At 43.5% G+C, this 142,406-nt stretch overlaps 1 protein-coding gene across 1 annotated transcript; it reads right to left on the minus strand.

Annotated features, from left to right (window-relative positions):
• Positions 1-20,940: 20,940 nt before the first annotated feature.
• Positions 20,941-120,285, minus strand: SDC3 (syndecan 3). Its single transcript, XM_087970820.1, has 5 exons — positions 119,758-120,285; positions 42,736-42,862; positions 37,671-38,236; positions 26,685-26,949; positions 20,941-23,015 (listed from the first exon to the last, which is right to left on the minus strand). Exons 1-5 carry the CDS (start codon positions 119,851-119,853, stop codon positions 22,849-22,851), a joined length of 1,221 nt encoding a protein of 406 aa, XP_087826946.1. The 5' UTR covers positions 119,854-120,285; the 3' UTR covers positions 20,941-22,848.
• Between the last annotated feature and the right edge of the window lie 22,121 nt (positions 120,286-142,406).

Raw genomic sequence — 142,406 nt, forward strand, 5'->3', positions numbered from 1 at the left:
ATTAATCAAGGGGAAGGATACTTTCCCCTTATAAAAACTGGTGAAACTAGAATTGACGTTTATGCCCTTGTTCTCCAAGTGCCTCAAAACTGACATGAAGATAAAACCCATCCTAAGGACATTACCAGGTTTACAAAAGACAAAGACAATTTCACCCTAATTTCATAACACCCCATTACTTTGAATTAGGGGTACACCGATCATGCCTTAGAAGTTATTTCAAGGGGATAAATGCTCATTTCTTATTGCCTAGAGTCTGGTCTCCTTTTGATGAAATAATTTCAGATCACCCTGGAAGTGAATCCTCTAATCAAGCAGATTAAAGAAGCTTTCAACAAGGGAATTCAGCCTTCTACTGCCGGTCTCCAAGCCAGTATCAATAAACAAAACCTGCCTGTGAGGTTTTTTTTCATATTTGTGACAAGTTCCATAATAAACACTGAACTTCCATTTCTCTTGGTCCAGTGGGTGAAACAAGCACAGTTGATTGATTATATGCCAGGTGTAGAAATTCATAAACATGCTAATCAGGTGCCTGAAGAATCATCCTATACTTATTTATCAGAATTATCAATATTCCCAAACATCAAAATGATTTGTGTCCATAGCTTGGCAATCGCATATACTCATAAGGAATGAGCCACTGGTTGCCCATTCATCACATCCCAAATCCACCAGCTGAGGTGACCTCCTCACTCTGTCTGATTAGAGTGGTATTCAGCAGGTTCTGACCATTTCTGGAGGACCGGTAGCAGAAAATTTGAGTAATTTGGAGAACCAGCAAATACCACCCCTGACTGGCCCCGCCAACCCCATCTCTTCTCCGCCTCCCGAGTCCCAGATGATTGGCTGTGTATTCTTTGCTTGCCCTGGAGAACGGAGCTGGAAAGCAGGTTAGTGGGGTGGGGGAGGGAATGGAGAGTTTGCAATAATCTTCCCCCAGGAGTGGGGAGGGAATGGGGATTTTGCAGTATCCTTTCCCCTGCCACGCCCACCAAGCCACACGCACCAAGATACGCCATGCCCACTGAGACATGCCCACAGAACCGGTAGTAAAAAAAATTTGAATCCCACCACTGTGTCTAATGAGCCAGGATTTGTGAGAGATGGCAGCAGTTGGGGTGTGCATGTGAACATTCCTGAAAGCAGGACTCTGAGTTAAACAGTGATAATTGAAGCAGATTTAATAACTATAGCTGAAAGAAGTTTGCTGGTTGTTATAGGAAATACATTACTACCTAGCTAATTACATCTCACTGGAATGAAAGTCAAAGGATATCTTCTGTGTGCATGGCTAGCAAGAAAGGATGAAGTAGATTAGCAATTGTATTGACAAAGTAATAGGCAAAGTGGAAACAAAATGTAGACCAACAAAATGTAGACCAATAAAGGAGAATATTTGTAGCTCAGGATTGAAATGAGGGACTCTTGGTATTCTCTGAGCTTGATTGTTTTCTTGCAGAGGTTTCATGACACAACTAGGTAGTGCACTGATGATGTTATAGCAATAGCAATAGCACTTAGACTTATATATTACATAAGTATTATATACCGCTTTACAGTGCTTTCCAGCCCTCTCTAAGCGGTTTACAGAGTCAGCCTATTGCCCCCAACAATCTGGGTCCTCATTTTACCCACCTCGGAAGGATGGAAGGCTGAGTCAACCTTGAGCCTGGTGAGATTCGAACTGCCAAATTGCAGGCAGCTGGCTGCAGCAGGAGTAGCTTGCAGTACTGCACTCTAACCACGGCACCAACAAGGCTCCTAATAGGTTTGGATTTGAGTAATGAAACATCTCCAAGAAAACAACCAAGCTCAGGGAGCACCAAGGATCTCTCACAGTGTAAACCCTTAACCAGGGGTGTCAAACTCAATTTCATTGAGGACCACATCAGGGTTGTGTTTGACCTCGGGGGGGGGGGCATGGCCATGGTGGGCATGGCCAGCTTGATGTCACTCATATCAGGAGCTCCAGTGGTGGCCAAGTGCTATGGCAGGACTTCCCCCAGACCCTTCCTCACTCTCATTATAATGTCCTTCCTTCCTTTTCTCCTTTTTCCTTCCCTCTTGCATCCTTTCTTCGTCCTTCGCCACTTTTCTTATTTGTCCTTCCTTGTTCCCTTCCCATCTTTCCTTCTTTTTATTTGTCTTTCTCTTTCCCTTTCTCCTTTCCTGTCCCTTCTTGCATGCTCAAATGCAAAGGGGGAAACATTTCTCCTTTTCTCTTGGTTTTTTTTTTCTGCCATCGAAAACAGATCCCGGGGCCGTGTGCAGCCTGTGCGCAGACCCCCCCCCTCGTGCCCCGTTTTTGGCTGCGACGGCCTCCTGCAACCCTCTGCCAGCAAAAATGGAGCTGGGGGGGGGTCGCACATTTAGAGTTTGACACCCCTGTCCTTAACCCTCTAGCTCCACACTATTAGGCCTCTTGTAGTCAGGGGCTGCCCCAAAGAAGAGGGAGTCAATCTATTCTCCAAAGCACCTGAGGGCAGGACAAGAAGCAATGGGTGGAAACTAATCAAGGAGAGAAGCAACCTAGAACTAAGAGAAATTTCCTGTTAGAGCAATAAATCAGTGGAACAACTTGCCTCCGAAGTTGTAAATGCTCCAACACTGGAAGTTTTTAAGAAGAGATTGGATAACCATTTGTCTGAAATGGTGTAGGGTTTTCTGCCTAGGCAGGGGGTTGGACTAGAAGACCTCCAAGGTCCCTTCCAGCTCTGTTTATTCTATTCTATTCTATTCTATTCTATTCTATTCTATTCTATTCTATTCTATTCTATTCTATTCTAGTCAGTAGATAATGAAGTGAGGAACCACCAATACCATTGTATTTGCACCTCAGCAGTTGCAGCAACAAAGCTGCCCTTCTGGAAATGTTCACTTCTAATGTTCACCCGTTCTCATTCTATGGAGATGGATGGATCATCACTATATCAAACTTTCAGAACATTCTTCACCTTTTAGCAAGCAATGGTTCAGATTCAAAGCATCAATCCATAAAAGGTGTCACCCTTGCTTTATGGATTCTGAATCCAGCACCAGAAAAGAGAGTCCGTCGAAGTCTTCATAATATATCTTTTGGTTGAGTTTGAGGGGGGAAATATCTTTTTTTTTTTTTTTAGGTACTAACTCGGGTTGCAAATGAATTGCTCTCACAAGGTGGCTAAGTCTTTATCAGGCACGCCTTCTCCTTCCCAAATATAATGAAATCTTTGTGGTGGTTTCGTGAATTAGAGAAGCAATTACTTGGGCCTATGCCAAACCACAAGGCCAATTTTCATGCCAGAATGTCAATGAAGTTTGACACCTGGCCTCAGGGGGTATAAAACCTACAATCCTGGCCTCTTTGAAGATTTGAACCACAGCTATGTAGAAATATTTAAAATCTATCATTCCCCTCTCCCACCTCTCCCTCTGTAAGACAAGTTTCTATAGACAGTGCTTCTACCACTGAATTAAGTCTTATTTTACAGGAAATCTTAAATAAAAATGAGGCAGTGGGTATAAATCGAATAACCTTTTTTTAAAATAAAACCAACAGCATCTGGGTGGGCCCTAATTGCTCAAATTGCATCAATCTCCAAAATTGGTATCCGAGGGTGATAAGAAATATTCCAAAAATTGTTCACAGTGGGTTATTCAAATGTTTTTAAAGGAAAAAAATTATACTGTTATTGTTTCCTAATTTGTTGCCTTTCTGCTCCCCCAAAGCAATGGATGAAACCCCCACATCTTGCACCGAGATACAATATCAGTGGTATCAAATTTGGGGACATACAATGGCAGACAATAGAAGACTTTCTGTAGAAGACATTTTTCTTTCTTTAGAGATAAATAAGAGAAAAATTGTGGACCTTAATTTTGAAAGAGAATAATGGGAACTTTTCTATTTTTCTGACATTTCCTGTTTCTTTACACAAGTAGAACAGTAGGTCATTTATATTATATTAACCCTACATGTGTTTTCCTGAAGCAAAGAAGTGGGAATCAGGAAAAAAAAATAGGATTCTCTGTTTTATTCTCATTCATTATTGCCCGGGTTGGGAACACTGAGGGTTAAAACTGTAGCCTTGGATCTGTTTTCTGACAGGGAGGGATGTATCAAGGTATCTCATAAAGCCTATTAAGGATAGAGTACAAGATTTGGCTTCGTGAATTTGCTATATGATAGCAAAATCACATTTTGCTATATGATAATAATCTTCAAATGTCTGAAAAGCAATCATATAGAAGAGGGAGTAAATTTTATTGCTGCAGGTGATGGGACCAGACCAGCGGTGGGATTCAAAAAATTTTACTACCGGTTCTGTGGGCGTGGCTTGGTGGGCGTGACAGGGGAAGGATACTGTAAAATCCCAATTTCCCCACCCCATCCCACTAACCTGCTTTCCAGCTCCGTTCTCCTGTGCAAGGCAACCAAAGAAGACCCAGCCGATCAGCTGGGACTCGATGGAAGGCAGAGAATAGATGGGGGCAGGGCCAGTCAGAGGTGGGATTTGCCGGTTCTCCAAACTACTCAAAATTTTCACTACTGGTTCTCCAGAACCTGTCAGAACTGGCTGAATACCAACTCTGGACCAGACCCAGTAGATTAAAAACACAAAGTTCAACCTAGCCGTCAAGTTGGGATTCAATTAGCTGGGAAGCCAGTAGAAAAGGCTAATCCATAAACTGGTAAATCCTTCACTAGAGATTTTCATACAGAGATTGAATGCTTATCTCTCAGAGATACTCTAATGCAGGGGTGTCAAACTCAAGGCCTGAGGGTCGGATCCGGCCTGCGAAGTGCTTAGATCTGGCCCTTGGGGTCACCCTGGAAATAGTGAATGACCGGCCTGCAGTGCCTCTGCCAGTGAAAACGGAACTTGCGAGGGCTGCACACGGCCCACCCGAGCTCCATTTTCACTGTCAGGGGGTTCCAGGAGGGCATCGCAACCGAAAACGATGCTCCGGAGCCCACCACATATGCCCCCCTGACACAAGTGACATCATGCTGGCCACACCCCCTGGCCACATCCCCACCTCCCCCCCACAGGTCAAACACAACCCTGATGCCGCCCTCAATGAAATCAAGTTTGACACTTGTGCTCTAATGTATTCTGCACTGAGCAGGAAGTTGGATTAGATGACTTCCAAAATCCAAGTCTATGATTCCACGATTTTTAAAAAATCAGTTTTCCTCAGGAATGAAGGCTGTGGGTTGCCTCGCGTTCCATGATCAGTCACAAAGATCTTAAAAATGTAAAAGGATAGGAAACATGGATCACCCGTTGCTAATTATCTCTAATTGCCGGCATCTTTTGTCGCCTACAACTTCTACAGCTACTCAGCGGCCATAGTTCTCCTCTCCTAAAATAAACAATGAAAAAAAAAAGTAGCAACGCAATTATAATAAACAGAGGCAGGTGGTTCAGAAAAGATAGGAAAGTTGCAGATGATGAAAAGAAGAGGTCTGTGAAAGGGCAGCAATTATTGCAGCTTTGTGAGGAGCGAACTTCTTTCAAACCCCATCAGCCTAGAGACCTGTGTTTAGTCACCGATTCACTATGAGCTCCTCTCTTCTCACACAAATAAGCAATGAATCGGGTTCTGCGATTGGCATTTCCCGAGGATATCGTGCTACCTTGGATCACAATGTCCCCTGTGCCTTAACCTTATCTCTGGCAATCCCAGCCTATTGAAAAACAGAGGTATGCCTTGTTCTTTTACAATAATTTATCACTTCTGGTTTGGATGTCTGCAGTTGAACGAGAAAACAAGGAGGTAGTTCATAAACAGATTTTTATGCATGTACAAATATTGGAAAGATCAGTCAGGCAATTATACATTATGTTCTGCCAAGTGTTTTGGAGAAGGTGTCCGTATTTTTCTTTCTCTGTCTCTGTCTGTCTCTCCTTTTTCAGCATCTCCTAATAAATTTAGGAGAACTCTAAGTACATCTGCTGCCAGATCTCCCTTACCTCCCCACCACTTTTTGTAGCTAAATAAAAACATTGCATGAAATAAACATAGCGACATATGGAAAGTACAAGAGCACCCTGTACCTTCTTTTTTAGGAGATTGGCAGTAATGCAGCCCTGTGCAAAAGCCCACCTAATTTGCTCCTCCTTTGATAAAATGTTTTTTCAGGAAGCAGTATACCCAATCTGGAACCCATCGGTGCTTCCCACCAGTAAATTAGAATAAAAACATTTTGGTAATCATGTTGTTTCTACGTCTTTGGATTCTCAAGGGGAAAAAAAACACATTGAAACACAGGATTCTGACCTCATTGTGCAGGTAATGCACCCCAGAAATCGTTTTGAAATCTTTGTGGGATTTCACCCATCTCTGCCTTTCAGAAACCACTGTCCAATGGTCTAGGTATCTCTGAGATAAAGAAGGTTTTATAGTTCTCCAATTTATAATTCTCCATTCCTTTCTTAAATTTCAACTCAACGTGTGGAAATGTGAAAACGGGTGTCCTGGGAGATGCACATTTATTCCACAATTGAATTATTTGGGGGGAATGGAGTGGGGGTGAAGGTGAAATTAAGTAGGTCAAACCTTGTTCTTCTAGCTACCTTTTCAACAAGCTACATGGAACCATAATTTGACTTGGTCTAGTGGTTAAGGCATCAGGCCATGATGTAAAAAAGATGTTGAGACTCGAGAAAAGTGCAGAGAAGAGCAACAAAGATGATTAGGGGACTGGAGGCTAAAACGTTTGAAGAACAGTTGCAGGAACTGGGTATGTCTAGTCTGATGAAAAGAAGGACTAGGGGAGACTTGATAGCAGTGCTCCAATATCTCAGGGGATGCCACAAAGAAGAGGAAGTCAAGCTATTCTCCAAAGCACCTGAGGGCAAGATGGGTGGAAACTAATCAAGGAAAGAAGCAACCTAGAACTAAGGAAAGTTTTCCTGACAGTGAGAACAATTAATCAGTGGAACAACTTGCCTCCAGAAGTTGTGAATGCACCAACACTGGAAGTTTTTAAAAAGATGTTGGATAACCATTTCTCTGAAGTGGTGTAGGGTTGCCTGCCTAGGCAGGGGGTTGGACTAGAAGACCTCCAAGGTCCCTTCCAGCTCTGTTATTCTATTCTAAAGCAGGAGACAGTGAGTTCTGGCCCCACCTTAACCATGAAAGAAAGCTAGGTGACCTTGGGCCAGTCTCTCTTTCTCAACCCAACTCACCACACAGGCTTGTTGTTGTGGGGAAAACAGGAAGAAGCTGTCTTGGATATGTTTACTGCCTTGAGTTATTTGCAAAAATAATAAAGGTAGGGCAGAAATAAATATAACTTTAGGAAAACACAAGGGTGAGGGAAGGTTGTTTTGAGCTCCCCCTTGTTTTATTGTGTCTTATGTTACAATGTGTTTCTCCCCTCGTATTCTTTTTCCCCTTTGAGGTTCATCAACTAATAAAAAGGAATGTGAGAAATCTCAAATCTTAAAAGAATTCTTGGACTCTACTAGCACCTATATACCAGCAATAGCACTTATATAATTATATAGCAATTAGACTTATATACCACTTCACAATGCTTTACTCTGTGGGCAGTTTACAATGACAGCAGTGTGCTCCCAACCATTTGGGTCCTCATTTTACCAACCTCAGAAGCAGTGGTGGTATTCAGCCAGTTCGCACCACTTTGGGAGAACCGGTTGTTAACTTTCTGAGCAGTTTAGTGAACTGGTTGTTGGAAGAAATCATTAGAACCGGCTGTTAAATTATTTGAATCCCACCAGTGCTCAGAAAGATGGAAGGCTGAGTCAACCTTGAGCTGATGAGAATCGAACTACTGGCAGTTGGCAGACTTAACCTGCAATACTGCATTCTAACCACTGTGCCACCACAGCTCTTAGACTTGGTCAAGCATCTAAAATGCTTGCTTGCTTTTCATAAAAAGTACTGAGCCTTCAGAATAATTTGAGAGACTAATCCCAGTTTAGGGCAATGGTTCCTTTTACAGAGGACAGCTTGCTCAAAGCTCTTTCAATATTGGCAGTGTTTTGAAGGCTGGGAGGCTACAAACATGGTCCCTCCTTGATGGGGTAGGCCTGGGAGAAAGTTGGGCATCAAAAGACAACCCTCCATAGCTTTGGATCTGCTGCTTAACTAAAATATACACACTATAGGTATTTGGATTATTGATGACACAGTAAATTTCCAGTCTTAAAAGTCCATTATACGGCTAGTCCATGACTTACAACCACAATTGACCCCAGAATTTCTGTCACTTAAGTGAAACATTTCTTAAGAGAATGTTGTCCCATTTTATGACCTTTCTTGGCATAGTTGTTAAGTGGATCAGTGCAGCTGTTAAATTAGTAACACGGCTGTTAAGGGAATCTGGCTTCCCCACTGCCTTTGCTTGTCAGAAGATCACAGAAGCTGATCACATGACCTCAAGGCACTGCAACCGTCATACATATGAGTCAGTTGCCAAGCATCTGAATTTGGATCACATAGCAATGGGGAGGCTATAGCAGTCAGAAGTGCGAAAAAAAAGTCATAAGTCACTTTTTCAAGTTGTAACTTCAAACTAAATGAACTATTGTAAGTTGAGGCCTACCTATAAAAGACAATACCCAATCAGATGAGTAACAGTGTGTTTATACCACAAAAGATAAATAAATCTGGTTGAATTATTCCTTCAGATCTTGCCAACCGCTTCCTACTTCAGATAGTCCCAGGAGAATTTAAGGTTTGATACTTTTAGAGGTGAAATCTGGTAAATTCTTTTTTTTATGTATGGTGTCAGTGGTGGGATTAAAAATTTTTTTTACTTCCGGTTCTGTGGGGTGTGGCTTGGTTGGTGTGGCTTGGTGGGCGTGGTAGGGGAAGGATACCATAAAATTTCCATTCCCTCTCCACCCCACTAACCTGCTTTCCAGCTCCATTCTCCTGTGCAGGGCAACCAAAGGAGACCCAGCCGATCAGTTGGGACTCAGGAGGCAGAGAATAGATGGAGGCAGGGCCAGTCAGAGGTGGTATTTGCTGGTTCTCCAAACTACTCAAAATTTCCGCTACCGGTTTTCCAGAACTGGTCAGAACCTGCTGAATGCCATCTCTGGTGTCACTCTTGGTACTGGTGGGACTGGTGACAGGGGGCCATGTATAAAGCTTTGCGCTGTTTATAACATTTCCTTCAGAGCAAACTTGGAGGAAGAAACTCATGTATCAACCCCATCTCTCAGCAGCTAAATGTGTTGAAGTTTTGAGCAATGTTGCCAAGTGTAGCTTAATAGCCATCTGTAGCCAGGGATTGCTCAGAGTGCTTTAAGTGTATTAACATTCCATTTGTTGCTAATTGATTGGTTGTGGGTTGCCTTTTGTAAATTTTTAATATGCTTGTCGATTTTGAATTGGAGACCGGGACTTTTACTTAAATCTTCTTTTATTTTTTCAAAGGATGTTACAAACTCTTCCTTTCCAGAAATTAATTCTTCTGAGAGATTTTTGTGAGCCACTTGCAAAGAAATACACACACGTGCACACACCCCTTTCTTTCTCTTGGCTTGCTTTTGTACAAACACAACTTGGAATGCAGACTTCAGAGCCACAACACTGACTTCTTAATTGGAGACAGAGTGAGGAATTCACTGACCTGTCTACTTACATTAAATTCTGATATATTTATAATTTCCTTAACTTCACAGCCTTCTTTGAGGATTTGCAAAGTGATCTGGAGCTGAGATCACTGGGATTTCAAACACAAGAACCATGAATCTACAAAAAGCTCTCAGCCGATTTTTTTTTTATTTTGCATATTTTACATTTTAGATTGCAAGAAACGGACAATATAGTCCTCGACTTAATGACCATAATTGAGCCCAAAATTTCCATTGCTAAGCAAGACAGTTGTTAAGTGAGCTTTACCCCATTTTACAACTTCACTTGCTATAGTTGTTCAGTAGATTACTGCCGATGTTAAGTTAGTAACATGGTTGTAAAATGAACCTGGCTTCCCAATTGATTTTTTTGCTTGTCAGAAGGTGGCAAAAAGTAATCACCTGATCCGGGGATGCTGCAACCGTCATAAACATGAGTCCATTGCCAAGCACCTGAAGTTTGATCACATGACCATGGGGGGGTGCTGCAATGGTCGTAAGCAGTGGTGGGATTCAAAACTTTTTACTACCGGTTCTGTGGGTGTGGTTTGGTGGGCATGGCAGGGGAAGGATATTGCAAAATCCCCATTCCCTCCCCACCCCACTAACCTGCTTTCCAGCTCCGTTCTCCTGTCCAGGGCAACAAAAGAAGACCCAGCCGATCAGCAATCTTTTTTTTTTTTTTGCATGAATAAAAGAACATGTAAAGTTGGGGAGATTGTGGTGTCACGTATCTGAACTCGAGCTACCTCACAAACCTCTTTCATTAAGTCCTTTGTGGCACGGGCCCAGGTTATCTGCGGAACCGAGGAGCAGGGTGGTTCCAGTGGTGGTATTCAAATTTTTTTACTACCTGTTCTTGGTGGGCATGGTGTGGCTTGATGGGTGTGGCATGGCTTGGTGGATGTGGCTTGGTGGGCATGGCAAGGGAAGGATACTGCAAAATCCCCATTCCCTCCCCACCCCACTAACCTGCTTTCCAGCTCCATTCTCCTGTGCAGGGCAACCAAAGAAGACCCAGTCAATCAGCTGGGACTCGGGAGGCAGAGAATAGATGAGGTTGGTGGGGCCAGTCAGAGGCGGTATTTGCCAGTTCTCCAAACTACTCAAAATTTCCACTACTGGTTCTCCAGAACTGGTCAAAACCTGCTGAATACCATCTCTGGTCGTAAGGGTTAAAAATGGTTATTTATAAGTCCCTTTTTTTCAGTGTTGTTGTAATTTCAAGCAATCACTAAATGAAAGGTTGTAAAAAAAAAATCAGCAGAAGGTTACAGGGGACCAATAATATCACAGTCGTGTATGATATCTGGAGGGAAGCGTTGCAACCTTTCATCTCACACTTCCGTATGATTGATTGAATAATGAAGCAGGCAACTTACGGGGTAAAATCTACCAGCAATTTCTGGTTTGTAATCAAAACATTTACAGCCCATGATTGACACCAGTGGTTCAGTCTCCTTTCCTGGAGGATTTCGCAACAATCCTAAGTGCTCCTGCTCACACATATTTGAACTGCCAATTATTTCTACCTATACCGCCTGTCACTTACTTCTCAGAGGACAAATTTCCACTTTTCCTTCAGCGATAGCACTTCCGAGCATTTACATTTCAAAGAATCCACTGAATTAATTTCAGACAAAATGTAAATAAGGCACCTGGATTCTAATCAAGAGAATACACAGCAATCTTTTTTTTTTTGCATGAATAAAAGAACATGTAAAGTTGGGGAGATCGTGGTGGCGCATGAGCTACCTCACAAACCTCTTTCATTAAGTCCTTCATGGCATGGGGCCAGGTTATCTGAGGAACCGAGGAGCAGGGTGGTTCCAGTGGTGGTATTCAATTTTTTTTAACTACCGGTTCTGTGGGCACGGCTTGGTGGGCGTGGTGTGGCTTGGTGGGTGTGGCATGGCTTGGTGGACATGATTTGGTGTGCGTGACAGGGGAAGGATACTGTAAAATGTCCATTCCCAGCCGACCACACGAACCTGATTTCCAGTTCCATTCTGTTCAGTTTTGCAGCATTAATTCAGCACCAGAAAAATTAACACAGATGGTTGATGCTTCATTTAACATCTTTATAAACATAATAAGCAGATTTTACAAACCAGTTGTAGATTTCTCCAACACCGAGCAAACTCAGACAGAAACATGTTGCAAATTCAGAGCAGAGCTCCAGTCTTCAGTAGCAATCCAGGAGCTCAGAAGCAGAAATCAGTTTCAGTTCAGTTCAGCAGGCAAGCAAGTTAGTTTCATCTTCAATAGACAGTCCCAGAGCTTAACATAGCTGCAGAGTTGCAGAGCTTAATATAGAGCCATGCCTAGTTTCAGTTTCCAGCCTAGGCTACTTCTAGTTTCAGTTTCCAAACTGTCCTCACTGACTGATTTAGTTGCTATGCCTATTCATTGGCTGACCTTGTTACCATGCTCTATTCCAGTTCATGAATATACTCTGATATGTTCAGAGTTGTCCTGTGCAGGGCAACAAAAGAAGACCCAGCCGATCAGCTGGGACTCGGGAGGCAGAGAATAGATGGGGGCAGGGCCAGTTAGAGGTGGTATTTGCCGGTTCTCCAAACTACTCAATATTTCTGCTACTGGTTCTCCAGAACTGGTCAGAACCTGCTGAATACCACCTCCGAGTGGCTCGCATGGGTAGGATGATGGGCTGGAGGTTAGCAAGTCCACATTTGAGCCAAGTGCTGCCTGAGGGCAGAGTAAGCTCCCGTCCTTCGCTCCAGCTACGGACATGAAAGAAGCCCTGAGCTAGGTGTCTCCCAGAGCAATGGTGATGTCACTGGCTAATCCTTTCAACCCGGAAGTGCCTCAGGGCTTCCAACATGAGTGCGAGGCAATTTGAGGAACCATTTTGTCCCTATGGAATTGGCTCACCCCATTCATTCTAGCAGAAGCAGCAGACTGCTGACCCCACTGGTCAAGGAATTTTGGCTGATGGGATCTAAGAGAACAGCCTTTTCTGCTATGCCCCCTCCCTTTGGAAAATCTTGCCACTGAAAGTGAGGTCCACCCCACCTTCTGACCTTCTGGAAGTGCCTTAAAACTTAGCCCTGTTGGTTGACTTGGGTGCCCCTTGCAAAATTTGGAGTAGAGGGTGAGCAGGCTGTCCTGGACTTAGCCATTTCAATGCTCAGTGCATTTATTGTGTGTGTGTTTTTTTTTAATTAACTTCTGGGATTCAAAAATAATCTAATTAATCATAGGTGGTGTTCAACGGGTTCTGACCAGTTCTGGAGAACTGGTAGCAGAAATTTTGAGTAGTTTGGAGAACTGGCAAATCCCACCTCTGACTGACCCCACCCCCACCTATTCTCTGCCTGCCAAGTCCCAGCTGATCGGCTCGGTCTTCCTTGGTTGCCCTTCACAGGAGAATGAACCTGGAAAGCAGGTTAGTGGGGTAGGGAAGGAATGGGCTTTTGCAGTATCCTTCTCCCATGAGTGGGGAGGGAATGGAGATTTTGCAGTATCCTTCCCTTGCCATGCCCACCAAGCCACACCACACCCACCAAGCCACGCCCGCCCACAGAAAAAAATCTGAATCCCACCACTGATCTGAATGTATAGTGGCTCTATTGTTCCTAATCTCAGGCCATCCCTCCTTCTCCTCTTCTTCCTTCACCCTCTCTCTTAAGTGCCCTTTAGGACTGTCAATTGCTGTCCCTGGCTCAATTGCTCCTTCTACTAAGTGAAGCTAATACAAGAAATATTCTGAGTACAGAACAGTTGAGGTTAATTTTGCTAGCTCGGGTATAGGTTGTTTCATAAAAATTCTGTCCCAGGAGTTCTTGCTCTGAGACCCGAATAGCAGAACCAAAAGTGCACATTTGCCTTTTGATACAAGGCAAGTTTTATGAATTAAACAAAAGTAAATAAGTATATTATTCCGTATCCCTTTCTTGAGTATCTGCAGATCTTTACTCTGGGATTAAGAGACAGATCATGTTTATTCTGTTCCATTCATAACACTGGAAAAGTTGGAAATAAATCCATTTCTGATGTGTTGCAGAATGAAGGCTACACATAACTGACTCTTTCAATACTGTATTCTTAAGAGGACTTGGTTTTATATTAGGGTTTCCAAATTTAGCAACTTTAAGACTTGTGGACTCCCAGAATTCTCCAGCCAGCATGAGTGGCTGAAAGGTGAAATTCACAAGTTTTAAAGTTGCAAAGTTTGGAGAGCCCTGTTTTATATCTTCCCCCAATTCACATTGTCCAGATATAATCCTGTCTTAATTAAAATTTGACATTCAGATTTTGGCATAAGGAAGCCACAATCTGAACATCACAGAACAAAACCAAATTTTGCTTTCTGTGATCTGGGGCCTTAGATCGCAACAGAATTAAAATCAGGTATCAGTACTGCTCTTGGATCAATTCTTGCCCCTCCTCAATTTATGCTCTTCGATATTTAATTTGAACTCATTTATTGAGTTTTATATTAATGTTGTGGACTGAGCATTTTTAGCCCAACATTCTTTTACTACCTTGACTGTGAATGAATTCACACATTTGTTAATCTTGTGTGATTGAATAAATCACAATTACAGGGAGTTATATAAGTGAGAAGCCATGGTTTGTAAGACAACATTGGCTGGATTAACACATCATGCTAAACCCCAAATCAAACAAACATAGGGGCTTTGTGTGAACAGAGTCTGCCTTCCTGGTAATAGCTATCCCTCCTTGCTTTGTATCATCTGCAAATTGTATAACAGTCCCTCTGTACTTTCTCCCGTCATTTATTTAAAATGCTGATGAATGTAGGACAAGTTCTCCAAGTAGGTGCAGCTGTGGTTTCACCACGAGTCCATTCACATTTTTCCAACCTGTCAAAAACAATGTACAACCATAACAAATGCTCTGCTTAAATTACATTGTATGGTTTTGACACAAAATTTACGCTTACATTGGCTCTACTGACCAATGTCTACATATTCATAATCCTTTCCTCTGTTCTAGAATTTAACTTGGTTTATGGAAATGTTTGCAGCTTGAGGGGTCCTTGGTGCTCTCTGAGCTTGGTTGTTTTCTTGCAGACATTTCCTAACCCAAACTAGGTAACATCATTAGTGTGAGCACTGATGATGTCTTACACCAATGATGTTGCCTAGTTTGGATAGTGAAACTTCTGCAAGAAAACAATCAAGCTCAGAGAGCATCAACCCCTCATTTCAACCCCAAGCTACAAATAAAATGCTTGAACAGGGGGTTGGCCTAGAAGACCTCCAAGGTCCCTTCCAGCTCCATTCTGAATTGAATTGAAAATATCCTCCTTTCTTAATTTGCAGCTTGTTCTCGTCTGGAAGATGGCAATATTTATCTCTACTCTCCTGGAGCTCATATATTCTCTTAAGAGTTTTCAAAGGCCACAAGTCAGCTGCTCCAAAGTCAAGTCCTCAACACCCTGGAGTACAAATTATCTGCCCCTGGAGTCTTGCAGTCTAAACAACCCGGACTTCAATTCGTAGCATCGGTTCCATTTGTCCCCAGCTGGAAACAATTGCTCTTCTGGTAAGAGAAGATTATGGCAAATTATATGTTGATTCCTTCCATGGCTGGTTAACGTATCATAGTTGAGTGTTTGAACTCTGAAACATTAAAATTCATGATACAGTGGCTCTCTTAACCATGAGAAATCCTCCTGGTAAATTCATTTGCAAGTTTATACATTTTTACCTTGAATTCAAGCCTCAAATAAGTCTTTTTCTTTTCAAGTTACAAACTGATTAGGCTATGAAATCTAGAATTCTTGGCATTATTGCTGGAACAAATTCATCTTAATATGAATGATTCTCCAATGGAGGGTTAAATCAAACCCTTTGACTTCTTCCCAAAGCATTTTTGTTTTTTAAAAAAGGACAAACCAAAGACTCCAAGTCAGCATTTGTGTTTATTTTGGCTCCTTTTTATAAATGGGCACAACACAGGAGTAATTAAAAAAAAATAGACATTACCATTACAATGTTACATTGGCAAAAAAAAAATATTTTTAACAATTTTTAAGTTTTGGCCATAGACTCTGGTCAAAAACAATTAAACGTGTGGTTCTTTTTAAAAGAAATTTGTCATCCATCTTCCATTTTTTAAAAACAGACACTAAATAGCCATTTTGATACTAATCTCTAGAAGTTATATACATTCTTGTTTTATTTTAAGACATTTTACCCTTTAAAATATTTACATGTTTTGCTTCTTGGAGTTAATAGCACAGAATATCATTTGAGCTATTTTATCTAAATTCTAATGAAATTTTTCACTGCCATTTCAATTCTTCTTGAGAGTTAATTGGGAGATAGATGTCTCAATGCTTTCTTTCTGAAATTTTATAAATGTTTTGTTTCCTATTTACAAAACTGGTAAATTGGATCTTTTGTCTTGAGAGACACAAACAACGGTGAAGTCATTGCAGCAAGCAAGCTGATAAAAGGAATTTTTTTAAAAAAAAGTTGTATAAAACTGTGTATATGGTATTGTTTTTTGCTCTTATTCTGATTGTCAGTTTTAAAGAAGCTATTTCTGATTTCTCACTCACACAAAACACACATATAAATGAATCACAGAAAATTATCTGCATCATAGTGGAGTACAAGAATGCTGTTTCTAAAGCCATCTATCTCATACTTCTACTCTGATTAGCAGCAATTGTCCAGATATTTTTCAGCCCTATCTCTGAGATATTAATAATTAAACTTGAAGCTTTTTCTCTACAAGGCAGAGGTTCTGCAACTGAGCTATGGTTCTTCCAATGTACAATCCTCAAACCGGTCTAGAATGCTGAACATAATTAGAAAAGAACTAAACTCACAAATATATAATTGGACTTGAAGACACTATTAAATAGAAATGGCAATTTGTTCAAAGGTGAAACTTCATAAGGCTTTTTCTTCAAAATAAATCTTTCACCAGAGTGATTGGCTGGGTCCCTTGTGCTGGTCCTGATATGAGTAAGATTTAAGGCAGTTCTTTCTGAAATATTTCTCAGTAGTATGTTCAGAGCAAGGGATGACAGCTAGAGAGCTCTGGGAAGGAGGAAGGAACATTTTTTGTTACTACAGTAGTATTTCTGCAGAAGGATATCATTTCTTGCCTTGTTAGTCTCACCTTCCAAAATAGCTTAGCCTTCAAGGCACAAATTAAGCCTCAATGCAGTTGGGTTGCTCAAGCCCAGAGGCAAAGAACTGGTGCTTTCCAGATGTTGGTACCAGCATCTCACATTATTCCCCATGCTGGATGAGGCTGATGAGGTATAGCAACATCTGGAGGACCATGAGGCTTCAATCTTTTACCTGGTTCATCATCACCTCTTAGAATTGCCAACCATTGGCTATCTTGTTTGAAAATTCTGGGAGTTGTATTTTGCGCCACATCTAGAAGATACCAAACTAGAGAAAGTGTTCTAGAACTTAAGAGCCTCAATTCTAAATTTCTTTTACCTGATGATACCAGAGATCAGTGTTTCTCAATCTTGGCTATTTTAAGATGTGTGGACTTCAAAAGTCATGCCTGACTGGGGAATTCTGGGAGTCAAAGTTCACACATCTTACAAGGGCTGAGATGGAGAGACCCTGCCATTGCAAATCCTCAAGGAAAACACAGAAGCTTTTTAGAGGTTGAGAAACAAAGACTGCCAGAAACATTATGGAATGGGACAACTTGCCATGGCCAACTTGTCATGGACAACTCACCACTGGACAACTCACCACAGGACAATTTAATGATTCAATTTAATTATTTGAAATGAATAAAAAATAGTTTTAATTTTTGTCATTCACATTTCATTCAGTCCCTCCTTTTGCATTCTTTCTTTAATGATTCTATTCCACCATTTCTTTGATATTAGTGTAACTCCTGTCCTGCAACGAGCTGTCCTGTGGCAAGTTGGTCACAGCAAGTGGGCCATGGTGAGTTGGCCATGACAAATTGCCATAGACCCAAAACATTACTGTCTGATAGGGAGTCTGGAATTGGAAGTGTGTGGCTTAATCCCTATATAAGTGGGAAGCTTCAGACAACTACTGTGTTCGCTCACTGCAAAGCTTGAAATCAAGTACAGCCCTCCCCAACTTGGTGACTATAGATATATTGGAATGTGAACACCATAATTTATAGTCATGTAGTGTCCCTACTTGGAAATGATGTATTATCCAGCACAACTATAAAGTGCAGGTTGAAGAATGCTTACGCAGTATAGTGTAAAACTCAACAGCTCATAACAGCTCATAAGCAGTATATTCAAAGTTGACAAGGAGAGAGATTAGCCCTCTTTCTACCATTAAAAGGAACTAAGTTAGAGTTAACTAGTTAACTGTAGTCAGAGTGAACTAGTTGATTAAGCTCTTTTAAGAAGAGATTGGTCAACCATTTTTCTGAAATGTGTAGCGCTTCCTGCTGGAGCAGGAGATTGGACTACAAGACTTCCAAGGTCCCTTCCAACTCGGTTATTCTGTTAGAATTGAATTTCAGTATCTTAACATCTCAGCATCTTTTCATGTTATTCTGTTAAAGCAGACAATTCAACTTCTCAAGTTCAAACCTTTTGGTTACAATTACTTAAGAGGCACAACTAAATCCATCTCCTACCACTGACTCAGGCAATAACAAGACTCCAACAGATTTCTGTTTTCTTTGGGATAACCACATTTATCTTCCTCTCTGGAGGGAAATATAAGCATAACATTTTGCTCTGTTTTTTCTTCCCTTTCTCCCTATTGATTTACCTTCCTTCCTGGTGAGACTAAAGCCATTAAATCAAACCTGTTCATTCTCTCTTTTTCAAGTGTTATGACTAAAGAGTGGGAGTTTAAAGGCTCATAAAATCTCCTTCAAAACCTCTAGAGGCGATTTTCCATGTCCTGACATCAAACAATTCTTAAAAGGAAGCCTATATCTTCTTGATATCTACAGCTGCAATTCCTTGCATATTTTCCCGTGGAATAAATCTCTCTCAACCCACTGGAACAGACACAAACAGGTCTCTTGAATCAACTGAAATCTTTATAGAGTGCCATACCTGGATTCAGACATATTGCTGAGTTGTTTAAATCATAGTTTGCTGAACAATCCAAATGACTGCTAACCTTAGCAACCTTTCCAGGGATGTTCCACTCTGTACCTCCACACAAGATCTGGCGTAGAGAGATGGGGTATGGGGTGAGAGTGGGATGAGAGAGCAACAGCAAGCCAAATATTGTAGCTAAAAAGCTGGACTAGGAACAGGGAGAACCAGCTTCTAATCCTCCCTTCGACACCCAACTAGATGGATCACTTTGGACCAGCAACTTTCTCTCAAACCTAGAAAGATCAAAAACCATCTTTCTACCAACCTGCACTGCACTGACAGAAGATGGCCCATAACCTTCAATGGGATTGTCCCACAATGGATTAATATGGGCTGAGAATAAAAAATATGCATATGCCCTCACAAACTTCAAGTTTGAACATACAATGTTCATGAACATACATACATACACACACATATGCACACGCACACATGTAATTTCAACATTTTCCTTTTTTCCAGTTTTATTTTTGTTGTTGTTTTTGAATTCAACAAATTTAAGTGTCTCTCCAATCAGGCTCCCCTCCTGGTGGCTGTTCTGAATTTGGCAATAATTCAGAAATCGGTCTTCCCATCTGTTCTTCTTCTCAGGTGTTTTTGACTGGATTCCCATCTAAATACTAACCAGGCCTAATCCTTCTTAGCTTTCTCAAGTCCTAGCTTGATTTTTACACATGTGCCCAATATAAGCCCTACCCCCCAAAAAAAAAGCCCTAATTAAGATCCCGCCCAATCCAGGGTGCATGGGTAAAAATTAAGCTAGGGTGGTGATGGGGGAGGAGCTGCCCTACTACTAACCGTTGGACAGTTGTAGCCAGGCCTTGCACACCCCAACACCTGCCTTGCTGGCAGCCCATTTCTTCTGCAGCCAGCAAGGCTTTCTTAAAGGCCTCTGTAGCAGAGGAGCTGGAGCTCTGTTATCAGCTGCAGAGGCCTTTAGGAAAGCCTTGCCAGCTGCAGAAGAAGTTCCAGAAAGGCCTCTGACAGCGAAAAGGAAGCCGGGGCAACGCATGCAAGTGAGGTTAGTCAGTGGATGACATCCCCTGAAAATAAGACCTGGTGCCTTTTTTTTGGTGGCAAAAAAAATATAGGACAGGGTCTTATTTTCGGGTGCCATCTTGCACAACGGACCCATCAGGCCAATAAAATTTCATTCAAATATCCACCCACTCAGACATGCCCAATAATAATTGCATGAAGGAGGGATGAGGGATGAAGGTATTGTTCCTACTCCATCTGTTGGTCCTTGCCCTCTGTACATGAGAGGAGAACCTCTGTAACAAATTCATTTTCACTTTACTCATTTGGCCTATCCAATCCAATGAAAGTCTTGATTTTTCAGATTCTTCTAAACCACATGTTGGGGAACTTGAGGGCAAATCAACATGTAGATGCTGAATGCAGATGTAGAAGGAACGGATTTTTATCCATTTTCCTGTTCGAATGATTGTAATATTATGAGATAGGTAGGATTTTAACTAACCATTGGTGTTTTAATTTCTTTCATTTTGTTTTGAACAGCTAATTCTATTTTTCCCTCAAGCTTAGGAATGTTAATAAGTTACAGGTAGTCCTCCACTTACAACAGTTCATTTAGTGACCTTTCAAAGTTACAACAGCACTGAAAAAAAGGTGACTTATGACCGTTTTTCACACTAACAACCGTTGCAGCATCCTCGTGATCATGTGATCAAAATTCAAATGCTTGGCAACTGGCATATACTTATGCCAGTTGTCATGTGATCACCATTTGCAACTTCTGACAAGCAAAGTCAATGGGAATGCCAGATTCACTTAACAACCATGTTACTAACTTAATAACCACAGTGATTCACTTCACAACGGTGGCAAGGACAGTCGTAAAATGGAGCAAAACTACTTCAACCACTGTCGCTTAGCAACAGAAATTTGGGGCTCAATTGTTGTCATAAATCAAGGACTAACCTGTACTTTCCAAAAGTCTGAACAGTCTGTATCTGTAAAAAGGTTTGGATACATCAAATCCGAACTGTTGTCTTTTCCATTTTAAGTGATTCTGATATATTACTAGAAGGAGACATCTTTAAGGTTCCAAAGCATAACTTAATGACATTTGTGAGTTCTCCAATTTTTGTAGCAATGAAGAGGCAATATTGGACAATATGAATCTGGATGCTCCAGGTTTAACAGGAAGTTTAAAAACTAATCTGTAACAATTTAAATAAACATCATACAATACTATTACTTTGACATAACAGAAAAGTACTAATTTTTCCACAATGTTTTTTATATTTTTTCATTCTTTTTTTTCTTTTGTGCTGTTTAATTTTTTTTAGATATATAATTTACTCAAAAAGGTTGAAATGAAATGAAATGTGTTAATTTGGTTCTTAACCATTATTACTTGTATTATTACTAGCACTACTACTATAATTAACTGCATTGGTTTGAAAATTCAATAAAAATTGCTATTGTTCAAAAAACACTTTTCCCCCCCCTTCAATGTTTTTTTGTCAAACGTTTTAGATGCCGGAATCTGCACCTTTGATATTTGTTAAACTTTCTCTACTTTTTAAAAAGTGAAACATAATTCCCAGCTTTTCTCCATATGTATTTGTCAGGAGCATGTTAATGTACAACTCTACATCCTTTCTACTTTCTTCACAACCACAAATAATATGATCACAGCTTCTGGTCTTTGCATTCTACTCAAGGTGCATGTGTACAACATTCAGTTAATGCAACAGGAATTATCAATTACCAAGAGCAACAAGCATCTTGTAACAACATTCTATCACTGACATAATTACAGCACATTTATCATTCATATGTCTTTTTTTTCAAACAATTACTACAGATTTGTTATTCTGACTTCACCTTCTAATAGGTTAAAACACTGGTCTTTCCATTGCTTGATTTTATTGCATGGTATCCAACATTCCAATTATCTGGTTCATTTACCATTTTTTATGCTCGTTCTTTGTTCAGACTGGGGTTTATAACGTCCTTATAATTCTTTGGGGTCAGCACAGTCACCTCTCCTACATTGTTAATGGAATATGAAGTTGCTTAACAAACTTGACCAAAACATTTCTCTTGTATGCTTGCTGTTACTCTACAACTTACTGCTTCAGAAGAACCAGAATTCTCCCCCAATCAAGTTCTCTATATACTTATTTCATATATTTTTTTAAATCCCTCTATTTACAGAGTCCCATGGAATCAAAGAACTAGGCTCACGTCATTCTACTCTTGGTTTCCCCAATAAACCTCCCACCAGTCCCCCACCATTGAAGAAATGACCACACCATTCATCAAGATATGTGAAATATCATCTAGTTCCTATAGGATTTTAGAAGATAGCTTGACTTTCTTTTTAAAAAATTGGTATTGCCATCTCCTCCTCACGATCAATATCTTAGAAAAATGCTCTTCAGCCTCTTGCCTAGACTTGGAAAACTGTGCTAATCAAGGTTTAACGTCACAGTGAATCCCAATAAACCTGGGCACAAGCTTCAGTTGGAAACCAAGGCAAGCTTAGGCTGGGTTTGCAACAGAAAGGTAGCATCGGAGGTCTTTTGGCTGTTGAACAGTGATGAGATGAAGGGGGAAAGGAAGCAAGACAGGAGCATTAAGGAGTGCCCCTGCAGACCAGGTTATTTCTTCAAGGAAGCATTCCCAAGGGTCAACTCCAGCACAGTTGCTCAGTTGGAAGAGGTGATGGCTTGTGAGCAGCCTGGTCTATCAAATATTGCATCTTCTAGCACATGAAGTTAAACCCTCGTCTTGAAGAGTATCAGAAAGTATTGACAACTAAAAGTGTCCAGTTAATTTTTTTTAAAAAAAGATCAGTGCTCTAGTCCTGAGTTAGGTATGAGTCCAGGACTTCCTGTTAATTCCAGAAGATCTTCCAGGAGACAACCAAAAAGGTCTACCTCTTGGCTCCCCCTCATTGGTACTCCTTTCAGCATCTCCTGTACTACAATGCAAGTCAGCTTTGTTGTCTTCTAAAAATGCGCAAGCCTTTTTAAAATGGTTGGTTTCTTCAATCTTTCAGGTTAAACTTGATAGACTCAATTAAAAAGAGACAGGTTGAATCAGAGATAGGTTTGTGTTGTTGTGGTTGTTGTTTTAAAAAAGGGACAGCATTGAGACCGAAAAAGATGACGAGGCACTCGAGGTTCCAGTCTATGCATAAAATTCCTCCTGCTTGTCAGGTTTTTGGTATGTGACACTTGCCTGCTTGGGCTCTTCCAGCGTGTAGCTTCCTTCGTCTTTCTTCTTCATCCGGTAGATCAACAGCATCACCAGGAAAGTTGCGAAGAGGGCCCCAACGACACCTCCCACAATCACAGCTGCAAAGGGACAACAAAGGAAAGTTAGTGAGATTTGTATCGGCTTACCTTTTGTATAAAAAAAAAAAAAAAGAATATTAAAAGCCTGAGGAAGTAGGAGGAATGGGCAGGTGGATGGATGGATGGATGGACGGATGGATGGACGGATGGATGGGTGAACAGATAGTTGGACCAATAGGTATCCGGAGTGTCTACATAAGAAGAAAAATAATTGAATATTAAAAGCCTGAGGAAGTAGGAAGGAATGGGCAGATGGACGGATGGATGGATGGATGGATGGATGGATGGATGGATGGATGGATGAACGGGCAGATGGGTGGACCAATAGATATCAGGAGTGTCTACATAAGAAGAAGAAAAATAATTGAGTATTAAAAGCCTGAGGAAGTAGGAAGGAATGGATGGATGGATGGATGGATGGATGGATGGATGGATGGATGGATGGATGGATGGATGGATGGATGGATGGAAAGATGGGCAGATGGGCGGACAGATGGGTGGGTGGGTGGGTGGACAGATAGATGGATGGATAGATATCAGGAGTATCTACATGAGAAGAAGAAAAATAATTGAATATTAAAAGCCTGAGGAAGTAGGAAGGAATTGGCAGACGGACGGACGGATGGACGGATGGATGGATGGATGGATGGATGAATAGATGGATGGATGGATGGATGGATGGATGAACGGGCAGATGGGTGGACAGATGGGTGGACCAATAGATATCAGGAGTGTCTACATAAGAAGAAGAAAAATAATTGAGTATTAAAAGCCTGAGGAAGTAGGAAGGAATGGGTGGGTGGATGGATGGATGGAAAGATGGGCAGATAGGCAGACAGATGGGTGGGTGGGTGGGTGGTTGGACAGATAGATGGATGGATAGATATCAGGAGTATCTACATGAGAAGAAGAAAAATAATTGAATATTAAAAGCCTGAGGAAGTAGGGAGAAATGGGCAGGTAGATGGATGGACGATGGGTGGATGGAGTGTCTACAGAGGAAGAATCAAAATAGTCAAGAGGAAAGCTGCAACCGCACTCCTGAAGCCTCATCCCCTTTTTAACATGCCGCATGCATAAAAATGGAGTGAAACTTTGATTGTATGGTTGTGCACACCATCTTGACTTTTTTTTTTATCATCCTACCCACACCATAGCTACCTCTGATGTATTTTACATTTCATTGATTCTAAAGAAGGGTTTTCATGCTCCCAAAACTTTAAGCCTTCCATAAAGCTTTTAAAAAACTGGTTTTTCTCCCCAGGGACTGGATCAGGGCATTAGATAGCCAGTTCTGTAAGGGTTATGAGAATGATTGGGGCTGGCTTTGTATGTACACAAGAACAGAAGCAAGGAGCTCTGCTGGATTGGAGCCCTGACACATTCTAGTCTAGCAGCCTCTTGAAAGCTGAAAATTTGGAATTTATTTCTATTTATTTATGGTCAGTGACCAGGGACGTAGCTGCAACAATAAAAACAGCGCATGAAAGGAGGCTCAGATACAATGAGAGCAAAAGGTGTTGCACAATAAATCAAACCTGGCAGGGAGAGAACTTTAAGGAAAATCTGTTTTAAAAAACAGCGTGAGAAAAAAAAACAAAAGAAAAAAGGCCATAAAAAAAACAAGGACTGTGGAAAGTTTGGTTTAGAAGGGCATTTGGAGACTCTGAATCAAATCTAGCTTTTGAAACAAATCAGATAAGATCAAATCGCTGAACTGAATGTCTCAAAGTCAATTCTGACTCAGACTGGACCAAAAGTAATCTTCACATCCAGTAAAAATGGTTAGGACATGGAATACTTATGCTAAACATAATGCACATATAGGGAAATTGCAAAGAAATGTTAGGGAAAGTTGAAAATGACAAGTGATTGTGGATTTTTACAGCATATTTTTTTTAAAAAAATCACTAGAAAATTAGGCAATGATGGCTCACATTAGAGCAAGTTTAGGTATGTGAACTTTTCTCTTTAGCTTTGTGTTTCTCCTTCCTCTGCTTTCTTTCTCCCAAGCTATAGTCTAGCTTTCAGTATCAGATAGTCTGGCAGCTGCCTTAGATTCAGATACAGGTTATCAGAGTTGGAAGGGACCTACACCATTTCTGACAGATGGCAGTCCAGCCTCTTCTTGAAAGCTTCCAGGGATGAAGCTCCCACAACTTCTGAAGGCAACTTCTGTTCCATTGGTTGACTGCTCTCACTGTCAGAAAATTTCTTCTCATTTCCAGGTTGAGTCTCTCTCCTTTGTTCAGTTTTCATCCATTATTCTTTGTCTGGCCTTTGGGTGCTTTGGAAAAGAGCTTGGCCCCCTCCTCCTCTCTGTGGCAGCCCCTCAAATATTGGAACACTGCTATCATGTCTTTCCTGGTCATTCTCTTCAGTAGACTAGCCATGCCTTGGTTGCAAGTAATGCCTTCCAAGCAAGATTCACTGTGTCTTCTTTAACATTTATTGAGATTAAAGGGATGGGAAGTGGTCATCAAAATTCTAGCCAAGGAACTATTTCCTGTTAGGAACCACTGTATCCCCACATGTATTGGACTGGATAATTTCTCTCTCTTTAAGGGGCAGCCACAAATAATAGGGGATCAACCTATTTTCCAAAGCATACAAAAGATAGGACAAGAAGCAATGGATGGAAATTCATCACGGGGAGAAGCAACCTAGAACTAAGGAGAAATTCCCTGACAGTTAGAACAATTAATCAGTGGAACAACTTGCCTTCAGAAGTTGTGAATGCTTCATCACTGGAGGCTTTTAAAAAGAAACTGAACAGCCATTGGTCTGAAATGGTATAGGGCAGGGGTGTCCAACCTTGGCAACTTTAAGACTTGTGGACTTCAACTCCCAGAATTCCTCAGCCAGCAAAGCTGGCTGAGGAATTCTGGGAGTTGAAGTCCACAAGTCTTAAAGTTGCCAAGGTTGGACACCCCTGGTATAGGGCATGAGGCGTCAAACTCAATTTCATTGAGGACCGCATCAGGATTGTGTTTGACCTCAGGGGGAAAGGGTGGGGCGTGGTCAGGGTGGGCGTGGCCAGCTTGACGTCACTTGTGTCAGGGGCACCTGGGGTGGCCCAAGAGCTCTGCCAGCCAAAATGGGCTCCTGAGCTCCGTTTTTGGCTGTGATGGCCTCTGCGACCTTCTGCCAGCAAAACAGAGCTCCCTGCTCCCAAGGGTTGCAGGAGGCCATCACAGCCAAAAATGGAGCTCGGGAGCCCATTTTGGCTGGCAGAGCTCTTGGGCCGGTCCTTTGTAGTTGCCAGGGTGACCCAGTGGGCCAAGCACCCCACGGGCCAGATCTGACCCCTGGGCCTTGAGTTTGACACCCCTGGTATAGGGTCTTCTGCTTAAGTAGGGGGCTGGACTAGAAAAATCACCAAAGTCCCTTCCAATTCTGTTATTCTGCCTATTCTTTCTAACAACCTTCCAGTGAAGTGATGAGTCTTTTCATGGAGAATGGAGAAGGTTGCAGCTAGCTTTCTACACGAATCTGGATCAGTCTGGCAACTAACCGATGCAATACAGTAAATTCCTCAAGGCAGCATTTTGCTTTCAGCACTCTGGAAAGCCACATCATGCACTCCGGTGCAAGGAAGCCAAAGTTCATCCCCTTCTCTCCTTCAAACACAGCTTGGGAGCCAGATTGGCAATCTGTAATACACCTCACCTATGAGCACTTCTTTCCTTTCCAATATGTTTTTCTGGGGGAGTTGTGCTGCTGAATTCCCAGACTCTATTGTATTGTCCAGGAGCCCTGGTTCCATTTTCTTTTTCAACTCTGGCCCAGCTGCAGGGGTGACCAGAGGCACCACTTCGTTGCCCAGCTCGGTCTGAGCTACCTCTTCCTCCTCGTGGATTTCGAAGTCCCCACTGATGGGAACTTCAAGTTCATTCACTGTAACTGTAGAAAGGGTCGTTTCCATGGGTTCCGCCTGGAAGAGAGAGAAGAAGAAAAAAGAGCGTACAGAAAGCAGGAAAGTGAAATAATGCATTTCTCTCCAGCACTCCACCAGGCTGATGAGCAAGGCAATACTTGTCCACAACTTGGGTTGGCCTGAGATATAGGATGACAGACATTGATGATCCACACCTTTAAAAGAAGCATCCAGAAGTAGGTCGAACAAAAGTTTCAACCTGAGACTATTTCCCCTCTTTTGGGGATGAAAGAGAAGCCTTCAAGGAGACCCATCACCCCTTAAAATCTCAAAGCGAGCACTGACTGTTAAGCATTCACCATTTTCATAGGAAGCTATGGGAAGAGGAAAAAGAGGCAAAATGAAAAAATGGTTGTATCCAAGAAAAAAGAACAAGGTATTCCTCCTTCTGCCATGAGCCTAATAATCTTTAATTTCGCTATTCTCCTCCTACAGATGTTCCCTTCTCCATCTCTCTCTCTCTCTCTCTCTCTCTCTCTCTCTCTCTCTCTCTCTCTCTCTCTCTCTCTCTCTCTCCATATATATATGTGTGTGTGTGTCTCTCTTTGTCTCACTCTCTGTGTCCCCATCTCTGTCTCTCTCTCTCTGTCTCTCTGTCTCTCTGTCTCACTCTCTGTGTCCCTATCCCCGTCTCTCTGTCTCTGTCTCTCTCTCTCTGTGTGTGTCTCTGTCTCTCTGTGTGTGTGTCTCTCTCTCTATTTAGAGAGTGTCCCACTCTCTGTCTTTCTCTCCCCCCCTCTCTCTATCTCTCTGTCTCTCTATATCTATCTCTCTGTCTCTCTGTGTCTCACTCTTTGTGTCCCTGTCTCTGCCTCTCTCTGTCTCTCTGTCTCTCTCTCTTTCTGTCTCACTCTCTGTCTGTCTGTCTGTCTGTCTCTGTCTGTCTCTCTCTCTCTCTCTCTCTCTCTCTCTCTCTCTCTCTCACACACACACACACACACACACACACCACCCAAAGACTGCACTGCCCGGGGCTATTTAACATGAGAAGAAAGTTTCAGCAAGACTGCTAACCCCCAACCCCGATTCAAGCTTTATACTTTTGACAAAACAGATCGACTTCCTCCTACTTGGCCTCTTTTCCAGTTTATCTCCCCTGGGATGATGGTGAAATACATGGCAGATAGGGGACCAATTTCACTAGGAACTGTTGTTGTTTTTCCCCCCTTGGTGGACTCAGCTCTGCTGCTTTTAGGGATGCTGGCCAGGAGAGGGAGCAAGAGGTTCATCCCTTTTGAGCTAGCCCCGCCCCCCCCACCTCTCCACCCATATTTAGTCATGCCTGTCACAAATTGAGTCTTCAAGATGCGAAAAAGGAAAAGGAAAAGAATAGTCTCCTCCTGTGAGTTTGCTTGGGAAAACAGGAGGAGGAGAATGCCTAGATGAGCAGACTGAAATGTCCAGTGGGTAAGGGGAAGGAATCTGCTTGGACAGCAGCTTCAGGATAGAAGTTATGATCCATAAAAGAGCAATGGTGGGCAAACCCCATCTTGAAACCCTTGAGGGGAGAGAGCCAGAGTCAGGACATACTATTGCAAACTGAGTGTGGACTTCCCCCAAATTCTCAGCAATGTTGGTGATGGAATTTCGAGAGTTCCAGTTTGCACATCTGGAACAGGCTCAATTTGGAGGTGACTTGATGATGAATGAGAGAAATCAAAACACGAATAGGTAATATAGCAACGTCTTTTCATAACGATGCAAAATGTCTTATTCTGTCTCTGTGTTTCCTGGTACCAGCCTGGGCAACCTTTGTACTGCCCTGAATGAATGAATGAATGAATGAATGAATGAATGAATGAATGAATGACAGACAGACAGACAGACAGACAGACAACAAGAATGAAAGAAAAAGCTTTTAAAAGAGGGCTCTAAATGAATGTTTAAATGCACGAATTTCTCAGGTACGTTGATGAAAAAGGAGAAAAACACATCTGGGATCACAGCCAGGAAATATTCGAAAGCCAGGATGGTAGAAATAATAATATGATAATAACAGGTCCTTAGGGAAAACAAGACAAGTGGACAACAATGCTGTTTCCAATCTAGATACCTGGCTAACTTTGAACCAACCAAAATAAGAAAAAGGGACATTTGAAAAAAAGTACCTGTAGGATAGCAACAGAGAGGCACTGAAGCCAGTACACCATGAAGGTTTACTGAATACCAAAGAGACCAAACTGATCTACAAGAAACAGCAAATGAAGAAAAGAAGAGAAGAAGCCGAGAATAGGAAAGTTGAAGAAAGAGAAACCGGCAGGGATAGGCTATTGGGGGATTTGCAGGGGTTCAGGAGAGCCACTAGCTAAGATTCTGTGCAGTTCAGAGAACCCCCAAATCCCACTCCTGGCTGGCCCACCCCATCCCATCTCTCCCAGGAGTCCCCACGCAGCCCGTTTTGGATGCAGGTAAGTGCAGGGCGCGTGTAGAGGCTCAGGAAGGGCAAAAAACAGGCCCCACGGAAGTTCAGGAAGGCCGGAAATGGGCCTGTTTCTGGCTTCCAGAGAGCCTCTGGAGCTCAGGGAGCCCATTTTTGCCCTTCCAGAAGCCTGAGGAAAGCCTCTGGAGCCCGGGAAGGGCAACCCAGCCCCCGCCATGGTGCAGGTGGCCGACTAGGCCACGTCCATCATGGCCACCCAGCAACTGTTGCTAAAAAAATTTGAATCCCACCCCTGGACACGGGCTAATTCTGGCTGCCTTATGAACAAATCCTTAGAAAGTCAGAATTGGGAAGACAATAAACAGATAGCAACCGCCATCTCTGCAAAGTAGCTGAAGAAACAGACTAGGTAGCTGCTACAAGAAGATCCACAGACAGATTACGAATAATGGCATAACAATGTGGTATTCTGGGACTGTAGAATTCAAATATTCTGGGGACAGAATTCAAATATTCTGGGACTGTAGAATTCAAACAGACAAGCATCCACTCCACAACATCCCAGAAATGAGAGGAAAGGCTTAGAGGAACAAGTCAAAAGAGTGTCCCAAAGGTGCTTTACCAAAAGGCAACTGGGCCTCTTAGTTTTTTCCTTGCAAACATTTCACTTCTCATCCAAAAAGCTTCTTCAGTTCAGTCAAGATGGGGGTGGAGACTGAGACGGAGACGGAGACGGAGACTTTTGGCTTCATGCAAGGAAAGCAGCAGAAGCAGCTTGGGGAGAGAAAGAAAGACCTTTGCTGCTTTCCTTGCGTGCCCAAAAGCAGAAGAAGAAAGAAGCAGCCTGGTGGCCAGGCAAGTTCCCCCCCACTACCTCATTTTGTTGCAATGCAAGCGACGCAAGCCTTGTGTTCCTGCGGGCCATGTGGGCAGCGCAGCCTTGTGTTCCTGCACAGCCTGGATTAATGGCTTTGAGGGTGACATTTCTCTGTGGACCACCAAAATTTTCTCACGGACCACCAGTGGTCCCCGGCTCACTGGTTGGTGACCGCTGACCTGGATGATCGAGAATCTCCACAGGCATTAAGCCAGAGGAGTAAACCCAGCTCTGATTTATCCTTGGCTTGGCACAGGCACTTGGTTGGCACTTGCACTTGGTTCATGTACTTCATCCTTCACCTCAACCTATTCCCACCTACACACAGCTGGTCCCTGCTTTTTAATATGTTAACAATGGTGAAGAAATGCTACCATTCCCTTTTCTTCTTTTTCTATTTTCCATAGAGAGAACAGAGTGAGATCCGATTTCCCTGCAACACCTGTCATATTTACAACCACCCAGACTGTTAAAAAGGATGCCATATATGGCTGTGATTCATTCAGGCCGCATCTGTTGAAGTGACATGATTTTTTCCCCTCTCTCTTTGTCTTCCTCTTAGAAAATGTCATAACCACAATGCGTAATTGATTCAGGAAAAACCATTTTCTCCCATAAGGAAAGGCCATGATGGTCTGCTTGGAGGAACTTTGGAGCTGACATCAAGGGCTCCTTGAAGGGCTGCAGGATTGGCTAACCAAAGTTTTGGGTAATACACTTTCCGAGCTAAAAGTTCAGCATCCCTTTTCTATTGACACAAGGGCCCTAGAAGTGTTTTATAGAACATAGAATAACAGAGTTGGAAGGGACCTTGAGGTCATCTAGTTCAACCCCCTGCTTGACCAAATGTTAGTTTTTAACCTAGGATCGAACTCACAGCCTCCTGATTGTGAGGCAAGAGTTCCACCTCTAGGCCACCAGCACTGGACATCTAAATGGCTGGGTCTGCAACAGTGGTGGGATTCAAAAAATTTTTACTACTGATTCTGTAGTTGTGGCTTGGTGGGCATGGCAGGGAAAGGATACTGCAAAATCCCCATTCCCTCCCTACCCCACTAACCTGCTTTCCAGCTCCGTTTTTCTGTGCAGGGCAACCAAAGAAGAGCCAGCCAATCAGCTGGGACTCGGGAGGCAGAGAATAGATGGGGGCGGGGCCAGTCAGAGGTGGGATTTGCCGGTTCTCCAAACTACTCCAAACTTCCACTAACGGTTCTCCAGAACTGGTCAGAACCGGCTGAATACCACCTCTGGTCTGGAAGCCTCCATTTTACATTTCCCACAATATTCTTCGTATAGATCACCCTGAGGAAACTGGACATTTTATTTTATTTTCTCATTAATAAAGGAGAATATTTGTAGCTCACATTTGAAATAAGGGATCCTTTATACTCTCTGGGCTTTTTTTTTGTAAACATTTCATTACCCAAACTATGTAACATCATCAGTGCTAGTCTAACACTGATCATGTTAGCCAGAGGTGGCATTCAGCAGGTTCTGACCAGTTCTGGAGAACCGGTAGCGGAAATTTTGCGTAGTTTGGAGAATCGGTAGCGGAAATTTTGAGTGGTTCAGAATCCCGCCTCTGACTGGCCCCGCCCCCATATTCTATTCTCCGCCTCACAAGTCCCAGCTGATTGGCTGGGTCTTCTTTGGTTGCCCTGCACAGGAGAACGGAGCTGGAAAGCAGGTTAGTGGGGTGGGGAGGGAATGGAGATTTTGCAGTATCCTTCCTCTGCCATGGCCACAGAACCGGTAGTAAAAATTTTGAATCCCACCACTGGTGTTAGCTACTTTGAGTAATGAAACATCTTCAAGAAAACCACCAAGCTCAGAGAGCACTAAGGAGTCTTTATTTTTCTCATCGCTTTTGCTCGTTTCAAGTAGGACTACCTTCAGACATTTGGGATTGCACTCAACAGAATAGACTGGAGGATCGAGGATGAATGATATAAGGGAGACTTGTTAAAATGAATAGGCAAATGTTGTTGCTGTTGTTGTTGTAGAACTAATACCAATGTAATACCAATGTAATGAACATTATTGTAAACACTTTGATTATTATTTCCTAAAACTATTTGTACCCAGACAACATACTGTTTAATTGAAAATTGAAATGTTATGTTATAGAATAAAAATTATATCTATGTATAATAATATGATATGATATGATATGGTATGGTATGGTATGGTATGGTATAATATATGATATGATATTATAATATAATATAATAATATAATATAATATAATAATATAATATAATATAATATAATATAATATAATAATATAATATAATAATATAATATAATATAATATAATATAATATAATATAATATAATATAATATAATATAATATAATATAATATAATATAATATAATATAATTAATATAATATAATAATATAATATAATATAATATAATATAATAATATAATATAATATAATATAATATAATATAATATAATATAATATAATATAATATAATATAATATAATATAATATAATATAATATAATATAATATAATATAATTAATATAATATAATAATATACTGGAGGATCCAAAGATAAATAGTTTTGTTTAGTTTTGTTTAGTTTAGTTTACTGTATTGTCATTGCACCTCGTACAACGAAATCAAACACCATCTTCAGTGCACATCATGACCATGAAAATAAACACAAACACACATCCTTCACACTCCACACATTGAATTGAAAACCCACAACACTGCACCAACACTGCACTATACAGTAGAATTCAAAAGAGCTACTGCCCTGGAATAGAAGCTGTTTTTCAGCCTATTTATTCAACCTATTTAAATAGGTTGTTATATCATCTGAAATAACAGCTGACATGAACTTGAACCTGGAACTTGAACAGTTCTGGGCCTTCCATCACCATTTCACCAACATTCCCCATTGAATCCCAATGACCTAATACGGTAGATCTTGATAAATATATTAAAACAACGCCAGTTTTCATTTCATTTAGACACCTCTTGGTTTCTCAAACTTTAGCAATACAAAATCTAGATCTGTTCGCAGCTTAATTTTTTTTTTTTTAGTTCGTGTCATTCCTTTTTAGCGATACAGTTCATTCGATTGTTTTATATTTAAATTCCTGTTCTAAGTTGCCATGGAGACCACACACAAAGGAATAAGACATTAAAGTATTATCTACTCACGTAAATAACTAAATTTTTAGTTTGGGTTAATTACAGGTTTCACTGATGGGGCTCCTGGTTGCTCAGGTTTTTGTGTGTGTTTGTGTGTCTGTGTGTGTGTGTGTGTGTGTGTGTGTGTGTGTGTGTGGTTGTAGACAATAGCAGAAGTGGGATTTCTACAATTAGTTTAATCAATTTTAAAAGTCTGTTTTCCAGTAGGATGGTAACAGGTATCTTTAGATGCATAATTTAATTCTATATTATGTTTCCTCTCCATGCTAACGAGTGTTGTATTTTACAGACTCACAGAGGAAACACAAGTGATTAAATACCAGGGATCTAATTCAAAGCATTGCCAAAGATGTCTCTTTGAGCCCATCTAGTGAGGATGAGCTAATTATCCTCACACGGCATTGGTTCCTGTGCTGAAGTGATTTTTATTATTTTCTTGAACATCCAAATGGAATCTGCCTTCCTGTTGCTTATTTTGTTTCTGGCAGTCTGGCTCAGTTAAAAACAAAAACAAAAAAAACAAGTCTTCACCTTCTCCTTCCTAACTTCTTTTGCAAATCCCAAAGGTGCTTTTCCAAAAAGCAGCTGGACTTTCTTGGTTTTTTTTCCTTGAAAACCTTTCGCTTCTCATCCAAGGAGCTTCTTCAATTCTCATCCTTCTTGGATAAGGAACGAAACGTTTTCAAGGAAAAACAGAGAAAGTTCAGATGCCTTTGGGACAACCATGATCTGGATGAGTGAGAATCTCCACAGAGATTCTTGTTCTGTAAATCATTCTCACAATCTTCCCATTGACACCATCTTCCTTTAGAACAAAAAAGTACCCGAAGACAGAAAAAGAAGCAATGGGTGGAAACTAATCAAGGAGAGAAGCAACTTAGAACTAAGGAGAAATTTCCTGACAGTTAGAACAATTAATCAGTGGAACAACTTTCCTCCAGAAGTTGTGAATGCTCCAACATTGGAAGTTTGTAAAAAGATGTTGGACAATCATTTCTCTGAAGTGGAGAAGGGTTTCCTGCCTAGGCCGGGGGTTGGACTAGAAGACCTCCAAGGTCCCTTCCAACTCTGTTATTCTATTCTAAAACCATCATCCCCTGAGTTTCTCCTTGCAAGCCTCAAGGTCTAGACCTCTGGGAATTCTTGCGGCCATTTCTTGGTATTTCTTCCACTTTCCCTGAATGTCTCTTAACATGTGGTGCTTAGATCTAGACATAATACTCAATGCACAACTTGTCCAATGAAGAACAATGACACACACAAACCTCATTTGGAAAAACTATACCTCTGCCTTTGACTGATTTAGCAAATATGTCACACCACTGACTCACATTTCACTTGTGATTAGTCTCCAGTTCCTTTTCACAAACACTATTACTAATCTGCAAAATCAACTGTCACATTGCAACCAATTCTACATGGGATAAACATCACATCAATTAAAAACCAGGATCCACGAACACCAGCTGGCAGTCAAACGTCACAATCCCAAATCCTTAATCTCTACCCACACCGACACTCAACAGCACCAGTTCGATTGGAGTAACACAAAAATCATTGGCCACCCTATCACCCACCATGCTTGTGAGTTCATCGAAGCCTGACACTCCACAAGCAATTCCATCAACAGACACAATGACCTACAACCAGCCTACGAACCCCTCAGAATCCAAACCAACCAGATGGCCAACTAGACACAGCACCAACCCTCAACCTGATGGGTTTCAAAGATCAGTCATTGTGAAGGATGCCAAGATGTCTGACTGCCTGGGCAGCGTTTATTCTTTTATACCATTTTTACAAGCAAGGAAGAGTAGCATAGACACAGTATTTGGATTGGAGAATAGATTCCACATGGGTGAAACCTCCCAACCACATTGGTACAACCTCCCAACCAATCCTTAAGACTAGTGGTGATGTTAGTAAAATGAGATCACCTATATGTCTGGGAAGTCCGGGACTTTCCACCTTCACCAAGATATAGGGAATGAGATCATGCAAGTAGCCAAGAGGCCCCATATAGGTTTTAAACACTGCAGTTTGCTGCTAGCATCTAGCGCCATCTATAGGATCTCAGTAGCTACTACACAACCAACTCACACAATCCCCACACACAAGCACATCGCTTCCCATTGACCTTGACCTGATATAATCTCCTTATCAAAATACCCATCACAAAACTCCCTGATGACTCACAGCTGACTCATCACAAGACCCTCACTAGATACACCCATATCTGAAGCCCTTATAAACAGAAGAACACTGACATCCAGGCGTGGGATTCAGCCCGTACGGACTGGTTCGGGTGAACCGGTAGTTCCCACGATTAGTTTGCCCTGCCCACCCGCCCCTGCCCTAATCTGTCTTACATTCCTTTGTTTTTCACGCTAGCTGATTCGGGGGGCACAGCAGATTGCGTGGATCAGCTGTTTTTACTCACCATAGCTGCAGCAGAAGGTAAGTTTTAGCTGAAAAAGTGTCATTTTGAAGTGCTTTACACGAGCAAACCGTGCACTCACTGAACCGGTTGTTACACCAGTGGAATCCCACCCTTGCTGACATCCCCTAAACTGAAGGTGTTACCTGGCCTGGTAAAGAAATGTCTGGAAACCAACCCACAAGCTCGGAGAATGAACCTTTTACCTTCACACTATTACTATACCCAGCCTGGTATCTCTCATTCTGTACTAACACAACTGATGTTTTTCTTCTAAGTGAAAAACCTCACACCCATCTCTGCTAAATTTCAAGCTGTTACTTTCAACCCACGTCTCAAATCATCCATCTGAATTTTATTTCTCTCTTCTAGAGCGGTAGTAGTACAGTAGTAGCAATCCCACCCAGTGGGATGTCATCTGGAAATCTGATAATCATTCCCTTGACTTCTTCATTCAAGTCATCTGAGGAAACACTGAAACTATTAGAAATTAGGGGCAAAGGCTGTAGCCTCCCGTTATCACTCTACTCTCACTACGGGTAGTCCTTGACTTGTGACCATTGGTGTTGTTAAGTGAGACATTGGTTAAGTGAATTTTGCCTCCACTTTATGACCTTTCTAGCCACAGTTATTAAGTGAATCATTTCAGTTATTAAGTTAATAAAATGGTTGTTAAGCAAATCTGGATTCTCCATTGCCTTTGCTTGTCAGAAGGTCATTAAAAGCTGTTCACATGACCCCAGAACACTGCAACTGTCATAAATATGAGCCAGCTGCCAAGCATCCGAATTTTGATAACATGACCACGAGGGTGCTGTGAAAAATGGTCATGTCATTTTTTTCAGTGCCGTTGTAACTTTGAATGGTCGCTAAATGAACTGTTGTAAGTCAAGGACTCCCTGTATTTATTTTTCCTTCTTTGCATATGCAGACTCCACCCCAAATCCTTTTTCTCAGGTGAACAGCCAAACACAGAAGAAATAAAGAAGGGATGAACATTTGCCCTGAAATGGCACTACCAACGTAGTGAACCTATTGCTTCAAAACCAATTGGCCCCAACAATATTGAACTGTTTCTAAACAAAGGATGACAGGAAGACAGGAAAATGGAAGGAAGGGAGGAAACTAATGATTGGCTGGCATTGATTGGTTGATTGATTGACAAACAGGCAGAAAGACCAGAAGGACTGTTATTGTGAGCTTATTATACCTTATCACTAAGTATTGTATCTTATGATTTATCATGAATGTATTTTTACGATGATTATGATAATGATGTATGATTATTGCTTGTATGTACACTGACAGCTTATGCACCGGAGACAAATTCCTTCTGTGTCCAATCACATTGGCCAAAAAAGAATTCTATTCTATTCTATTCTATTCTCTATTCTATTATTCTCTCCTATTCTATTCTGTTCTGTTCTATTCTACTATTCTATTCTACTCTATTCTCTATTCTATTATTCTCCTATTCTATTTTACTATTCTATTCTATCCTATTCTATGTATTCTATTCTCTATTCTATTGTTCTCTGTATTCTACTATTCTATTCTATTTTATTCTACATATTCTATTCTACTATTCTATTATTTTCTCTATTCTATTATTCTATCCTATTATTTAGTCTCTTTAATAACTAAAGAATATATATTCTATATATTATATTCCATATTCCATATTCTATTCTATTCTGTTCTTTAGACCTGAAAGATTATGGCTTAGCAGGGATGGGGAAACTATGGTCCTTTCGAAGTCCACATGTCACAAGCCATAGTTCCCCACCTCTGGTTTAGTGCATGCAGAAACCACCATACTGAGAGATACAGCCTGTCTTTAAACACTTTCCTACCTGAGCAGCATCGGTCGGTGTTGCTGTGGGAGGCTGGGGCACTGTGGTAACATCTGGTTCCTGCGAAGTGCTGAGCTGGGCCGTATCTCTGACCTCTGTCTCACTGGTCGTCCCCAGGGGAGAAGCTGGAATTTCCGTTCTGGCTACAGTAGCCGTTGTCGGGGTTTCGAGCATCATCGACTGTGTCACGGCAACAATTGTGATCACAGGCAGCAGGTCTCTCAGGGCAGTGGTTGGTCTAGAGGTAACCGTTGTGGCGGAGGCCGTCGTAGCCATGCTAGAAGCAGTCGTGGTCATTGTGGTAGTAGCGACGTCACGGGCTGCAGGGGTTGCAGTAACCCCTACTGCTTTCCAGATGGTGACTGCTGGCACTTCTGAAATCCTGGGAATGTACAGACCGTTGGTGGCGGATTCAGAAATAACTTCCTCGGTAGGGAGTGGTGCCAGAGGAGTGGCAACCGGTTGCACAGATGTGACAGGCATCACAGCGGAGGTGGTAGCAAGAACGATGGGTGAATCCGTGGTGAGCCGCACAACCGACTTGGATCCGGGATCCTGCTTGAAATCTGCAAGAGAGAACAGGAACTTCATCTAGAAAACAATACAGGTGTATTCCTCGACTTACGATCTCAATTGAAGCCCAACACTTCTGTTAGCTACCTAGTTAGCTAGTTAGTTAGCCAGCTAGCTAGTTAGTTTACTTTATTGTCATTGCACCTCGTACAACGAAATCAAACACCATCTTCAGTGCACATCATGACCATGAAAATAAACACAAACACACATCCTTCATACTCCACACCTTGAACCGAAAAACCCCGACATCACACCAACACTGCACTATACAGCAGAATTCAAAAGAGCTATTGCCCTGGGATTTTTCAGCCTATTTGTCCTTGTTTTTATTATCCTGTACCGTCTGCCAGATGGTAATAGTTCAAAAAAAAAGGGTGCCCAGGATGAGATGCATCTTTGAGAATGTTTTGAACTTTCTTAAGGCAGCAGGAGCTATAAAGCTCTTCCAAAGAGGGGAGAGGGCAACCAATGATCCTCTGGGCAATGACGTTAACCCTCCAGAGTGCTGTCCTATCTGCCACTGTGGAATTGGCAAACCATACAGAGGTGCAGTAAGTTAAAATGCTCTCTACAGTGCAGCAGTAGAAGGTCACCAGCAGTTTTTCATTCAGTTGTTGTTTTCTGAGAAGTCTCAGGTAGTATAATCTCTGCTGGGCCCTTTTGACCGGGGCTGCAATGTGAGCACTCCAGGTCAGGATCTCTTTTATGGTAACACCCAGAAACTTAAAACTGGCCACTTGCTCCACTCGATCTCCACTGATAAGCAAGGGCTGGATATCTGATCTGTTCCTTCTATAGTCCACCATAAGCTCCTTGATCTTATTGGTATTGAGGACCAAGTTTTAGTCTCCACACCATGAAAGCAACCGGTCCACCTCATCTCGGTAGGCAGACTCATCCCCCCTGAAGATATGTCCCACCACTGTTGTATTATTTGCAAATTTAGCAATAGTATTACTAGCATGAGTAGGAACGCAGTCATGCACATAAAGAGTATAGAGTAAGGGACTCAACATGCAACCTAGTGGTGTACCAATGTTAAGAATAAGGGCTGAAGAGGTATGGTTAAGTAATCTGACCCTCTGTGAGCGGCCAGACAGGAAATCCATAATCCAACTTCTGCTGCTTGTTCAGTGAATATTGCCCCATTTTTCTTGCCACGGTTGTTAAATGGATCACTGCCGTTGATAAGTTAGTAACCTGATTGTTAAGCGAATCGGATTTCCCCCCGCTGACTTTGCTTGTCAGGTCACAAAAGGGGATCATGTGACCTTGGGGACAACAGCAGCGGTCATAAAGGTGAACCAGTTGCTGAGCATCTGAATTTTGATCCCAAGGATCTTGGGGAACCTGCAAAGATCATAGCTGTGAAGAATGGTGATAAGCCACATTTTTTTGTGCCGTTGTAACTTTGTACGGTCACTAAGCAAACTTGTAAGTTGAGGACGACCTTTACTCTAGATCAGTGGTCGCCAACCAGTGGGCCGAGGATCACTGGTGGTCCGCAAGAAAATGTTGGTGGTCCGCAGAGAAATGTCACTCCCAAAGCACACACCCCCAAAGCAATTAATCCAGGCTGTGTGGGAACACAAGGCTGCGCCACCCACATGGCCTGCAGAAACGTAAAGTAGTGATGGGAGGGGGGAAAGGGCAGAGGGGGGACTTTGCCTCACTCACCCCAGGCACCGCGCCTGGCCACCAGACTGCTTCTTTCTGTTTCTTTCTTCTTCTGCTTTTGGCTGCACGCAAGGAAAGTCTTCCTTTCTCTCCCCCAAACTCCGCCAGAAATTAGTCTTTGGGACCCTGCAAGGCATCCTGCTCCAAGAGGCTGCGCCAGCGTGACAAGTCTCACAAAGATTCATTTCTGGCAGAGTTTGGGGGAGAGAAAGAAAAACCTCTGCTGCTTCTGCTGCTTTCCTTGCATGAAACCAAAAGTCTCTCTCTCTCTCTCTCCTCCTGAGAACGGAGCTGGAGATGGTATCCTGCGATCCCAAATAAAGAACAATCAATCAGTAGGAAAACGGGATGGGGAATTTTCCTGCAGACTTTTTTGGGGATTTTCCCAGGGTCTCTGGTCGTGTTGTTTACAATGCAAACGATGCAAGCCTTGTGTTCCTGTGGGCCATGTGGGCAGCACAGCCTTGTGTTCCTGCGCAGCCTGGATTAATTGCTTTGGGAGTGACATTTCTGTGCGGACCACCAAAATTTTCTCACGGACCACCAGTGGTTCCCCAGCCCACTGGTTGGCGACCACTGCAGTAGATTATTCAAGCTGATTAATATTAGTTCATGCAGAGTGGTGCAGTGGCCTAGAGGTGGAGTTCTCGCCTCGCAATCAGGAGGCTGTGAGTTCGATCCTAGGTAGAGGCAGGTATTTCTCTCTCTGGTCACACTGAGAATCTATCTGCTGAACAAAACTCCTCATTGGTGACAGGAAAGGTATCCAGCCATTAAAGCACTCTGCTAGCTCCATTCAGTTGCCCAGACTCTACCTTACAAGGGATTATGGGGTCATTAAATGATGATGATTAATATTATTAGTTATAACAACTGCAATGCCGCAAGTGAAACAAGATACCACAAAGAGTTATCTTATAATACGAATTGGGAAAACTGTAGTCCTCCAGATGTTATTAAGCCACAGTTCCCCCCCAGCCCACACAATGCCTTAAGGATGACGGGTGCTGGGAGTTGTCGTTTAGAAGAATCTGGAAGCATGCCAGTTTTCTGTTAGATGTACTGAAAAGCACAACTCCCAAACTACAAGGGATCTGCTCTTCATTCCTACCTAATGGCGCCCAGGTTTACTATTCATTTTACTTCCACTGAAAAACTCCATCTCTTCGAAATAATTAAAGTCAATGAATGAATCAAAACAATGCACCGTGAACTGAATGAAAATTGAACTATGGATATTAGCTGGCAAATTAGAACATGGCAACTGCTCCAATTTGGGTTTTAATGGCATTCCTGCTATTTTAGTCAGTATTAATAACTTGCTTTGATTTTTTTTTCAGTGTTTTTTTACAACCAGAGCTAAATAATAAGCATTGCGATTATCTCCATGCTTCCTTCAGAAGTCATTCTTTTCGATTCAATGGAATTTACCACTTGTTAATCTTTAAGCGCTTTATACTCTTGCAGTATTTTTCCCCCCTTTAAAAAGATGCAAATCTCCATAAATCCTAAGGCATCGTTCAACATTTCTTTTAATCTGTTGAATTTGGTCTGCAAGTAACAGCATGGAGAGAGAGTATGAATTGCAAAGGACTTGGGTGGGTGATAGGAACTCCACTCTACAATATTTGGACCCAAAGAATGCAAAGGTGTATCAGATCCAGCATTAAACACATTCTCAGAGGTATTCAAGGGACACGGCCAGGATTTCAACTCATCGTTGTGGGATTCAAGCAAGTGGTGCAATGGCCTAGAGGCAAAGCTCTTGTCTCACAATCAGAAGGCTGTGAGTTCGATCCTAGGAAGAGGCAGATACATTCTCAGTGTGCCCGGAGAGAGAAATATAAGTGGTGCAATGGCCTAGAGGTGAAACTCTTGCCTTACAATCAGGAGGCTGTGAGTTCGATCCTAGGTAGAGGCAGATATTCCTCTCCCCGGGCACACTGAGAATGTATCTGCTGAACAAAACTCTGCATTGGTGACAGGAAGGGCATCCGGCCATTAAAACACTCTGCTATCTCCATTCACTTGCCCAGACTGCACCCCACAAGGGATTATGGTGTCATTAAATGGAGATGATTGTGGGATTCAAGCAGTAAAACAGATGAGTTAAGCTTCAAAGCTCCGCTCCTTCTCTTGTCAATAAAAACAGGATTGTTGGGCCCTATCTCAGTAGCAATAGAAATAGCTTAGACTTATATACCCCTCCATAGAGAGTGCTTTACAGCCCTTCCTAAGCGGTTTTACAGAGTCAGCTTAAAAATGCTTAGCGCTTCTTGAGAACTTTTTCCAATGAGGCAATGGGGGTGACCAGAGACTGTTGATTGTAGTGAGGGAACACATGGTGCTGTGGGGTGTGTGTGTGTGTGTGTGTGTGTGTGTGTGAGAGAGAGAGAGAGAGAGAGAGAGAGAGAGAGAGAGAGAGAGAGAGAGAGAGGGAGGGAAGGAGGGAGGGAGGGAGAAAGAAGGGGAGGGAGAGAGAGAGAAGAATCTGTCCATCATTCTACTGATCTCTGAAAAGTGAGCACACCATAAAAGATAAGGCAGGGTCAGGTTTGCAGACTGCATTAAACCATGCTATGAACGAGGTTTGCCCACGGCATGAACCATGAGCACAGTTAGCTGAGTTCACACCACATCCACAAGAAAAATCACAGAAAGCCCATGGTTGGCTTAGCATTTAAAAAAATTCAATCCAAAGATGACATCTGCCTTTCCATCTATTCTACTAATCGGACAAATTCAAGCCACAACTGGAGTGACGTATTCCTTCCTAGCATGACGTATGCTTTCCATTTAGTTCCATACTCACATCCAGATCCAGATCCCGAATAGAAGTCCTCCATTTCCTCTAGTTCTTCATCTTCAAAGGAATCGTCGTCCCCCGAGCCTTCCATGTCAATTGGCCGTTCAAAATTTTCATTCCGCCACTGTTGAGCCTAGCGGATCAAAAGGGCCGACACAAATAAACTCATTATTCCCACAGATCCGACAGAAGAAACTTCCTATAGAGCAGCCTAAATAGTTTGAAGCCTATCTGAAGAGCCACCATGGGCTACAGATCACTTGTCCAGGACTGTGTAACTTTTCCTCCAGGGAACTGAAGATCCTCTCTCTTGCTTTCCTCTCTACTTCCTAGACTGCAAAGCTCATAAATTCCAGGCAGCGCAATTTTCTTTGGCAATGAAGGATAATCACCTCCAGTGCGAATTTCATGAAATCAACGACTACCGTTCGCCAAAGTCAAGCAGCTTGTAAAAGACCACTCATCTTGGGTGTCATTTATTATATATTTTCTCCTGGAGAAAAAGGGATAAAAATAGGTGGAAAACGCATCGAATATTTGTTGTTGTTCATTCAAGGCAGAATGGCTATTTTTCTGTTTTTAGAACTCTGCTGAAAATATTTTTTCTTTAAAAAAAAAAAAGCTCATAAAAAAACTGGATAGCCTGTTATAATTAACTTAGCTGGTTTAATGTTTCTCAATGTTGATGACTTTAAAAATGTGTGGACTTCAGTTCCCAGAATTCCCCAGCCAGCAATTCTGGGAGTTATAGTCCCCGCACCTTAAAAAGGCCAAGGCTGAGAAACATTGATTTATAAACAGCTTTAATGGAGTTTCACACTCTTGCAGATTTGCATTAGCAAAATGTACTTTTGTCCTTACATTGATATTTCTGTCAATCTCCTCTCATCTAATGCCACATATTTTTGTATCAGTAGCATTTTTTTTTTCTTGGAAGATAATCCAAGGATCAAGGAAGAGAAACAGCAACTTATGTGCATTTAAAAATGAAGCGATGCAGTTTTTCACTGGAAAAGTTTGACAGCAGCAGAAATACTACAAGCAATTTTTGCAAGCTTAGCAGAAAAAAAAAACCCCTCTGGAATCTGCACTATGGAAGCCAGCCCTTAAGAGAAATCAAATGAATTCTGCAAGCGTCTCCAGCTGAATGTGGTTGCATCAGTGGTGGGTTTCCAAATATTTTCTTACCGTTCTATGCGCACTTGTGTGCGTATGGCTCAAATACCAATGCTGGTGAGCTGCCTGAACTGTTTTTTAGCTCAGCTGAGGTGTGGCTATCTGCTCTGCCACACAATCAGCTGTGCTAAAAAACAAGGAAATATAAGAGAGGTAATGGCAGGGGCAGGTGGGTGGGGCCAGTCTGAGATGGTATTTGCCGGTTCTCCGAACTGGTCAAAACTTCCACTACTGGTATGCCAGAACTGGTCCGAACTGGCTGAATACCACCTCTGGGTTGCATCAACAACTACCTTGCAGCACCCCTATGCTGTAATAGTTAAGGTGTTTACTGGAACTGGGAAGGCCTTGCTTCTCCATTTACCATCAGTCACAAAAGCTCACTAGATCAGGGGTCTCCAAACCCCCAGGGCAGGGACCGGCATCGGTCTACACTCCGCCAGGAACTGGGCCATGCAAGCGAGCGAAGCCCTTTCCACACATGCACAAAATCCAGACAGTGCACAAAACCACATCCACGGAAAAGCTGCCCTCCATCAGTACTGCATATTTGCTATGGTCCTTGGGGCAGGCACAAGTTACAAATGTTTGGAGTCACAAATCACAAGTCACAAATGTTTGGAGTCACAAATCACAAGTCACAAATGTTTGGAGACCTTTGCATTGCTGAAGGCTACTTGGGCCATATGGCAAAGTTAGGCATAAGTGATGTAAACTGCAAAAAAGAGGGAGAGAATGTAACCTTGAAGAAGGGTTGAAAACACACAAGCAGGAAATACATTCTTAAGCTGTCAAAATGTAGGGAGTCACCCAGCACTGTTTGAGTGCTGATGAATTATATCATTGGGATCTCCCATTTCAAAGCTGAGATTCATTTACCAGCAAAACTACCTGTAATTTTACTAAGCCACAACAGCCAACGAACCGTGGAATTGGGTCTCTGACTTTATCCCTATTTGAACTTAAACGGCAGTGGGATTTTGCCACTAAATGATTCAAAGGGAAAATGAAAAATCCATCAGTGCCAAGAAGTCGGTCCAATGTCCAGTCATCCTTCTAACTATATCACCTGGCCATCAACCAGGAAAACTGGTTAGGCTGGCAGACCTTGTAGCCCCCATCACACTGAAATATTTATGGTTTGCAGGATTATAAACAGGAAGATGCCGATGTTGCACTGTTCAAAGCGAAGGAAAGCCAAGGAGACAAGGGAAGCTTTGCTCTTACAGATTCTTTGGGGCTATGTTTTTTGAAACTTGGCAACCTTAAGATGCCTGGGCTTCAACTCAGCATGCTGGCTGGGGAATTCTGGGAACTGAAGTTCACGCATCATAAGGTTGCCAAGTTTTAAAAAGACTGCTCTAGAGCCTATGAGAAACCCATGCCTATTTCAAACAGGTCCTCCAGAACACCGTGCGAGAGATTATAAATTCACCCAGTGTGTTCTTCCTGTTTATTCATTGCAGCCATACATGTTTTTATTTTTATAAATTGCACACCTTCGCCATCAGGCATACTAAGAAGCTGTCCTTCATATCAAATGATGTGTTTAGTCTTTTAGGTCCTCAATAAATAATCACGAGGTGAGACATTACACAAGTCTGTGTCGTTTCCCCTTTTTTGCTGAATTCTGACATCACTTTGTATTTATAATGCAGTTTCCTGGCAAAAGTTTTCCAAGGTTTCAAGCTGAATTTTAGGGGCTCTTGTTGGCAATGTCAGGCCCTGAATGCGTACACAAAACTCCATCCTCGCTTCTCAGAGGAAAGGCGGGCAATTTTCCAAAGGTCATTTCCCAAAGCTATTGTGGACAATTTTCTGGTCCATTGCCCACAATTTTTATTAGGAGGATTTTCAGCAATAAGGCAGGAATGAGGAGCAAAAGCCTAGAATTTTTGAGAGTTGGTGAAACGCATCTAACGCATCTATCAAAAACATCCACTAACACTGTCACTGGTGGTTGGTTTTCCACTGGCTGGTAACCTCTGGCAAGTGGAAATATAGCAGTTGTTTTTGGACTGTTTTTGGAAGTTAGCGAAGTTCAGGACATTTTTCCATGATTTTTCCTTTCGGACCTTTTTGCTAGATGGCATGAGAAAGGCTAGAGATAACTAATCTATTGCTAGTGGGGATAAAAATAAGCCTAAATCAAGATAATATGACAGAAATAACATAAGATGGTAGAGTTATACCTTGTTCACCTGTAGCCTTAACAAAATTGTTGGTTTTCTTCTCAAGGAATATCACACAAACCTTGTTATCATTTTACAGGGTTACAGTCAGGGCTGGGCTGCTGGGGGTTCGCAGGGGTTCGGGAGACCCACTAGCTAAGATTCTGTGCAGTTTGGAGAACCCCCAAATCCCACTCATGGCTGGTCCCACCCACCCCGCCCCTCCCAGGAATCCCCACGTGGTCCGTTTTGGATGCAGGTAAATGCAGGGCGCACACAGAGCCCTGGGAAGGGTGAAAAACAGGCATCCCGGAAGTTTGGGGAGGCCGGAAATGGGCCATTTTCACCCTCCCGGAGCCCAGGGAGGGCAAAAACGCCCCTCCACCATGGTGTAGGAGGCTGACTAGGCCACACCCAGCATGGCCACGCCCACCCAACAACCAGGCAGAGAACCCTTTGCTAAAATTTTTGAAGCCCACCCTTGGTTACAGTATCCCAAACTTTACAAGCTTCTGGTCTAAGTAGACATTGAGGTGTGGAGAAGACAGTGAAACCACCAACAAGGTGTTTAGCCAATATTTTTGGCATTTTTTTATTTTGGAAAGTCTAGCTATTTATTTAATTGATTTACATGGTTGCTCTTCTCACATTTGGGACTCTGGGCGGTAAAATTGGATTTAAACCAACAAAAAGCAACAAGTAATAACAATAATAACATAATAATAATCTAATGGCACTCAAGAACAATCTAACCTAGTCCATGCAAACACAAATCATATAAAAGAAATCACATTGATAGGCTTATCTAATCTCAAAACCCCAAGGGAACATCCAGGTTTTCAAAGATGTATAAATTACCAGCAGAATTGGGGACAAGTGAAACTTAGGAGGTGTGGCGTTCAATGAACAGGCAGTGCAACAGAGGTATCTCTAATACCAAAGAAGTGTATTTGGCTATCTAGATCAGGGGTCTCCAACCTTGGAAACTTTAAGCCTGGAGGACTTCAACTCCCACAAACCTGGCTGGGGAATTCTGGGAATTGAAGTCCTCCAAGCTTCACTTTACCAAGGTTGGAGACCCCTGATCTAGAAGGTTATTGACATAATAAAAATTAGCTATCTACTCTATATGGGGTAGTTTTTCCCCTATTTCAGTATAGTTCTGGATCAAAATTAACAACTCTGAACATTTCTCCAGCCCCCAAGCTTTCAAGAGTCACCAGCTCCCAACCTTCCATATTCTGGTTCCCTAAAGGTATGTTGAATGACAGCTCCCATCACTCTTAATTGTCCGTACTGACTGGGAATAAGAGGCTGACTTATAGGCAAACTCATTTGGAGTGAACCAATCTGAGAAAGAATGGGATAAGGATGGGATATGCTTTTCTAAGAACTGGGTCCTGGGTGTATCCATCTCAACCCAGGTTTACTGCAAGCCTGTTGAAATGAACGGTAAATTCCACGGGGATTTACTAAGCCTACATCCAGCCCCCAGAAGTTTTGCAAAGGAAAAAAGATGTCATTCTTATCACGTTTTATAAGACACCAAACTAATCTTAGCAGGGTTTTATTTTATGAGCGAATGTAACAAAACACAGAGAAGGCTGATCAGGATATATTGATAAAAGTAGACTATAAAACTCAGTTAAGAACTGAGGAATCCTGCTGGGATGCTATCCTAACGGTCATTGACATGACAACAGTAACCATAGTAACTGTTTCCTCCATCATAATGGCTGTGTTCTCATATCTCTTTCTGGGCTTCAGAAGAAGCCGAGGACATTGAGATGAAGGAACACCATTTGGAAGTCAAAGATATTCTCCAACTCTTTGATATAAACTGTGTGACCTTAGCCATCCTACTTAAGTTCTTTCAAGTGTCAGCTCTGGCTGATTTCACCTTGATAGAATATAAATACCTCCAAGGGGGTGTAGAGTTTAAAATAGTAAGAGTGCAATCAAATGAGTATTTGAAAAATAAAATAAAATGGTACTCCTCATAGTTTAAAAACCTGACAGTGATTGAATCCAGAGCCTTGTATATTTTGCCAACACAGATTGTATATTCTAGGTGTCTCTCTTCCACTCCTTCCCAGCTTCTAGCTATGTTAAGAAAATATGGAACCCCAACATCCTACGCATTAGAGTGATTCCCAGACCCCAAATATCCTACATAAGAACAGGTATTCTAGATTGTGAGCTGATTCTATACTGTCTAATTTGCTAGATGTTTTTATGTTGTCTTCTGACTCATTCATTGTTTTCAGTTATTAGATTTGTCTTCCAATAAGACATGGTTTTGCATGACAAAAGGACAATTACTATTTTAAGGGAAGCACATACTCCCTGCACAAAATTATGCAAATCTCAATTGTTTGTGTGTGTGTGTGTGTGTGTGTGTGTATACATACACACACACACACGCACACACACACATAAAAATAAAACAGATTAAGTGTGGGTTAAGGATATATGAAAAAGTAATTGAAATCAACTTAATTTTCTTAATTTAATTTTGCCAATAATTAAGCATATAAAGATCAAATCAGTAAAAAATTATCTGCTTTGTCTGTGTGTGCTGTGACTGCAAACCCAACTGTTTAAGAAAACAAGCTATGTTTCGATATATTGTATGCACTCAAAGACCCCAGATATTAAGAATGTCACATAGGACAAAAATAATTTCATTAATTCCCCTTCCAAGGGCAACTATTGGAAGGAAGGTTTTTCAACCCACAATCACAAACACACTCAATATATGTGTCCTACCGATTGGCAATCCTGGTGCATTAATCCCAAACAAGTCAGAATTTGTAAATTCTATTATTTCTCTTTTTATTTTCCAGATATATATTTTATTGTTTACAAATATAAATATCAAACACAGTGCAACTGTTCTAGCATTACTCTGCCATACATACAAGGATATTACTAAACCATTGATATGCATATTATTGGTACAGTATTAATTTTGTTACAATTGTTTTGTCCATCCTACTTGATTAAATCCTCTATCATATCACATTCTGGGTCTATTGGTCCTAACCATTTTTTGTTCCGACCTCCACCTCTCTTTTGCAACCATTGATAAAACTTACGTATTCCAGGTATCATAGTATTCTGTTTCCCCCTTATTTTTCAGTTCTAAAGTTAGTTTATCAAGTTCTGCACAAGCAAATACTGTACTTTCCTTATTATTTCTCTTTCTGGTGGTGTATTTTTATTCTTCCAGTAAACTAACATCAAATCCAAGCTTGTATCTTTAAAATAAATGAGGCAAAAAGCAAAAGTCCTCATTTCAGTTTGCATGCTAACCAAATCAATCTTGATTTGCTGAGCTTTGCTGCTAGGGAAGGAATGAAGTGATTTTCTATCAGCAGAACCAAAGCAGAAATTCAATAGCAAAAAAAAATATTATTATTCAGGAGTATCTGTGAAGCTTTTTTTTTTTTTAATGAAACAGACTCAACCTGGTATGTTAAACTTCTGTTAAGCTTAACATCTCATTTCCCTCAATTCCCCAAGCCTACCATTCTAGAAAATACTTTTATGACATCATTGCTTTGGGGCAAGAAAAGAAAACCTTAATTGACCTTGCACCATGAAAAAGTTTATCTTCTTGTGTGATGAAAGCAATTGGTCTAAAAAGAAAGAGAGAAAAGCTGGGGTGGGGAAACAAGTTATTAGAAAAGCAGCTTTTAAACCGAGATATAAATAAAATGGATATAAATAGAAGGAATCTGTTCGTATGCTCAGGATTTATTCAGGCGAAATATAAAATGCTCATCACATGCCTCTTAGCCACACGTTATTTCCAAACTGGCTCAGCTCTGTCTTCAGGGAAGAGATGTAAAAACACCCTTCCCTTCCCCTCCCCTCTCCTCTCCTCCCAGCTTTAAAGCTGGACAGGGCATTCGAAGTAAAGCTCTCGGCTCTTGGCATAAATTGCATCAGTCTGATTTGAGATTTATTCCCAGCTCTGAGACCGGAATGCTGGATTACCTGGAGCAATTCATTTCCCCGTGGATCTCATATTGTGTCCAGCTGTTTCTTTAAAACAAACCACCACCACCCCAAAAAAACCCTAAACTAATAATAATAAAATACCCTTCAACCTGCCTATATTTACACAAAGAATTCCACTTTCCAAAACCTCATCCTGCTAGATGTTTGCGCAGGGAACCTCAAACTATTTAATTTTAACAAGGTATACCCCACCTTTTGATTGAAGCCATTATCACGGCAAATTGCAATCAATTAAAAGAAAAGGAGAATCAAAAGGTTTTTCGTTCCACGAAGCATCTGATCCTCGGCAGATAAACCAATGAGCTTCCCTTCTTTCTCTGTTTCCATTCGTTCTATTGTCTTCTGTCTGGTTGACAAAACCTGCAATTGTTTCAAGTCTTCTGAAGCGAGGAGAATCACGGCCCGGCCTGATCTCACGCTGATGATTGCTCTCGAAAATTAGCCTGTGCCGTGACTGTTCACCAACTTGCAAGGGCAAGCACACAATTGTGAGAGTAGTGATCTTGGAGATGGTGTGTTTGCTCATGAAGAGCAATAGGGACTCTTGGCAGAGAACGTTTGCACCAGACAATCAACATCCTTGTCCAAAAGAAAGGGTGACATCCGTGACCAGACCCTGCTAGCATGACAGACAAAGGGTTCCTTTGAACCGATACAGAACATTGCCATAGATTTCATCACCACTTCAAGGAGATATATCAAAGCCACTAGACAAAGAAAATGCCATCAGTCTGCCTCATTTCATGTACGTATGAGTAAGATTCAGTGTGTTAGAACAAAACTCAACTTCTTAGAAGCTGCAAAGAACTCAGCTTTTCCCATTATGACATTTTTACAAAGTGGGAAGAATAACATGGCCTCATTATTTAGCCTTCACGGTGTTGGCACAGTTTAATGCGCCCGACAAAAGGTCCCAAAATATATGCACCCGCTTATCACCAAAGAACATCTTTTCATGGGCATATACAGCTACAGGCAGACTTCTCGGCCTTAAGAAAGCTGAGGATTGTTCTCAACAACAGGGACGGGGGTGGGAAGGGTATGGCTTGCAGACAAGTAGAAAGCTGCAAAAAGTCCCACTGAATCCTGCATGTTTCTGAGACTCGGTATCAAAAGATTTAGCCTGATTCTTTTCGGTGTAAAAAAATAATAGAATTGGAACAGACTGCAGGGTTTTGCAAGGATGGGCAGGGTGGGATTCTACCAGTTCGCACCTATTCGCTAGAACCGGTTGTTAACATTCTAAGCAGTTCGGAGAACCGGTTGGTAGAAGAAATTACTGGCCTAATCCTGTAAGGAAGGCAGGAAGGAAACATTCTGGTGTTGCTTACAGAAACTGCCTCTCCGTTAACCCTTATTACATTCTTGGCAGGACTAGACTTCCTATCTCTGGAACACCTCTGGAGTTTGTTTCCCCTCCTTTGCTGGTACTTTGCTTGTGTGGAGTGACCTTTCAAAGTTACAATGGCACTGAAAAAAGTGACTTATGACCATTTTTCACACTTACGACTGTTGCAGCATCCCCACAGTCATGAGAGGCCAGCGGGAAGAGATGCATGCCTCGATGTGAGTGATATTGAGTTGGCCACACCCAGCCAATAACATGACCACCAAGCCATGTCCACCCAGTCACATGACCACCAAGCCACCACCACCACCTAAGCCACGCCCACAGAAATGGTTGTTAAAATTTTTGAATCCCACCCCTGAGGGCAGGGTATAAAGGATGGGCACCAGGGACTTCTTAAAGAGTTTCTTCTGAAGGAAAAACCTGAAGTAGCATCTTCCCCTGCTCAAAACTTCTATTGTTAGGAGCAGGGGTGGGCTTCAAAACTTTTAGCAATGGGTTCTCTGCCCGGTTGCTGGCTGGGTGTGGCCATGGTGGGCGTGGCCTAGTCGGCCTCCTGCACCATGGTGCGGGGGGACGTTTTTGCCCTCCCCGGGCTCCGGAGGCTCTCTGGAAGCCGGAAACGGGCCCATTTCTGGCCTTCCTGAACTTCCGGGAGGCCTGTTTATCACCCTCCCTGAGCCTCTGTGCATGCCCTGCGCTTACCTGCATCCAAAACAGGTCGCGTGGGGACTCCTGAAGGGGAGGGGAGGGGCAGGGTGTGTGGGGCCAGCGCTGCTACCTTCCCACCTAAGTGGTCCCTATTTTTCTACTTGCATTTTTTAAATGCTTTCGAACTGCTAGGTTGGCAGAAACTGGGACACGTAACGAGAGCTCACTCCATTATGCGGCACTAGGGATTCAAACCTCCGAACTGCCAACCTTTCTGATTGACAAGCTCAGCGTCTTAGCCACTGAGCCACCACGTCCCTCTCTCATCTGGGTACTGACCAGCTAAATATCTGTTCAGCTTCAAGAAGTCACATAACACCATGCCTTCAAATCATGCCTTATAGGCATTATCTATTATTTATCAGTACAATTTATCAGTGCTGGAGAGGAATGTCTAATCTGTCACTCTAGAGTCATTTATGATCTTTGCCTTGATTTTATGCAACCTTTGACCTAATGTTATGCAGACTTGGGCCTAATACATACCTCTTCCATAGACAAACAGCTCTAACCTCTGATAAGAGCTTCTTGTCTAAAAGGAAAGTCTTTGTTGTCAAAATGGTGTGTTCTACCACTGAATTAAGGTTATTTCTGAGGACTTGGGTATACTGGCTTACTGGCTGTGTTCACACAACCTGCATTTTCTGGCCTACAGTTAGTCATTCACTGAGATTGCACAACACAGAGATTCATAAATTAACCCAGCCCAGGTGTGTTCTGCAAATGCAGCCATTAAGTTTCAAACCAAGAACTGACTTCATGAAACAAGGACTCCAAGCTTCATTTATTACTGTGCTTGTTAATTAAAGCAAGCTTCTTTCTTCAAGAACCTTGGACTACCTTACACCATTCACCCTCCTCTTCATTTATTTGATCTCTATAAAAAGCCTCAGAGGTAGCATCATCTCAGAAAGTGTCACCCAGAATATCCATCATAAATGAATGACAATCACATCACATCTCGGTGGCGCCTCAGTGGCACAGTGTTTAAAGTGCAATATTGCAGGCCACTTCTGCCGGCTATCGGCTGCCTGAAATTTGGCAATTCAAATCCCACCAGGCTTAGGGTTGACTCATCCTTCCATCCTTCCGAGGGGGTAAAATGAGGACCCAGATTGTTGGGGATAATATGCTGACTCTGTAAGAATCGCTTAGAGAGGGCTGTAAAGCACTATAAAGCGGTATATAAGTCTAAGTGCTATTGCTATCTCAGAAAGGTTTATGCCAATATGCTCACCGTCACACTGTCTCAACCTTACAAATTCACAGAACAGATTTTCATCTGTAGACAATTTTAGAAATTGACATTCTGGTTTCAGTAGCTGAGTTAGTTCCGTTGTTGTTGTTTTTTAAAACTTTGTTGTTCAGTAACACTTGTACCTGCTTAAGTTCTTTTCCGAGAAGTTCCATAGAAAGCTAAAAGACAGTACAGTATTTGGTATCCTGAGTGCTACAAATGAATGTATCCTCACTGTGCTGTTAGATGCAACCGCATTGCAACTGACTACAATAGCCTTAGATTTAATTTTGCAGCACTTTGACCAAAAGTGGCAATATTGCAGCTGACATTATCTGCTTTTTTTTTTCCAAGTGCTGCTGAGTGGGGGAGTGGAGATTATCAGAATCAAGCCCATGATGTATACCTAGAAAAATGGACAGTAACTTTTGATGACCCGAGGCATGGCACAAAAGCAACAAAGTCACAAAAGTAGGAAAAAGTCCCTTTAATACCTCCAACTTGGCCCCCCAATGTCGAGTTATCATTGGCTGGAGAAAAAACTCTCCCAAGAACAATCTTTAAAGGGAAGAAATTCAGCCCAAACCCAAAATACATAGAAATTATAAATAAAAACCAACACAAACCATGCTGCAGCAATTAACGAGATAGGGCAGGATAAGGAATTGTAGACTTCAAAAGATAAAGAAACACACACAGTTGGGAGGACGCCAGAACCCAGATAAGACTTGACAAACAAAGATAATTAATGCTTTGCTTCCAGCAAGGTGCTGTGCGCAAACACCCTTTTTAAATCCTGTTTTCCCAGCTGCAGCTAATGAAGGGAATCAGGGCCCTTTTCTCCCCTGTAACCCACATAACTCACGTTGCTCCCTTCTCTGTTCCTCCTGGCATGCCCTAGGGTAAAGAGGGGGTGGGCCTGGGTCTTCCTCTGAATGCGCAGCCGGACTGTGCCCTTTCCCAGTTTCTTCCAGAGCCACCGGAGCCACACTCCCACTCCCTGTCAGCTGCTCGACCTCCCCCTCGGAATCAGATTCCAACAGGGGCATGACACTAACTGTTTCCCTGCATTCTACAATTCTACAGACAGTCAACTGGAACATAAGGAAAGACAATTTAGAGAAGACAAAGATAAAACAGAGAATTCTGCAGAAAGCAGCCATGTTGTCAAAGGATGTAATGAGCACCTTCACATGTAATGGGTGTGCCATAAGCTCCATCCCTTCGGTACATGCAGGCACTATCACAACAAACATACAAAAGGAGTGCAACTTATGTCATGCTCTCATGATATTTCCCTCATTGTTTGTCTTCCCCCTGGACCACTCTGCTTGGGGGCAGAATTAAACATTCATTCCTTGTGGGACTTGATCCAGCCTTCTCTCCCCATCCCATGGTAACTCTACTTTTCAAAAGATGTGATACAACAGAAATGTCAAAGGCATCCTCTTCACTGCAAGGTGTGAGAGATTTGGACTTAAATGTTGACGTTTTGCAAAGAATTTAAGGATTTTTTTTTGTTCTTTAGTTCTATTGAGCTGCAGTATGATCCTCTATAGGTCCAGATCAGGGTAAGTAGATTTTTAAGGGCTGGTGGGCACCCTGGAGATTTTGAAACCACAAGATGAATACTCACAAACGACTGAAAAAAACATTCCAGTTTCCAAACAAAAGTGCTGCTATGTGGGTGAAGCATCTCAGAAGGCTACCTGGTGAGGATATAACTTATTACCCTCTCTGGCTCCCTAAGCCAGGTTGATTAGAGAGCCAAGGTGGAAATCCATGGGTATGTATGCAGGAGTGGGATTCAAATATCCCAGCAACCGGTTCGCTGCCCAGTTGCTGGGTGGGCATGGCCATGGTGGGTGTGGCCTATTGGAACTTCTGGGAGGGCCATTTTTCACCTTCCCATGGGTCCGGAGGCTTCCCTGGGGCCACTGGGAGGGCGAAAACAACCTCCCCTGGGCTCTGGAGGCCCTCCGGAAGCCAGGAACAGGCCCATTTCCAAACTTCCGGTCCTTCCGAAAGGCCCATTTTTCCCCTTCCCAGAGCCTCCGCACAGACCCTGCACTTACCTGCATGGAAAATGGGCTGCGTGGAGACACCTGGGAGGGGAGGGGTGGGCGGGGCCAGCCAGTCGGTTCAAATACTGGTTCGGTGAACTAGATGCAAATTTAACATCCGGTTCACCCGAACTGGTCTGAACCCCTGTGTGTATGCTATTTATGGCACAATATTGCCCACCCCTAGATTAACTAGTGGAGGGGAAGCTCAGACTAAACATGGTTTGTGGCAAACACCTTGAAGTCTGAGCACAGATTACAGTTGTATAAAAACCTTTGTAAAGTTACAGAAGAAACAGATTTGATACTTCTGGACCTCTGCAGCCCTCTCTGGGCTGCATCTGCTCCAAATCCTGCCCATCAGACATCAACAGGAAAGTTGATTGCATGCAAGGCTGCCAATTCTCAGGTTCCAAAACTATAATAAGCAAACTCTTTAGAAAAATATCCAGCGCAGCTGTGGGAAATCATCCACATAAGCCGGAAACTGAGGGTAGTTGTCTTGGGTGGCAAGAAGGCCTACAGAGCATTCCAGTTTTGGCATGTCAGATATATGGACTTGGGGGGTGGAGGGAAATCGGGCTTAGATCCACCTCAAACCAGGTCAGCATGCTTGCCAATAAATGCAGCACGAGCAGAAGTCGGCACCCCATTCAAAACTCCCTTTGAGCATGGCTATTTAAACAAAAGACTCCAGCAAAAAAACATTCTGCCTACCACCCTCCAAGAAAACGGGCATCAACGAAAGGTCTCTTAGCCAGGGAGAATGGCTTCTTGAAGAACAGGAGGTGGGTGGCAGGGTGGGGTTCATGCACGCACATTTTTTAGACAAGAACATTTTCCATTTGACAACAATGTTGCCTTTCTTTTAAACATATGCTGTTCCCTTCCAAGTGCAGTCCATTAACATTCTCCCCAAGCAAACACAAACTTTTCCAGTGAGACAAAACATAGCCAAGAAGAAATCCAAAACTCTTTCTCCCCTTCCCCCCTTCCCCACTTTTCCATCCTTCTTTACTGCACAAAAAACCATCCCCCTCATACCCTCTACACCCCCCAAAAAAAGGGGGATCCTGGAATTGGAAAAAGCATTTTCTCCTAATTTAATCTCTGGAATGAAGCCATTTTTGCAAAAAAAAAAAAAAAAAAAGGAAGCCCAGTCTGTGTGCAACCCATTGCATTGGGATGGCGCAATGGTTAGAGTGCAGTACTGCAGGCTATTTCTGCTAACTGCCGGCTGCCTGCAATTTGGCAGTTCAAATCTCACCAGGCTCAAGGCTGCCTCAGCCTTCCATCCTTCCGAGATCGGTAAAATGAGAACCCAGATTGTTGGGGGCAGTAGGCTGACTCTGTAAACCGCGGTTTTTACCTAATTAACAGTAAAAGTTTTTCCCCTTTCCCAAACAATCAGCCTCATGGTCCAATCAAGGTGCTGGCTGGTTGTTTGGAAACGTCACTCCTCCACTCTTCAGCCACTTGTGGGAATGTCCTTGGTTCTCAGGGGAAGCTATTTTGTTTTGACTACAAAACCCCAGCTATCTCTATTCCCCACTCCATAACCCTCAGTACCATAGTGGCAGCACTGAAGCCTCCAAGATGGTCTCAGTCACGCCAGTTTCCGAATGGACAATTGGTTCTCATGAGGTGTGAATCAGAACTACCCTATTCAATAGTCATGGTTGTTGGGTCAATGCTATTAATGTCATGGAAGCAACTCGCTTGTTTCAAATATTCCATCGGGAAGAAACTGAACAAAATCGGCAAGAGGAACAATCGGATCCAAAGCCACAATCTAAAATTCTAAGGACCGAACCTATAATTTACTCAGGAATGGTTCACTAGCCAGCCAGCTCCACCCTCCATTCAAGGTCTGAGGCCAAAATTACAAGACTTTGAATTACTGGTCTTCCCTTTAGTGTTCACAACTCCCTTCGAACTCTGCAATTCTGATACAGCCTTCCGTTTCTGACTATGCAAACCCTTTCCGTCACCCTTCCTTCATAGCTATAAATAGAGAGGTAAACAGGAGTTTGCTATCCTGCCGTGCAATTACAGGGGAAAGCGTAGCAACAGCCAAGAATATGCAGTTTAAGAACACAAGAGCACAGATCCTCATAGTCCAACTTCTGTTCTTTACAGATGGCCAAACCAGAATTGTTTGGGGTGTATTTAAGCAAAGTAAGACACTTTTAGGGGGCCCAACTTGGCAGGATGTAGAATTAGCATCATGCCAAAAGGAGGGAAGGGGGAAAAATCCCATCACCTTCTGGCATTTTGTCGTACTCAGTCTAATCAAAAAGAAGTTGCCATCACAAAGTTTTTTGAAAGGTGAAACAAATGTTGGGGAAATTCTCATAAAAATAATACGCTGTTCTTGCATGGAGCAGGTGACGAGTGAAGATGTTGTGTGTGAAGGCTCCTTCATGGTCAATCATCTCCTTGCAATAGACAGGAGCCTCCCTGGCTTCACACCCTGCTCTATCATCCCCAAAAACAGGATCTTGAGCATCTCCTGCCCTTAGGCATTTTGCAGGATGGTAAGAGAATGGCCTGCAAGTCCCTTGGACTGCAATGTGATCAAACTGGTCAGTCCTAGAGGAGATCAACCCTGACTACTCTTTAGAAGGCCAGATCCTGAAGAGGAAAATCAAAGACTTTGGCCACCTAATCAGAAGGAAGGACTCACTGGAGAAGAGCCTGATGCTGGGAACGATTGAGGGCAAAAGAAGAAGAAGGGGACGGCAGAGAAGGAGGTGGCTGCAGAGGTGGCATTCAGCAGGTTCTGACCAGTTCTGGAGAACCGGTAGCAGAATTTTTGAGTAGTTTGGAGAACTGTCAAATACCACCTCTGACTGGCCCCGCCCCCATCTCTTCTCTGCCTCCCATTGAGTCCCAGTTGATTGGCTGGGTCTCCTTTTGTTGCCCTGCACAGGAGAACGGAGCTGGAAAGCAGGTTAGTGGGGTGGAGAGGGAATGAAGATTTTACAGTATCCTTCCCCTGTCACGCCCACCAAGCTACACCCACAGAACCGGTAGTAAAAAAATTGGAATCCCACCACTGGGTGGTTGGATGGAGTCGCTGAAGCAGTCGGCCTGAGCTTAAATGGACTCCAGGGGGTGGTAGAGGACAGGAAGGCCTGGAGGAATGTTGTCCATGGGGTCACGATCAGTGGTGGGATTAGAACTTTTTTACTACCAGTTCTATGGGCGTGGCTGGGTGGGCGTGGTGTGGCTTGGTGGGCATGGCAGGGGAAGGATACTGCAAAATCTCCATTCCCTTCCCACCCCACTAACCTGCTTTCCAGCTCCGTTCTCCTATGCAAGGCAACCAAAGAAGACCCAGCCGATCAGCTGGGACTCGGGAGGCAGAGAATAGATGGGCTTGGTGGGGCCAGTCAGAAGCGGTATTTGCTGGTTCTCCGAACTACTCAACATTTCCACTACCGGTTCTCCAGAACTGGTCAGAACCTGCTGAATACCACCTCTGGTCATGATGGGTCAGACATGACTTTGCAACTAACAGCAAGAACAAGAGAATGATAGAAAGATGTGCAACAGAAAATACAGAATAAAAACAAAAAACAAAAGCTTCTTTTACAGAAGAAGAAACTTTCGGAGAAGGTTGAAGTCCAGAACATACAGAGTGAATGATCAGATTATGTGCACCAAACACTAAATTAATCCATTTTTTTAAGCGTGTACAAGATATCAAACCATGTATTAACCATCTAGGTCAGATCATCGTCACAAACAAACTGTTTTTAAAAAGGGGAGTTCAGCTTTGATCATCTATCTGTGGACAAAATTTGGGGCTTTTTACATAAACACACACACACACACACACACAAACACGTGTAGATGTCTATGCATGGTGCACGAACACAGCTACTACCTTTAACTGACCTACTGAAACAAGTTGTGTAAAAGCTGCCAATGAGTGAACAAAACACACCAAATGGACAATGGCTGAAATAGGCAAATATTAATGATTTATTAATTGCTACCCAATTCCCTGTGACTCCCATTTACCAAACATGGATGTTATGATGCCCCTGTGAATGGAAATTCAACAGGTATGTTGCCTACTATGATCTCCACTGTGGCATTGGACAGCCAATGAAAGATGTCCACACAATTATGCTGACTTTCACACCCTATTGTCCATCGTCCCAGAGAATGATTGGGCACAGATACTGTATTGATTTGAGCCATACCATGAATGCCTTTTTATCCAAACTAAAAACATCTAAATTCTTTTAGTCTATGTCAACCCAGAACATAACTCAAAGGAAGGAAGGAAGGAAGAGGAAGGAAGGAAGGAAGGAAGGAAGGAAGGAAGGAAGGAAGGAAGGAAGGAAGGAAGGAAGGAAGGAAGGGAAGGAAGGAAGGAAGGGAAGGGAGGAAGGAAGGAAGGAAGGAAAGGAAGGAAGGAAGGAGGAAGGGGACGGAAGGAAGGAAGGAAAGGAAGGAGGGATGGGAGGGAGGGAAGAAGGAGGGAGGGAGATTGGGGAAGGAAGGAAGGAGAAAGGGAAGGGAGGGAGGGAGGGAGGGAGGAAGGGAAAGGGAAAGGAAGGAAGGGGAAGGAAGGAAGGAAGGAAGATGGGGGAGGGGGAAGGGAATGGGGAAGTGGAGACCAGAACAGATTTGGGTCATAGTTTCTCTCCAGAAAACCTCTGGGCAATTCCATGCCAAGCAAACTCCCAATGGCCCAGAACAAAGGCCTCTTCACCTCCACTGCCTAACACTCTCAAACATTTCTCCTGAGTACATAATATTAAGATAAAGCCAAGAAAAGGCAGCCAAACCAGCCTGAGAAAGAGCCACATCACACTTGAGACAAGACTGGAGCATCAATGATGCTACTGTCCCCATTGTGGGGCAAGAATCACAGGGCAGCAGTTACATGGGAAAGGAAAGGAACATTGGCAATGCTTTCTTGATTTATTTGCACTGAAACATTGGCTGTATTGTAGTCAGTTGGGAAGTGATGCAAGCAAAGAACACTAAGTCATCTATTACTCCTTTTCTTCGCTCCCAGCATCCATCCATCTTTTCTTTCTTTCTTCTTTCTTTCTTTCTTTCTTTCTTTCTTTCTTTCTTTCTTTCTTTCTTTCTTTCTTTCTTTCTTTCTTTCTTTCTTTCTTCTTTCTTTCTTTCTTTCTTTCTTTCTTTCTTTCTTTTTTCTTTTTTTCCCTTTCATGTTAAGGCACCAGAAGAAGCTTCTGGCAGTACTTCAGATGTTACTTTTCAGACTATTTGCCTTAATGTGCACAAGCTCAGAAATATAAGAAACTCTTTAGCTGGAGAAAATGTTCACGTACATTGGGAAGTCGATGTGTTTCAGAAATGAGAACGCTATTCACTTCGTAAACAAGCGCGAGAATAATGCCCCATTTTAAAATACATCCATTGAGAGAAAACCACAACTCCTTTGGGGGTAATTGGCACGAAGAGGAAACATGGAGAGAAGAGAATTGCTAAGATATAACTTGGGACCCCCTCACTGATAAACCATAGTTCTTCCTGCCTTGTGGCACCCTAACGCACAAGAGGGAGATATGAGTGAGCCGGAAAGAACCTCAATCTTTGCATTTGTAGAAAACCTAGAAACAAGGTCTAAATGAGGAAAATGCCTCCAAAACAGTTTAATGAGCTGAAATATTCTCAAGGATTTCAGAGGTGTCACATCTGGAAAGACAGAAGAGTTGGCTAGTCAGAAAACTTAACATCCCCTCACAATACCAGTTTTTGACATAAGATGCAACAAAACACAAACAATATGAGCACTCTGGACATTTTCCAAAATAAAAGGGTGTTATTAGACCTTTCTCTTTTTCTTGGGCCTACTCAGGAGCTGGGATACTCCATAATATTCTACTACAGGTCACCATGAATTGTGGTTTACTTGTAATCAATATCTTCAGTAATAAGCAAATATCTATTGATAACTATGGAACCACCACTGGCTGTTCTCTCAGACCACTTCTATCAAAACCAAAAGTAATAGATGAGCTAATGTAATTACACTGCTGCTTACTTGCAATTTTCATTATTATGATTCATCTTCCAGTAAGTCAGATGTTTTGACTGGTTTTGGCATTTTTATCCCCTGTCAAGTCCTTCCCAAGGACTCGGGATGGGCAGATGTTGCATTTGATGATGTTAAAAGTATTATATCGAGGTTGGAAGCTATCCCAAGTAAAGCTGCCTTTTGCAATTGACTGATAGGGATCTCGCCAATACCGATGACATTCAGGAGGTGTTTCAGAAGTTTTGGGATTGCACCTATCTTTGTTTCCTTTTGCCACAGCCATTCAATTTCTATTTACAGGTCTTTGTTAACTTCTCCAGATCTTTCTCTTCTATTCCACTATGTCCAGATACTATTATTGTTATGGTTCGTTGCATAGTTAGTCAGGTATTTAGATGAATTTGGCATTTTTGTCCACCTACCGAGTCCTTCCCAAGAACCTGGGATGGGCAGATATGGTTGTTTGATGGTGCTAGAGATAAAATTGCAGGATGTGAGCTGTTCTGAGTAAAGCTGCCTTTTCCAATTGACTGATCATGAATCTGTCAATGCCGATCATGCCTAAGTGGTGCTCAATTACTACTTCTACTGTTACTATTACTACTACTACTACTTGTTCTGTCTCACCTGTGACCACGAGGCAAGAGTCCAAGCCTCCAAAGGAATATAAATAAACAGACAGGACCAGGAACGATAGAGTTAAATTCCTTTGACTGGAGAAGTCCTTGGCAGTCTTCCAGAAGCTGCCTGCCAAGTCCGATAACAAACAAGACCATAAATCAAAAGGCAAACGGCGTGCAGAGAATTTGTCCAAGCTGCTATTCCGAATAAACAAATTGTCCCGAAGGAAGATTCAGAGCTAACACGCCCTCTTTTATTTCCTGAGGGGCGTGTCAGTCTCTCAAGTCAGTCCCTGATTTGACCTTTCCTTTTACGTTGCATTTCACGCTTCTGCTTGCGTCTTTGCCTTGCATCAAACCAGCATTCCTCGGCTTGATCCTCAGCCAAGGACTCCGGCACTCTCTCCTGATTATCTGCCAACACCTGAGGCACAACCAAAGAGGAAGGGGAGGAAGATGATTCTGAATCTTCCAGCAAAGCAGGCTCAAATCTCAAGGCCAAATCCTCCTCTTCCTCATTACTCAAGTCTGTGTCTTCTAACAGAGGAGGCTCAAACCTCCGAGTCACAACAACTACTACTATCACATGTGGCAAAAATATTATACAGATTTCTTATATGAATTATCAATAACAGTTGTTCGTGTATTCTTTCTTTCCTAAACGATATTTTGAGAAGGATGAAAGGCTCGATTTATTGTCGCATAGGAGCATCCATTGGGCAGAGCCAAGAAGGCAGCTTCACCCATTCTTTCTTACATGTGTCATGCCTGTGACCTATGGAAAAAAGCTGCCCTCTTGACTCCCCATGCCCCCCCGGACAACCTTTACACTTAGGGTTCAGTCCCATGTATAAATCTGGGTCAAGCTCAAAGTTCTTACGATTGTCACATTATAAATAATACTTCCCTGCTTCGTAGCCCATCTTCTTTGCTTTCTGTGCATCAAAACTGATCAGCCCCTCCATATGATAATGCTCGAGCCATAGTTGCTGATGAGGAAATTATGATGAGTGTTGATCTTCCTTATGGATTCTGGTCCACACGGTGGGGAGGAAGCATCCAGTGCAATGTTAAATGAAGCTGACAACTGCAATCCAATTAAGGCAGTGCCACAGCTTAATTATATTGTTGTAAATAAAGACTTTAGCATTACTGGCTCAGCAACAAACCATGTTGGGACAAAGCCCAGGATATAAAGAGCTATTCCATAGCCAAGCCGAAGGGTTCAAATAAAAACAGTGGGATTGTTGGCATACTGATTCTTTGAACTGTGGATCTGTGTTTGATGGCACAAGGGTTCTGAAACCCTTGGCTTTAGAAAGGCCGTGCCCTTTGGCACCAGGGAGCAATCTGCCCACAGGTTCAAACCCACAGCTTCCTTTGGGGCCTGGTGCTTTGAACTGAATGGTCAAGTTACAGATCTCTTTGCGACCTCCATGCCTTGCCCAAGTTGGCCACAACGGTAAAATTCACACTGGGGCCAGCAATGTGTGTTTGCTTCACTCAGAACTAGTTTTAGCAGCCAGGATAATGGCAGAGTCTCTGGAGAATCAGTTAGTGTACAAATTCAATAACATATAGCAATAGCAATAGCACTTAGACTTATATATCACTTCACAGTGCTTTTACAACCCTCTCTAAGCAGTTTGCAGAGTCAGCCTATTGCACCCAACAATCTGGATCCTCATTTTACCCACCTCGGAAGGATGGAAGGCTGAGTCAACCTTGAGCCTGGTGAGATTTGAACTGCTAAATTGCAAGCAACCAGCAGAAGTAGCCTGCAGTACTGCATTCTAACCACTGCACCACCACAGCTCTAAATAAATTAATAAAATAAAATGCCAAATGTTATGCGAAAGGTGCCAGGGTATCCCCTGGAGAGGGAAGAGGTCAAAAAAGTTAAGATGGCAACCACAACTGTGCAACAGAAGCCCTGCCTTTATTTTATGCGATTCACAATGTATTTCCTACTGCGTGTAAAAAAGCAGGCTTCGATCATCAGGTTGCAGCCAATATTTTGACTTTTTAAGTGAGATTCTTTAAAACGTGAAGAATAACATAAATAACTGCCTAAGAAAAAAAGAGGAAAGGCATAATGGCTGGATAACAAAATATCCAGGGAATTTACAAGTGTTAACATGTAGAATTCACTACTTTATTATTCCATTGATCAAATAATCAACTGAATATATAATATATATAAACCTCAAATCATTACATCTTCTTGAAAATAACTGTAAATCGCTACAAAACTCTAGACTGTCATTTTATACTGAACTCACCACAATTTATTGTTAACTTAAATAAATACACATGGCTCTTACAAAAAGAAAAAGGCTTTTTAACATCTACCTCTCTAAGAATATTCTGGGAAAGCAATTATTTTAAAAACCGGGAGGGGTTGTTTTGGGGGGGGTTGTTTTTCCAGAATCTTAAGAGCTGGAAAGTGCCATCAAATGTCAACTATGTTTCTTCATTATTCATTCGTTCATAAAGTTTTTCATTAAAAAAAAACAACCCTTCCTGTTTTCCTATGTTTTATTTGTGTAAATCTATATAAATATTTGGACTGATCACCCTGAATGTAGTCTGGGGGAAGAAACAGGAATAAACAAGGTTTCTCTTCCCCTTCATCAGGTCAGCCATCATCACTAAGAAAATACATAGAAACATAGATAATGTAGAAAAGAGTAATACTTGACCAAAAGTATCACACTTGTTTGCACAACAATCTTTGCAGGCTGAGAACTGTCGATAGGACATTCTTCTGTTTCTTTGTTTGGCACACTTATTATAATTTTAGGAGACAGTGGAACTTGCTGAAGGACAGTTCTCCCCATACCATAGTCTCCATTGTTGAGTTATGGTTTTAAGATGGATGAGTCTCTCCTTCCCCCCCTTTTTTTTTTTTTTTTTTGAGGCTGAAAAGTCTTTCAGAGTCTGGGGATGTACAGAACAGAAATAATACTGGGGTGGTCAGAAAGATCCATAAGATAAATCCACCTCTCGTTTCTCGGATTATGTGTTTTGAACATAGTTGGGGGAGGGAGGAGGGAGGGAGGGCGGCAGGGAGGGAGGGAGGGAGGGAGGGAGGAAGGAAGGAAGGGAGGAAGGGAGGAAGCAAGGAAGGAAGGAAGGATCGATCAATGATTTGGCCTAAACTATCTTTCTATATTTCTCTATTAGTTAAAATAAAACTACATGGAGATTAAAGCCTGAAAAAAGAAGGGGGATCATTACAATATGAGTTTAGTAGCTCAAGCAATGCTGGTGCCATGTCACATCTTGTTGCTGGCAAAATCAAAGAACCATAGGACGGATCCCGTCACCTATCCTGCCTCCCCGAGCAGCTTCGCTATTTATTTGTTTGTTTGTTTGTTTGTTTGTTTGTTTATTTGATTTTAATTTGTCAATTGCTTACAAGATAATAGGTATAAATATATACATAGTTATGAATACATGAAATGGGTACATATAAGAAAAATAAAAGAAACAATAGGACAGGGATGGTAGGCACATTGGTGCGCTTATGCATCGCCCCTACAGACCTCTTAGGAAAGGGGTGAGGTCAATAGTAGACAGTCTAAGGTTAAAGTTTTTGGGGTTTGGGGAAGAAACTACAGAGTCAGGTAGATTATTCCAGACATTGACCACTCTGTTGCTGAAGTCGTATTTCCTGCGATCAAGTTTGGTGCGGTTAACCTTGAGTTTGTGCTCTTGTGTAGTTATGGTTGAAGCTGAAGTATTCATTGACAGGTAGGACATTGCAATGTATGATTTTATATACCATACTTAGATCAGACCGAAGACGGCGTAATTCAAGGTTTTCTAGGTCTAGAATTTCAAGTCCGGTGGCATAAGGTATTCTACAACGAGCAGAGGAGTGGAGAACTCTTCTTGTGAAATATTTCTGGACTTTCTCAACTGTGCTAATATCAGATATGTAATGTGGGTTCCAGACTGATGAGCTGTATTCGAGTATTGGTCTAGCAAATGTTTTGTATGCTCTAGTTAGTAGTGTGATGTTACCAGAGAAAAAGCTACGTAGAATTAGGTTAACAACTCTTAATGCCTTTTTGGCTATGTAGTTGCAGTGGGCTCTAGCGCTTAGATCATTAGAGATGAGTATTCTAAAGTCCTTTACAGAGCTTGGGTCATCAACAAGATCTTGACTATTCAGCTTGTATTTTATTTTCTGATTTTTTTTTTTGCCAATATGTAAGACAGAGCATTTATTTGTTGAGATTTGAAGTTGCCATTTGTTTGACCATTCTGATACATAGTCAAGATCTTTTTGAAGGGTAGCAGTATTGTCTGTGGTGTTGAATAGCTTTACATCATCAGCAAAAAGAACGCAGTTGGTCTTAATATGATCACAGAGGTAATTTATGTAGAGTATGAAGAGAGTTGGTCCTAGAACACTGCCTTGGGGGACACCACTGTTGACAGGTACAGAATTTGAAAGGACGCTCCCAATTTTGACCATTTGTTGTCTGTTTGACAGGAATGCTTCTATCCAGTTATGCAGTTGTCCAGAGATACCATAGGATTTTATTTTTAGGAGTAGTTTGTCGTGTACCACTGAATCAAAGGCTTTACAGAAGTCTATGTAGATTGCATCTATTGCTTTGCCCTGATCGAGTTGTGTAGTCCATATGTTTTTGCAGTGTAAGAGTTGCAGATTACATGACAGTTTTTTCCTGAAACCAAATTGTTTATTGGAGAGTAGGTTCTTTGTCTCTAAGTGGAGGATGATGGATTGGTTAATAATTGATTCCATGACTTTACAGGTGATGCAGCATAAGGAGATTGGTCTGTAATTTTCAACAAGGCTGGGGTCTCCCTTTTTGAAGATGGGGATGACTGTGGCTTGTGACCATAGGTTAGGCAAGGAGCTGGTCCTGAAAGATTTTTCAAAGATTATGCTTAGAGGTTCAGCTATGGCAGTGGATAGCTTTCTTAAGAAGTAGGCACATATTCTATCCGGTCCAATAGATAGAGATGGTTTTAGATTGCGTAGTGCTTTTTCAACATTGTCTTCTTAAAATCAATATGTATTAGATCATTGTAGTTGTCTGTGGTTCGGCTAGGAAATACTGGGCATGATCCATTGCTGTTTACAAATACTGAGCCGAAGAATGTGTTAAAGATGTTGGCTTTAATGGTGTCGTCGTTCACACCATTCAGACATTCAGCCACGACCTCTCACAGGGACATCGTCTCAGGGGGTTTCAGGTCAGCCGCAACTTGGGCTGGTCAGCCAGCAAACCAAAGGCAAAGGGCTCTTCCAAACACCCGGCCTTCAGAGCACACTTCAAGACACCCAGCTTCCTGGAGCTCGTGCATGAGCATCGATGGAGCACTGCCTGTTAACCAGGAAACTGTTCCCATGGCAACCCATCTCTTGAAGAAAGCCTGTATGAGAAGCCGAGGAGACAAGGGGGGACAAAAGAAGATGCGGTTTCAATACGAAATGGACACCAGGAACAAAAGCCTGAAGGGCGAGGAGAAGGCGCGATGTTCTCTTGGTGCTTAAAGCAACACTTGAAGGCAGGGAGAGCCAACCTTTTTGCAACCCACAGCCCTACTTCGCTCCTCTTCCTCTTCTTCTGGCTACCAAAGGTCACAGGGGCGTGGCAGCAATGGGACAACATCTCCAAGAGTCGCAGGGGCTGAATGGTGTATTGATTTTTATTATTTATGATACGGTTCTTTGGTCTTAATCTTTCTCGATCACCTTGGGTCACCTCGGTGAGAATATATATACATACATACATATACATACACACACACACACACACACACACACACACACACACACACACACACACACATATATATTCAGAATTTTTTTGATGCTACCACTTGATTTCCATTAAAAGATATTTTTCTCTTTATTAATGGAGTCTAAGTGTTTCTTTCTTGGATTTTGAATGGAGCACCACATGACAGTCACTCATGCCAGGGGTGCTTATAGTGTCTGAGCACTCTGCCAGTGAAAACAGGCTCCCAAGCTCTGTTTTCAGCTGCAACAGCCTTCTGCAATCTTCTGTCAGCGAAAACAGTGCTCGGGAGGACTATGCGCGGCCTTTCCGAGGTCAGTTTTCACTGGCAGAGGCACCGTGGACCAGTCTTTCACCGTTTCCAGGATGGCCCCACAGGCCAGATATAAGCAGCCTGCGAGCTGAATCCAGCCCGTGGGCCTTGAGTTTGACTACCCTGCCCTATACTATTTCAGAACCGTAAAAAAAAAATCTAAAAACAAAAAAAGTACAAAAAATAATATTACTATGAAAATATGAAGGGGGGGCACCAGATTATGAATGGTGGAGCCATCTCATCAGATCATTGTTCCCTTGAAAAGCCCAGGTCTGTTGACACAACCTGGTGTCAAGGAACTCCAGAAGGTTAGCAAAAACAGGGCCAAAATGGGGCCAGCCTCATCTTTATGATTTCACAGGGTGGAGGCCACTGCAGAAAAGGGTTCGGCAGCAGAGGAGGGTATTCAGCAGGTTCTGACCAGTTCTGGAGAACCGATAGTGGAAATTTTGAGTAGTTCGGAGAACTAGCAAATCCCACCTCTGACTGGCCCCTCCCCCATCTATTCTCTGCTTCCCAGCTGATTGGCTGGGTTGCCCTGCACAGGAGAACAGAGCTGGAAAGCAGGTTAGTGGGGTGGGGAGGGAATGGAGATTTTGCAGTAACCTTCCCCTGCCACACCCACCTTCATATCTTGCCCACCAAGCCACCTCCACAGAACCGGTAGTAAAAAAAATTTGAATCCCACCACTATTGTACAGTATACTGAACTGAATTCTGGAGTTGAGGTTCACACAACTTCAAGGCTGAGAAACCCTGGGTCTACAGGAATGAGCTGCCCAGCTCACTTTAAGGGCTTCAACTATCACTGGCCTAAGTCCACTTTTTCCTCTTTCTTGAGTGGTCTTCATGCTCTTTTGCCCTATAACCATGATGGGAAACCTATGGCACACGTGCTAGAAGTGGCATGCCGAGCCATGTCTGCCAGTACACAAGAGGTTGCCCAGAAGAGCTGCATTGTGCGCGCTGCCCGCCCAACAGCTGATTGTCAGGTACCTGGCATGCATGTGCAGGGGGCATGGGAGGTGCGTGCACATGCACAGAGATGCATGGCTCATGGGGGGTTGCACACGCATGCGCAGGGGACATGGGAGTGAGTCCATTGCCTTCTAGGTGCTGGCATGTGAGCACGTGCACAGGAGCCCAAATAGGGTAGCCACCACTGTCCTATAATATAAATTGTCAATCATGTTCTCCTTTTGATAGGCACCCTATTACTGCCAGGGACCACTCGATTCTACTCCCTATTATCAGGGATGAGGGTTATGCAATACCTGGGGTTTGATTCAGAGGACCTTCCTTGAAACATGCAATAATAATGTGACCTATTAAAGCAGTAGTATTTGTTTCCAGAGTTGTGTGATTGTGATGGGTAGGATACAACTTATTCTATACTGAACAGCTAGGAAGATGTTTGCCTTTTAGCATTCATCAGGAATCCACTTTCCTGTAACTTAAATCCATTATTTTATGTGCTCACTCACAAGGGACATACTTCAGATCTTGACCTTCAGGATGACATCATTTCAGATACTTGAGGAGACCCTCCCTCCCTCCCTCCCCTCTTCCCAAGGTTGAGCTTCTTCAAGAGGCATCCTTGAAGATGTCAAGCTTGATTAATTCCACCACCACTCCATACCATTGAGTGTTTTCCTTGTGACGCAAGCAGCCGTTATTCCCCTGGGTAATCGGTAGCACAGTATGCAAATTCCCAGCGCAATTCCACATCTGTAAATGCCAGGAAACCCCTTACAATGGGAAACAATGGAGGGGTTGAATGGAAAAGACAAAATAAAAAGGGGAGGGAAGGAGGGAGGGAAGAAGATGAGGGAGGGACGGAGGGAGGGAGGGAGGGGAAGGGGAGGGAGGGAGGGAGGAAGGGAGGAAGAAGGAAAGGAAAGAGGGATGGATGGATGGATTGAGGAAGGGAGGGAGGAAGGAAGGGGAAGAGATGGAGGGGAAGGGAGAGAGGGAGGGAGGGAAAGATGGAGGGAGGGAGGAGGAAGGAAGGGAAAGAGGGATGGATGGATTGAGGGAGGGAGGAAGAGAGGAAGGAAGGGGAAGAGAGGGAGGGAGGGAGAAAGGAAAGAAGGAAGGGGAAGACGGAGGGAGGAGGGAAGGAAGGAAGGGGAAGAGAGAAAGGGATGGAGGGAGGGAAAGATGGAGGGCGGGAGGAGGGAAGGAAGGAAATCATTACAGGTAGTCCATGACTTATGACCACAATGGGAACCAGAATTTTTGTTATTAAGCAAATAACTGTTCAGTAAGTCGTGCCCTATTTTACAACCTTTTTCTTTTTTTTACTAAGGTTGTTAAGCATATCACCGCAGTGAAGTGAATCAAGCAAATCCAGCTTCTCCAATTGATGCTGCTTGTCAGAAATGGTTTGGAAGGTGACAATCAGGTGACCCTGGGATACTATAACTCTTGTAAATACATGCCAATTGCAAATCACCTGAATTTTGATCACATGGTCCTGGGGGATGCTGTGATGGTTGTTGAATGTGAGTATCAGTTGTAAGCCTTTTTCCCCTCCCAGTGCCCTTGTATCTTCAAGCAGCTGCTAAACAAATGGCTGTTGGTTAAGGGCTATCTGTATTTTTCGGGTCTTGAATCCCGTTCTATCTAGTGTTGGAAGAAATATCCATCTGGTTCAGTTCCAAGCTGGGAGAAAGACACTGGAAACCTGGAGGCTGATTGGAAAAAAATGGTTTAATGAAGCAGAACCACCAAGCTCATGATTCTGGGCAAGCTGTCCACATGGAGTTGAGGCGGGGGGTGTATTTATACCTTCTCTTGGGCTTTGCACTTGAACTTCCTGTTCCTGTGCAAGAACAAGCATTCTTTTGGCTGATGTAGGGGTCACAGCTAACTTGGTAGGCTGACTGAGTCGCAGGTTTGGTTGAAGTTTGGACCGCTGATGCCATGTCCTTAGGAGATTGTGACATGTGGGGAGCTCTGCTGCTAGATGGGTTAATCCTATTATATCCTGGAGGGTCATGTCTTAATCCCATCACCCTGGAGCTGGAGGTCTCGTAGATAGGCTGGTTCCAGTCTTTCTTCATGGATACCAAATATCTGCTGGTGGCAGGGAACTGTTTTCTGTCTTTAAAACATATTTCTCCTTCAGGAAAATGTAATATTCTGCCTTTTTAATATTTCTCAAAATATTTCATTCTTAGTTTAAGTTTAGTTTACTTTATTGTCATTACAGCTCGTACAATGAAATTAAATACCATCGTCAGTGTACACTATGACTATAAAAATAAACACATACACACATCCTTTGCATTCTATACAATTGAATTGAAAACCCCTGATATTGCATGAATATTGCACTATACAGTAGAATTCAATAGAATTACTGCCCTGGAACAGAAGCTGTTTTTCAGCCTATTTGTCCTTGTTTTTATTGTCCTGTACCATCTGTCAGATGGTAATAGTTTTTAAAAAAAGGATCCCCAGGATAAGATGGATCTTTGAGAATGTTTTGAACTTTCTTAAAACAGCGGGAGCTATAAAGCTCTTCCAAAGAGGGGAGAGAGCAACCCATGATCCTCTGGGCAATGACATTAACCCTCTGGAGCGCTGTCCTATCTGCCACTGTGCAATTGACAAACCATACACAGTTGCAGTAAGTTAAGATACTATCTAATAGTTTACAGCCCTGGAATTTTCTAGTGGTCTCTTAGTGGTCTGCTACCCAAATATTATCCAGATCTGACCTACTTAGCTGGGGGGCGGTGCGCTAACTTTCTATACCAGGTTTCTTCCAGGCGCACGTGCTTCTTATCCAACTTCTTCCGTCCAGATTTACTAGCCAGGCACTGCAATACTGCCAACAAATACTGGTAAATTTCCGCTGGTGGCGGAAGGGAGCATTGGCCTCTTGCCAGTCTAAGAAGAGATGCTATCCAGCCAGCTAGGCTGATAATAACTGTATCACCAGCCTCCGTTCAGCCTTCTCCCAGCCTCCTAATTGCTGCTTAGCAAACAACTGAATTACTACTCTGAACCCAAAACAATTATCTTTGAATAAATGGAAAGCAGGCTCTCCTTTCAGTTCTACACCAGCAACAAAAACAACCAATTAAAGAAGCAGGGGCAATAGCCCAGCTTGGTATCAAGAAGGCTATGAGAGTGGAAGTGTCAGTCAATGTAAAATCTGCTGGTACCCGGGGCAGGTAGATGGAAGTCAGGGAAGGGAGAAGACTATTGCAATCCTCTATATATATGGGGACGCGGTGGCTCAGTGGCTAAGACGCTGAGCTTATCGATCAGAAATGTCAGCAGAATCCCTAGCGCCGCGTAATGGAGTGAGCTCCCATTACTTGTCTCAGCTTCTGCCAAGCTAGCAATTCGGAAGCATGTAAAAAATGCAAGTAGAAAAATAGGGACCCCTTTGGTGGGAAGGTAACATTGCGTTCCATGCGCCTTTGGCATTTAGTTATGCCGCCCACATGACCACGGAGATGTCTTCTTGCAGTGCTGGCTCTTCGGCTTTGTAACGGAGATGAGCACCGCCCCCTAGAGCCAGAAACGACTAACACGTATGTGCAAGGGGAACCTTTATCTTTATACATGGGGCTGCCCTTGAAAACCAACTGGAAAGTCCAGTTGGGCCAGCATCCAGCAGTCCAGGTACTGATGGATACAACAAGGTTTGCTCGTGTGCCACCACTATTCCAGGAGATGTTTGAGTTCTTAGTTACCTTCCAGATACAATTCAAGGTGGTAGTTGTTACCTTTAAAACCCCAGGGCTGGATTTTCTCCAAAACCACCTAGGTTATCTCCAAAACCACCTGATCAGGGCCTGGATATCTCCAAAACCACCTGGAGATTTAATCTGCCACTATAAAGCATCTGGGAGAGAAGGTAAGCTGAAGGTCTACCATCATGGGAATGGCATTCTAAAGGACTTCATAGTGAGGATTTTTCGGCCATTTCCCTCTCCTTTGCAACAGCCTCTAATCTAAATGGCGTAACAACCCCCTTGCTCTGTATATTTCAGAAAAGTTAAGAACTTGGCTTTTCAGAAAAGCACTTGAGGACAATTAAAGTTATGCCACACCAAATATTTCAAATTAGCTGATGATTTGTTACAGTTCTTTTGTTTTTTTAAAAAATGCCATTCTATATAATGTATAAGCAGCTTTGAATTTCTGGAAATGGAGCAGATGAAGGGAAGGGAAGGGGGAGAGGAGAGGAGGGGAGGGGAGAAAAGGAAAGGAAAGGAAAGGAAAGGAAAGGAAAGGAAAGGAAAGGAAAGGAAAAGGAAAAGGAAAAGGAAAAGGAAAAGGAAAAGGAAAAGGAAAAGGATCTATTTATTTTTATCACTGTCGAAGGCCAAATTGATCTTTGTCCATCCCCTTAGCCAACCACATGTAACAGTGAGCATCCAGTGAGGAAGGAAAGAATTAACTCAGAAGGTGAAATCTGAGCCCCTGGGAACACACAGCTCCTAACACCTTTGGTGCAGAAGTCAAAGCTGAATTCTAATTTTGAATGCAGCTGAAGGAAACAAATATTGAGACATATGACTAAAGAATCATTCTTTTAACTATATTTAGCCACTGGAGTGTAAAGTGACTAATTAGGGAAAGGGAGGCTCAGGTTCTGTTCCTCTCTGAGCCAAAGAAAATCAAGGCAAAATTTTGGGATCGTGATGTTTGATATTGGGAAGGGGGAAAAAATAAAAAAGAAAGTTTTGAGTATGCCACCTTGCAATCCTGAATGAAAGGAATGGTGAACATCTAACAAACACATATATTTAATGTTAATTTAGTTACACCTAGCTTAGTGTATATGAAAAGCAATCCAACTTAGTGTTTGACCTGGACCCTACCTATTTTTGTAGAGTGCAAATGCCAAAGTACTGTATACCCCTTCAACTCGAAGAGGCTACGTACTCTGAATCTCTACAATATAAACCCCAGTTTCAAAAATTAAAGAAACCGGCCACTACCCATTCTCATCTGATACAAACCACCATTTGCCAATTTGCAGAGAAGCATAGATTAGAATTTGATTGCAACAGGAAAAGTACATGAAAAGAGGTAAGAACAGAGGTAGTATTCAGCCAGTTCTGACATGTTCTGGAGAACCGGGAGCAGAAATTTTGATTAGTTCAGAGAACCAGTAAATCTGGTTGGCCCTGCCCCCATCTATTCGCTGCTTCCCGGGTGCCAACTGATCGGAGTCCCAGCTGATCAGCTGGGGCTTCTTTTGTTGCCCTGTACAGGAGAATGGAGCTGGAAAGCAGGTTAGTGGGGTAGGGAGGGAATGGGGATTTTACAGCATCCTTTCACTGGAGTGGGGTAGAAATGGATATTTTGCAGTATATCCTTCCCCTGGAGTGGGGTGGAAATGGATATTTTGCAGTATCCTTCCCCTGCCATGCCCACCAAGCCACGCCCACAGAACCGTTAATTTAAAAAATCTGAATACCACCACTGGGTAAGAAGAATCAGGATCAGAGGTGGGTATTCAGCAGGTTCTGACCGGTTCTGGAGAACCGGTAGCAGAAATTTTGAGTAGTTCGGAGAACCGGCAAATCCCACCTCTGACTGGAGATTTTACAATATCCTTTCCCTGCCATGCGCATCAAGCCACGCCCACAGAACCGGTAGTAAAAAAAATTGAATCCCACCACTGATCAGGAACAATCAAGACCAGGATTTAATTCCCAGAGATCCAATCTATAATCTGGAGAACTGTCTCCACTGAAGTCCATTGAAAAGCTGTGGCTTAGGAGTAATTGTTATGTTCGGATTTGAAGCCATACTTTAAAGCAGGGGTCTCCAACCTTGGCAACTTTAAGACTTGTGGACTTCAACTCCCAGAGCAAAGCTGGCTGAGGAACTCTGGGAGTTGAAGTCCACAAGTCTTAAAGTTGCCAAGGTTGGAGACCCCTGCTTTAAAGCTTCTTTGCCACAGTTTACTATGGGGAAATGGTGATGTGCTACAGCTGTATCTGAACTGATGAACCAAGGCTTGAAAAGTGGCTGCATTCTTAGATAGCTTTCGTTAAGGTGGCATCTACATAATGTTCAGAAGCAGCAAGATTGCTACTTCTACCCTAACAGACTTTTCTCTCTTGCAAAAAATATTCTGACTTTTATCACTTTTGGCTCATTCTGCTATTTCCTAACCTCTCTCCTTCCACCTCACCTGGCGGCTTTGCCAAGTCAGCTGTGTCAACCTGCCACCACCTGTCTCTGTTGCTCCCCCCTCTTTTCTTGATCTTCTCCCACATTCCTCTACTCATCTTATTTTGCCTTTGATCTTCTGCCTAGATGGGAAGTTCTATTTGCTGGACACCTTTCTTGCTATCTGACCACATCCTTTGGCTGGTTTCCAGACTGGTCCATTTTTTTACTTGCTGCTGATGTTAAAGGCAGGAGTAGCAACCCTTTACATAATGCACGCAGTCGTCAGGTTATTACCCCAATTTAAGTGAGTGTTGCCCCATGTTACAAACTTTCCTGCCACAGTTGTTAAGTGAATCGCTGAAGTTCTTATGTTAGTAGTACGGTTCTTAAGTGAATCTGGCTTCCCCATTGACTTTGCTAGTCGGAAGGTCGAAAAAAAGGATCCCATGCAGTGGTGGGATTCAAAAATGTTTACTACCGGTTCTGTGGGCATGGCTTGGTAGGCATGGTATGGCTTGGTGGGCATGGCGGGGGAAGGATACTGCAAAATCCCCATTCCCTCCCCACCCCACTAACCTGCTTTCCAGCTCTGTTCTCCTGTGCAGGGCAACAAAAGAAGACCCAGCCGATCAGCTGGGACTTGGGAGGCAGAGAATAGATGGGGGCAGGGCCAGTCAGAGGTAGCATTTGCCGGTTCTAACTACTCAAAATTTCTGCTACCAGTTCTCCAGAACTGGTTAGAACCTGCTGGCTACCACTTCTGATCCCATGGCCCCTGGACACTGCAATTGTCATAAATAAGAGCCAGTTGCCAGAATTTTGATCACATGACCAAGTCATAAGTCCCTTGTTTCAGCTTCATTGTAACTTTGAACAGTCGCTAAATGAACTTTTTAAGTGAAGGACTACCTGTAGCTTCACATTAATCTCCTACTCTACCTGTTGCTAACTTGGTAACCCTCCAGATATACTAAATTTCAAGTCCAATATTTCCCTATTGTTGGATTCTTGGAGTTGAAATCCATGTTTCTGGAATATGTCCAGATTCAACAAGCCGTTCTTACAGATGCTTATAGCTGCTCAATGCACAATTGTATTCTAATAGCCATTCCTCACAAATATTGGCCAGCTTCAAAGTGAGACAACCCAGCCACCCATTCCTCAGAAAAAACATCACAACACCTGCTCTTCCACATGTGATTCAGTGATGTAGTACCATAAGGGAAAGACCTACAGCAAGGCTGTCAAACTCAAGGCTCACAGGCCAGATCCAGTCCACGAGATGCTTAGATCTGGCCTGCGGGGCCGCCCAGGAAACAGCAAAGGACTAGTCTGTGGTGCCTCTACCAGTGAAAACAGAACTCAGGAGGGCTGTACACAGCCATCGTGAGCTCCATTTTTGCTGGCAGATTGCAGGAGGCCGTTGCAGTCAAAAACGGAGCCTGGGAGCCCGATTTCGCTGGCAGAGCTCTTGGGCCATCACAGGCGCCCCCAAGATGAATGACATCAAGCTAGCCTGGCCACGCCCACTCCAGTCTCCCGATGTCAAACACAATTTTTCTACAATGCAGTAACAAATCTGGGACTAGAACAACCAGTAACCAACAACACTAGACTTAACAACTGCCTTGATCTCATCTTCTGCAATAGTTTGAATTCAATTTATGGAATACAAATTAAAGAACCCTTTTCCAACAGTGACCACAACATGATTGACTTTTGTCACAACATACGTCCACACAAAAATCATCACAACAATGGAATCCCCAATTATAACTTCAAAAAAGGCAAGTATGATCTTATAAACAACGATCTCTCATCCCTTGATTGGCAATTTCTATTCTCTGGATGCAATACTGTAGAAGACCATTACAACATATTTTTACTTGAAGTCAAAAGAGTCATCAGACTATATGTACCATTAACAACTCCCAAAACCAGAAAAAACAAATTACCCAAAACAATAAGGAAGCCTCAATCCAAAAAGAAATCACTTTGGCGGAAAAACAAATCTGGTCACGTTGCCAACTTCAAAAGCCAATACAAAAATTTATGCCACCAGATAAAAACTGAATGCACCAATTATCACATTAAACAAGAAGAAAATGTTCTACGCACCAATTCTACCCACGCTTTCTACAATTTTATAAACAACAAACTAAAAGACTCAAGGTCCATCCCACCCCTAATGGTAAAGACTGCAATGACGACACTATTAAAGCCAACCTCTTTAACACATTCTTTGGCTCAGTATTTGTAAACAGCAATGGATCATGCCCAGTATTTCCTAGTCGAACCACAGACAACTACAATGATTTAATGCATATTGATTTTACAGAAGACATTGTTGAAAAAGCACTACACAATCTAAAACCATCTCTATCTATTGGACTGTGCCTACTTCTTAAAAAAGCTGTCCACTGCCATAGCCGAACCTCTAACCATAATCTTTGAAAAATCTTTCAGGACCAGCTCCTTGCCAAAACTATGATCACAAGCCACTGTCATCCCCATCTTCAAAAAGGGAGACCCCAGCCTAGTTGAAGATTACAGCCCAATCACTTTATGCTGCATCACCTGTAAAGTCATGGAATCAATTATTAACCAATCCATCATCCTCCACTTAGAAACAAACAACCTACTCTCTAATAAACGATTTGGTTTCAGGAAAAAACTATCATGTAATCTGCAACTCTTACACTGCAGAAACATATGGACTACACAACTCGATCAGGTCAAAGCAATAGACGCAATCTACATAAACTTCTGTAAAGCCTTTGATTCAGTGGTACACGACAAACTACTCCTAAAACTAAAATCCTATGGTATCTCTGGACACCTGCATAACTGGATAGAAGCATTCCTGTCAAACAGACAACAAATGGTCAAAACTGGGAGCGTCCTATAAAATTCTGTACCTGTCAACAGTGGTGTCCCCCAAGGCAGTGTTCTAGGACCAACTCTCTTCATACTCTACATAAATGACCTCTGTGATCATATCAAGAGCAACTGCGTTCTCTTTGCTGATGATGTAAAGCTATTCAACACCACAGACAATACTGCTACCCTTCAAAAAGACCTTGACTCTGGGGGGGAAATAAAATAAAATAAAAAAGGGAATAAGGCCATTGGAATGCAATTCATTTCTTTCCTATGGATTGCGTGGGCCATTCAGTGAATGTCTGCGGCTCCCTAGCCTGTTTCCCTTTATTTCCAGGACCTCCTTCTATTGTTCTGCTAGCATTTGGCAGAGCCATTTTTGTATTTTTCTTTCCTTTTTTTCAAAACGATATAATCTAGGTGTATAAAGCCTCCCATATGCTCAAGAGACCAATTGTGTTCTTTTTAAAAAAAAAAAAAAAAAAAAGCAAGCCCTCCCTCTGGGGGAAAATGGTGTTGAAAATTCTGGACCTGCATCCTGAAAAGATGTTACTGTTTTATCATGGTGCTATTCTTCTGTGGCTCTTGGCTGTTGCAGAAATATTTATTTCAAAAAACACGCCTCCTTCCCCAGCTGCATAAAAGTTGCCATTATCTGTTAAGAGCTAAAACCTATCTATTTATCTAACTAGTAGAGAGACTTCCTTGGCTAGCTGGTGCCAATTCTGGTGATCTAAGTGAGTTATGCTCTTGTTCAATACCTGCTTATTTCTTGGAGATTTGGCATAGATGACTCCAACATGCAGTTGATTCTCTAGGCCAGTGGTCTCCAACCTTAGCAACTTTAAGCCTGACGGACTTCAACTCCCAGCTTTGGTGGCTGGGGAATTCTGGGAGTTGAAGTCCTCCAGGCTTAAAGTTGCCAAGTTTGGAGACCCCTGCCCTAGGCCAGCGTTTCTTAATTTTGGAGACTGTGTGAACTTCAACTCGCAAAATTCTGGCCAGAGAATTATGGGAGTTGAAGTCCACATATCTTAAAAGTTGCCAAGATTAAAAAGCTTTGCTCTTGATCAGGGGTGTTAAACTCAATTTCATTGAGGGCCACATCAGGGTTTTTATTTTATTTTTATTTTTTTTATTTGTCAATTGCTTACAAGATAATAGGTATAAGTAAAAAACATAGTTATGAATACATGGATACATATGAGAAAAATAAAAATATATATAAAAGAAACAATAGGACAGGGATGGTGGCACGTTGGTGTGCTTATGCACGCCCCCTACAGACCTCTTAGGAAAGGGGTGAGGTCAATAGTAGACAGTCTAAGGTTAAAGTTTCTGAGGTTTGAGGAAAAAAACCACAGAGTCAGGTAGAGTATTCCAGACATTGACCACTCTGTTGCTGAAATCGTATTTCCGGCAATCAAGTTTGGTGTGATTAACCTTGAGTTTGTATCTATTGTTTGCTCTTGTGTTGTTATGGTTGAAGCTGAAGTATTCGTTGACAGGTAGGACATTGCAATGTATGATTTTTATAGACTATACTTAGATCAGACCGAAGACGACGTAATTCAAGATTTTCTAGGTCTAGAATTTCAAGTCTGGTGGCATAAGGTATTCTGCAATGAGTAGAGGAGTGGAGAACTCTTCTTGTGAAATATTTCTGGACTTTCTCAACTGTGTTAATATCAGATACGTAATGTGGGTTCCAGACTGATGAGCTGTATTCGAGTATTGGTCTAGCAAATGTTTTGTATGCTCTAGTTATTAGTGTAATATTACCAGAGAAAAAGCTACGTAAGATTAGGTTAACAACTCCTAATGCCTTTTTGGCTATGTAGTTACAGTGGGCTCTAGCACTTAGGTCATTTGGGATGAGTACTCCAAGATCCTTGACAGAGTTTGGATCATCAACAAGGTCTTGACTATTCAGCCTGTATTTTATTTTCTGATTTATTTATTTTTTGCCAATATGTAGGACAGAGCATTTATTTGTTGAGATTTGAAGTTGCCATTTGTTTGACCATAAAGGAAAATAGGAAAACAGGCTAGGGAGCCGCAGACATTCACTGAATGGCCCACGCAATCCATAGGAAAGAAATGAATTGCATTCCAATGACCTTATTCCTTTTTTATTTTATTTTATTTTCCTCCCAAACTGGACTGAATTCAGCAATGCACAAGATCACTTGCAATCAATTATGGACCTTCTTGTTTTGTTTATGTAAATCATCACGCTCATTATCATCGTGGCAGCTTTGGAAGAGAAAGCAAGAAATATGTTTAGTATTTAAAAGGAATAAACATGAATGAAAACGTCCATGGCGTGGCAGGAATTCATTCGTACACCAGGTTCTGAGTGCGGTAAGAAGCTTTTAAAGGAAAATGAATGCCGAGATATGCACATAAAGAATGCCTGCATTTTAAGTACCTGGCAGCCGATGATGAGAGATAATAAGTTCGGCTAATTTTAATTTTTTTTAAAGCCTATCCATTTGCAAATGCAAAGGACTAGCCAAGACATTCTCTCCCGACCTCCCTTTCTTCTCCCTTGTTCCATCGCAATCACATGCTAAGTGACCGCACAATATTCATTATGCTTAATTGTTTCTTCTTTGGTTATGGAGGGGGAATCTTAAAACCTGAGCCAAGTCAAGTATTTCTATACTGCCAAACCAATAGCAATAGCACTTATATACCGCTTCACAGTGCTTTACAGCCCTCTCTAAGCGCTCTACAGACAATCTGGGTCCTCATTTTATAGACCTCGGAAGGATGGAAGGCCGAGTCAACCTTAAACCGGTCAGGATCGAACTCCTGGCAGTGGGCAGTAAGCTAGCCTGCAATACTGCATTTTAACCACTGCACTGTCACCAACAACAACAACAGCAGCCACATTCTCCCCATTGAAGTTTATTTAATTTTTTCTTCAGTGTGGTGATTCTCAACCTCAGCATCTTGAAAATGTGCAGACTTCAACTTCCAGAATTCCCCAACTAGAATGCTGGCTGGGGAATCCTGGGCATTTAAATCCACATGACTTCAAGTTAATGAATGGAACTGGAGCTAGGTTCCTGTTGTGTATTCACAATAATCATCCTTGGATGGGAGGGAAGACCACTGTTGTGGCCCACCAGAAGTCAGCGGAGCTGGCAGCAGACTCGAACAGTGAGGAGGTTGGGGAGGAACACGGGCCAATCCTGGAGTCTGGGGAAGGCTCTGACGAGGGCTCTGCATCGGAGGCAGAGATGGGGCCAGGGCCATCTGACAGTTATCAGCTGCCTTTGGAGTCAGAGATCAGTGGGGCAGAAGAACAGCTGGAGCCTGTTCCCTGTGTGTGCATGCGCAGAGCTGCCAGGAGAAGGGAACAGTTAAGGAACAAGGGTCAACTCGGGAGTAAAGGCTCAGGTGGATGGTGAATGGCCTCTCCAGAGGGAATAAAGAGGAACAAAAGGGGAGTGGTGTTTGCACGAGACAGTTAGTTCAATTCATTAGTTCAATTCATTAGATCTGTTCCTGATTTTTTTTGCTAAGTAATTGCTGCTACAGTGTGGCGTTTGGAAGAAATCAGCCTGGCAACTCTCCAAGCCTGATAAAGGTCTGTAGTTGTGAAATCTCATGAAAGTCTGCCATGACTTTGGCTCGAGAGGAATTCACTTTAACCTGAATAAAAGGGGTTTTATCAGGAGGAGGAGTCTGCTTCATGATCTTGGGAAGCCTGGGTCAGAACAACTACCCTTTTGCACACAGTTAGGAAGGCTGTACCAGTGATGGGATTCAAAAAAAATTACTACCGGTTCTGTGGGCATGGCTTGGTGGGCGTGGCAGGGGAAGGATACCGTAAAATCTCCAGTCAGAGGTGGGATTTGCTGGTTCTCTGAACTACTCAAAATTTCCGCTACCAGTTCTCCAGAACTGGTCAGAACCTGCTGAATACCACCTCTGGGCGGTACATACTGTTTCAATTACCTGCACCCTACTAAACACTTACTGATACCATCCATAGTGCTAAACTAATTATTTCCAAGTGCCAAAGTGTTTCTCCCTGAGCTGTGACTTGATAGGAAAGTAAAAAAAAAGTAAAAATTACTTTTTAATTGCCAACGTTGGTGGCAAATGGTGGCTTGGTACACAGAAGCATTTGGCTGAGGTTGACCAAGTACACACAACCTTTTCCTTCCAAAGGCAGCAGTTCAGTCTCTATCCATCATTCTTGCCCTCCCCCAAAACCCATATCCTGAATCTTTATAGAGGAACAATAGGCTTGCAAACAATACCGTTCCTATTTATACTCCTTTGATTCTTCTTAGCTGCTTCCCAACTCCAAATGTGTCTCAGGAATGTTTACCTTGGAAGGAAGAGAACTCAGACAAAGTGAAGGCAGGAAACCAGACAAGCCCCTTGCAGAGAAAATAGACACGAGGAGGGGGTTTTGAAAATGTTTTAGGATTCCATAGGGATTGGAGAGAAGGAGAGAGCCAGGATAAAGGGTGGGGCGACAGGGAGAGGGGAACAAAAAGGAAAACCAACCTATACAACCCAGTAAACACTTGTGTCTAGAATGAGAATGGGAAGGTGTCCAAAGTTGACAGAGTTGACAATAACTATTCTTGTATCTTGGCTGAAGAGCAATTAAGGGGGCGGCTCAGAAGAAGATGCTCACAAGATTTGGAGTAAATCGGGATATTAAATAATGATTTCAGCTTTGTTTAATATCAGCATCGTCTTTCCAAGTTGGAGACAATGGGAAATGGGGATTCCATAGAAGTGGCCTGATATAACCGCAGCTAAGGCGAGGCGAGTTTGGTGGCCAGTAAAATATTTATTGTCTATGTTGAAATGGCCTGCACTGGAGACCTCGTTGTATGGAACGCACACATGCTTGCATGCTGTCTCGTTCTGCTGGGTGGGTAAGTGTCACAGCTCAGCTGCCGAAGGGAGTCAAAAACTGTGACAGCAAAATCAAAGCCCTATGAGTGCTATGACCCCCATCTGTCCAGTATTGGCACAAACCCATGAGTACGACTTTGAATCTGTGCTCTCTGAGGTTGGTGGTTTTGTTGCAGATATTTCATTACCAGACTAGATAAATCATCAGTACATCGCTGAACTATCTGCAAGAAAACTACCAAGCTCAGAGAGCACCAAAGGACCACACAGTTCAACCCTGAGCTACAAATATTCTACTGTACTTTGCATCTGGTTCATCCATGCAAAATATGACCCTTAAGAGCTTGTCTACACCTTAGAGACATACCCTGCTTTTCCTCCAGAAATATAATCTGGAATCTATAGCTCTCCTTCTTCCTATTTTCCCCAAAAGAACAACCCTGTCAGATTGGCTCGCTTGGCCCTCCTGTGAGCTTCCATAACTGACTATGTCCCAAAGGTGCTTTTTTTTTTCAAGAGGCAACTGGATTTTCTGGTTTTGCTTTTGAAGACATTTCGCTTCTCATCCAAGAAGCTTTTTCAGTTCTGACTGGATAGTGGGAAATGGAAGGATTGATACTCCTTGCAATCAGCTGGTCATTTGCATTCTTTTAGAGCGTCGTTGAGGCCACCTGGATATTTATCTGTGTAGTCAGGGTCACCTGAGTAGTGCAAGTGGGCGTGGAGCCTTCTTGAACTGTTGAAAGGACTGTGCTGTAGACTGCACAAAATAAGACCTAACTCAAAAATAAAACCTAGCGTGATTTTTTTCCAGATGCTCATAATATAAGTCCTATCCCCCAAATAAGCCCCAGTTAAGATTGTCAGCCAGACAGACACATTTTAGTACCGCATTTCCTCCAAAATAAGACCTAACCTGAAAATAAGCCCTAGTGCATCTTTTAGAGCAAAAATTAATATAAGACCCGGTCTTATTTTGGGGAAAACATGGTAGATGATATTGTATCTCTCCCCCCTCTGCTGAGAGGGATGTTCAATGTTGATGTAGATGGCCTCTTTGATCCCTCTTTCAAACCAGAGGTCCTCTTTGTCCAAAATGTGGAGTTTGCTTTCTTCAAAAGAGTGGCCTTTGTCTTTCAAATGCAAATGGACTACTGCTGAATCCAGTCCTGATTGAAAAAAAAGCACCTTTGGGACAACCACTACCTTGGATGACTGAGAATCTCCATAGACATCACTGAGAATGCATTTGACCGTGGATCTCTAGTTCACAAGAACCCCAGGTCTAGAAACCAAAGATTATTTGCAATCCACACTGCAAGCAGACACAAACGGGTAATGATATCAATGCAAAGGTCTTGTCTTGAAAAAGGAGTTCCCAACCAGCTTCACCCAATTCTGGCTAATTCTCCTGCTAAGGTCACTGGTTCTTTCAATTATTGCTGTCATCGGAGCATTAGGCCAGACAACCAGGGATTGGAAGTTGATCCTCTTGTACAGCTGAGCTCACACATTGCTCCAAGCTGCAATGTAGCTTGTTTGCCTTAGCTTACAATGTTGAACAACCCCGTCACGATGTTCTGTAAGCCATTATGACACCGCAATATCCGTGCCTAACCAACTGTACCTTAGTCAGTAAACCGGCATTTTAAGAAGTACGGATTCATAGGAAGCCTAAATTGAGGCAAAGGCCATGCCAGTTAAAACAGCGTGGCTTAGCTGGTCCTGGAATAAAGAAGCTCCAAGAAATGTTTACCTTTTCAGATCTACAAGACTGAGTTACATGCCAGGATCCAACATTTTCCTCTTTAAAGGGGAAACCTAGCAAAGAATGCAGCTGTGAACAATCTCAAATTGCAAGCAACAGGTCTGAGCTACAAACACTGCAATCTATTCCTAACCATAATGATGCCATCAGGATGAAAGTAAGCTGTAATATCACATGCTCAGGGAGGCATCCACAGGGGGATCAAAAAAAAACCACACCACACAAGATGCCAGATGTGGCACATATGCGAAAGGAGACAGGCCTTGCATCACAACACCACATTCCCCCTTTGCCTTTTTTTAACCCTTCCCTTACAGATGTTACTAATGCAGGATCCGTGGCATTTAACCCAGAGTAATTCTATCTGGCCGAGTTTTTGCATAATCTCTTTCCACGTTCTTCTTATGGCCCAGTTGAAGTCCATGTGCTAGAGTATGCACTATCCTTATTGGCATTATATCCACTCTGCTCCTAGGCTTTAATTAGGAATTAAATGTTTTGATATATTACCACTGCTTTTTTCTGCATGCTCTTATGGATGTGAGGAACAGGAGTACCCTCCAGCATACAGTTGCCATGGAAGACAATCTCAAGTTTACAGCTTTTATTTAATGTTGTAAGCTGCCCAGCGTCACTGTGTGTGAGCTGGATGGCCATATGAATCTACATATATATATAAAAGCAAAATACCACTCATGCATCATCACAAAATCTCCAGAACCATAAAGCCTACAAACTTGAAATTTGGCACGTATGTTCCTCTAGGCTTCTAGGAGCTCACTAAGAAAGGATTTTTCAAAATGACCATCAGAGTGTTAGTATTCCGTACATTATTATTAACACACTCTGATGCTAAAGAGTTCTAGTTTGTAAATAAAATAAATAAATTATTAACCTATAGCAGTGTTTCTCAACCTTGAGAACTTTAAGATGTGTGAACTTCAACTCCTAGAACTCTTCAGCCAACAAAATGCTGGTTGGGAGATTCTGGGAGTTGAAGTCCACACATCTTAATGTTTCTCAAGGTTGAGAAACATTAACCTACAGGATGTGAGTAGGGTCACAAGGTCTTCAACAAATCTTAACATTGCTAATGAGGGAAAACCACCCAGAGAACAAATACTCTCTGCATTAGGTTCATAATTCTTGCGATCTTTAAATGAATTGAAGATTTGTCTGATGTCTTCACTTTGTTTTCCATAAGGGGTAACACCCCTGCCTGTAATTCTTCAGAAACAGTTAATCTCAGATTCATCACATGCTGGTCTATGAAAGCACACACTCACATACACACTTCCAGGCCTGCCGAACCACATGTGGCAACACTTCAAGCTGTTCTCTGGAGTGACCCCTCCTCCAGGCATCTGGATTATGTCCAAGATGAACTGTAATGAATGTAATAGAGAAGTGACTGGAAAACTCTTTGTCTGTTTCCTTTCTCCCCGAAATGCCATGGCACCAGTCCAAGGAATCCGTCTCTTGGCTCTTAGCAAGCTTGTCTTTCACCACATCCTTTCACCTGTTTTTTTCAGCTTGCATCTCTATAGCCAAAATAAAGGGTTTAAGGTTCTCCTTCTTCTTGTGATGGCAAGAGGAAATTAACTGCCATTGATATCTGGGTCCAACATTCTCATATGAGAACAAGTGACGTGAGTTGGATAAGGTACTTCCTCGGTGCTTTCAACTCTCAAAATCAGGTCTTCTAAGGAAGTCTTCATGAGGAAATTCCGTGGAAGCAAAACTGGGCATCTACCACTGTCATTACTGTATTGTGTTTCAACTGCAAGAAGTAAGGAATGGTACTGGGGGGCTCTTCTATCTCCCTTGTCCAACTTTAGAAGTTACTGAATGGAAGAATATGGTTTCCTGGCTTCTCCACTTCAGGCAGAAAACTACCCTGGATCAGGTCTGGAACAAAGTATATCAGAAGGAAAGGTTACTCCCAGCTCAAGTCATTCTGTGAAGCCAAATATGGCAGCCAGCTTCAACATGTAGCGAGGCTGGCTTAAATAGGAACCAGGAACCACTGCAAGAGTCCTCTGCCTCCTTCTTTACTAGCTAAAATGAGCTGGCAACAGCATCCTTTCAGGAATCGGTGCTTCAAGAAGTCCCCATCCATCAATGCTGGACTGGAGACAGATTGAGTAAGACTATGCAGAAGGAAATCAATCACAATGGCGATTGTGGAAATCACTGCACACACACAATCCTTCATTTTTGCTCCTGATCCAACAGTAATGGCACCTCTAAACAAAGGGTATGATGTACTTGAACGTCCCCAGCAGAACAGTCAAAAGGGCACATGTAAGCAAATTTCAGAGCTCTGCAGAAAGTAACAGCTAATCAATCTCAATAGTTCCAGTGACAAGGTGATCCTTAAGCTCCTAAATGAATCAGTCTTGGAGCAAGTCAGATGGGAAGAATCAGAAGAAGTGGTTTTTGTACCTCTTCAAGCCACAGAGGAGTGAATCCCCAAAGACCCTCAAAAAGAGGAGTCAAAAATAAATTCCCAGGGCAGGGATCAAACTTGTATCATATACTTGTGTATATCATATATCAGGGCTTGTCAACATCAGCAACTTTAAGAAGTGTGGACTTCAACTCCCAGAATTCTTCAGGCAGCATGCTGGCTGGGGAATTCAGGGAGTTGAAATTCACACATCTTAAAGGTGCTGAAGTTCAGAAACAAGATTGTAGATCAGGGGTCTTCAAACCTGACAGCTTTAAGACCTGTGGACTTCAACTCCCAGAATTCCTGAGCTAACATGACTGGAGGAGGAATTCTGGGAATTGAAGTCCACAAGTCTTAAAGCTGCCAAGTTTGAAGACCCTTGTTGTAGATAGTCAATTACCCCAATAGAATAAGTGAGACTTGGCACAAGCTTCATGTCTCAGAAACGCAGTGTGTTAGATCTTTAGTATCATCATCAACTAGCCTTCTACTAGTCCACAAATAGCCAAAATAGGTTTGTTTGTTTTTTTTGCCACAGGCAGTGAAATGGACACCTCTATGGTGTGTGTTGGTGTCACTGCTGTTCCTTAAGTTGGCTGAGATTTTTTAAACACTAGGAAATCTCCCTCTTAAGGTCCTGTCCTTCTCTGGACCACATTGTATAACACCAACACAATTATTAAATTTGCGAATGACACAACAGTGGTGGGGCTCATTGCACTTAACAATGAACTTAAGGACCACCATCAGTGAGCTGTTGGACAGTATTACTTGGTCTGTTGTTTGGATGCTTGTGTGTGCTTTAGGGGCCGGGGAATTTTGGTGGGTGGGTGGGTATTTGGGGATTGTCGTGTGTGTGTGTGCGTGCGTGTTGGGTCTGGTCTCTGGGTGTTATGTGAATTTTGTTGTTTGTATATTGTATATATACGTACAATGACAATAAAGAATTCAAATTCAGTTTAAGACCTAAGAGCCCATCATTCTATTCCAGGAAATTATATGAGATGCACAATCTTTTTTTTTTCAAGTGGGTGGACTATATTAAGAAAGTGTTGCTTCACCAAATGTCTGCCGAGGGACCAGGAGTGTCTGCCCCAAGTAGGACGAGATATGACAAGCCACACCTTGCAATGACATCACTGCTCAAGCCCTTCGTTTGCATACTGGACGAGGCACCTGCATCATGATGTCACTGAGGGGCAGGGTTTGCATAACGCCATCACTGGGCACGCTCACAGGCTGCAAAAGGATTTCTTCTTCGCTTGCAGGCACAAAGCAGGTCAGCAGCCCATCCAGATTGTTTTCTGCTGATAATTGCCAATTACCAACATAGAGCAGGCAGGCTATCACCTGAAACCGCTAGCCTGTTGTTGTTTTGCTGGCAAGGAATAATTAAATGGCTTTTATTTTATTTATTTATTTGCTGCCTTGAGTTTGGGCTTTTTTAAAAAAAAATACAAGTAACAAATGCAGGGACTGAGTTATTTCAATTAACTTCGCTGGCAATAGAGGAGACATCCCCCTGTGAGGCAAGGTTTACATATTCACAAAACAGCTGCCATTGTGAGTTTGGCCAGTTGCTAAAGATCCATTTGCCAGTTGTTCCTTGCTTAAGCCCTTCATTCTGAATTGATGCTGCAGACTAACCCAACTTACTTTGGTTTTTTGAGGCTTGAACAATGCCCTAGGCTTCTATCTTCCACCCTCCATGTTTTCCAATTAAAGTATTTATAGAGACTTTATGGGGCCAGGAAAAGTCTCTCAAAATGCTAGCAGCCTGTGTTTTGCAGAACAGAATGCTACTTCGCCCTTTCTTTCTTTCTTTCTTTCTTTCTTTCTTTCTTTCTTTTCTTTTCTTTTCTTTTCTTTTCTTTTCTTTTCTTTTCTTTTTCTTTCTTTCTTCTCTTCCTTCCTTTATCTTCTTTCCTTTCTTACTCTTTTTCTTTCTTTTTCTCTTTTTTCCTTCCTTCCTTTCTTCCTTTTTTCTTTCCTTCCTTTCTTTCTTTTCCTCCTTCCTTTTCTTTCATCCTTCTTTCCTTTCTTTTTCTTCCTTCTTTCCTCCTTTCTTTCTTTCCAGCAAAAGGTTTTTAAAATTTACACCTAGGCAGGACAAGCACCACTGGAACAGTTTGCATTATTGCTCCCACAGCCCACCCAAGTAATATTACCGCCATCTGGCATGTACGTCTCTGCTGAGCAAGAGATTATTTACCCCCTCCCCCAGGAACAAACAAATCTTTGATGAAAACCAAACTTGACACCCTCCCACTTGATTAACAGATACAATGAACTGTTTGAGGCAAAACCCTTGGAGATCACGCTTGCTGATTCACTCACGTTCTTATTCCTCTCACTGGAAGATGACCAAGGCGGAGAAGAAGTGTCCATAGAAAGCAAAGACGGTTCAGCAGGAAACAACAAGTGGGTCTCGTTACTGCCATCGTCATGATCGTGCAAAAGACCGTGATCTTTCCAATCATTAACTCAAAGCAACTTCTGAGCATATGCTTAGGGAGAAACAGCTTTTTGTACTGCAACATTTTGGCAGACCGGGGAGGGAGGGAGGGAAAAGGAAGAAGAAAGAGAGGGATGGAGGGAAGGAAAGAGGGAAGGAAGGAGGAAGGGAGGGAGGGAGGGAAAGGGAGGAAAGAAGGGAGGGAGGGAGGGAAGAGGAGGAAGGAAGGGAGGGAGGGAGGGAAAGGGGGAAAGAAGGGAGGGAGGAGGGAGGGAAGAGGAGGAAGGAAGGGAGGGAGGGAAGGGGAAGGAGGGAGGGAGGGAAGGGAGGAAAGAGGAGGAAGGGAGGGAGGGAGGGAAAGGGAGGAAGAGGAAGGAAGGAAGGAAGGAAGGAAGGAAGGAAGGAAGGAAGGAAGGAAGGAAGGAAGGAAGGAAGGAAGAAAGAAAGAAAGTCTGATGGTGTGTTTTTCCCCCAAATAAGACATTCCTTTTAGCTTCTTGACTCAGGGGCATATAATCAATGACTCAATTAACCAAAATGTACTGAGATGGAAAAAAGGAACATCAGAATTGGCAGACAAACTGGTAACGTTATTCCCTGCCATTTCCTCTATGGCAACTAAGAATGTTTAACTGCAAGTGTATCTGGAAGGGCGGGGGGAGGAGGGAGGGGAGTAATGATATCTACATGCATCATATTATCACTCAAATGATACAAATGGCATCAGAGGCATGATGATGTCAAGACGCCCATGACATCATCCTCACTTGACCCAGATGGCTTTGTCTACTGTATGTTTTCTTTTCAGATGAACCCATTTTGAAACCGTTCGAATTCTAGCTTCCTCACCCCTATTCATCTTGAACAATGCTATATGCAAGTGGGTGGCAACCCTTAAAACATGCTACTATGGTTTGCAATTCAATGAACTGCTCTGTGCTCCTCCCCAGCATAGATCGAAAGTTGACACAATGGTTACCCTTTTTATTTTCCAGAAGTACCTATAGAAATCTCTATGGGGCCAAGAAGCATTCTTAGATGATGCTTTGTTTTATAACACACTCTTTTCTCAGTCTTCTTTATTTTTCCTAAAAGCATCTTGAAAATGTAGACACCCCGTCAGGCAAAGGGACTGAGAGGCACCTCCAAAGCTTTCTGTAGACTTCAGGCTCACAGATATTAGGACAAGCCTCCTGGATCAAGGATTTGATTGAGAACGAAGCAACTTCTGCTCTCAATTTCTTGTCAGCACATGCTGTCTGTGAGTAACCGAATCCAAGATCAATCATCAGTTTGATTAGACAAGCTGATTTGAATGAATTCAAATTACCATCTCGAGAGTTGAATTAGATGGATTTGATAAGAACCGTATGGACGCAGAAGTTCACTGAATTTGTAAATCAGTTAGAATATTTCAAGTCCCTTCAATGCACTGAGCTGATTTAAGCCTTCAGTTTGATGATTTGGTTATTGAAGGAGTTAGTCATGATTGCATCCAATCTTCAAATCAAGCCTTCACATCCGTGGTGGGTTTCAAAAAGTTTTCCTACTGGTTTGGTGTGAGCGCATGCTTTGCGCACGCGCAGCCTTTGCAATTCACCTTCTGCTGCTAGCCCAGTGTATAAAACAGCTGACACTTGGCAATCAGCTGAGGTCAAAAAGCAGGAAATAAAGGTCGGTATAGAGCCAGGGCAGATGGAAGGGCCCAGCAGCTGATCATGGGAACAAACCAGTTCACTCACAGATGATTGTCGAGGCTACTAGTTCTTCCGAACCGTGTCAAACCGGTAGAATACCACCACTGCTTCACATCAAATCTTCAAATGAAAACCATAATAGCAATAATGCTTAAGGCTTATATACCGCTTTATTGTACTTTACAGCCCTCTCAAAGCAGTTTACAGAATCAGCCTATTGCCCCCAACAATCTGGGTTCTCATTTTATCCACCTCAGAAGGATGGAAGGCTAAGTCAACCTTGACCTGGTGGGATTTGCTCTGCCAAATTGCAGTAGGAGTAGCATGCAGTACTGCACTCTAACCACTGCGCCACTGAGGCTCCTTGAGTAATACTCATGGAACCAGAAATAATCTATCAACGATTAGGATGTTCAAAATGAGATTAGCCTGACAGTTCTCTTTGTGTTGGTGCTGGATGGATGGACCGAAGGCCTAAAATATCTACTGAAAACTTTGGGTCGAATTCAAGCTTTGCCACCTGTATTTTTTATTCTTCTTGGAACAATGCTATATGTAACTAGGTCACAACCCTTAAAACACATGACGGCAGTTTGCAATTCAATGAACAGCCTTATGCTCCTCCCCGGCATAAATTGAAAATCCTAATGTGGATTCATTTGGAATTTGTGCATGCAGATCCATCTGTTCAAACAAGCGAGGTCACGAGGCTTGATGGGAGAAATTGCAGAGGATCTGAATGTCATAAATGTGAATTTCAGTGATAAGCACGGAGTGAAGCATTAATACAGAAAAGGCGGGTTCTTCGCCAGCAATGGACTCTCTACGTTAATAAGGAGTTGCGCTAGGCCAGCTTGTTCACCCACCGTTCTCTTTGATGAGTTTAATTAAATGTTATCCTACAGAATAAACAAGCTAGGAGACCAAAAGCTATTATGGAGATAACCATTTCCTGGGATTATGCCCCAAGGGACCGTAGAGCTGGTGGCTGATCTAGCCATGGGCAGGAACGTTTCAAAGCAGTGACCTTTCCAGTTCAATTTACTAAAGGCTCATCTGACAGGAACCATTACTGTTCATAATGGGCAATCTGTGAATTTAAATGGCTGCATAAATGATGCCTCCTGGGCACAGATCTGAGAAACAACTTTCCTTCCTGAGCTCCCTCCAGTCCAGGGTTGTGCAAATGAAGAGGCAGACTGCATGAGGGCTGGAGATGGGGGTGGGGAGGAGGAGGATAGCTATGTTTCATTGTCACAGTATTGCAGACATATATTCCTTTCAGCTGCGCAGAGAGAGAAATTTGGCAAAGTTTGAAGAGCATTAAAGCAGCTGCATCCTCCAGAAAGCTCACGTAGTGGTGTTTCAAAGGCTCTCCCCAATTGTCTACACCTAGGCCCAGAAACTCATTCCACTGGCCCATTTGGAGAACCAAAGTGGCTGAGCATAAAGGTAGTTCCTCAACTTACAGCCACAACTGAGCTCAAAATTTCTGTTGTTAAGCAAGACATTTGTTTACGTGAATTTTGCCCCATTTTACGACATAGCTTGCCACGGCTGTTAGGTGAATCGCTGCAGTTGTCAAATCAGTAACACGGTTATTAAATGAATCTGACTTCCCCAACTCACCACCAGACAATTCAACGTGGTGTTGGTTCCTTTTATTATTCCTCAAAGCATTACAAAAGCTGATCGTCATAGGAATGATTGGGGGTGGGGGGGTTTGGATACAAGGGATAAAATAATTTTGACAAAAATGTGATCAAGAAAAATAAAAGGTACTAGCTGAATCCTGTGTGTGAGGTGTCCCATGGCAGATTGGCTGTGGCGACTTGGCCACAGTGAATTGGCCACGGTGAGTTGGCCAGGGCAAGCTGGCCCATTCTGCCTGCAAGCACCTTCTTTGGAAGTCTTGTCTGACCCTTCAGGCTTCCCTGGAACAAACAGAGAAGAACCCAAAATGGCGAGCACCAATCCAAGGCCTCTCAGACCTCCAAGCAAAGGGAATTAACCAATCTTCTTGAGCCTGAGAGGGGAGATTGAAAATTTAAACTGCAATATCACTCCTCGCTCAGTTATTCATGGCCCTCAGAGATCTGCCAAACAGTCTTGCTTCACATTCTAATCAGCACCCCACCTCTTCCGAAACTCCAAACCATTCACCATTCTTTAAACATCTATGGAGATTCTCAGTCATCCAGGTCAGGACTGTCCCAAAGGTGCTTTTTTTTTTCCAAGAGACAACTGGACTTTCTGGGTTTTGTTTTGTTTTTAAAGACAGTTCACTTCTCAACAATGGTGGTTATGCTACCGGTTCAGACCGGTTTGGCCAAATAGGTAGTTTTAAAAAAGAGTCTCCAGTGATCAGCTGAAAGGAGGGGGGGGGAAAGCCACCAATCAGCTGAGAGGAGGGGGGGAAAGCCACCAATCAGCTGAGAGGATAAAGAAAAGTGCAGGATCGTCCCTCCCACTTGCCCCTGTGCTTTTCTCTTTTTTATCCTCTTAGCTGATTGGCGCTGCAGCCTCCAGCTGGTGTGGGGAAAGCTGCGCAGGCATATTAGATTCACATGCATTAGGTGCGCATGCGCGCACCATCACCAAACCGGTAGTGGAACAGGTAGGATCCCACTGCTGCTTCTCATCCAAGAAGCTTCTTCCGTTCAAGTTCAAGCTGAAGAACCTTCTTGGATGAGAAGTGAAACGTCTTCAGAGAAAAACCAGAAAGTCCAGTTGCCTCTTGAAAAAAACCATCTTTGGGAGGACCATTCTTTAAACGTTTCACCCCTGACTAACCCATCCCTGACGTTTCTTTCCTCTGCTCACCATGACCCAAAAGAGAGGGAGGAAAGCGGGGGATGAAATTTCTCTTCCACCATTGCTCTTCACCTACTGGTGTTCAAGACACAATGGACTGGACTTTGGATTGTTGAGGTAGGCCTGGCCAGTGAATATTCTCTGCAAATGCATGATTTGTTTATTTATTTTACACTATTTCTAGAGTACCAATCATACAGATTCTGGGCAATGTACAAGGAAGGAATCATCAAAACTAAGCAAGCATTACATAACGAAGTAATAAAGGCTTTCACACATAATCTTAAATCATAAATTATGATTTACAAGCCACAATGGCCGGACTTAGCTACAATGTTCTAAGTCGAAATCAAACAAGCCCACATCTGGGCTTGGTACTATGAATGAACGCAGGAAGCACATGAGGTTTAAGTGCAGGAAAGATAACAGCCAACGGCTCTTGGACAAAGTGATTTTTGTTTTCAAAGCCAGAGTTTGTCATCTTTTCTATCCATTTGCTATGCATCTACAGTATTATATTCTAACTTCATTTTAGAGCCAGTCTGAGAAAGTGCTTCTTTTGTCTTGAAGGAGAATGTATAAATATCTTCTAGACTGACTAAAAATATACACTTTGAACTCAATCTAGAAGCCAATCAAGGACCAAGGAGCTGTCCTCAAATTGAGAATTACAAGCTCCGAGAACCCAGCCAAATATCAGATAGGCATGCAGCGTGCATACTCACAGCTGGGAAAAGATTATCCAATTTACTGAACGCATAAGATTTCTCTGCCATCGTTGCACTTGGCCACATAGAAGAATGAAGATATAATGTGTCGTCCTGTGACACCATCACTGCTCTTAACTAAAGCTTCCACACTGTGGGATGTTCACGTCTGATTTTCTCTCTCGTTTATTCATTGTCTCTCCCAGCTGGATTCCCACATTTAGTGAAGCCTTCGTGTCAGTCTTTAATTCTGTCTTGACATGTTGTTTCAACCTAGCCACCCGAATTTGCAAACCGTTATTTATGTCTTGGCATGTTGTGTGAATTCAGCTAATTGCTGCTTATTCAACAACCATAGCTCAGGGTGTTATGTAGAGCCAGCCTCTTCTTCTTTTCTTTTTATTTCTCTCTCTCTCTCTCTCTCATTCAGGGAGGGAGGGAAGGAAGGAAGAAGGGAAAGAGGGAGGGGGAGGGAGGGAAGGAAAGAGGGAAGGAAAGAAGGAGGGAGAGAGAGGGAGGGAGGGAGAGATATGCAGCCCCCAAGTTATGAGTTTCTATAATGAGATTTAGCTACTGCCTAAGAAAAAAAACATCATTATTTGCAGCAGGGGAGGATTACAAGAAGCACTTTTGATCAATATGTTCCATTTAAGTTTTGGGGGTGATGGCCGGAAGGAGGGAGAGAGTGGAGTGACCGAGAGTTCAGCATCTCTGTTTATTTAAAGATTGTGATTTAATTGCTAGCCTTGGAAAGTAGCCCTGTGCTCCCCAATGTTTTCACAGCAAGGAGCATAAGACGCTCACCTTTCTTTTGGTTTAAAAAAGGAACAGTTTAATGGAATCTATCAGCATGTGCGCTCAGTAGATCCAACTAAGGAAAAAAAAAAACCTTGTTCATTTAGCTCCTGATGGAGATAGAGGGTAGTAGACAAAGATTCTGTGGTCCAATTGCATTTTCAAATTACAGTAGATCAACTGTCTCCAATTCCATGAGCATTCAAGATGACAGACAATGTCATGTAGTGGTGAAGGAGCTGGACCAGCAATGGGGAGACCCTGGTTTTAGTCCATTTTCAAACACAGAAGGTCCCTGATGACTTTGAGCCAGAGACTCTCTCAGAGGTAGCACAAGCCCATATGTAGATTGATCTATCGATCTACTGTCTATCTTCTATCTATCTATCATCTATCTAACATCTATCTACGTCTTCTCTACAATCATCATCTATCACTATCTACTCTACTACAACACTATCATCTATCACCTATCTTTAACCATCTATCACATCTATCTACTGTCTATCTTCTATCTATCATCTATCTACTATCTATCTTCTATCTATCATCTATCTATCCTGCCTGCCTGTCTGTCTATCTTCCACCTTTATTATTACAAATAACTCAGATCAATGAACATATTCAACATACCTTCACCCTCCTATTTCCCCCACGACAACAACCCTGGAAAATTAATTGGGCTGACAGAGAGCAAGCCACTGGCTGAAGATCACCCAGCTGGCTTTCATGGCTAAGGCGGGACTAGAACTCACATTCTCCCACATTCTAACCTGTTACCTTAGCCACTAGTCCAAAGTGGCTTTCCTATAGAATTATCATCTGCAAATGGTTTCCAAGTTAAGCAGAATGGTATATCCACGGGTGGGATTCTACAGTTTCGCACCTATTCGCTAGAACCGGTTGTTAACATTCTAAGCAGTTCGGAGAACCAGTTGTTAGAAGAAATTACTGGCCTAATCCTGTAAGGAAGGCAGGAAGGAAACATTCTGGTGTTGCTTACACAAACTGCCTCTCCGTTAACCCTTATTACATTCTTGGCAGGACTAGACTTCCTGTCTCAGGAACCTCTCTGGAGTTTTTTCCCCTCCTTTACTGGTACTTTGCTTGTGTGGAGTGACCATTCAAAGTTACAGTGGCACTGAAAAAAGTGACATGACCGTTTTTCACACTGTTGCAGCATCCCCACAGTCACGCGAGGCCAGGCGAGGAGATGCGTGCCTCAATGTGAGTGATGTTGAGTTGGCCACACCCAGCCAGTCACATTACCACCAAGCCATGCCCACCAACTAAGCCACTCCCACAGAACCGGTTGTTAAAAAAATGAATCCCACCCCTGGGTATATCAGATTTGTTTTTCAAAGATGAGGATATTTTTGACATCAATATACACTCCCTCAAATTAATTTGCCATTCTTCTATAGAAATAGTGATGTATTTTTTCCAATTTCCAATGCAGCAATGAATTTATAGTGGTCTTCCCCAAAAGGGTGTTCAACAAAATTGTTAATTTATAATTCCTACCAACCTCACCTCCACAACTGCTGCCTTATTGTTCCACTTGTTACTTTTTATCCTGCTGTTTGCACAGAACTTCTGTCTTCTCTGGATAACCCTGCAGGTATCTGAAGTCTACAATTTTCACTTCTCCAGCCTGAACATCTGAGGGTTTTTTCCTCCATTCTTCTGTCATATGTCTTGGCTTTTCGGTTTTTTTTACTGATTTCCATAGTTTGAATATCTATGATTGGAAACCTGTCTCCAAAGAGACTCAGCTGGCCCAAAACTGAATTCTCTGTGGGATGAGTTAGAATTTTATTCAAATGTTAGTAAACATGACCATGTTTTTGATGCTTTTACTGTCGTTTCTATCACTACTTGGTTTGAATCATAAGTCACGCTGAACTGAACAAAACTGACCAGCAATGGACCAGGTCAGGAAAACAAGAAAGAGGCTTCAAATATGACAACTGTTAAACCACAAAAGAAAAGAAAAATCCAAGCTTTGGTGAGGACATCGAGTGCTGAGTTTCACAACTGAAAGAACTTCTTATGCTCACCTTAAACAAAGCTCAAAGAGATGCATTCATTCAAGAACATGTTCTGGGTTGGCCAAGGTTAAGCATTTTGCCTCAACATGTTTACAGCAATCTGGAGAGTTAATGGTCCAACGGTGAAATCCAATGAATAGATTCACTTGGGATTTAGGCTCGGGCAAACAAATATAGATGTACAACAGTAGAGTGCAATCCTATAGAAACCAAAATGGATGAACTCCATTGAATTGGTTATTATATCTCCAAACTGCATTAACCAAACAATAGCTTGCATATCCATATTTTATTGAATAAACTGCATGGCTATGCTCAATGGATATCTTCAGCAAAAAAAGGACCAACAACCCTACATTATGGCTTTACATGATATGTGAATCCAGACCATGAAACAGATTTCTAGTGGGGGGAAAGACCATTACAAATGGAAGAATCAGAATCTCAAAAATGGGATCCTGATTATTGATTCCATGGCACATTTTAATATATGATCAACCTCTTATGGAAGGTAGGTACATGACACTTGGTTCTTGGGAAGAACACAACTGTTCCAACTTTGGAGATTGGAAACTACTGTTGGATCTAGATAGCTCCTAAATAAGAAATTACTTTCGGAATACCAGAGCTATGCGGGAAATCAAAAATGTATTTCAGGACCAGGCCATGACAAACCATTTCCTACTATTGCCAAGAAAGCTACTTGGACGCATCTATGCAATCTAAATCAACCTCTTTGATTAGAGGAAAAAACAATATCTTTATTTATGGCTGACTGGAAATCCCGTGTAGACTTTTTGCCTGAAACAGGGGGGAAAAAGCACTTATGATTTGTGGTTTTGATGATTAGCGGAAAAACAAAAAAAAGTGAGCTTTTTTTTTATAATCGTAGAGTAAGGGATAATGTTGCAAGGATGTGTGTAACTGATGCAAGGGAAAATCAAAAAGTGTTCTATATTTCTTTTTATTCATTCTGCATTTTTGCTTTTTTCTTTCCTTCTTTCTGAGGCTTTTAAGAAGAGATTGGACTGCCATTTGTCAGAAATGGTGTAGGGTCCCCTGCTTGGGGGGGGGGGGGTTGGACTAGATGACCTACAAGGTCCCTTCTAACTCTGATCATTTGTAAAATCTACCCTGTGTTTTTGTTTATCTATAACTGTTGGGACGAATATAAGAAGTCTTTAAACCTTCATATTTTTCTTTATATCTTTCTCTTTTTTTCCTAAGCTTCTTCTCTTTTCTTGTATTGCACTTTTAGCTTTTTCTGCTATTTCTCTTTATCGTTACCTCTGTTCTAGTTTACTTTATACGTGTTTCTTATAATTGTTCTTAAAATTTTAATAAACACACATATTATACAATATATCCCGTTTGACTGCAGCCCTCAATTTTAAAACAATGTATCCATCCATGGAGTACCTCACAGCCCCACTCCCATCACAATTACATACACAAATTAAATCATTTGTGCTAATGAGTACATTAGAATTTCTCGTGCTTCTGTAAGCCATTAACCTAAGCAGGGAAAAACGGCATATTTGTTAACAAAAAAAACAACTATTGGCAAAGCTTGACTAAAGTATGGAGAAAGTGAAAACATTCATCTCACCCTTACATGTTTATTGCTCATTTACCAATGCCCGATTGAAACAGCGTTATTCAATGGGGACATCCAAATATGCTGCACTCAGCAGTTAAATTACAGAAACCCCTTTTACCAGCTCCAGATAAGAGGCTAATATCACAGCTCACAGACAAAAAAAAGCAAAGGAGAATAATGTTTGCAAACTCTTCTGTATTTCCTTTTTCTTATCTTGAATGCTTAAAGAAAGCTTTAGGTTATCAGATGTGCAAAGGTCTTGCTGAGACATTCAGAGCTCATGCAAAGCTTCATGTCTTTATTTAAATGCCAAGAGCTTCTGGCAAACAAACCATTTTTTTTTTTTTTAGTTTAAGTCCCGCAGTCAAGCAGAGTTTCAGCTTTCAGGAGCTGAGAGCAGACAACTTCATAACAGGACCGAGTGTGCAAGGAATCGGTTAACTCAGGCGGGTCCAACCTTGGGAACTTCTGAACTTCAACTCCATGGCTGGCTGAGGAATTCTGGGAATTGAAGTCCACAAGTCTTCAAGTTCTCAAGGTTAAAGACCCCCTGAGTTGAGAGATTTGATGGCTATGGGATCAAACTGTTAGGAATCTGCACACAAATTAGTTGGGTTGGCAATATATAAACCAACAATGTATGTTTGTAACTTTAAGACAAAGTGACCTTATTGATTTATACTATATTCTGATTGGTTGATTATATTGAAAATTACCATAAGAGGGAGCTAGAGATCATAGCTTGCTTTCTCTGACATTCTGTTACTATCTAAGGTTCTCTGTTGTATTTATGCTGTGCTTATACTTTGAAATCTTTGTTTACTGTAAATGACAAAGGCAACTGGTAAGAAGACTTTGTAATTGGATATTCTTTGGACTGTTAAACGTATATGACGTGGACCGTTTATTGGACTGTGCTATTTCTTAAAGTAAACTTTAACTCAATTTAGTGTATCTGTGTGTGGCTGAATAATTATTTGTAACTACTCTCATAAACGTTCCCATAACCCTTGAGTAACCCTTGTTCCTCAAGGGTTATTCTGTACATATCATCACATGCACAGATTGGGAGGAAACTCAGAGATCTTCTAGTCCAGGGCATTAAACTCAAGGCCAGCCTGTGGGGTGCTTAGATCTGGCCAGGAGTAGGCTTCAAATATTTTAGCAATGAGTTCTCTGCCCAGTTACTGGGTGGGCGTGGCCATGGTGGGTGTGGCTTAGTTGGCCTCCTGCATCACGGTGGGGGGGGGGAGTTTTTGCCCTCCCTGGGCTCCGGAAGATTTCTTCGAGCCTCTGGGAGAGCGAAAATCGCCTCCCTGGGCTCCGGAGACTCTCTGGAAGCTGGAAACAGCCCCATTTCCAGACTTACTGAACTTCTGGTAGGCACATTTTTCGCCCTCCCTTACCTGCATCCAAAATGGGCCACCTGGGGACTGCTGGGAGGGGCAGGGCAGGGTAGGTGAGGCCAGCAAGGAGTGGGATTCAGGGGTTCTCTGAATTGCACGGAATCTTAGCTAGGGGTTCTCCCAAACCCCTGTGAACCCCCAGCAGCCCAGCCCTGGGTCTGGCCCACAGGCCCACCCTGGAAACAGTGAAGGACCGCCCCGTGGTGCTTCTGCCAATGAAAAGGGAGCTCAGGAGGGCCGCACGCAGCCCTCCTGGGCTCTGTTTTGGGCCACGACAGCTTCCTGCAACCCGCTGCCAGCAAGAATGGAGCAGCCCTCCCGAGTTCCATTTTTGCTGGCAGAGGGTTGCAGGAAGCCGTCGTGGCCCAAAACAGAGCCTCAATGAGTGACTTCGAGCTGGCCACACCCACCCTGGCCACACCCACCCAGCCCCCTGAAGTCAAACACAACCCTGATGCTGCCCTCGATCAAATCAAATTTGACACCCCTGTTTCTAGTCTAACCCCTTGCCCAGTGTAAGCATTCTCTAGTACAGCATCCCAATAAATGGCTCTACTGTCTCTGTTTAAACAGCTCCAGCAAAAGAGAGGCCACCTTGTTCTGTTTTATTGCTCAAATGTTTCCAGTTAGAAAAATGATCCTGATGTTTAAATCCACTTCCTTGCTCTACTGAATTAAATCACCAGAACACTTCCAATCAAGTGATAACATTATCGCTTTTGCACAGAGACAAGAGCATCTGGGTTGTTGTTTTTTTCTCCATACCCAGCTGAGAATTGCAACCAACATTCCAGGTAGAATCGTTTTGATGTTTCAAACTGGAACACCGTTTTGAATTGAAAGAATTTGACATTTTGAACGGAACTGAACATTTAAGTGAGGTCAGGATTGTCGTATGCTCCATCATTGACATGTTTATTGAGTTTTAAAGTAATGTAAAATACAAAATACAAAAATAAATAGGAAAGTAACTGGGAAGAAAAGGGGAAGGAGAAGTGAGGAAAGGTAAGAGGGAAAAAAAGAAAAAGAAGCACTGACTTCCCACTCTGTCTTTTGCAGTAAATAACATCAAATCACAACTTTTTGCTTTTTCATAATAATATGAACACAAACAATTTATGTAAAGAACTATCAATCTAATCAGTAAAACCCAAGTCATTCTTCCCCACATCAAGCACAAAGTTCAGAAGCTGTCTCCACGTGGAAACAAAAGTACTTATGTTTTTTTTTTATTAATTCAAGTGGTCAATTTTGCCATTTCAGCCAACACCCTCAACTTCTGCAATCATTCATTCTATATTAGGAATCGAAGTGTCCTTCCATTTTTGTGCATACAATAGTCTTGCTGCTGTCAACATATAAAATAACAAAATTCCATTTTTCCTCTAGTTCTTTTTCCATTAAACCCAAAAGAAAAATGTTCTGGTTTCATCTTTAGGAGTGTCATACACTCAATTGTCCAAGAACTAAAGTTGAGCAGGATATTAAAACCAATAATACTAGTTGCTAAGTAGAGGTTATCAAGTCATAATGGAATTTATTTGTCTCTGATAACCAAAGCAGAAAATGTAGTCTTAAGGGCATGGTGAAGGATCAAGACAATGAAAAGCCTTTCTTCCTGAATGCTGACTTTTTTTTTGTTTAAGATTGCTGGCTGGGAACTATGGGAGTTGTAATCCCACACATCTGGAGGTCACCATCTAGGAGTCAAACAGGTTGTGTACCACCTTAAATCTCATCCAGAACAAGCCACGATTCAGCAGAAGTCTCTAAAAATCTGGTTTTCTGTTAGTTGTAAATAGTTGGCATCTCTCTTTCTCTTTTATTTCCTTAAAAACTTGAACCATTTATAACAATCCCAGTTTAAATTGTTTCCAAAGAAAGCTGGTTTGAAAATATATCTTCCATTACTCAAAAAACACTGAATTTTGTTGTTCAAATATCTGATCTCTACGAAGGAAACTATATGGATACAAATCATAAATGTTATGTTTTAGTTTTTATGATCATGAATTCTAAATATACACCAAAGAAATATGACACATCACAAGGCAAATCAATTATGGACCTGCGTGAACTTTACTGGAAAATTTAAATTGCCACTAAAAACAGGGGATATCTTAGGATCAGAAACAAGGAAAGAGGAGAAAAAGAAAAAGAAAAACCTGGATTTGTAAGTCACCAAGGCAGCGGCTAGTTAGAGAAACAAGATGCTTCATATCCTTGAAACTGAATTTAAAATCACTCCATCTTCTGAAGATTTCACAAAGGAATTTACACTGGAGGAACAGGTGTGTTCGAAATCCTGAAGAAATGAACTTTCCAAAGAGCACTGGGTTTTAATTTTAAAAAGCTAAGATTTGAAGAATGCTTTTCCCTCCTTATTTCTGAAAAGCAGTCAGCTGAGTACCTATTTTCATGGTCAAATATGATTAAATAATCCATGAAGTCAATGAGGCTTGAAGAACTGGCTTGATGTTCCACCGAGGCTGAGGTGTGTTTTTTTTTAAACTGCATTTTGTTGCTTCTCTCTCTATTTCTTTTCTTTCTTTCTTTCTTTCTTTTCATTGTGCAACTGTAAGCTGAGCCTGGTCTCCTAGGATAAATGCCAAAAGTAATTGAAATGGAGATTCTCATTTATGGAACGCATCATTCATATTTATAAAGCAATCCTTGGAATGATTTGATTGTCATTCATTTCTATCTAGCAATCCTCAGGCTGAAAGAGGTACCAAATGGAGGAGGAGGAGGAGGAGGGGGCTTAGAAGAAGAGAGATCGTTAGAGGGAAATAAATGGTTTTAAATACCGTGGACTCATTTATTATATATCTTTTATCCTGGTGAGTGTATGATTCTCAGTGATAAGATATCATTAGATTGAACGGATGGGGTCATATAAAGGACAGAGTTTAAATCCCCAGCCTAAATTATGGATTAAGTCCTCAGCTTAAATCGTAAATAACAAAGCTATTCAGAGTTCAGAAGGAAGGTTTTGCTTTGTTATCGCTGCAGGAAGGATCCTCTTTTGAAAACACCCTGCAAAGCAATGCCTCTCCTCTTCCTAAAGAACAAAGCAAAGTTGCATATCGTTCCATCAGCCTGCTCCAACACACATTCAATAGCCAGAAGAGGCATCGGGCATATCTCTTATGGGGTATATTTCCAGCAAATTAGTGAACATGCCAAAGGATGTTCAGGGCAGCATGGAAAGTGTAAAGCAGGAGTCCCCAACTCCTGGGCTATGGACTGGCATCGGGCCATAGCACAACAGGAATTGGCCCGTGCAATTAACAGAATCCCCATCCACATATGTGCACGCAGCTGTTCTGACCCAAACTCTTTTCCAATAAAACAAACACGAACCAAAGGGAACAGAAACCTTTTAATGATTCTTACAAATCCCCGGTTAAAAGGTTGCTCCAAACTAATTATCTTTGATAAGCACAAACTTCGCCAAAACTGTGCAAGTCTGCCAAGAATAACAGATAAGAAATATTTCACAACACAAGAGTCTTCAAATACCAATTTAAGATACTGCAATATCCACGAGGCTAGAGTTTCAAAATGTCTTTGCTTCCTACAAAGAACATTCGCTTCATAGAAGGCTTTTATCTTCTTGATGGAGGGGCCATTACCCTGCAGCCTTACTCCCGAGTCACCTGTGCTGCTGCAACTGCTCTTTCCTGCGAGCAACCCTGTGCGCATGCGCACTTGGCACAGGCTCCTCGGGAACCTCCTCATTGCTGCTGCCAGCCCCCATAATCTCTGAAGGCAGCAGTCCACTCCCTAATGGCCCTGGCCCCTCATCTGAGTCCTCGCTCTCCTCAGCCATCCACACCTGCTGCTGGCTAACCACAACAGCAGCATGTGAAACCACACACACACACACAAACACACACACCGGTCTGTGGAAATGCTGCTCTCCACAAAAACAGTCCCTGACTTCCAAAAGATGGGTAGCCACTGGTATAAAGAGTATAGAACAGGGGTGTCAAACTCAAGGCCCGGGGTGTATGATCCAGTCCATGGGATGCTTACATCTGGCCCCTGGAGCCGCCCTCGAAACAGTGAAGGACCGGCCCGTGGTGCCACTGCCAGGGAAAACAGAGCTCCGTTTTCCCTGGCAGAGGATGCAGGGGGCCATTGCAGCTGAAAACAGAGTTTGTGAGGGCTGCGTGTGGCCCTTCTTGGGCTCTGTTTTCACCGATTGAGTTGCACGAGGACATCGCAGCTGGAAACGGAACTCAGGAGCCCGTTTTTTCTGGCAGAGCACTTGGGCCGCCAAAGGTGCCCCTGACATGAGTGACATCAAGCTGGCCACACCCACCCTGGCCAGGCCCACCCCGGCCCCCCGAGGTCAAACACAACCTTGATGCGGCCCTCAATGAAATCCAGTTTGACACCCCTGGTATAGAAGATGATCTTCATGGAGATTTACAGATTCCAATACCTAAGCAAAGAGGGATTAAACATTTTGTAACTCGAGAACAGGGGTGTCAAAACTAGATTTCATTGAGGGCTGCATCAGGGTTGTGTTTGACCTTGGGGGACCAGGGGGGCATGGCCAGCATGATGTCATTTGTGTCAGGAGCTGCCTGTAGTGGCCTGAGCACTCTGCCAGCAAAAATGGGCTCCCGAGCACCGTTTTCAGCTATGACGGCCTCCTGCAACTCTTTACCAATGAAAATGGAGCTGGGGGGACACACACGGCCCTCACAACTCTGTTTTTTGGCTGGGGGAGCCTCCTGCAGCCCTCTGCCAGCAAAAACAGAGGTCAGGAGGGCCATGTGCAGCCCTCACAAGCTTCGTTTTCACTGGCAGAGGCACCATGGGTCCTTTGCTATTTTCAGGGCGGCCCCACAGGCCAAATCTAAGCACCCCATGGGCCGTATCTGAGCCTCAGGCCTTGAGTTTGACACCCCTGCTCTAGAACAACAGGATAATATTCAGAAGTGGCTCAGGGAGATGCCTCCCTATTTTGCTGAACTAGGAGGAGGAGGAGGAAGAGGTGGTGGTGATGGTTGTTCTCACTTAACCATGGTAATTGAGACTGGCAATAACTTACTAAGCAACATAGTCATAAATCGCAATGTCACATGACCACTGGTTTGACAATCACAGTTGGGCCAATCCCAGTTGCCATTATTGGGCAAATCCCAAGCAGTTGCAGCATTCTGTGGTCATGAAATCACCGTCTGTGACTTCCTGCTGGCTTCCCCATAGACTCTTCTCGTCAGAAGCTGGCAACGGAGGTCGCAAATAGCGGTCATATGACTGTGGGACACTACCATCATCATAAATGCAAGCCAGTTGCCCAGTGCCCAAATTGCAATCACGCAACCGTAGGAACACTCCCAACAGGTACAACTATGAAGGCCTGCCATCATTCCCCCTCGTTCTGCACTGTCATAAGTTCAGACAGTCTCTGAACTAAACAAGGATGCTAAACAAGGACCACCTGTACAGAACAGACTTCCAAATTCTGTTTATGATAGCCAATAAACTCAATAAAATTAGCTTTCGCTGGACTTGATTCCCTAGTTTGGTTTAACCTAGTGAGGTTGAATGTTTTGAAGGACCAAACTCTGCCTGAATATTAAAGCTTAATCTGACTTATACATCCCTTCAGACATGCTACAAAACCTCAGTTCTCCACTACCAGCCCACTGACTACAAAAGACAGGGTTTCTTTCCTATAAAAGCACTTTGCCTCCCAATCACAGTCCGCTTTCTCCATCACCATGGAGTTTCTTGTAGCTGCTACAACTAAGCAAACACTTCAGCTAATATTGACACTTCTGTTAAAATGCCTGTCTACTTTTGAAAGAAATAAACCTTCAATGGAGTCACAAGTGCTCTTTACTCCAAACCAAATTATTAAATCATGCAATACAGTCTGTATGTGCTCCAGTCCCGTTTGATGAACAATCAATGACTGGTTCACTCAACAATATTAAATCCTAATTCCTGGTAAAAGAACACAATAGCCAGCCACTCCAAATGTTTGGCACTCCAATTAATATCACTTAACCTGCTAGTGTTGTTCTCTCTGTTTGTAGACAATGACCAAGTTTATACTAAACTGTAACCAACACAACAAACAACCCATCCTCCCCTCTAGTCTAGATTAGGATGCTGGGTAGACCCAGTTGCTGTTAAACCCCAATTTTTAAACCCAGTTATTGAATAAGCCATTCTATCTTGATTTGAACATGAGGCCAACTAGAAGAGCTGAATTTGTACATCATGCTCAGCTCAAAACAAGCAAATCAATTTTTGTCTTAGTGCGATATGTCCATGGTCAATGTCATTCTACCCTATTGCTTATTAACTCATCTTCCAGTGCCTGAAAAGATCATGTGGAGGTCATCTAGCAAGAAGTCCAGAAATAATGGGACCCCATCTGTTGTTTCTGTCATCTATCTCTGACCCAGAGCTTTGCTTCAGTAGATAGTTCCAATCAATCAAAATTATATTCACTCGATTCCCAAGAAATGAAAAAGGCTATCAGTTGGTTCTCAGAATCTGAGATCAGAATGACAAAGCAACTTAAAGCAATATGCTTTTTATTTTATTTTATTTCTCTTTCAAACATCTTGGGTTTCTTTTTCATTTCTTTAAAAAAATTGGTAAATATCCCAAGCGCCTCGAATATCCCATTTCTGAACCCCTTTGTTATACAACATATATCCCTTGGCATCACTGCATGCCTTGTAGCGCATCACTACAAGGTAATTAAAATAAGGCACAAAGTACAGAAGGCTCTCTAAGTTTTGGGGATTCCATGGGAACCCCCAAATTGGAGAAGAAACACATCCCCTGTATTGGGAATATAGGAAAGCAGTTTCAACATTTCTCACTGGTTTGTACCACTTCAGACAGCAATTAGAAGGAATCACCCAATCACCCCCTAGGATGGTCTCCCTTCAGCATTAAAATGCCCCCACAAAGATCTATCAAAGATATAAAAAAATTTCCTGTTCACAATATACAGTACTAACTGGCATCCTTAAGAAGCAGATTATATCCATTATATCCGCTCTGGTGATATTTCCTACCGTGTTTCCCCCAAAATAAGACTCAGTCTTATATTTTTTCCACCAAAAAAAGCACTAGGTCTTATTTTCAGGGGAAGTCATCCACTGACTAACCTCACTTGAGTGCGTCCTTTTTGCTGTCAGAGGCCTTCAGGAACTTCTTCTTCTGTGGCTGGCAAGGTTTTTCTGAAGGCCTCTGCAGCTGATAACAGAGCTCTGGTTCGATCTGGACCCTTGTTATCAGCTACAAAGGCCTTCAGGAAAGCCTTGCCAGCCTTGCCGACTGCAGAAGAAATGGACCAACAAGACAGGTGTCAGGGTGCGTGAGGCCTAGCTACAATTGTCCAAAAGTTAGTAGTAGGGCAACTTCACCCCCCCACCAATGCCCACCCTAGCTTAATGTTTACCCGTCCACTCTGGAGTTGACAGGATCTTAATTAGGGCTTATTTGGGGGTCAGGGCTTATATTGGGCATACCTGTAAAAATCAAGCTAGGACTTACTTTCAGGGTAGGTCGTATTTTCAGGGAAACAGGGTAGTTGGGTACTAAAATGCCTTCAAGTAAACAACCAAGCTCAGAGAACATCAAGAACTCCACAAACACTTCTGTATAGATAAATTAATGAAAGAATTGAACTGGCAAGGTAAAAGTCAACGGGAACCCTTGGATCCATCTAAAGCAGGTAGACAGGCCAGGATCTGCTTGCAGGCTCAGAACATAATAGCTGAGAGAGAATGTCTTACATGCAGCTTGACAGAAGGGACAGCAGAGGCTGAGGTTCAAATAAGCCAATTCCAAGGAATTTAAAATATCGGATACTGATTAGCCACACCTTCAACATTTAGGCAGCTAGAAATTTGTGTTTTTCTCTGGACAAAATATTTCACTTCTGCTGTTCATCGAAACCAGGGGTCTGCAACCTCTGGAGCCATATGCAGCTCCTTCGGTCCTCTGCTGCGGCTCCCTGTCAGCTGATCACACCACTGGTTGGCCCCACCTCTCCCTGTCACTCCTCATCTGGCCTGAGAAGGTAAGGGTGATGGAGACTCGCTCCATATTCCAGAGCAGGAGGTGACTGGGTGGGAGTAGGTGACATTGAGTTGGCCATGCCCACCCAGTCACACCAGTTGTTAAATTATTGGCTCCTGGTGTTTTCTTTTCTGTGGGAAACGGGTCCAAATGGCTCTTTGAGTTTTTGAGGTTGCAGGCCCCTGATCTAAACTATATATCTTATAAAAGAATGAAAAAGAGAGCATTTGATACCATGTACAATAATGTGAGAAGCTGTTTAAGGATCCATTAAAAATATCACCCAGGTTTATTCTGTGATATTCCACTGCTTAGTAATTGTGGACCGAAGCAGTAGCCATTCACTTCCACAAGACAACCCCGAAAAACATTTAAGTCATTTCACTTCCAAAACAATAGTTGTAGTCAGAACACTATGCCAGACCTCTATGTGATTGTTTGATTTAATGGGTTAGATGAACTCAAGCTTTTGTGGTTTATTTGTTTAAATGTTGTTTGAACAAGCCATGGGTTAGCATGAGATGTGAACCCAGGCAACAGCTTTTGAAAGAATTAGTTCAGCCCAGAAACAGTGAATCATGGGACCCATGTCCCTAAAAATACAGTGGTACCTTGGTACTCAACAGCTTTGAAACTCATCAAACGTGGTACTTAATGCATTTTGATGCAAAAATTTTGTTCAGGTACTCATCATTTGTTCGGTACTCAACGCACAAGCTACAACCTGTCAGTATTGGCTGCCTTGTGACCAAGGGTAGGCTTCAAAAATTTTAGCAAAGGGTTCTCTGCCCGGTTGCTGGGTCAGCGTTGCCATGATGGGCGTAGCATAGTTGGCCTCCTGCACCATGACGGGGGGAGATGCCCTCCCCGGGATCCGGAGGCTTTCCTTGAGCCTCCAGGAGGACGAAAATGGCCTCCCAGGGCTCCGGAGGCTCTCTGGAAGCCGGAAATGGGCTCATTTCTGGCCTTCCCAAACTTCTGGGAGGCCTGTTTTTTGCCCTCCCGAGCCTCCACGCACATCCTGTACTTACCTGCATCTAAAACGGACCGTTTGGGGATTCCTGGGAGGGGCGGGGTGGGCGGGACCAGCCAGGAATGGGATTGGAGGGTTGTCCGAACTGCACTGAATCTTAGCTAGGGGCTCTTCTGAACCCCTGCGAACCCCCAGCAGCCCAGGCCTGCTTGTGACTCACTACATTATTCCTTATGGGAAAATATCTGTTTGGGACTCATCATTTTTGGTACTCACCATGCCTCCCAGAATCAATTAATAATGAGTACTGAGGTACCACTGAACAGTGAATTGGCTTTTATGCTGAAGCAGTCTTTTTGGGAGGACATTTGAGGAGAGATGCTTGGACTCTGAAAAGGATCTTGTGGATAACAAGAGCAATTTCTGTCACAGCAGGAAAAAATTAGGAGAGAAAATCTAAAGCCTAGATTGTATATGTGCTGGGAATTATCCCTGGAGAATTTTAATGCAGTAGATATGAGGATGGACTCAGGCATTGCTATGTCTAGAGGGGACAACATCTATGAGAGGAGTCAATTCTTTTCTTAGTCCTACGAATTTTAGTAATGATGTTGACATGTGCTAAACCTTAATGTGGATTCCTTATCTGTGGCTTAGATTGAGATTGTGTTAGAAATGGGATTCATAACATGCATTAACCATGGTCTACTGAATAAACCATAGTAGTTGGTTTCAGATATAGCACTAAGTCATAAAGCAAGTTCATTTATTTCTCATGTTTTTAAATCACACTACGTTAATTTAAAAGCAATCTCATAGAGAAATACAAAAAGAAAAGGAACCTCAAGCCAATTAAATCATGCAAAATTCCTAAACAAAAATTAACATCATGACTAGGTGCAAACATTAAACTACAGTATATGAAATACCTAAAGCTATAAATCATACAACTCAACCATGGCAATGACTGAACTCAGACATTACTCTAAGACAGAAAATAAATCCAAACCAACAAGTCCCAAAGGTGTTTTTTTAAAGGCAACTGGATTTTCTTTGTTTTTTGCTTGAAGATGTTTCGCTTCTCATCCAAGAACCTTCAGAGGAGGAGGAGGAGGAGGAGGAGGAGGAGGAGGGGGAGGAGGGGGAAGAAGAAGAAGAAGGAGAAGGAGAAGAAGGAGAAGGAGAAGAAGAAGCTGCTGCTTCTTGGACGAGAAGTGAAATGTCTTCATGTAAAAACAAAGAAAGTAAACACCTGGATGACTGAGAATCCCCAGAGACACTAAACCAATGAGCTTAACACCTAGCTTGTTAAGGTGCAAGTAGAAATTTGACCTAACTCAACCATTGCCATTTTCTGCAGCTGCTGATGGAATAATTTCCTTTACCCATTCAACCAGGAATTTCACAGTGAATGAATCCTTCCGGGATGCCTTTGCAAACTTGACATGGTCTCCCTAGTCACTGGCTTCCAGTTGCTTAACATTTGTCTTTCGTAGCCCCATTACAATGACAAAGTTTTTGTTGTTGGTGTTCTTAGTACTTTCTGGTAGAGTTGAGACATTTGTTAGCAACTCTGAGAAGTCACTACAAGAGATGGGGGTTTTTTAAAGGGGGAAAAAACTCTATAATTTATACTAAGGTCAACATTTGTGTTTCTTTCATGATAAACTTTCTGGAAAAAATACTTGGGAAATGGATGGTCTGCTAATTAAGTAAGCTAATTCCTATAAATATTTGTCTTTGTGCATGCTTAAAATCAAACTACAAGAATTAAATAGATGTTGTTTATACAGAGAACAGACTGTTTAGGAAACAAGAGCATCGTTTGGATAAACAGGTTATTTCAGCTATTAAAATAGGACTTTTAAAAATCTTTTACAGCCTGTATGCTGAATTTTTTTCAGTTAAGTGTCTTTCTGTTACACAGACACATGATGTTGCAACCCACATTTATTAGAATACATTAACCACACACCCATTCAATGATCGATTATCCTTTTCTTGCTCAAATTATAAAATGACCATCTTGCAGAATTATTTTTCTCAGAGATATTTTTTGGAAGGGATGAGGGTATATTTTCTTACACTGGCTCAGATGAGTCTAGAGCGGTGTTTTTCCAATGGGGTAACTTTAAAGATGTGTGGATTTCAGCTCCCAGAATTTTCCAGCCAACGGTGTCTGGGGAATTCTGGGAACTGAAGTCCACACAATTTAAAATTGCTAAGTTTGAAAAACACTGCTCCAGAGCAGCGGTCGCCAACTGGTGGGCCCCCACCCAAGCAATGAAACACAAGGCGGCGCCACCCACATGGTCTGCGGGAACCCTCCCCGCTCACTCACTCCTTACCTGGCAAACTTGCCTGCTAAATTGCTATTTTTGCTTTCTCCAACCATCATCTGTTCTGCTGTGCCAGGAGATTTAGATTAGCTAGGAAGCAGGAAATGGTTGGATTTCTTGCTTTCTAGATAGTCTTTAGATCTTCAGTTCTGCTTTTAAGCACAGCCAAACCTCCCTTAGGACTGAAGGTTCTATTATTCAGTGCAGACTCACGGCAAACAAATTTTATGTGACAGACTAAGCTAGCCGATGGCAGATAGAAAGATAACTGAACAATTCTGTGAGCAACTTAATCTGCCTGCCTGCTTTGCCTGATTTTGGATAAAAGTTGCTCTTTTTTATAAAAAAAATTCAATATTTACATACATGGTGTGTTGTGAGTTAATTTTGTGAGTTTCCTTGCAAGCAAATTTTATGTGACAGACTGAGCTAGTCAATGGCAGATAGATAGATATCTCTGAATGAATCTGTGATTCTGTGAGCAATTCAATCTGCCTGCCTGCTTTGCCTGATTTGGGGTAAAAGTTGCTCTTTTTTATAAAAAATTCAATATTTATATAAATATTTATAATATTTACATACAAGCATGCCCAGCCAGTCACATGACCACCAAGTCACACCCACAAATTAGGCCACGCCCACAGAACCAGTTAGTGGTCCCTGGGATTTAAAATTATGAGTTTGGTGGTCCCTGAGGTCCAAAAGGTTGGCGACCTCTGCTCTAGAGCACCAAAGAGGATTTAAAGTACTGGCCACACTGACAGTTGAAAAGATTGTCATTAATAAGGCTGAGGCCCAATTCTGAAAATCCTCTAGAGAAGTGCCAAATTAACATGTCATGCTAAGTCAAAACCAACAAACCATATGTTAATTCAGTACCAGTTCTAAGCTGCGTAACTCTGGAAGACCTCAAAATGATAAAAAAAAAAAATAAGAATATTTAGATCCCTGCCTTGGTGATCATCTGGATTCCATGATCCAGATCTAGAAGCCCTTTTCCACATGTTGCTTTGAACCCAGCTGGTTTTCCCTTAACCTATAGAAATTCAGGTAAAGGTTCCCCTACCCAGTATCTGGTTAACAAAAATCTCCTTGCTAACTCATAAATACAAAGAGGTCATTTACAAATCAGGGCTTGTTTTTCTGCATTTCACTTCCATCTCACAATTTTCAGCAATAAGGCAGAATGGGAGGCCACATGATTTATAAAGCTCCTACTATGTGAGAGCACCAGAAAGAAAAGGCAATTTTAAAAAATTTCAAACTCTGCCCAACAAGCAATACAGCTAAACGTAGTTCTCATAACACACTAAATAGTATACCAGACTAGACTAAAACAAGATTGTTAGTCTGTGCTTCTGTAGGCTATGAAAACCCAGCCATGGTCTCAGGACATGATATAAAGCATCGGCGTCCAATCTTTTGGCTTGCCTGAGCCGCATTGAGTGAAGATGAATTGTCTTGGCCACATGTGCACAAAGTGTGTGCACACACTCAAAGCACGCCCAGCAAGCCACACTCACCGAACTGGTGGTAAAAATCTTTGAATCCCACCACTGAAAGTGAATGTACCCAGTGGGAGTCACAGGAGGAAAGCCAATGTATGCCAGTGAGTTTCACAGGCAATTATTTCATTTTAAGATGACCAATTCAAGCCAACCACAAGCCTCGGTCTAATTTCAAAAACTTGGAAAGGATCCCCGCAGATTGCTAGTGAAAGCCCTCTGTCCCTCTGCCACAAGCTACTATTGTGAAAGAAGAATGGCAGAGAAAAAAAAATAGGAGGAAAGCAGAATATGAAAAATGGAGAAAAGGTTATCAGAAAGAAACCGGAGGAGGTCATTCACTTTTGACTTTGCTCCCCAACCCCCTTTATTTCTCTTTTTCAGCTCTTAATACCACACAGACAGTCTGTTCGATGTAGTGCAGGGGTGTCAAACTCGCATTGTCACGGCAACGTCATGTGACGTATCGGGACTTTTTTTTCCCACGCACCCAGCCCACAGGCCATGAGTTTGACACCCCCGATGTAGTGGTTAAGGCAGGAGGCCAGAGACCAGGAGATTGGGAGTTCTAGTCCTGCCTTAAGCATGAAGCCAGAGGGGTGCCCTTGGGCCAGTCACTCTCTCTCAGCCCTAGGAAGAAAGCAACAATCAATCTCTATTGAGATTGCCAAGAAAACTGCAAATTGACTCGAAGTTACCTCACAAAACCACACACCCCAAAAACCCAAGTAAACTCTCCAATTATTTGCCAGGGGTTGTGGGAAGAGTTTGTCCATCACTCTGTTTAAGAATAATCCATAACTTTGAAACGTTGCAAGGCTGGACATTTATTTAATAATCGACGTATGCGCAGTTCTGGTGCCCTCAAACCCAGTCCTTTACTCGTTCCTCTCATCCTGCCTCTTTAATGGCTCCATTAATGGCTTTTAAATGGAGCTTTACTCTGAGATGCAGGAATTAGGAAGTTTTGGGCACCCACCGCAGCCAAAGACAGCAATAAAATAGCTGCAGGGAATTAAGATTTCCCCTACTAAATTTTCCATCAGCATCCTAGAGGCATCTGAGAGTGACCTCATAGGCTGTGAATAAGGCACATGAATCAGGCTCACAACGGCTGAATTTATATTAGGGGGAGACAGATTCTGGCACAGGATGATTCTTCCCAATATTTAGGTAAGCTGACTGTAGAATATGAAGTCATCTTGGCAACACGCTGGCCAACCATTTGAACCACAGCCGACATCATGAAATCAGGACAGAAGGACGCAGGATATATAGTACATCGCTGTAGCCTAGATCAGCTTCACTCAGGAGTCTCTAGACCGGAGGTCCCCAAATTTGGCAACTTTAAGACTTGTGGACTTCAACACCCAAAATGTTGTGGTTTGCTGGCAGTCGGTGCAGACAGCAGAGGTATCGGACAGTGGGGACAAAGGGAACCACTCAGGGAGTCTGGCAAGGACTTGGACGAGGGTCCGACATCTGATGCAGAGATGGAGCCAGGACCATCTGAGAGTGGGGTGCTGCCTTCAGAGCTTTCGGGGTCTGGCAGCAGTGCATGTGTGCGCAGAGCTGCTAGAAGGCAAGAGCAGCTGAAGCAGAAGGGGTGACTTGGGAGTAAGGCCGGGAGGTGATTGCTCCTCCCATAAGGGATAAAAGTCAGTCCTCCATGACGAAGAGCTTTGCAGGAAGCAAAACAGTTCAGTAATTCTCTGAGTCTCTCGTGAAGCCCTTTACTCTGGTCGGTTTTTTCTAGGTTTTTGGGTTGGTTGATGTTAGCCTTAATTGGACTTCTGTTTCTTGGCAGCATTCAACAAAACTGAAAAGCATGCTCTTATCTGGAGGAACTGTGTCTAATGAGTTTTGGCTGGGAATTCAAGTAATTCGCAGCATCACATTAAAAAACATTTTACTTTTAAATTCAATGTGTGTTTTATTAAGTTTGACGAAGCCTGGGAGTTGAAGTCCACAAGTTGCCAAATTGAGCAAGGAGAAAAAAAAGAGGCTTCAAAATCTTGGCCAGACTTCCCCAAAATTGTTAAAAATATCAGTTTGAGGGGCAGCACGTTTCAGCCTTTTTTATTTATGGCAGGGGTCTCCAACCTTGGCAACTTTAAGACTTGTGGACTTCAACTCCCAGAATTCCTGAGCTAACATGACTGGAGGAGGAATATGGGAGTTGAAGTCCACAAGTCTTAAACTTGCCAAGTTTGAAGACCCCTGCTCTACTAGGGTCAGGATTTGTCCATTGTATGTTACCAGAGAAAGATCTTGAGATCTTCTCAATGAGTGTACAGGTAGTCTTCGACTTATAACCCCTCATTTAGTGACGGGTTTGTCATTACAACTGCACTGAAAAAAGCGATGTATGACTTGCCCTTACAACGGTTGCTGCATCCCCACAGTCAAAAATCAGGTGCTTGGCAACCAGCACAGTATCGGTAGTCCTCAACTTAGGACCACAATTGTGCCCAAAGTTTATGTTGCTAAGTGAGTAAATCTGTTAAGTGAGGTTTTGTCCCATTTTATGACTGTTCTTGCCACTTTTGTTAAGTGAGTCACTGCAGATGTTAAATTAGTAGTACGGTTGTTAAGTGCCCCCCCCCCCCCCAAACCACCCCCCCCCCCCCCCCCCCCCCCCCCCCCCCCCCCCCCCCCCCCCCCACCCCCCCCCCCCCCCCCCCCCCCCCCCCCCCCCCACCCCCCACCCCCCCACCCCCCCCCCCCCCCCCCCCCCCCCCCCCCCCCCCCCCCCCCCCCCCCCCCCCCCAAAACCCCCCCCCCACCCCCCCCCCCCCCCCCCCCCCCCCCCCCCCCCCCCCCCCCCCCCCCCCCCCCCCCCCCCCCCCCCCCCCCCCCCCCCCCCCCCCCCCCCCCCCCCCCCCCCCCCCCCCCCCCCCCCCCCCCCCCCCCCCCCCCCCCCCCCCCCCCCCCCCCCCCCCCCCCCCCCCCCCCCCCCCCCCCCCCCCCCCCCCCCCCCCCCCCCCCCCCCCCCCCCCCCCCCCCCCCCCCCCCCCCCCCCCCCCCCCCCCCCCCCCCCCCCCCCCCCCCCCCCCCCCCCCCCCCCCCCCCCCCCCCCCCCCCCCCCCCCCCCCCCCCCCCCCCCCCCCCCCCCCCCCCCCCCCCCCCCCCCCCCCCCCCCCCCCCCCCCCCCCCCCCCCCCCCCCCCCCCCCCCCCCCCCCCCCCCCCCCCCCCCCCCCCCCCCCCCCCCCCCCCCCCCCCCCCCCCCCCCCCCCCCCCCCCCCCCCCCCCCCCCCCCCCCCCCCCCCCCCCCCCCCCCCCCCCCCCCCCCCCCCCCCCCCCCCCCCCCCCCCCCCCCCCCCCCCCCCCCCCCCCCCCCCCCCCCCCCCCCCCCCCCCCCCCCCCCCCCCCCCCCCCCCCCCCCCCCCCCCAAAAACCCCCCCCCCCCCCCCCCCCCCCCCAACAGTGGCCGTAAGTTGAGGACCATACCTATAGTATGGACTCAGTCACTGGGTCTCTTCTCTAGGCATTCACACCCCAGTGATGTCATACTGCATTTGTCTTAGGCCAGCCTGTTCGGTGTGTTATTCTGGCCAGACGGGCTACTGCTTCTATCGCTCTTAACCAGCAACAGTGCCTCTGAAAACCACACACACATACACACACACACCCTTGTTAAAAAGTACCTCTTCCCTAATGTCACAATTTCAGAATTCACAATATCCTCAAGTCCCACCTCCCCAGAGCATGGACCACACGTGGACGTGCTCCACACACCCAAGAAGTCTGATTTGATTTTATTCTTTATTTATTTTGGATCCCTCTTTATTAGGGCCGGTGAAAACAATAAGCGTAACACACCCTTCTTCTATTAAACCCTACCTCCACCACCGCCCTGCCCCCTAAAGTGTAAAAAGGATGGATGCTTTCAGCCACGCCCCATTCTGATGATGTCATTCCTGACACCAGCCACACCCCCTGCAGGCGTGAAAACACGGTATAACACGGGACCCACTCCTGCCCATGGAAAGATCACTGGCGTGGTGGAAAAAGATACGCCAAGCGACCCAGTCTGCAGGAAGGAGTGGGGGGTGTCCTCCCTGGAACTAAATGAACAGCCCCTATTTCCATTCCACCCCCCAATCAAGGCCCCCTCCTTCCCAGCTTCTGCCCAGGAGGTCGTCATGGCTATCTCTAGATCGGGGAGTGGGCAATCCTTTCCCCACCCTCGAAGAGAAATTCTGTATGGGAGGCTCTTTCACTTTTATTACTTGAGACTTTGCTTCCGCTGAGAGGGAGGGAGCTGAAACCAGAAAGACGGGCCAGCAAAAGCAAGGATTACAGTGGACTCCCACCCAACTCAAACCCCCTTCCTCCTATATATGATTTCCCCGCAGACCTTGACCCGCTGAGATGATGAGCAAATATCGTTCTATATATAATACTAGACACCGTCCTTTCCTCGGTTTCCCCTCCCACCTTCCCCACAAGACACCCACGCTGTACAGCAAAGCAAGAAGGGAAGGGGGGGGAAAACGCCCCCCCCTTCTGTGCAAACCCATCGACCTTCCAATGACGTCACAGCTCACCTTTCCCCCTCCCCACCCCACCTCCTCCCATCCCCCTCCCTCCCGAAAAGGGGAGTTTGTAGCAGGCGAGAGGAAAAAGAGCTGAAGATTTGCAGGTGACTTTTGGCGTGGCTGGAGGGCCCCCCCTTCAATTGGCTCCAGCTGTGCAATCGAATTGGGGGCGCTGGGGGGGGAGGGGAGAGAGAGAGAATACCTTCTCCTTCCTATAAAGACTTTTTTGCAACTAGAGCTTACAAACCGGGACCTCTGCTTGTGCCCCAGCGAAGGAGACGGGAGGGGTTGTCTTTAATTCTCCAACAAAGCTGCAAAGCTTCAAACATGCTGACCCGGGGAATGTAGCACGACCGATCGGGACCCCCCTCCCTCCCCACTCCGCTTTCTTTCCAGATTAATTCGGCCCAGCCTCTACTCCTAACTAGAATGACCCATTCCCTCCGGGAGATGGATGCTCCCTTGACTTGCTCCGGAGCGGCTTGGTACCCTCCAGCAAGCCGAGCCCCTCCCACCTTCTTCTCGGGTGCAGGAGCGGGATGCAACACCCTAAAAAGGGGGCGTGTGAGCCGCTGGCTAATCCCTCCAAATCACGCGCAGCCCACTGGTCACCCCCCCACCTCCACCCCACGGCAAACGGCGGCAGCTGCTGCTCATTCAGACTCCCCTCTTTCTCCCCATCTGACCCCCTCCCCGCTCCCGCAAGCCACACACGCCCTCCGCCCTAAAGGAGAGAAGGATGCTCCTAAACAGAGGAGCCGACTCCGGGGTCTCCGGCGTCCAGACGCACCTCTCTCTCTCTCTCCCTCCCCCCTCTCTCCCTCCCTCCCTCTCCCCCTCCCTCTCTCTCCCCCTCCCTCTCTCCCTCCCTCCCTCTCCCTACCTCTCTCCCTCCCCCCTCCCTCTCTCCCTCTCTCCCTCCCTCCCCCCTCTCCCTCCCTCTCTTCCTCCCCTCCCTCTCTCTCCCTCCCCTCCCTCCCTCCCTCTCCTCTCTTTCTCCCTCCCCCTCTCTCTCTCCCTCCTCCTCTCTCTCTCTCTCTCCCTCCCTCTCCCTCCCTCCCTCTCTCGGCAGCCAAATGACTAGAGGGGTCTTAGCCCCCTCAATTCAGCAGGACTGCTTTACCGCCTTGGGAACCCTTCGCAACCCCTGCATTGGCTTATTTTTTAGAAACGCGCCTTCCGTGGGTGGTCGGAGCAAGGAGAGCGCGGGGGGTGCTTTCTCTTGCCTTCAGGCCTTTTTATTAAGAGGGGGGATGCTGAAGCCGGGAGGGGAGTCACTCTAATGCAAGACTCCGGACATCCCTGAGCGAACGGGGTGGGGGCGCTGGATCCAGGCGAGGGAGCCTGGCAAGAGAAGACGGGTTAGAGAGAGCGTCTCCCCCCCACTCCAAAAAAAAAAAAGCTCGGGATCCCGGCCCGGGATTGCCTGACAGGCGCGGCAGATGCCACTTACCCGGGCGACGTGGCCGGCCAGGAGCAGGAGGAGCAGGAGCGGCGGCGGCGGCAGCCCTGCCTGGCTGCGGGGCCTCGACGGCTGCAGCCGTGGCATTTTGGAGTCCGGCTGGGCGAGGAAGGCACGGCCGATCCGGCTGCCCGCCGCGGCTGGGAGTCCAGAGGGACGGAGAGGGGAGGGGAGGGGAGGGACGGGGAGGAGCGGGAGAGGAGGAGGAGGAGGGGGGCAAGTGCCGTTCCTTTGTTTCCGATGCAACCAGAAACCCGGACCAACGCAGCGGCTGCAAGGAGGAGGAGGAGGAGGAAGGAGAGCCGGAGGGTTGCGAGAGGCAAACCGGGAACGGGAGAGATGCAGCCAATTCGGAAGGGCGGAGGCCGGCCCGAGCTGCAAAAGGATGGCGGATGGGACGCCTCCTCCCTCCCGGCTCCAGCCCAGAGTCGCCCGCGGCCGCCGGGACCGTAACAATCAGAGCGCGCCCCGCTCGCGAAACGGCCGCTCCTGATCCGTTTCCCTCCGCTCCCCGTGGCTGGGAGGAGGCGGCGGGGAAGGGGGGGAGAGAGACGGAGAGGCTGCGGCGCCCTCAGCGCCCACCCCAGATCCGAGCGTGACGGTCGGCCTCTCCCGCTTGCGGTGGCGAGTTGCAATGCCCCCCCAAAAAAGAGGGGCCTCGGGTCAAGCCCGACACCCTCGTTTCCGGTCCTTCCCAGTTTGGGATGATTTATGGCTTGGGACCAGGTTATCTGAGGGGACCAGCCGGTCACGTCTACCGACCCATTAGCGCAGGGAGGCAGGGGATGCTGAGGGTCCCATCCCTGAGGGAGATGCACCTGGTGAGACCCAGGAAAAGGGCCTTTTCCGGGGTGGCTCCCTCCAGGGGTGGGATTCAAACATTTGAGTACCGGTTCTGTGGGCGTGGCTTGGTGGGCGTGTCAGGGAAGGCTCCCTCCAGTGGTGGGATTCAAACATTTGAAATCAGGTTCTGTGGGCGTGGCTTGGTGGGCGTGGCGTGGCTTGGTGGGCGTGTCAGGGAAGGCTCCTCCAGTGGTGGGATTCAAACATTTGAAATCAGGTTCTGTGGGCGTGGCTTGGTGGGCGTGGCGTGGCTTGGTGGGCGTGTCAGGGGAAGGCTCCCTCCAGTGGTGGGATTCAAACATTTGAATACAGGTTCTGTGGGCGTGGCTTGGTGGGCGTGGTGTGGCTTGGTGGGCGTGGCAGCGGAAGGCTCCCTCCAGTGGTGGGATTCAAACATTTGAATACGGGTTCTGTGGGCGTGGCTTGGTGGGCGTGGTGTGGCTTGGTGGGTGTGGCAGGGAAGGCTCCCTCCAGTGGTGGGATTCAAACATTTGAATACGGGTTCTGTGGGCGTGGCTTGGTGGGCGTGGCAGGGGAAGGATACTGCAAAATCTCCATTCCCTTCCCATCCGACTAACCTGCTTTCCAGCTCCGTTCTCCTGTGCAGGGCAACCAAAGAAGACCCAGCCGATCAGCTCAATGGGAGGCAGAGAATAGATGGGAGCGGGACCAGTCAGGTGGGATTTGCTGGTTCTCCGAACTACTCAAAATTTCTGCTACCGGTTCTCCAGAACTGGTCAGAACCTGCTGAATACCCCACCTCTGGTTCCTCTCTCTGGAACATCCTCCTCCCCAGAGATTAGAACCCCCACCCCCACACTCTAATACTCTTGCAGAAGGTGCTGAAGACCTGATTCTGCCAGCAGGCCTGGGGAACCCAGAGTGGAATGGAGCCCATTAAATGGCTCGCGTGATCTGCTGTTGTGGTGGTGGGGAGTTGGGGTGATTTTGTTATATTGTACTTTATTAATTTACTAGCTCAATATCCGTGCTTTGCTACGAAACTATGTGGTCAGGCTTAATTTGGGGGGGAATTCTGCTTCTGCCTACCAGCATCCATTGGTATTCATCTGGCTAGCGTCCTGTCAGTGTGTGAGTTGAGGGCTGTTTGAAAACTGAAGCAGTACTTGCTGTGTGAGCAAGAAGGAGACAGCAAGGAGCGTGGGCGTGGCTTAGCTCAACTGTTCTGTACTAAAGCTGCTTGGTGCTGTGAAACTGAAACTCCTCTCCTCTGTTTGTGTTTTGCATTTGGAAGAGATTTCTTTTCAGGTGGGGAGGGGGAGTAGAACTCCTTAGCATCAGAGCGTGTTAATAATAATAATATAGGAAATACTAATGCTCCGATGGTCATTTTGAAAAATCCTTTCTTGGTGAGCACCTAGAAGCCAAGAGGAACATACGTGCCAAATTTCAAGTTTGTAGGCTTTACGGTTCAGGAGATTTTGCAATGATGCATGAGTGGCATTTTGCTTTTATATACGGTATATGGATTTGATTATTTTGATTAGTTTATATTGTTTTAAATGTGGTTTTATGTTCTGTAGGCCACCTGCAGTCGCCACGGCCAAACAGGCAGCAATATAAATCCAATCAATCAATAATAAATAAATTTAGGAGGAGTCCTTGACTTACGATCACAATCGAGCCCAGCGTTTCGGTTGTTGAGCGAGACATTTATTCGGTGAGTTTTTTGCCTCGTTGACCGTTTTTTGCCCCAGTGACAGGGTTGGTTAAGCAAATTGGGCTTTCCTCTCTGACTTGGCTTGTCAGAAGGTCGGGACACTTCAACCGTCATAAATATGAATTGGTTGCCAAGCGTCCGAATTTTGATCATGTGACCAAGCGGATGCTGCTCAGTGTAGAAAATGGTCCTAAGACTTTTTTTTCCCGTGCCGTTATAACTTCCAACGGTTACTAAATGAATGGTGGTAAGTCAAGGACTACCTACTGTATATTGGAATAGATTTGAAGATGCCGAGGGGTAAAGAGGAAACTTCCTGCTCTTCAGATCCACCCCCAAGTGCCAAGTATTCCAAGTGCCAAGTATAGGCTATATAGTACATAGGCTATATACCCGTGATGGTGAACCTATGTCACGGATGCCGGAAGTGGCACGCAGAGCCATTTCTGCCGGCACACAAACCGTCACCCAGAACAGATCCAGTGCGCATGTGTGCACGGCCCCCACCAGCCAACTGATTGTCGAGTATCTGTCATGCATGCACGGGGGGAAACGTGCCTGCTGGAGATGCGCGCGCATGCGCAGGAGGGCAGGACGTGCATGGGAGTGTCGCATGCACAGAGGCAATGGAGCATGGGGGTCGTGTGTGCAGTGGGCAGGGGGATTGCACATGCATTGCATTATGGGTGCAGGCACACACACACACACTTTTAGCACACAACAACGAAAAGGTTAGCCATCACTGCTATATACCCTATGACTATTATTAAGTATTGTACCTTATGATTCTTGATGAATGTATCTTTTCTTTTATGTACACTGAGAGCATTTGCACCAAGATAAATTCCTTGTGTGTCCAATCACACTTGGCCAATAAAGAATTCTATGCTATGCTATGCTATGCTATGCTATGCTATTCTCATTCCATTCCATTCTATTCTTTTCTATTCTATTCCAATAATTAGAACTTCAGAAAAAAAACAATTGCTACCAACCTGCCTTCCATTGAGGACCTGTATACTGCACGAGTCAAAAAGAGGGCTGTAAAAATATTTATAGACCCCTCACATCCTGGACATCAATGTTTCAACTTCTACCCTCAAAACAACACTATAGAGCACTGCACACCAGAACAACTAGGCACAAGGACAGTTTTCCCCCAAAAGCCATCACTTTGCTAAACAAATAATTCTCTCAACACTGTCCAGCTATTTACAAAGTCTGCACTACTATTACTGTTAATCTTCTCATAACTCCTTATCACCCATCCCCTCCCACTTGTGACTGTATGACTGTAACCTTGTCTCTTGTATCCTTAAAATTTATATTGACTGTTTCCTAGTATGATTTGATTGCTTATTGTACCCTATGACTATTATTAAGTGTTGTAACTTATGATTCTGGACTCTTGACAAATGTATCTTTTCTTTTATGTACACTGAGAGCATTTGCACCAAGACAAATTCCTTGTGTGTCCAATCACACTCGGCCAATAAAGAATTCTGTTCTATTCTATTCTATTCTATTCTATTCTATTCTATTATTCTATTCCTTTGCCACTGGGGAATTTAGCATTACAAATGGAACCATGTTCAACTTCCGGGATTGATATTTTCCAGGAAGGTCATGTTTTTTCCAACACTGAGGTCTATGAATACTTTAAAGCAGGGGTCTCCAACCTTGGCAACTTTAAGCCTGGAGGACTTCAACTCCTGGCTGGGGAATTCTGGGAGTTGAAGTCCTCCAGGCTTAAAGTTGCCAAGGTTGGAGACCCCTGCTTTAAAGGAATATCTGCTTCTAATTCACAGAAGGGCTTTTGCAATCATGTCACTATGTCCCAGGAATTAGAGATGGTGGAGGAAAGGAAGAAACTGGCAATGTTGAGACCCAATTCTCATTGTTTTTAATGCCAGAATGGTAGAACGATGACCGGTGAAAACCGATTCTAGAATCTAAGTGGAAGTAACCCATCACTCGTGATCCTAATCGCATCTCCTTCCTTCTTACAGCTTTTAAGTGGGTTGACCATGAAGCTCCTCCTCCTTGGAGGAAAAGGCTCAAGTGGTCCTTATTCCCAAGCGGGTTCATGGAGAGGGACCGGATGTCGGTTCAATCTGTACCAGACTGGGGCTTGAAGAGGCCCTAGCTGCTTCTCCTTCTCTTTGGAAGAACTGACAGGCTTAACAGCTACCGGTAGACTCTGCTTTGGGGGGAAGGAACCTGATGCATTGGGATGGGTTCCCAGCCTGTCCGTCTTGGTCTGGCAACTGCCAGGTGGAATGGACACTAACGGAGTCTTTAAGAGTGGGGTAGAAGTGACTGGTAATTCCTCCCAGTTAGTCTTATGCAGTGGACCTAAGAACCTCCCTCCATACACTTGACTGCTGTTGTTGGGTTCCTTGGGTAGTAGTGGGATCTGGGAAGAATGTAAAGATTGCTCGGGGTGGGAGCCTGTCTCGTTCATCATCTCGTGCGTGGAAGCTGGAATGGCAACAGAGGGAGACTGTATTAGAAAGGAAGAACCCAGTGATGGTTCCAGGACAGGCTGCTCCCAAGTGGGCTGGTGAAGGGGGCCTGGGTACCTCCCCTTCCCCTTCTTAGAACTTCCAGGATGATTTATATTGGACGAGCTTTGTCCTGAAGGGACAGATCCAGAGGTCTTTAGGTTTGTGTCATACAATGATTTTGGCTCTTTCTCTTCTCCTTTCTGATAGCCAGAGGTTGATGTAAGCACTGGGGGGAAAGCATCTGGAAGGGAGGTGTTCAAGAGGGGTTGCTCCCAGATTTGTTCATGGAGAGGACCTGGATAATTTCCTTTTGTCTTCTTCTTAGAACTTTCTTCTTTTCCTGAGGAATCCAGTGGCTTTTGGCCCAAACCAAAAGTTACTGACTTTTGTTCCTTTTGATAGATGCAAGGGGGAATAAAAATTGGTGACACCAATTCCGGAGCTAAAGCATGTGATGGTTGGTTCCAAACAGGCTCATGAAGAGGGCTTATCTGTTTGTTCATCCAGTCCTGACATCTCTGCTGTGCCATGGCTTCTGGAGTCCATTCTGGCCTGAGAAAGTCCAAAGGGACTTCAGGAAGTTGCTGATCCCAAACAGCTTCATGGAGAGGTCCTGGCTCTTTAGCAATCCATGTTGGGTTCCCACGGGGTGGAACAATTACTGAAGGAACATGTTCTAGGGAGTTAGAATCCAATGATGGTTTCTCCCAGACAGCTTCGTGAAGGGCTCCCAGATTTCTGTTCATCCCCTACTGACAGCCTCCAGAAAGAATTACTGCAGATGGTGTCAAAATGAAGATGGGTGAGTCCTCCTGATAATCTATAGCAAGTTCTTTCAGCAGCCTTCATCTCTCTTTTTTCTCCATTCTGGCAATTCAGTTATGGAATCATCTTAGCTGTGGAATAATCTTCTAACTAATCATCGTGTATGTCTCACCTTCAAATGGTTAGATAGTGTGAGCAGTATGATTAGTGCAGTTTGGACATCTCTAAGTTTTGTTTTGTTTTTTGTTGGTACTGGTTTTATTGTTGCATGGGAAGTTGTGTCATCCCTGGGATGAAGGCCTTTGTTATGGTGCAAGATGACTAATGAGCAGAAATGACAGGACCTCTAGTGTTTAAACTAAGAAGCTAATAGATCCAGGGTGATCACCATTTTTGTTGGCTTCCTTCCTTTGGCAGCCTTGATAACTATATCTGATGTGGGGATTCTGAACCTATTCCCTTTGGTTGACATTTGTTTGTGATCCATGGTAAGATGCACTATTTCTTGTAGAACTGGTAGTAGATTGACCCCTTCTGCAAAGCCATACCTTGGAACAAGGGAAGGGGTACATAGGTACTTCTATGGACAGTGCTCATAGGTGCACATTAAACATGTGAAACACACAAATGCATTTCGTCAGAAGCAACATTGTACCACTGCATTTTGTATCCTCTCTATTAACTTTACCTTTGAAGCACTTACATTGGGTGTCAAACTCAATGTCAACTTTAGAAGCCATATTAGCACCAGACGCTTCCATGCTGCTACATTATTGACCCTGAGAAAATGGGAAGGGGGGATTTCGTGGAGCATATGTGGTTAGACATAGTAGCATTCTTCTTTAAAGTCAAGGTCATGTTATTCCTGTACCTGGCTAAGGAATGGTTGAGGGGATGTCTCAAACTGAGATGGATGGTGATTGGGACATGTGATGGAATGATGGGTGAAGGGGGTGGATTTGTAATTTTTTACTTATTGGAGGGAATTTCCCAGATGTGCCAGTTTACTAGTCTAATAAATGGAAACTTTGAGAACATGTCTGTCTTGGAGTTATTGATTGGAGTTGAGGTTTCCTGGAACGCTGACGCTCAATTTCATCGAGGGCCGCATCAGGGCTGTGGTTGACTTTGCAGCGCCAGGTGGGTGTGGCAGACTGGGTGGGTGTGGTCAATTGGGAGAGCAACCAGCTTGACACCACTCCCTGGGTGTGGCTGACTGGGTGGGCATGGCCAGCTTGATACCACTCCCCAACCTGCTGGCATGTTTCCTCTTCGCACTGGGTAGACTGGGCTGAAGTCATGCTGGCAGGCCTCTTACATTTTCCAGGATAGCCCCATGGGCCGGATCTGACCACATTGTGGGCCAGATCCAGCCCGTGGGCCTTGTGTTTGACACCCCTGACTTGCATAGTTAATGCAATGACTTCCATCAGAATGGTTTGCAAGTCAGTGTAGGTAGTATTAAAAGTAACGGAACCAAGCATTTGAAGAAACAGGCACATTCGGGACTTGGGAATGCTGATTTTTAATGAGACCCGGTGGAACTGATAGAAGTTGTTCTAGAAGGGAAGAGACCTCATCACACTTTCTTCTAGCCAGCTAATAGGAAATCCCTGTTTCTCCCACTCTCATCCTTCAGAGCCTAGAAAAGAAGGCTTACCTTGTGGATGATTTTAATCCCAGGCAGGCTCATGGAGAGGTACCGGATGTTTGTTCAGTCTGTACCAGACCGGTGCCTGGAGAGGTCCCGTCTTCATTTCTTCCTGGGAACCTTCATCTTTACTAGCTATAGAGGGATTTGGCTTTGGAAAAGAGGAGCCTGGCCCAGCGAGAGACTTTTCCTGCCTCTGAAACTTCTTCTGACCATGGACGGGTGGAATAGATACTAAAGGAGTTGCAAGGAGGACGGGAGAACCCATAGTTAGCTTCCTCAAAGGAGACTCAGCAAGAGGACTTACGTGTCTCTCCTTCCCTTTCGGAAAGCTACTGGATTCAACAGCCACGGGAGGAGTCTGTTTCGATTGGGAGGAATCCAACGGCTTCCCCCAGAAAGAATCTTTTTCCCCTTCCTTCTGAAAGGTAACGGCCAAAGCGGTCGACGATACGACCTGCCCTTGAGAAGAATCTGGTGGTGGTGGTTTCCAAACAGTCTCTTGGAAAAGGACTGGATGACTCTCCTTTTCTTTTACAGGTTTTACAGGTGCAAATGAAGTTTGTTCTGAGAAGACAGGGCTCAAAGGGGATTGACCCAAGCCCTGGACAGCATCCGACCCTCTCTGTCTCACCTTCTGAGAGCTACCTGGGGATAAATTCCCTGTTGGCTTCAATTCTGCAGGTCCGGAATCCAGTGTTGGTGGTTTCCAAACAGGTTCAGAGAGAGGGCTTGAAGGCTTCTCTTTATAACTTTCAGGTGCAGTGGCTCTTGAGAATGATTGTCCTGATGAAACATGGTCCAATGGCTGGTACAAAGTTTCTGTTTGCTTCTCTGTCTCCTTCTGAAAGCTACATGACGCTGCAGCTACTTGTTGCTCATTTACAGGCTCATGTAATGGACTTGTCTGTTTGTCCATCCACTTTTGACATCTGTGCTGTGCTATGGCCACTGATGGAGTCTCTTCTGGCTTGGAAGATTCCAAGGGGATTCCAGGAAGCTGTGGCTCCCTACCATCCTCACAAAGAGGGTCTGGTTCTTTGTAAAATTCCAGGTTGCCATGAGTAGGAATCGTAGTCAATGATGGGATGTCCCAGTCAGCTTCATGAAGTGGACCTGACTTTTTGCTCATCCCCTTCCCACCTACCAGGGAGAGCAGCAATTCAGACAACTTCTTAACTGATGAGGCCCTTCCAGGACCTGGATAGTAAAATAGCCACTGAAGAGATCTGTCTTTGGAGTTGTTGTGATTTCTTATACGACATTTCCATCAATTGCCAACATAGTGGTGTTATGTGAGTGAAGATGATGTAGGTTGGATTTGGACACCCCAGTTTTTCTTCACCTTGGTCATTATTGCATGATAGATGTGTCATCATGGGAGAAGGAGGGCTACTTGGCAGTCTTTTGTTATGATGTAGCATGTCCATCTAGCTTGCAATGGGAAGGCTTGAGTACTATATCATATAGGAGACTCCAAAACTATTTGTACTGGGGATTCTGGTAACACCATCTGAAACTATGGGTGATGTCATATGGGTGAAAGCCAATCATGTCCAAAGATTGCCAACATCATTCTCCATAGCACTGAGAGACTGTTGACCAACTGTGCAACGCAATGGAGAAAACACACATACAGTATACACGCATGTACACACAGAGACGAAAGCGGTATTTTCTGTCGCTTCACTGATGTCTACAAGTTCTGTTTACTGTAGAATATTCATGGGGGGGGGGAAGCACCACTGTATTGCTTGCCTCATTTGAAGTAGAATATCTTTGATCTACTTCCACACATGATACCTGTTCTTTGAGTACGGAGATTACTTTATACATAGGCAACTTACACGTAGGTGTCCCTTTAAAACAGGGGTGTCAAACTCAAGTCCTGGGGGCCGGATCCAGCCCATGGGATGCTTAAATCTGGCCTGTGGGGCTGCCCTGGAGACAGTGAAGGACCGGCCCATGGTGCCTCTGCCAATGAAAACAGAGCTCCTGGAGGCTGTGCAAGGCCCATCCGGGCTCTGTTTTTGGCTGCAATGGCCTCCTGAAACCATCTGCCAGCGAAAACGGAGGCCTGGAGAGGCCACACACTCTGTTTTCGCCAGCAGAAGGCTGCAGGAGGCTGTCACAGTCAAAAATGGAGCTTCTGACGAGTGACGTCGATCTGGCCACACCCCCTGGCTATGCACCCTCCCTCCAGCCCCCTGAGATCAAACAGAACACTGATGCAGCCCTCAATGAAATCAAGTCTGACACCCCTGCTTTAAAGAAACCCACACGCAGCTCACAGGCTTTGGGTGCCCAGGATGATCCATGAACTTGAACCAAATTCACCATGAGTATCTGCTATTTGGATGTGAAAGATTGGTCTGCACTGGGCTAGGACTCAAACTCTGAAGAAGCTGACTTTGATTTTGAAAAAGAGGCTACCGCAGAACCCATGCAAGGTCAGCTTCAGAAGACCCAAAACCAAGAATCACATGGGCTGTTCAAAACCTGGACAGCTGGAGTCATCGGATGAGGATGACTAAGGCCTCCCAGCCTTCTCACCTGATGAGTAGAGAGATGAACAGAATAGAGATGTTCCATGAGGCTCCTTGCCAAGCAAAGGAGTATGTCAACAGCATGCCAGCATGTCCACCAGCATCAGATATTAAATCTCTTGATTAAAGATTAAAGAAATCAAACTAGCTGCCATTTGATTTAAGAGGAGGCCCTGGTCCACGTCTCTCTGTTGGAAACAGCCCTCTGATCTCCAGTGCTCGCATCGTGTTCTTGTGGATTCTACTGATGAAACTCTGACTATCCTGTCCTGGCTCTCAGTATATTGAACTGATTTTGCAGCATTCTTCTGTATCTTCCTGTTTAAAAGCCAACCATTCAGGCAAGCATCTTTCAAGAGACTCTCTTGGACCTTGAGTAAACTGTGAACTACCACACCAACTGTGTGTGAGTTAGCATTCAAACTCAGAAGTAGGACACAGGCAACCTGAGAAAGGATTGATACCCATTTTCCATCTGGGTAAAAGACATCCTTTGTCTCTCTGTGAGGAAGTTGTAGTGACTTTGTGATGTCATGGATGGGTGGAGCCAAATTCTTCAAACCTCTTCAGGTTTTTAGTTGCCATGGGCGCCTTTGTTCTTTGAAAAGCTTGTTGGTCATTTTGCCTCTTAAATTCTCTACCTTGCAAAATATTTTTTTTTAAAAAATGGAAGATTATAGCTCTGCTCACTTCGGTAGGTCCCACAGATGTCTAGGGGGCCACATGGCTGGCTATCGGTTGCTCACCAATAGAGCATAACTGACAGTACAGTTACCATTTTTCGGTAATTGGGTGCTCTCTAGTTTTTCAGACTATAATTGCCATCAATCTGTTAGAATAACTAATAAATGAGATGACAAAAACTGAAGTCCAAAATGCTACAATTTGTATGGACATGATTACTACATTACATTTTCAAGATATTTTGGCTTTTCCATTTCATTTGTTTTTGCCACTAATTTTGGAATCCCACAGGTGGCATCAAACAGAAGTTTTCAGATAAAATACAGGGTCACTAATACCTCTGTTGGATTGGTTTGAAAGGAGTCCCTAGTTGGATGGTTTCTGCAGAAACCCAGAGGCCCATCCCATCTTATTCCTTCTCTTGATTGGTTGTCCTTTGTGTCAATCCTGGAACCCTTAAGTTTATCCAGAAGAAATAATGACATATAATTTATAAAATCACATTAGTCATAGATGCACCGATGCATCTAATTATCTAAATTAATAGTTCATCCATTTCAAACACAATTTCCACACTATCTTTTTCATATAAAGTATTTGCTTTGTTGGTGTGTTTATGTCTAGTTAGAACCCAGGAAGCTGATTTATTTTGAACTGTACAATTGGTCCATTTATCTGAGTATTGTTCATGCAGCTGGAAGAACGTTCAATTCAATCCAAATTCAAAGGTGATTTAATCAAAGCTCCACTCTGAATCAAATTGTCAGACCAAATTGCAGAATTAATTTGATGTGTCTAGCAAAATCAAGGAACTCTGAATTGGTTGGAGGTTTCACCAGACACTTGCAGAGGCTGAGTTTACTTTTGTTTCCAATTCCAGTAGCTGATTTGAACCCAATTAATTCCATTTGATGATTCAAATTGATTTGAGTCAATTGACTTGACTCGGCGAATAAAATTGTCTCCTTGACTTGACTCATTGAATCTACAGGCAAAATCTCTTGTTAGATTTCTCAGGAATGAGATAATGCCTAACATTATAGTTTGCCTGAAGGGATAATACTAATACTTCATATTCCGTGGTCTGGTCAAATACTTAACACATTGGGGTTTTTTTTTTAATCTTTAAAATTATGTTATCTTTTCTATAACACTAAGAAAAATACTTCTCTTCCAATCTATTGAGATCAGCTTTTATAAAATAGAATCCTAGTGTTGGAAAAGATCTTGAAAGTCTTCTACTCCAACCCCCTGACCATAGCAGGAGACATTATTTCATCCCAGACAAATGGTTATCCAATCTTTTCTTGAAAGCCTCCAGTGATGTTGCACCCGTACCTCTAAGAGGCAACATGTTCTATTGATCATTGATCTTGATCTTGATCTTGTTCTCATTGTCAGAAAATTTCTCCTTAGCTCCAGGTTGGATCTCCTTTTGATGAGTTTCCACCCATTGCTTCTTGACCTACCTTCAGGTCCTTTGGAAAATAAGCTGACCCCCTCTTCTCTGTGAGAGCCCCTCAAGTATCTGAAGACAACTCTCATGTCACCCCTAAACCTTCTCTTCATTAGGCTAGACATATCTAGTTCCCTTAACTATGATTTAGCCTTTTCAGACTCCTTATTATTTTTGTTGCTCCTCTCTGCCCTCTTTCTGGGGCAGGATGACAAGCAGGGTAGAAGCTTTTAAAAGAAATGTACGCTTATGCTGTCAAACGTGTTCTTCACAGATTGCCTGTAATCTAATAAACATAGCACAGCAAGGAGTGGCGCAATTCAACCGGTGTAACAGCTGGTTTGGTGACGTGTGCGCTTTGTGCGTGCTTTGCGCACATGCTCTACATTTTTAAAAGCCCATTTTCAACTCAATTACTTACCTTCTACTGCAGCCCTGGTGATTAAAACAGCTGAGGCATGGCAAACCACCCTGCCACGTGAATCAGCTGTGCTAAAAAAAAAAAACAGGAAATAAAGAACAGGAAAGAGCAGGGGTGGGTGGGTAGGGCCAAATGCTCACCGGAGCTACTGGTTCGCCCAAACCAGTCCGAACCAGTAGAATCCCACCACTGATAGCAAGCAAGGATAATGAAAGTGAAGAGAGAGCAAAAACAAAAGGGTCAAGTCTCAATTATGTTCTCTCTCTTTTTTTTAATGAAGCCAATTAAAACAACAATTGATGGAATTCTCTGAAGGAGACGTATCTCGTGGGAAAAGTCTGACTTTTCTCCCCAAAATTTCCAGCAGTTCCCCGATGGCATAGTCATTGATGGTATTCTTTTAAACAAGTAGAAGCTCCATGACCCTGATTCCCTAGAAGATTCACAGAGAAGGATTCTGGCCACTCTGAGACCACAATGGCCAGAAGACGGAATTGAGTTTCTCCACTTTTCCTGGCTTGGCCAGGAGAAACTTGGCAGATTGAAAGGATGTACCTGTCGGTCTGTTGTGTTCCAGCATTTGGCAGAATCATCACTACTGGAGTTTACAGAAGGTGAATGGAGACCAGGGGTGATTCCTCAGTCTCTTCCCTTTTTGAGAATTGTTGGCTGTAACCGGCTGAGAAGAAGGCAATTGCTCCTCATTGTGAGAGTCTTTCTCCCACTCCCTTTGAAAGTTGACAGCTGGAACAGCCACCACTGGATTCTGCACTAGTAAGGAAGAATCTAAAGATGATTGCTCCCAAGTGGGCTCATGAAGAGGACCTAGGCGATGCCCCTTCTTATGGCTTTCAGATGCAGTGACTCCTGGTGACATCTGATCTGGGAAAACAAGGCCGAAAGGCTTCTGGTTCAAATTATTAATAGATGTTGGTTCTTTCTTCTTTCCTTTCTGACAACATGGCAGTGACATAACTACAGGTAGAAATGGTTTCGAAGATGAAGGTTCTAATGGTATATTCCAGATAGGTTCATGGAGAGGACCTAGATAATCCTGTTTCCTGTTTTTTGAGCTTCCAAATGAAGTAACCCCCGACAAAGTTTGTCCTAAGACCACTGCTGCTGCTGAAGGTGGTGGTGTTGGTGGAGGTGGTCGTGGTCGTGATGCCAAGCCAACCTTGCAGAACATATCTGATGGTTGTTTCTTCTTCTCCGGATGGCAACTGCGCAATGGGATAAATAGTTCTGGAGAAGTGGGATGCAGTCTTGGTTGATCCCAGACTGGCTCAGGCCTAGGATTTTTCATGTTGTCCATCCACCTCTGACATTTGCATTGTGCCTCGATCACTGGTGGGATCCAATCTCGTTTGGAAGAATTCAAAGGGAGCCCAGAACGCTGTTTTTCCAAGGCAGCTTCGTGAAGAGCACCTGGCTCCTTCTCGCTTTGCTTTCCATGAGCTGGAAGAATCTCTGGTGAATCACATTCCAAAGACGAAGAGCTGAGTGATGCTTGTTCCCAGGCCGGCACAGGAAAAAAAACTGGCTTTCTGCTCATTTCCTTCTGCTAGTTTCCAGAGAGAGAGAGAGTGACAGTTGGTAGTATCTCTTGTGAGTAGGTAATACTCACTGGCAATCTCCATCAAGCTTATGAGCTGACCTGATCTGCCTCTTAATTCTTTCAAGAGTGGGTTTTAGAATAGCCACTGCTGGAGAATCTGCCGAGATTTATTGTGGCTTCCTATCCAGGAGTTGTATCACTCGCTACCATGTTGATGTTGTATGAGTGTGGCTGATAATGAGATAGATTTTGGACATTTCAATTTTTGCTGACTCTGGTCATTGTTGCATGGATATATGTGTTGTCATGGGTGCTGGAGTCATCATCATCATCATCACTGATGAGCAGGAACCATAGCAATTACAATGATGATAATTGGCTACTGATGGGATGATCCCTGTTTTCCCTTGACTTTCTTGTCTGGGGGAGCTGTGGTAATTATTACTAGAAAGGGGGTTCCTGGATAGGCTTACCAATAGTTACAGGAGGTGATTCATTCAAGAAACAAGGTTACTTGTGAAATGGCATTTTGATTGGCTCACTGGAGAGTGCATTGGATGGAAATAGTATATGCATAGAAACCATGGAGTTGGAAAAGGCCTTTAAATTCAAATTTTCACCCAAGCAAGAATTTCAGTGTCGAGCATATCGGCAGATAAGCTTCCAACACCTGTGTCAGCCTTGGAAGCCCTATTTTACTTGGAAGCTACAAGGCTGCCACATTTAGTGCCTGGGAATTTGGGAGGGAGGGATTTCTTAGTGAGTAGAAGATTAGATTCAACAACACTCTTTCTCAGAAAGTCAAGGACATGTTGCCCTGCACCTGGAGAGGAATGTCTCCGGTAGGGTTGAAAATTTGATTGGGCCATGTGATGGATCGATGGGTGCAGGGGATGGATCTTTGTATTTCTCTTGGGGAAGGGAAAAGCCAGAACTCTCAGATTTGGGTTTTCCCAGACGTGCCAATATGACTTCTCTAATAAATTCTTACTTGGATGAACTTTGTTTCTGAGTGCTGAATGAGTATGGGGAGTTTCATTGCAATGCTGACAACCTGCTTGAATACTGCAGGCTGTAGTCAATATGGGAAGTTCATTCCTTCTATTCACTATCAAACAGTTCTTATATTGTAATTAGATTTTTTCCCCTAATATTCAACCCGACCCTACCTTTCTGTTGCTTGAAATAGTGAACCTGTGACCCACATTCTGTATTCTTGAGGTTCTTCTATGTGACTTCTATTTTACAATATTTGGAGAGTGTTATTTTATCCCTCTCACCCCCCATCTCCAGTCATCTTCTCTTGGTTCCTTCAGCCTTTCCTTGTTAACTTTATTTTCCATCTCACTTACTACTGTATCTACATTATTCTTCTTTGCACCTTCTACAGTTTCTCCTCAAATCTCTCTCGAAATGAGTGTCCCAAAATAGAGACAATATTTGTGCTGAAGTCTGACCAAAGCAAAATACAGGGAAACTATTAATTCCCACAACTGTGAAAGTATACTTTTATTGATACCATTCGAAATTGCATATATTTTTTTGCAGCTATGCCTCACAACTGACACATATTCAGCTAGTAATCAATTACAACTATGAGATTCTTTGCATAAGTTCTTTTCATGTATAGCAACCATCTATGAGTAAATGGAAGGTGGGGGAAAAGTTCACGCATAGGCACTTATTTGAAGGAATTCTGCTCTTAACACCTGGATGTTGTAGGACAGGAGTCTCACTAGATTTCATTGAGGGATGCATCAGAGTTTTGTTTGACCTCAGGGGGCCAGGATGGGCATGGACAGAGTGGGCATGGCCAGCTCAATTCACTTGTGTTGGGGACACCTATGGTCACCCAAGCACTCTTTCCAGCTGCAACAGCAGGAGTGGGATTCTACAGGTTCACACCTATTAGCTAGAACCGGTTGTTAACATTCTAAGCAGTTCGGAGAACTGGTTGTTAGAAGAAATTACCGGCCTAATCCTGTAAGGAAGGCAGGAAGGAAACATTCTGGTGTTGCTTACAGAAACTGCCTCTCCGTTAATCCTTCTTGGCAGGATTAGACTTCCTGTCTCAGGAACCTCTCTGGAGTTTTTTTCCCCTTCTTTGCTGGTACTTTGCTTGTGTGCAGTGACCATTCAAAGTTACAGTGGCACTTATGACCATTTTTCACACTTATGACTGTTGCAGCATCCCCACAGTCATGAGAGGCCAGGAAAGGAGATGCGTGCCTCGATGTGAGTGATGTTGAGATGGCCACACCCAACCAGTCACATGACCACCAAGCCACACCCACCAACTAAGCCGCACCCACAGAACCAGTTGTTAAAAAAATTGAATCCCACCCCATGCAACAGCCTCCTGCAACCCTCTGCCATTGAAAATGAAGCTCGCGAATGCTGCACACGGCCCTTCCCAGCTCCATTTTTGCTGGCAGAGGCACTGCAGGCCAGTCCTTGGGCCCAAGGCCCCATGGGCCAGATCTAAGCACCCCATGGGTTGGATCCAGCCCATGGGCCTTGAGTTTGACACCCCTTGTTGTGGGACATTTGAAGCATATCTGATATAGAACACTGGTGACTATTGCTTGTATTTCAGCTAAGAATATTACCGAACCTTTGTGGAATTGCTGAATATTCAACATCGGAAGCATGTGCTCTCTACAAATGAGCTGCCACCCAGCACATAGGAAGTTGTATTCTAACAAGACAAACTCTTATGAGAGTTCTACATTAAATGGTAAGCCCTCTCCATGTTTTCAAAAGTGTCTTCTCCTGCTAAAGCTGGTACAAAGCTGCTACAAAGAATGCATTTCACCACTAAACTACAAAAATTGCTTTGGGGAAAACCTTTAATAGCCAGTGTGTCAACTCGTAAAACATGCCTGTTTCCGAGTTGGCTTCAACAGGGATAATGCTGACTTGTTGCTCCTAATAAATCTTTTGGATTCTTCTGAAGCTTGGCTCAAGGCTCATGATTTAATTAGGACAATCGCTGGAACCCTGACACAGTGGGTATTTGATTCCCTCCCAAAAGACCTAATTTACAATGTAGTGGTTGGAGATTAGCAAGGCCACATTTGAGATCCAAGTGCTGCCATGGGGCAGGGTGTCTCATCCGTCACTCCAGCTCCTACCAGGGACATGAAAGGAGCCCCCAAATTGGCATCTCCCAGGCAAGAGTATTGTCACCAGCTAATCCTTTCAACCCAGAAGTGCTTTGATACTTCTGACATGAGTGCAATTTACTGCGTTTCTTAAATTTGCAAGCTATCTAATGGGAGAGCGAGAATCCTTAATACTTTGCAAGGCTGTGTGATCTTGGGAAAGTAGTGGCAATGTTACATGTTCATCGTTGTGATCATGCTCATTTTTGTGACAGTCTTCTTATTACACAGAGCAATCTGCTTCATGCATTACACCAGGAGTCTTTAAATTTGACAGTTTTAAGACTTGTGGACTTCAACTCCCAGAATTCCTCCTCCAGACATGTTAGCTCAGGAATTCTGGGAGTTGAAGTCCACAAGTCTTAAACTTGCCAAGTTTGAAGACCCTTAACACTACACAGTAGTGTTAAAATTATAGAAACTTTGCAGCTGAAATGAGTTACAATTTCATAAAAGTGGAACAAAAAGTATGAGCGGTGGAGGAAAAATAAGAAAACAAGCCAAGTCACTGCTTGGGTACCTTCATTTTTTTTTTTTTTTTACCAAAACAGGCCCAGATGTAATGGCTACTGGTGGTATTGGAAGGAGTAAGAGAACTCATGGAAGTGGTGACAGCCAGGCTTTTGAGAAAGTCCTTCTTGTACCTAGCCTCTCTTTTTGAGAGTTTGGCTATTGATGGACACCATTTTAAGAAAAGATGATTCCAATCATTCCCAGAGAGTCTCATGGAGGGGACCTAAGGGTCTTCCCCCTACTTCTTGGCCTTTACCAGGTATGATGCCTACAGACGATGCCCGTTCTAGGCAGGGGGAGCCAATTGGCAGTCGGCACCATGTAGGCTCATGGAGATTGCCAAGATGACTACTGCAATGTGGAATGGTCACCGAAGTAGTGTGTTGAGGTTGGGAGGCATCTGGCACAGGCAGTGGATCTAGCTGGCCTTGCTCTTTCTTGTGACCATTGTCTAGTTGAATTGGCTCAGGTGGAGTCTGCAGTAGGAGGGAAGAGCCCAATGGTGGTTGATCCCAGAGAGGCTCGTGCAGAGGTCCTAAATGCCTCTTCATCCCTTTCTGGCAGCTGTTAGGTGCAATAGTCAACGATGGTGACTGTTCGCATTGAGAGGAACTTGATGCATCAATAGGATCTGGTTGCCTTTCTGCCCTCTTCTGGTAGAGGGGATTTGGAACGTTCAGTGGTGATGGGATTCGTTGCAGGAGGTAGGAAACGAATGGCATTCGGCACCATACAGGCTCATGGAGAGGGGTAAGATGCTGCTTCTTCCCTTTTTCACGATTGCTAGATGCCACTGGTGGAGTTTGATCTGGGAAGGTGGAGCCCAATGACTGTTCGGTCAAAGTAGGCCCATAAATATTATTCAGATGACTTGGACTTATCTTCTGATAGTTGCCAGATTCAATGGGTTCTGGTGGAGTCTGGAATAGAAAGGTCTCCAATGGTGGCTGATTCCAAACAGGTTCATGAAGTGGGCCTAACGATCTCACTATACTCTTCTTGGAGGTCCTCAGATCAGCAACTCCTGTGGGAGTTTCCCCTGGAAAGGAGGTAGCTGGTGGGTGTTGCTTCACGCTAGGGCCATGAAGATACAATGGCCTGTCTTTATCAGAACTGCCGAATTCAATAGGTACTGCAGGGGTCTGCAAGAAGAGAGAGGTACCAAATGGTGGTTGTTCCCAGACAGGCTCGTGGAGTGGGCCTAGACATCTATTCATCCATTTCCTACACTTGCGTGGAGGAATGACCACAGGTGGAGTCGGTTCTGTTTCAATGGAATTCACTGGCGGTTGATCCAAGATGGGTTCGTGGAGAAGACCTGGCTCTTTGTCAATCCCCAGATGATAGCCATGAGGAGGAACAATGACTGATGGGATCTTTTCTACAGAGAGAGTCTCCAAGGAGGATTGTTTCCAGACAGGTTCATGGAGAGGGCTTGCTTCATTGGTTATTCCATTCTGATATTTATCATAGGGATTTGCCATTGATGTTGTCTCTTCTGGGTGGGAGGAGCCCAGCAACCATTATCCCCAGCTAGGCTCATGAAGAAAGCCCATCTATCTTTCTCTCCATTGTGCTGGATGTGTGGTGGAAGGGCCACTGGTGGAGAGGTTTGCTGAGATTTAATGCGGTTTTCTGTTAAAACTTCGCAGCATGTCTCTGCATGGCGAGGTTGCATGAATGGGGTTGATGAGTTGATAGATTGGACATCCCAGACTTTTGTTGCCATTAATCATTATTGCATAGCTAGTTGTGTCATCATGGGGGATGGAGAGTAGCCCTTTCCAATGATGCAACATAGAGGACCTGTGGTAGTTATTATTTTCCCTGGCTTGGCTTGACTTGTACTGACAGCAAACTGCTTCTTTTTTATATGCAGTTTCCTGAAATCATTTGTGATGTCATGTAAGCGTGAGAGATTTGTAGTACCATGGTAACTGAGCCATTCTTTGTGGCATAATATTCTATAAAAGCTAGAGTAAAAGAGAGATTTCTCTTGCGCTCTACTTATATATTTAGATCAGGAAAGAAAAGGCTTACAAATTTCTAAAGCCAATTAAAGATAACCAGCATGATCTCCCTGCCAAGAGATTTTCAAAATTTTCCCAAGGTAATTTAAAAAAAAACACCAGCCTAGAATCCGAATGACATTCATTAAGAAACTTCCATCTCATCTGGGACTTGGTTGGTCAATGGCTTCTTGCTCTACCCTTCACTGGACTTGTAGACATTGTAGACTTGTAGACCTTGGAGTACTCATCACAAATGATCTAAGTGCTAGAGCCCACTATAACTACATAGCCAAAAAGGCATTAAGAGTTGTTAACCTAATCCTACGTAGTTTTTTCTCTGGTAATATCACACTACTAACTAGAGCATACAAAACATTTGCTAGACCAATACTTGAATACAGCTCATCAGTCTAGAATCCACATTATGTATCTGATATTAACACAGTAGAGAAAGTCCAGAAATATTTCACAAGAAGAGTTCTCTACTCCTCTACTCATTGCAGAATACCTTAAGCCACCAGACTTGAAATTCTAGACCTAGAAAACCTAGAACTACGCCGCCTTTGGTCCGATCTAAGTATAGTATATAAAATCATACATTGCAATGTCCTGCCTGTCAATGAATACTTCAGCTTCAACCATAACAATACAAGAGCACACAATAGATACAAACTCATGGTTAACCACACCAAACTTGATTGCAGGAAATACGACTTCAGCAAGAGTGGTCGATGTCTGGAATACTCTACCCGACTCTGTGGTTTCTTCCCCAAACCCCAAAAACTTTAACCTTAGACTGTCTACTATTGACCTCACCCCTTTCCTAAGAAGTCTGTAGGGGGCGTGCATAAGCGCACCAACATGCCTACCGTCCCTGTCCTATTGTTTCTTTTATTTTTCTTATATATATCCATGTATTCATAACTATGTTTATACTTATACCTATTATCTTGTAAGCAATTGACAAATCAAATCAAATCAATCAATAAATAAACATCATCTCTATGCTCAAGACTAGATAGACATCATCCCTCCTTCGAAGATTGATCATCTTAAAAGGTCAGGAGCAGATTACAGCCGTATCTTTTTAAAAACTCGTTGAATTTGGTACTAGATGTATTTTGGCACAAAAATTTTGGGTACTTGTTTTTAGTACTCGTGCCTCCTGGAAAAAAACTGACGAATCCCAAGGTATCACCGTATATAGAGGCAAAATGTGCAGTATTATATATATCTGTGAAGACGAACCTATGGCATGCGTGCCGGAAGTGGCACACAGAGCCACTTCTGCCAGCACGTGAGAGGTCGCCCGGAAGAGCCTTACTGCACATGCGCACCGCACCCCACCGGCCAGCTGTCGGGTATCTGCCATGCATGCAGGGGGGGAGATGCGCATGTGGGAGACACATGTGCATGCGCATAGGCATGTGGTGTGCAGGGGTTGCGTGCGCAAAGGCAGAGGCATGCAGTGCGGGGAGGTCACACATGTGCAGAACGTGGTGCATGCGCAGGGGGCGGGGGTAGTCACGCCATATTGCATCATGGGTACAGGCATGCAAGCGCACTTTTGGCACGCAACATGGAAAAGGTTAGCCATCACTGATGGCTAATGAATTTAAATGAATTTAATGAATTTAAAAATGAATTTAAATTTAAAATGAATTTAAACACACACTGAACACTTATTGAAATATTTGTGTTCAAACAAGCATTGACACCCACAAGAGTTTTAAACACACCAGAAATGTTTTACCTGTGGTTTGTTGAGAAAGCCACAGTAGCTATGGGTAGAATCAGCTATAACACCATGTCATACAGCACAGATTCCTAATCAATGACTGGCTTAATGTATCAGATTAATGTGATTTATCATGATGTGTCAATCGAATCAGAATATACCTAGCATAGGTCATACATTTCCCTCTCTTTTGGGCTGTGTTCGAACAACATACTTAATCAGATCATTGCACATTTTGACAAATGTTATGTTGGTTACTTTTAATCTTGGTTATTGTTGAGGATGTCTTAGTACATTGTGTGAACACCATCAATCCAATCCTGAAAAACCAAGCTCTAGTCTATTACAGCTTAATTATTTGAGGAGGTGTTGCATGTTTTCTTACTTGGCTTTATTGTAAACCCTCTTGGAATTATAAAACAGGTTGCAGCTCCCTCAAGTGGCCTAAATTGGGCATGTACAACCCACAACTGTTTCTCTAAAATGCACACTGAACGAAGTCTAAAATGTTGTACTTTGTATTTTTTTACAATAAGGTAAAAACAAAACAATATTGTTGAAAAAAACTACTTATTGAGTCTACAGGTCAATTAATTGCTATTCACTTTTTAAAATATGTTAGCTAGCTGCTTGAAGTTTTCAAATAAATAAGAATTGATGCCCTCTCCTAGTCACAGGGAATTTAAGACTGAATACAAACTTCCGTTTAAAACCATTTCTTTTGGAATGGTTTTATTCATTTCTTAGAAAGCCAACAAACTGGGTTCCATGATGGTTGCAGTCCTATCCTTGTGAGTAGACACCACTGAACTAAATAGGATTTACTCGAGCAAATTTAAGTCAGATTCCCATAATACGGTTTGGATTTGATTTAACATTACTGTTTGTTCAAAAATAAATAAATCATGGAGTATTACCGTATTTCAAGTATTGCTGCCCATATTCAGAAGACAGCCTCGTAAGGAAAAGTATTAGAGATATCTTGGATTAATTAAAGGAACCCTATCACTATAAAAAAAAGAGATAATACCGTTATCTCCCACCAGAACTAAGACTGGTGGTTTAAATGAAGTTCTCTACATTAGCATATCATCTTGGCCT

The sequence above is a fragment of the Notechis scutatus genome, chromosome 8 (genome assembly GCF_049901735.1).
Source record: "Notechis scutatus isolate UNSWTSFEM ecotype Mainland chromosome 8, rNotScu1.2, whole genome shotgun sequence".
Taxonomy (NCBI): domain Eukaryota; kingdom Metazoa; phylum Chordata; class Lepidosauria; order Squamata; family Elapidae; genus Notechis; species Notechis scutatus.

Bases quoted from the DNA above. Each gene is read 5' to 3' on its own strand.
- SDC3 (XM_087970820.1), bottom strand. From the start codon at position 119,853: ATGCCACGGCTGCAGCCGTCGAGGCCCCGCAGCCAGGCAGGGCTGCCG. The intron at 42,863-119,757 runs GTAAGTGGCATC...TTGATCCGCTAG, and splicing joins TGGCCGGCCACGTCGCCCGG to GCTCAACAGTGGCGGAATGA. The intron at 26,950-37,670 runs GTAGGAAAGTGT...TCTCTCTTCCAG, and splicing joins CACCGACCGATGCTGCTCAG to GCGGAACCCATGGAAACGAC.